The sequence below is a fragment of the Pagrus pagrus genome (assembly GCF_965226575.1).
Source record: "Pagrus pagrus genome assembly, chromosome: 23".
NCBI lineage: Eukaryota > Metazoa > Chordata > Actinopteri > Spariformes > Sparidae > Pagrus > Pagrus pagrus.
The window spans coordinates 6,336,667-6,479,870 of NC_140205.1; the positions used below are offsets into that span (position 1 = coordinate 6,336,667).

Sequence of the window (143,204 nt, forward strand, 5' to 3'; positions counted from 1 at the left end):
CTTATGATGTATGACTTTTAGGTTGGGTTGAACAATTTCTCAGGTAGAAATGGTTTTGTTGCAGATTTTATCAACACAAAAAAAAAACAGGAAATAAATGCCATCATTCAACTTGACACGGTTTACCACTGGTATTTACATTTAACCCTGTTTGAGGGCAGTGTCCTCTGAATATTGTAAAAAAAAATGTTAATCTTTACATGTTAATGAGGAGCACCTGAATGCATCATTAGTTCTCTGGTTAATTCTCTGTGAGGCTTGACCATCTGGCTCGAGTCCTTCAGTCTGGCTTTTAGACCCTTTGAAGGACCGCCATCAGAAGTGATGCACACCTCAAATCCCCGACAGGTAAACTTGAGCCACAAGTACTTTTAATGAGCACATGCAACCGACAACCTTTCCAAAATCCCATGCAAACCCCTCCCTACCACCTTCCCCTCCACCCGCCTCTCAACACATGCTAATGAAAAGAAGTTTGTGGTATTTCCGTGCGCATCCAGATCAACATGGCATTTTGTCCCACTGAGACGGCAAAACTTGAAACACCGGGACAGTTCCTGTCTCAGAGCACCGTTGTCGAGATCCTGTCTCATACCCGCCGCGTTCCCTCCACTCAAGCCCTCGCTGTCAGCAGTCGCCGGCTATTAATTGCACAGGGCCTCGGCTTTGGTAATTATGTTGTCAAGCGCATAAGAGTAGCAAGTGCGAATAATGTGAATAGTAAGGCGGCTGGTCTCCCTCTGCAAGGCTGATTCATCGTGATCTCGGGGAGAAAAAAAAAACCCCAGAAAGCAATTGAGCATGCAAAGAACATTGTCACCTCATTTGCAATCAGGAAACAGCGGAAAATAAAGAAACTATATTTTTCTCCTCGCCAGAAATAGAGCCACACAAAGAGGACGTGTCTCCTGTATTGTTTTGTTTTATACAATAAAAGGTTTTGCATCATGTTGACAAGGAAAACTGATAGTAAGGGTGTTAATTACGGTGTAGCTACTTGGTTTAATTATACAGAGTTGTGTTTATCTGCACTTCTTCTCCAATCTCTGGGAAAAGTTTCACAGAACTTTAATGCTAATTTGTTCTCACGGGGAAGAAGTGTTCTGAACACGGAGCCGTGTTGGAGTTTCTGCCCTTGTGCTCAACACAATTAAATATTTATGTCCTGGACAAAGTGTGGTGTCTTCGGGGAGGAGTCTGCCTACCTTGTAGGTGGGAGGCTCGAATCAATGGCTGACGGTTTTCTTGAACAACGGGAGTCGCCGCAGGAGAAGCTGCCGAGGTCAGACACGCAGCACCGCAACACTGGGAGAAGTCTTGTGATGTCATCAGGAGCTCTCGCCACAGGCGTTCCCATCTTAAAATTCAAGGGTTTTTTCAGCACGCCTGCTGCAGGTTCACTGGATAAGAACCGCTCAGCCATGTTGAGATAGTGGATTGAACAGACGAGTGAGTTGAAAAGCATGAAATCTAAACCTTTAACCGTCTGTGGCGCAATTCTCTGAAGCTTGTGGAAGGTAAACAGACGTCCACCTAATACTATCATGGACCAGAAGAAGTTTTTAAAAACATATAAATAAATAAACTTCTCTACTTCCAAGCTAATATCTTTTCCCATCTACTCCAAACTCTATTGGGATTCTGAGGCCGTGTGCGCTCTACTCAGTGCTGATAACACCCTCGGATTTAATAAATATTCCTCGTGTGATTTATTTCGCAGTAAAGTTTTATCTGCACAAAGCAAAAAACCTCAGCCGGGTAATGCAGGATTAAGGGCCCAGCGTTGCCCGTTTGTGCTCTGGAGCCTGTCGCCGGTTCAGAGACGCTGCGAGGGGGATGATGGGAAGGGAGGCAGCACGGAGGTTGGCTCGCCGCGTGAGAAGTGATCAATGGGGGCTCGGGCTTGCCAGCAAACTGCCAGGGTCAGTGTTCCCCTGAGCACTGAGAGGCATCAGCAGAGAGAGACAGAGAGAAAAAATCCATACAACCCCACTGGTGGCCTCATTTTCTCTATTCACAAACATACACGCCCGTGTGAATTCATAGAAAATTCTATGCAAGGTCGCAAATCCCTCCTCGCCTGTGGCCCTGGTCAACACATGTAGATGAGGAGTGAGTGTGCGCAGCTGTGGTGGGCTGTCGGGGTCAGAACAGTCACCGCCAGAGGGGCCCAGAACCTCGGGGGTGGACCTGGAGGCGTGACAGTAGAGGACAAACGATGATAAACAAACAAACAAACAAACGGATGCACTCGGTGCCAAAACAACACCGCGACCCCGCGATCCTGACCGGCACGGTATTTCCTGACTGTAACCCCGGCGCTCTGCTCAAGGCTGGGTCACTGCCAGAGTTGTTTAATCTGCGAGGCGTTGTCGGCGCCCGTAACGGAAAAACTGACCTTGACGCTGCTGAGTGAGAAACATCCCAACACCAAGAGGGAAGGATTAAAGGGAGGGAAATTGACAGAAAATGAGAGGAAGACAAAGAAAGCGAAAAAGGGGATGGGAGGGGCTCGGGGAGTTCGAGCGAGGAGGAAACGGAGAGACATAATGGAATAAGTTATGAGTAGGCAAGATGGACAGATAGAGAGCAGGGGGAGATAAATAACAGAAATGACTGCTGGGGTGGAGAGACACATCTAGGGCAGTGCTTTCTCACAGACGCAAAGTTGGGGCACAGAAAGATTAAAACGAATCTGAAAGATTATCCTATAATAAAAAGAAAAAACAGTTTGCGAGTTTGATTGAATAAATTCCAAATGTTTCTGCTAAGTCCCTTCTGTTATTGTGTCGCCATTTCCTCCCCGAGCACCCCTCGAATTGTAAAGGGAGGGCTAAATGAAACGCCGAAGGCGAAAGTCAGAAGGGAGCTTATGCTTCACAATTCTCCTTAAAATCAATTTGGATCATCAGAAAACTCTCGCAGGCTGCGTTTTCAAGAGATAGGAAGGGGAGATGTAGAGGCAGCACGGTCTCAGGCGGGTATTTAAGAGGCAGAGGGTGCACACGAGGACGCCCCTGATCTCCAGCGCTTTATCCTTCCTTCCTATCACTTTGCTGATCAGGCAGAGATGCTCTGAAAAAAGGCCAAAAAAATATTAACTTGGAAATGTTGTAGCCTCTGTAATTATACCCAGAGTACAAGAGTGGTGGAGACACAGCACCACGTCTGTTGGACTCGCTGCAGCTTTTGTGTTGTGTGTTTACATCCTGTGCCAGTGGGGACGCATCCAGAACAAAGAATCAGCTCGATGTTTTGGTTTTTTTTTGGAGTGGGCTTTTTCTCTCATGCTGAGAGTTAGATGAGAAGATTAATAACAGGATCGTATCTGTATGTTAAAAATGACGCTACAGCCAGGAGAGCAGCCGAGGCCCGTACGTCCAAGGTCCACATTTTTACCAAACATAGGATATGACGCTCACTTTCTAGGCTTATTAGCCAAACTGCTGACCGCAGCTCAAGTCACACCACTGGACGCAGGAAGTCAGACCATCTCCGTCCGTGGTCTTGGCGACAAAAATAGGTATTTTAAGACAAACATGATCTTTTCCTAACCCTAACCGAGTGTTTTTTGTGCCTCAACCTAACCAGAACATGAACACAACGTTGTGACGAGAGAAACAGAAGATTCAACCTAAACAAACGTAAAGTTGCAACATAAACAGTTTTAACTTGTTTGTGATTTTGCAGAAACATTCTTAGCTAATATAGTGAATATTATTCTGGCATTTGGGTTGAGGAGAAACTTAGCTTAGCATAGTGGAGGGCCTGCACGTCCAGTCACGCCCAGCCTCGCCTGTTGGCCTTTAAAGGTCCAACATTCAACAACATCTAGCGGTTCTAACATTTGCAAAAACAAATTTATGAAGTCCTTAACAGCTGATTAGCTATCATGCCTGCTTGAGCCTGTAAAGTTATGTACCCATCAGGTTACTCGGGAAAAAAACCCAGCTCTGAGTCAAGTTAAAGGCCCTTTAGTCGCTTGTATCACGTAACTCACAGCCACTAAAATGTTGGTGCGTCCAGCCCAGACCACAACACACATGTAGGAGGTGAGACTTTATACTCTGGTCAGGGTGCCATTATCTTTATATAACAAATAGCTGTTTGCTGCTACATTAATGTTCAAAATCAAATATATGGAACCTTTAAATCTTACACATGGGCCTGGAAAGTGGTTGGAAAGTAAGGATACCATCTGTTTTGTGTCTAAATGTGACATTAGACGCGAGGTGAACGCCAATTTGCCTCCGATTTGGCCGCTTTTGTCGGTGATCTCCAAAAATAGTCAGTGAGTGGGAAAATCAGGGCTACAGTCCAGAAGCACAAACTTCATTGACATAAAAAAGATGTAACTGTAAGTTTGTGTCATGTGGGCTTGATTCTGCTCCACGGGGGGTCCCTTAACAAGCCGGCCACAGAGAGAGGAAAACATTCACTGCGTAGGGAATCAAGACTTAACTTTTGGACATAACAACTGAGCTGTTGCTTTTTTTTTGCTTTTTTTTTTTAAAGGCAGAGCTGTAGCCGCGTAGCGAGGCATACACCGGGCTATTTGCTGTCACTGACTGGTCCTGAGGATGTGAGGGAACAAGCAAAGCAACCAGAGCGAGTCTGCTCCGGAGGAAAAGCCTTGATGGAGGCAGCTCCGGGAGCCGACTTTACAGCGGTACGGCTAATGAGACGGGTGAATGAGACGGCGGAGGGCAGGAAAGGATCACATTCACAGTAAATAACCTGAAATGAGAAAACAGAGAGAAGAAAGGAATAAGTTACTGACGCACAAACTATGACAAACTAATTAGCAGCTGTTTACGTCTCTGTTTAGGATATGTGCTCCTCCATATATGCATATGTCTCGAGTAGGCGCCCCTTTATGTTCCTTTGCTCATTCTTAAAAAGTGCCTATGTTGTATGTTGTTTGTCCTTTGATGAGGGGGCTTCAGCTTTGAAATGCAAAAATGTAGATTTTAATTGTATAATCCAGACTTTGTGAGCTGGGGATATTGCAGGAGCACCGGCGACAGATCTGATCTAACAAGGCACTTTGCTCCGCGGTAGACAGCTTTGAGAGGATTGGGAGGAGAGAAGAAGTGTGAGATTTTAACAAGGGAGAGATTTGGATTCGGTTTGGCTTTGTGGCTGCTTGACAGTCACAAAGACGCGCGCACAATGAAGAGAGAAAGGCAGGTTCAAGCTGAGCTCTCTTCCTCCCCTCCCTCCAGATGTTGTTTTTGAAATCGCGGCACACAAAGTCGAGGCTTGAACATTGTCAGGGGCTGAAAAGACGGAGCCCAAATCCGGTCACAAGCTGGGAGATGAAATGTGTTTGAAAGACGGGTTTTTCTCCTCCGCAGCTGTTCACTGTAGCGTGCATACGTATATCCCTCGTGTTGTTTATGTTGTCTGACGGAGATAACATTAATACGTTGTCGCAAATCCAGCTCGTTTCAGATGTTTTTAATGAATAACCTCTGACAGCAAATCTCAGATGTATGTCTGTACACATCACATATCACATGCACCTGTTTCTGACCGCGTGTTAATAAAGTTTCATTCAAATAAAAGGATTATCATGAGTATTACCACTCAATCGAAGCCAAAGGTTTGAAACAACGCACCTAAACTGTTGCTAACAGCTAAGCTAACATACTGGTTAAGAGGAGCTAAGGATGCACACATTCCAAATGGGCTAATGCTAGGCTAGTCACGAACCTCTCATTAGATAAATGGAAATTGATTAACTGTGTCTTCACAGTAAAAGCCCCCGGTTATTGAGTCATTTTAAAAGCTTTTATTGTGAAGCAGCGTTACAGGAAACGTCGCGTTTTCACCAGCAGTAACTAAACCAGACTCCCGAAACAGCTGGAAGCGACACAGTAAAACACAGCAGATGTGGGGGCGAAAGATACTGAAGTGACACTAAGCGGTCTATAAGAGATGCAAACTATTTTATTCACTCATTCAAAACAACTCAGATTCATTTCTGTGTACTTTCCTCCTCCTCTCCTCACTCATGCCTCTTCAGTGTCCTCCAGGTACTCTGCTGGCTGAAGCCACTCCTCTACCTGTTTGTACTGCCTGATCAGCAGACGGCTGCAGTCTGATCCTGCTATTAGCCATCTGGGGTCCGGGCTGCACAAGCTTTGATGTTTTTCGCACAGCTCTCCATTTCAGGGCCAACAGCAAACACTTCAGCCCACCTCCCCAAACTCACCTCCCACCTCACACACAAACGGTACCACGCACACACAAGCCTCGCAGACCCGAGCTGACCTCATTTGCCGGGTTCAGCCCGAGTCCTCCGCTGTCCATCTTTCATTCATCCGCATGACGTCTCTCAGAGGGCAGCAGCTTTGTTCTGCGGACCAGGTGCGGGGAGGTTTCTGTCCACTTGAGGTCGAGGAAGCCGCCGCGAGAGGCACAGGTGTCGCAGAGCGGAGAGCCCCGAGTCATGCGCTTTAAAGTCGACTGAAATAAATGCAGGGTTTATGTTTCATGTTCTTCCTGCAGGGCGATGGAGCCCTGGGAGGAAAACATTTGTCTACTTTTCATGGAGTTTGCCATAATCCCAAGAAACTCATTGTGTTTACTGAGAAATATTTTGTTTGTGTTCCACCAGCAGCCAATGTTTTTGGGGATGTAGCCAACGGATATCCAAGCCAAGAATTACAGTTCGATTAGCAACTGAAACACGAGAACGGAGTTGGGAGACGACTCTTAAAAGGTGTAACTTGCAGAATATGGCCAGGATTACACCGGAGTAACCGACAACTGCTGCTCTTAGCTAGCTGTAGGTAGCTACCGTTAGCTAATTAGCTCATGGCACAGATAACCATGGAGCCAGTGGCCCCAGAGTTGTCCCGGACCAGGACTTCGGATCACAGGGGGAGTCACCACGGGTGTCAGCGACATTAATCGAGCGCTTTCCAAAGTGACATTATGGGACAGGACGTCTCTGAAACACAAAAGGCCCACATGGACATCTTTAACATAACGTCAACACTGCTGTTTCTTCACACTCTGTTGATGTGGTTCATGTTTTGAGTGCTTTCTGCCTCTTTTGCTCTCCATATGTGCTGTTTACCTGCATGCAACCAAAGCCCACTTGAACATGATTGATCAATTTCTGGACTACAAAGTTAAAACAGAACACTTGCGATACTAAACTCTTGTCTCTGGCCTACGGATTCTGCATTCATACGCAGGAATGAGGTGATTATTGACCTATAATACTGTATATTCTTGTTTCTTTGGAGATATGAAGGAGAAGTCTGAATAAAGCTTCACAACTGAGCCAAGGCATTTTCAATCAAAACTTTCAAACTCTCTGACCGACCGGATATCAAGTTCTTGTCAGTCTGAAGTCATGAAACTGAGTGAGGATGAAGGGAACATTGGTCTTGAATGAATGCCTTCTACACTGTGGGTCCAAATGTAATTCTGAGTGTTATATAACTGAGTGAGAATGTACAGCTACTTCTAAAGAAACCACACCAGTGTTATATGTGTCGATGTCGACATCATCTTTTCATGCAGCTATCAAACAAATCTTCTTTCTCTTTGACAAACTTTCTACAACTTCCTTCATTACACTGACACAAACAATACATGCTTCATTGTCTTCATAAGCACCAAAGCTTTTTCATTACTTGGTCCGTTCGCAACTCCCAGCCCGTTTCGTGTCAGCGCCTCTGGCTCGCGTCGTGACAACTCCCTCCCTGTGGTGTGTTAATACGGAGGCGTTGATGATCGAACCCGGCGAACACATCCTCATTACTCATGACCAGCTGATGATTGTAACTGGAAAATCGTGAGTCCAATTCGTGCATCGGTCATGATCACAGTGACAGATGTTATCGCTCTGGCCGCGCGCTCGCCTCTCACCACGGCTCCATAAGCACCTTTCATTAACATGCAGAGGGCGGCCGACGCACACTCAAGCATGAGCGGCGCCCGTGATTACACAGGAAATGAAGTTTACGTGTCCATCATTATTCTTGTTATTAGGCAGCACTTACTGGCAGCTGGGTGACACGGAGGAGAACGGTCTCCCTTCACATTCAGACCAACAAGTCTGTAGGGTTAAAGCCTGCTGAAGTACCCCTGAGCAAGACCTAAAATCCACACCTTGTTTCATTTTCACTGAAGTCGCTGTTTTAGCTCCACCAGAATCCCCTAAAAAAAACCTGTAAGCTTTATATATTGACATCCGTTTGGCATTTAATAAAAGTCAAGCAATTAGTGCTCTTATCTTACATTTAGACACATATCTGTCCCTGAAGGTTGCAAAATGAGAGAAATTTGAGACATTACATCGAGAGATAAGTCATGAGGTTATATTTAGAGGTCTTCACACTGATAATGGTGAGACTGAGACATCTCAAGGTGAGGATGAACAATGTTTATCGTCTTGTGGTTAAAACTTTTGACACTTTTGTGTTTTAAAGGCTTTCATCACTGTTTTCGACATTTTTTGCCAAAGAACATTTTAATATAACGCTGCACTTTTGGTATTTCTTTTCTAGTTTGTGTCCTTGTTCCACAGTATTCATTTTTTTCAAGGTGTAACAACATTTTATCGACGAAAGTTAAAGCAACGTGATGTCGAAATTGGCATTTTGCACCACTGTGATAAATACAGATCCCAGGTCTGTAACAGTTTGTCAGACGTAATGAAGGTGTAAAATTCATTACATCACAGCAATGTCGTGTGTTGAAAACTTGAAGCTGAACCTGAAGCTGTTATTTTAAGGTAAAAACAAGTTGCATAATGTTGATTTAAGTTTAAGATGATCAGTGTTTCTCTACTTGAGTTTTGAAAGGTTTAAAAAGTTTATTTCATCACTGTTTCGACATTTTCTTTTCCATTTGTTCCCGCGTTACACAACAATAATTTGTTTTCGACGTGTAACAACATTTTACAAACGTAGGCAAAAGAAAAGGTCAACACAGCAGACAACAACAATCATGCACAAACCCATTTGAGTTATGAGAAAACTAATAAAACAAACTTTTCAGTAAAAAAATAGAGATTAAATGTGCAGAAAACTTTAGTGGCAGTGTCCCGGGGGTCGCTGCTGGACCAGTCGGTTTTGGGTTTGAGGCGCTGGAGGGTGGAGAAGCTTCCCAGACGTCTCATTACAAGTGATATAAAGTCTCTCTAGTCCATTTTTCCAATTAGTTAGTGTGTTTCTTATGATTTTGTTGGGTTTGGCATCTTTAGATTGAGACAGCAGACACATCTGGGCGCACCCGTGGCTACACAGCTGGTTTGTGAGAACATGCTTGAAATAAGAAGATCCCACACCTGCTTTTGAGTTCGTTGGATGTGCAAGTATCTTTGATTAAATAAAGAATATGCACCATGTAAATACACCGTCAACTGAAATATGAAAGGCAGAGGGCCTCAGTTTGAGCTAAAATGTGCCACCTTTGCAGTTTTATTGTGTTTTAGTGGTTCACATTTCCCCCCAAAAAACTGCAATTAATCAAATTTCAACAAAGTCATTGCTGCCTTCAGGGCCAAAGAGGGTGTGAGGGCCCAGAGCAACTGCCGGCTTTGAATATTGTTTTGTCAACATCTGCTCACAAGGTCAAACATGAACAGTCGAGCTCAACAGTGCAGGGGGATGAGCAAGAAGTGTGAAAAGAGCTGAAGTGCAAGTCTTACCTGTAGTATTTTATCCCCTCATCTTGCTTCCCTTCTCTTTGTCTTGGACTGCGACCATACTTCTACGCTGTTATTTATTTTTCGCTCTGCAGTGCACACTTACACGTCGTATCGTTGGCTGCCATCTGGACCGTGAATCAGGTCATTATAAATTAACTGGTCAAAAAGTACAAGCAGGAGAACAAAGGAGGAAATTAGCGACGTGAACTTCGCCGAGACATTCTGTTAATTTCACAAACAGCTCCGAAGCCTTTATTTACTCTGATGACTAATTACGATATTGTTTGGTAATAAATAGTGGATGCCGCAGTAATGAGACAGGTGGTGTTCGGCGTTTAGACCAGAATGCTGTAGAGCTGTCTCCTCGGCGGTGTGCACTGTATATCAGGCAGACAAGGAGCTACTTTTTTTTTTTGGGTTTGGAGGCACCCACCGGGGCCAAGACATGCCAACTCCATTTAAAGACTCGACGCTGAGCGGCGACGGCGCTTCTATTCAGATGGGCCCTGATGAAATTGTTTGCAGAGGTGTGATGGACAGTCGAGGTAATTATTCTGCTCGAGGTATGATGATTAGGCATTGTGGTTGAACACTCAGACGCTCAGTATTTCGTTGAGTTGTTTTGATGCGCGATGCTCCTCCTGCCAGCGAGGTAGAGACGTGCCAGACAGCCTATTCTCGCACCGACCTTACTTGTTGTGACGGCTGCCATTAGCTATGGTCAATCAATAGATCTCGGTTTTAAACTTTTAGAGAGTTCCTTTTCCAACTAATCTCGAACTTCTTATCAGTTTCAATCTGAGTCTGGCTTTGTGAGAAACAGAGAAGAACTTTCTCCTGCCCTCCGTCCCTGCTTTTACTCAAATATTCTGCTCTCACACATTGATTTAAAGGAGATCTATTACGCTTTTTCTTTTTTCCTTTTCTGAAGTTTAATGTAGGCTCTTGTGCATGTAAAAGTCAGAGTGCGCACCGACAGAAGCTCCTCTCTCCCACAGAAAACAGTGCTCCTGAAACGCCTCGTCAGGAGTCTCACCATTGAAGATGCAAGATGTAGTGAATAATAAAAACTCAGATATTTCTTTTTTTCATGAGTGAAAATAAGGTTCCCAGAACACTGTTTGAAGCAAGAAAGGTGGCAGGGTCCGCCACACATTAAAACAGTATGAAACTGTGTTGTACTTTTAAGGTCAGTTTGTTTATTCAGTCATGAAAACAAAGATAGTTTGTTTATTTAGTTTGTTTAGGCATAAACAAAACAGTCAATGAAGATCTTTCTCCTCTGATTAAAATTTATTCCCCAAAACTACACAGTGCACCTTTAATTTCGTGACTTTGTGACGTCACACGACGTCATCATGTCACACATTTGCAAAATGTATGCCTTGCGGCATTAGCCAGCAATGTTAGCTGACTCGAGGCTGGAAGCTCGGAGCACCGTGAGGAGCTTTGGACGAGTTGGAGGTTTTCAGGCTGTGAGCTGGTTAGCATCCCAACTTCACAGATTTCTTGGACATAACATCAAACTTCACACTCCGTTGATAATTTTACTTAATTTTTAAATGTTTTGAACTAAGTGGTGAATATAATCCTCCCAAAAAATCACATTCTTTGTGTTTTTGTTCTACTTTCACCCCTTTTCAACCTTCACGATCAGGCAAGAACAAAGTCTCATTTACAGTGAAGGCAAGAAGCTTTTCAGCAGAGCTTTGGTCGGGGATTAAAACTAATTAAAATTTCTAACTCCTAACCTTTTAACGGCTTTGGCTTGGTTTTACACAGACTGTGAACACAGCACAAGTGAGCTGCAGTAACAGTAACAACATATAACCGACTCGCTTCTTAGCTGGAGGCTCTCCTCCAGGAAGCTGGTGCGTTTTACATCCAGTACATGCAGTCTCCTGCTGTGGCCTGCAGGCTCGGGCTGCTGCAGTCTGTCAGAGGCAATATTCGGTATATTATAACATGACTTTAACTTTGAGCACTCGCATCAAAATGTATTTGCTAGCATCAAAAACGCTCCCCGTGAGTCACAGTCCCACAGCAGGAAGGAAAAGCATCTCAGCGTTTTCTGTATTTGCACAATCAGGTCAGGTGTTTACCTATTATCCCGACTCACAGTTCTTGCAAAAGTGCAGCTGCAGACTTTTTTGTGTGACGGCAGTTTTGCACTATTAAGCGAGGCTCGTGCACGTTCAGATGTACAGTGGCCTCGTGGCAATTTGCATATTTGAGGCATTCCAGTGATTTACAGCACAGAAGCAATTAAACTAAAGGATGTCTCGAGGGTTCCCACCTGGTCTGAACCCAAACAACCCTTTGATCTCTGGTAAGTGGCTGCATTCATATTGTCAGACCTTATCTGAATAGATTTCAATTATTTCTGAATTCATGCAGCATCACCAAAAGAGTTTCGGAGCAGAGGCAATCACTGCAGGATCTTGGGTACAGTTGGGGGGAGCCGTGGCTCTCTCAGGATGTCGTAACACTGCCCCCTCATGGTCACAAGCGGAAAAAGCAACCGCAGCGCGCCTCTGTGTTTATAACCCCGCACATTCAGGGGTCAGCACCGTTTTTCTTGTCTTGCAGCTGTTGCACCTGCAGGCGAACGCAGAAGACGTGAGCTGCAGGAGAGAGACTTTTTTTTCTGTGCCTCCATCTGCCTTCCCCTCATGTGTGAGTCATGTGAAGCACATGCGAAACAGGAGCTCCAGCTTGTCCACCGAGGCGTTCTTCCAGCTTCCTCATCCATGGAAATGCATTGTATGTAAGAGCTGTATCGTACCTGCGTTGCCCATCTGCTGCAAGCAAATATTAAATCAAACATATGGCTTCCAGCGCCGTGTAGATTAATCAGATCTTTGAATGCCACAAGATTCCAACTAATCAAGCAGGCAGAGTTGTTTCTTGAAAGCTGAAATTCCTCCTCAGCATCATATTTTTTTTTGGAGCATTAAAAAGGAGCTTAATGACAACTTTTCTCCACAAAGCTTTAAAAGTATCCGGATAAACGTTGGGAGTTACGGCTCCCGCGTGTCCACTCAGTGTTTTTTTTATCGCCGCTGAAATGAAATAGGAGCACCGTCCTTGTCTCGTGCTGCCATTTATGATTGCATTTTGTCGCTTCAAATGCCGGTTGGGGTGACAACAGGGGAATATTTACCTGAAAAAATAAAGGCACAGATACCAGACTTCATTGTTTATTCCACCAGCACAGCCTCGATAAGGAATAGTGGGCGCTTATCAGCGTTACATTGTTGGAATAAACATTTAAGTTTGATATCTTGAGCCTCTATTTGAATAATTAATTATTGCACTCTAATCTACTGATTGAATATAAGTGCCCCCTCCTTTTTTTTTTCACTCCTCGTACACATTATTTTATTTGAACAGATGCAGCATCGGAAGCGGAGCCAAGAAAGCAAACCATCTGAAACCCAGAGCACCTACACAGTCTATTATGTGCCTTGGCAGTGGAACAGGGAGCTGTGTGTTTATTGCACATATTCTGTGACAACAAAGAGCACAAGAGAGCTGTGGAGGAGCGAGCATAAAGACGTGGAGGGTGTCTTTACAGCCTTGAATCAAGATGCTCTGAGTGGTCCCCGCGTCATCGTCGGTGTCGACTGTCGACACGTAGCGGGTTGTCTCCAGTCTGGCTGTTTCATCGTCTACCTGCAATCAAACGGGCCTTTTAAGACGGGACTTTGTTCTCGTGCGGCGCCGGATTTCAGTTAATTAAAGTAGAATTTAAACACATGAAAAGGAAAAGGTGTGTGTAGGAGGGAGAAACAGAATACATTAAAAGGGAAGGAAATACTAGGACATGAATCCGGTTGTAATAAATCATTTTATCTGGATTGTATTATGATAATATTGTACTCATCAAAATGGAAGTGATGGGTCAGGTTTTTGATGTGGGGGGTGTATGAGGTACTTGGTGTGTTATCTGCAGGAGATGACCGTCAGCTCTCCCCCCGTGTGGAGACGCAGCACCGACAGGGAGGCAGAGCATTGTACTGCTAAACGGCCCCGACAGCAATACGTATTTTTGAAGGCATGCCTAAAAATATATATTTGTTTAAGTGGAGGCTATATTTTGAACCGACCCAAACTTAAGCACCATACTTACCTGGTTGTTGTGCTCACGGCTGTGAGACATTTTGGATGCAATCACGTTGTTTTGCCTTCTTAGAAAAAGCTGAATAATGCTATCTGTCAAATGTGACTGCTCGTTTCTTGAACCTAGATCTTAGCAGATAAATTGCTGTGTTTTTGCCATTATTGCTGAAAGAAAACAAACAAGAAAACAATAAAAGTGAGAGCCAAGACTCAGTAAATGTTGTATTATCCTTTAAGCTGATAAGGATGCTTGATCAAGCTAGAGCACTTCTTCTGAGGAGACCATCCGTCTTTTGTGCTATCACCGCTGTTGTCCTGGCCGATGGGATGCCATTAGGCTCAGTTAATCAATCGGCAAGTGGGTCAGCCACTCATCCAGTTAGTCAGTCACAGTTATCCAGTCAGTTGGAGAGTCGCTCAGTAACTGAACCAGTCGGCCAGTAAAGTTGTCAGCCAGTAGCTGAGACAAAAGTCCAGCCAAGAGGGCAGGCGCTACCCAAAATCCTGATGATTTCCAGATGAGAGCCCAGACAGCCAGGCCTGAGCGGAGAACACACACACACAGAAAAAAATAGAAAAGGAGAGAGAGGGTGGATGTCGGGAGGGAGGAGAGGACAGAAAAATGAAAACAGTGAATGAAAGCAGTGCATGTGAGATGCCAAAACACAACAGTCAGAGCACTTTCACCCACCGTTGTGATGTTCATTTGTGTGAGTAGATCTGGAAACCAACATGACGCAGCTGTGGGCTCCATTCATCGTCGTCTACCTGACCATCCACCTGGCAGCCGCTCAGCATCACAGAAAAGGTAGGTGGACGTGCAGACTCACCTGCTCCATGCCAGCATTATATCTGTATTTTAAAGAAACAAGCCTGTTGGAAAATAAAAATAAACAGTCATGATCTTTTAATCTTGGTTTACCTCTGTATGTGTGTGTGGGGGGGGAGGGGGGTTCTTGTCTTTCTGTATTTGTGGGGTCCCATGACGCCCACTCACGATGTGGGGTCCAACAGCTTTGTGGGGACCAAAATGTTTTGGAGTGAAAAGTTAGCATTGGGCCCAGGAAATTAATCTAAGTCTACGTAATGTTCCTAATAGTGATGAAAATGTGCCCGTGTGTAAAATAATTTGTTTATCTTCAGGAGCTATTGGGATCATTGCGACATGCAAAACATCACCATATCATTTTCCAATGAAAAGTGACTGGCCTGTTGTTACTGGATCTACTCACAGAGGAAATTCCTTTCTCAGGACTCACATAACTTTGAATTTCTTTGAAAGTCACATGAAGCTTAAACTGGCTACAGGAGGGAAGAAATGATGTGGCTGATAGCAGCTCTACTCTTCTGTTTTGTAAAATATATTCAAACATATGTCCCATAATTGTACACAAACCTGTTTTCTAAGTGCTTTCCCCGCCTTTGCCAGGAACCAAATCCTGGAAAGTTGTTGAATTGTTGGATTTGTTCAGCTATTCGTCTGTTTTAACAGCCTAGTCTTCATTGATCTGATACAGATAACACAACTTTAGACTTCAAGTTATGTTAAGTCCAGATTTGAGCGCAGGTGAGGCAGTTCACGTCGGTTGTGGTTTATGAACGGGTAAAACAAACAGGACAGGTGTCTGTGTCCTGTGTTGAACCAGAAGTCTACATTGTCTAGTTTAAACCAACATCAGTAAGTTAACAGATGTATTTAACTTGGGTCACAAATGTATAGTGATCCTTTCCTAGAGCTAAACAAGGAGTTGTGTTGCCTACAACTAACAAAACCACAGTAGTTACATATTTATTTTTGTTAGTCACCTAAGACAAAGGTCACCTGCAATTTCTCACTTTAGAGAACATGGTGGGGGAAAAATCTAACTATGTCACCATTCTCCAGTATCCCCAGTCATCACCAGTGTCCCCAGTATTGATATATCCACAGTTTAAATTCCTCTCGTCTTCCCTGGCAAAACAAAGTGACTTTATTGCATCTTAGCTTCTCAAACGTTTGTCTCACTGTGGGAGTATTGATGGGGAAGTCTGTGTTTACGAAGTAAATGGTGTATTTTACATCTTTGTTTGGATTTTAACATCATTTCGAGGTGCTAAGCAGACAACAGGCCATTGCGGCAAAGATCTTATTCTCTCCCGTGTCCTTTTCACCCTCTTTTAGCATAAGCCAGAGGCATCCACACGTCCATTTTATTTATATTTTTGTTTGTTTTTCCCCCCCCCTCTCTCTCTCTCTCTTTCTCTCTCTCTCTCTCATCAAGACATCCCTCCAGCCAGGAATACCATTTAGCCCTGCTAATTAATGGATCTTTGTTGTTCCCTCATCTCCTTGCAAGCAGTTAGCAGGAGATTACAAGTTCCCTGCCTGTGCATAATGGCATTGGGGGAAGCCTGCCCGTCCAAACACTGATTGTTTGGAGCGCTGGGGCAGGCATGAGGGATGAGCAGGCTTAGAATGAGCAGCAGGAAAAAGCTAAGATGTTGTGTAAGAGAGAAAAGGACAAATTAGAAAAATATATTAATCACCTAGTCGTTTGTTTGTTCCCCTGCATGTACATGTTAAAACTTTAGTTAAAGCTAACAAATATATATTTACTCTACATTTGGGAAAAAGTGCTGGAATGTTTTATTTAGATTTAAGTTCACATGATGACATCTTAAAGGATAAGTTCATGAAATGTGTTGTGGACTATGAAACTTCACCCAACGTCTTCAGCCTTCCCTGTCTGCTGCTGCCTCTCTTGGTCCTCTGGAGTCACTCTTCGCTGCCAGGGTGTCGCTGAGCAAGGCAGAGCAGATAGCCCTGGTATCCACAGGGTGGGCTGCCACTGGGCTGCCCTGTCTCTGATTCCCCTTGCGAACACGTGGCCCGTCCACTCTGTCTAACGAGCCCAGAGACACTGCAGTTGCAACAGCTGAAGAGGTCAGTTTGTTTACCGGGGAAACTACAGCTCGAAATCATCATGGCCCACTGGCCTCCTTCCCTCCTTCTAGTTGTCTATTGGACTACCAGGGCATCCAGGGGTGTCTGGGCAGTTTTTGTCATACTCAACTGATAGACGCAAGCCAGAGTCAGAATAGGGCAGGACTGCAAGAAAAGCAGTGTGATCCATGCTTTCCTCACAAGACTGTAAGACGGCGCAAAGTCCTTTGTCACATTGGCGTATGCATCCAATTACAGCAGCAGTTATTTCTGATTCTGCTCTCGTTCCAGACCCTTATATTCCCCCCCTGCCTCGGCCCCCAACTCTTTGTCATCACCTGAGCTCCACACTCAGCTGCGTACCTGTTCTCCATCCCCTCTTTAGCTTCTCAGTATACAGTATATCCGTAAGAATTTCCCTCAGTTTCCTGCCAGATTGTCTGTTGTTTTTCAGCCCTCTTCTGTCTGGCCGCCGGTCTGTCTGCCTTTCTTATTAGTATGCTTTTGTCTCTGTTTCTCAACAGTCTGTTGCTGCACCATGTTTTCGACCTTCTGCACTGTAAACTTTGCTTTTAGCTCACCTGAGTCATGTTTCTGAATCCTCTACTTGTTTAACTTAGCTGTTATAAATGTGCAGCCTTAACTTGATCGATGCAGGGATTTTTTTTGTTTGCAGCTTTATAAGTGTTATAAGACACGTGGCCTGTTCCTGTGGTGCTCCAACTATGTGAGCACTAAGCAGCAATAACATTTTTATTCCAAACTGCTGTTTCTGCTGCTCGAACATAAAACACACACTTTCTTGCCTGCCAAAGGAGTATTGCGTTACAGCAAAACAATAGCAGAGAGTAGTCGAAAACAACTTTTATGTAAATCACAGGTTATTAATTTTAAATGCAAATCAGCGTTGGGTTCGACCTCCGAGCTGTCATTCCCCAGCAGCTCCTCCATCCTTTAGTAACATAACCCTTGTTCTAATGAGCACACTTTCCCCTGGGTGTAGTTTTGTTTACATTGACAGCGAAGTGTCTCTCCAGGATCTAATATGACTGCACAGTCATTCCTCCTCCGCCGTTGATCGTGCATTCGGGAGTCCCTCGCTCAATGAAGAGTATAAATCTTCTCCTACAAGTTGGGATGCATTCATAGCTGCAAGTCAGTGTTGGATCTAAGGAAAATAAATACAATGACACTTTTACACACTTTTCAAGGCTGATTCTGATGGGTGGGGGAGCGTTGGAGGACTCTGGCTACGGCCGTGGTGGTTGGGGTGATTCGAGAGGTGAAAGGTTTGAGATAATATTGATTGTACCACATTTGTAGGTTTATTATTCCCACACTGCAACATTAAGCTGCAGATTTTCTTTACATTCTGAATGGTGTCCAGATTATAAAAACAAAGCTGGAGCTGCGACTGGCGGTCACACAGGCCTGAAGCAGGTACATGAGGAGATCAGCCGGTGCATGTGGTTTTGGCTGGTCTAATAAATGCTATAAAACTAAATGTATCTGGCTGCTGAGGCAGCAGGGCTGGTCATTACTGCAGAATTGGCGCGGCAGCGCACCGTAGATGCCGCTGTCGGGTAGAGGGACGTTTGGATCCGAATTCAGATGCAACCCATTGTTTTTACTGTACAGCTCATTAAGATCTATGTGTGTGAGCTGTGCGTCGGCTTTCGTGCTAAAACAAGCACTGGATGGCAACAGCATGTGAAACAGTGGAAAAACAGATGTCTGGAGACGCTCAAAGGAAGGTTTAACTTACACTATTATGCTGTGAATCCCTTTTCAGCTCTAATCAACTTTACTTTTCATCATCAGATCAGTCTACGAGTCTCACACAGTTGAGGGTCTTGTAATAGGAAATCTTGAAGAGTGTGGGCAGCAATGTAGTCGTAATATAATTGGTGTCGAAGGGGGAAAATGAAGATGGGGTTACTCCGCTTCCTTGTTATACCTCTTCATTTTCCTTTTTATTCCGTCCTTTGCTTAGACTTGACCTTCCGAAGACCTTCTATAACCAGTGGGAATATCTGCTCTCTATATCGCACAGCGCTGTTATGCAAAAATGATAATGTAGATCACCAGAACGTGGGACCATAGTTCATAAATCATTCCTTGGACACAGATATGTCCTTCTGGTTTCATTAAGAATTTAGAGAATCAAGCTTACTCTTGCATTTTAAGCCAGTGAACCAAAAGATGGCTGGAAATGTCATTCAAATCAGAGACAAATTAAAAGCCAACTAGTCAAAGTTTTTCTCTTCTGACAAAGGTTCAAATGCTCACTTGTAGTGACAAACCCAAAGGAAATGATGTGAGGGGTTTCATTCAGCCCTATCTGTACACCTCAGGGGCCCACGGTCTGCTACTTTTATACGGACCACCGCTTTGAAATCTGACCAAATGAGGTCAACAACACCTGCCCCTCTGCCACTTCCACTTGTAGATGAAAGACCATCTGCCGTTCAGGTCAGAGACCAGTTACCCTCTGCACAGCTGGAGCCAGACTCGGTCACACCTGCATAATATTTGAGCAGTAATGTATCTGTGTTGACTCAACCTCTGGCCCACCCACATGCATGCCAGGATGGATAATGCGGTGCCTAATTTCTTGAGTACGAGGGCGATCCTCTAATCTAATTTCCTGTTCTCGTGTGCTCTAGCTCTGTATCCGTCTGCATATAGGATAAAGCGTGGGACATACTCGCTGATCAACCCCACGTTCCAGCGTTCGGTGGAGGACGTCAACCTGCTTTTCGAGGTCAGTTTTTAAGAAGTACTGGAATAGTTCGTTGCTCGGCGGTTCATTACTGGAAACCAATTTAAATGTGTTGAGAATGTGCAAAGGATCTGTCCAAGCCACACGTTGTGGTCTGATTTCCAATGCTGAAATCTGCTGATTAAAAAAAATGAAGACACTGCTGCTGCTGTTCATCAGCAGAATTGTGAAGTATGTGTTTTCCCAAAGTTTTCTGGCCATCGATGAAAGAAACGATCACTGTACTAGGTGTTTTTCTGGTAAGTTTTTTGCAAGTTCCTGAGTATTTTTCTTGATGTTCCTAGATCCTGCTGGCTGGAATGCAGATAGAAGGCGCGACGCACTCCATGCTGATCCCAGACGAGGAGCTGGCCTCCATGAGGAACGTGGAGAAGCTGGAGGTCATCTGTGACGACATCCTGCCCAAGAGGCTCTCCGACATTCGCCGTCTGATGGCAGAGCTCGCCCAGCGCCGGCAGCCTCTGAGCGGGCAGGACTTTGAGAGGATGGTGCTGACGCTGGTGTACACGACCCAGACGCTGGCTCGACTCAGCAGCCAGCAGCAGAGAGAGGCGTGGACGGACGTTGTGATACAGCTGTTCAGAGCCGTTCAGAAAGACCTCAAACTCGCATGAGCTGCGGTGTTTGGCAGGAAATCCTTTCAATAAATTAGGAAGTTGAAGAATGCCATGCTGGATTAAAAAACATGTTTTACTTGAGGACAGAATACCCTATTTTCGTGTAACAAATGTGTAAACATTGTGAAAAATAAAAGATGAAGCATCATATCCTCTTGTCAGTGATAAGTTCCTTATCTAAAGAGAAAAAAATATTATCACAGTATGTCTCAAGTACATCCACTTTCTTTATGGGGGGGCGTCGTGGCAGATTTGCATAAAACCCGAACCCAATCGCCAGAATGGATGTTACAACGTATTTTATAGGAAACTCTCTCGTGTACGTTTGACACTTACAAATATTGAAACCCAGTCTCAATCTGCGATCACCAGCTCCCCCTCTTCCTCCTGATATGAAAGTCAGGTCACAAACATGTTTTGTGATATTTGTACATAGACGGCAACACCAAAACGCATCAGTGGTTTTGCAGAATCATTAACTAACATTTTATCCTGGCGACTGGGCCCAGATCGAATATGACGTTGTGTCTTAGACCACTGGAACACACTGATTTGATCGCTTTATTAACTGCATTACTCCTCTCGGCTCATAAATATGCAGCCCTTTCACACCCTCTCCCTGACTGTAACTGTAATACATTATCCTACTTATTTTTAATTATATGAAAATTAAATAAAACCCAGCAAAGCGTCTGTTCTCCGTGTATTTGCATGAGCTGCAGCACAGCTTCATTAATCAAGTGTGTCCCAGTGAGCTCTAATACACTTCCACACGAACTTGAAATACATCATGGGAGTAAGCACTGCTTGCAAAAATTGTGGGTTTAGTAATAGACCCGTGGTTTGCATACTGACTTTAAAGGATAAGTTCACCCAAAAGTGAAAAGTCCATATGCTGATGGACGGTCAGCGACATGAGGGTGAGTAGATAATGACCGAATTTACATTTCTTTTCAAACTCGTCCTTTAAAATCGACCTGTGCATTTAGTTTGACAACTCCTTTCAGAGTCACCTCCGCTGCTCGGCGCTGACTGTGTTTGATGTCATCAGATTACTTCAGGCGGCGTTCGAAAAGATTGCTCAGCTCGTTTGATTTGTCGGTAAAAGCCCTTTTGAGCGAAAGCCACAGATTTGTATTTAAGAGTGTGTGTACATCAATACCCCTGATTGCTCATTTGAGAAAACTGTAAGATGTATGATAGATGTTTGCTTCAAACTACACATTTCCCCCCACTCATTATGGAAAATAGGTACTTGCCGTAATAGGCTTTCCGCGCAGTTCACTCATCTTGGAGTGGATAGAAAAGTATATATCTGGTTTGTGCTGTTTTCCCTCCTCGACTCAATTGGTTTTACATTTGCTTACATCTCGCGTAAATGGCGGCTTTTATCCCAGCCTTGGAAAAAACGTCGCTCGCACCGATGTTTGTCACTTCCTGCCACCAGAGCTGCGTTTTAATTTCTAAAAATGTATATGATGATGATGACAGGATTTTTTTTCAGTCTCTTTCTCAGCATTCATCCGATGGCCCACGTGACTGGCGCTGACTCGGGAGGCCTGATTGATGAGGAGGTGAAGACTGTAGTGATGGAATTTCCTTTCCAAGACAGAGGATCAGCCTCCGCTCCCTGCGCCGCTCTAACGATGATGATGATGAGTTTTGGGATGTTTCTGGCCTCTACTTGACAGAGCGTAAAGAAGCCGGGGTATTGAAGAGAACAGCACAGCTCGAGCCTGACAGCAGAGTTTCATTAAGACTTCTGTGTTCAGTGCATTATATGACTTCTCCCAGATTGTAGCGCCTTTTAGTTTGGGGTCGAGTAACGCTTCATATTGAGCTCCTTGTGGTAAGCGTCAGGCCCTTTTAAGCCCTTGTAAGATGCCTATCACGTGTGAATAATAGTATAATGCACAAGCTTATTGTGAGATTATGTATAAGCACTCACCGATGCTTAATAATGTTAATTAAAGCCTATAAGTTTCATGTAATTAGCAACAAATGAGTAGCATTTCAAATTTACTAAGCTTTGTTGTTGCTTTATTAAGATTACACATACATACATACTTTATTATGCATTTATTAGCAGTTAACTAACATCAGTTAAGTTTTTAAGTGGGGGTGCCCAGGTAGCTGACCTGGTAGAGAATCTGAATCCTTACTGGTAGCAGCAAAAAGCATATTTAACTATCGCTAAGTGCATAGTTAATGGCTAATAAATGCATAATAAAGTATTTATCAATCTTAATAAAGCTACACAAAAACTTAACAATGACACAAAAGGTACGTTAGTTGATAAATGCGTTTGTAATACCATTACAAGCAATTATATGGAGCTCATAAGGTTATTATTAACGTTCTTAAGCAGTCTATAATCTGTTTGTCTTATAGGCTAACAATACATTTGTTTATGATGCTGTTATTGAGGCTTGTATTGTCTGATGAATGTTAATCAGCATCTGACAATGACTTACAAAGGCTGTAGTACCTTTATAATGCTTATTAGAAGGACCTTTACATAAAGCGTCACCATGTCCTCAAGCAAAATGTGTATAAAAGCTCAATGCAGCTGTTTACAGGCTTAAAGCAGATGTTGCTTGGCTGAGTTGTACTTTGTAAACATACGCAGGAATGTCAAAGATTCGATAATTAAGGAGGACGTGCCGTGTTGTGCAACATCTGCAGAGCCAGTGGTTTGATTTTTGCTCTGTAACTTCGCTGAATATAGAAAATATTGGAGGCAGTTACCTGATTTTGAATCACACAGTCCTCGCCCTTAATTGCCTCAAAGTTTTAAAATGACTAACTCCTCTGCTGCTGCTCTTTATCTCCATCTCCTCCTCCGTGATTGTAGAATAGATTTAATAAGAAAAATGAGGCTTTTACCTGCTTTATTGACTTATCAGTACACCTCGTGAAAAATGAGCCTGTAATATTTCATCCATTTACTGTATTAGCCCCTTAATGTCATGTGTCAGCCGCAGCAGCACGATGCATGTTGAGAGAGCAGCACCAAGTGGCTGCAGGCGGAACTGCAGCCGTGGACTTCATCTTAGACGTCATGTTTTTTAAAGCTTGTTGTCACATTTATCATAGGATGTTAGTTTTTATGATGATTTGTGATATGATGGGACAAAATAAAAATATTATTGAGTCATTGCCACATTTATACGGTTAATCATAACTAAAGTACCTCCATATTAGGGCTTAATATCAGGCCGTATAATATAACTGGCCCTGACCCCAAAGATAAAGAGATCTAATTACCTTATTAAATAATGACTCTCCTTGAAGCCAATCAGAGGCGTGCTGCAGCCTGTACAATGCAACGTGATCATGAATGATTATGTGCATTAAAGGGGCGCTACGTAGTTTTGAAGAAGAAATTCAAACTCTGAATTTTATTATTTTAAATATTAATGAGGTAATAATTAAAACTCAGAAATATTGTGAATGAACAAGTTGTTCTCAGAGGAAAATGAGGTCCCCAGAACACTGTTTGAAGCTAGAAAGGTGGCAGGGTCCGCCACATATAAACAAAGTAAAACAGTATGAAACTGTGTTGTACTTAAAGGTCAGTTTATTCAGTCAAGAAAACAAACAGAGTGTTTATTTAGTTTGTTTTGGCTTAAAAAAAAAATCAGTCAGTGAAGATATTCCCCAAATCTACACAGTGCACCTTTAAATGTCATTTAATGGTTCTGACTTTATTATTGAATACTAACTGCTTTTCCTGATTGATAATCGACGGTCAAAGTAGATTATTACATCTGCTAAAATTTCCGTAATCAAGGACTTTTATGAGTATTTATTTCTAGTCTGTAATTTTACTTATACAGTACTTAAGTGTGCATTACACCAGGTAAGATCATAGTTGCGTAACTGAGCACAATTTGAATTCATATCTAAACCTTTCATCTGCATTTATGTGGTCAATAAGGCACTCTGATCACAAACGGGCCAATAAAACCCTGACATACGGCCAGAAACACAAAACTCTGCAGCAGGAGAGTAGAGTTTGAGAGGAATACTTTGCACTTTTACTAAAGTATTATTGTAATACCAGTAGTTCTACTTGCATTTGAGTAAAATGTCAGTACATACAGTCTTCGCAAACTCCCCATTTACTTATCTTCTCATTTAAACCTGAAATGTGGAAATCACGGTATATCACAACATCCCTTTGTCTCCTCTCCTGAGCTCTTCAAATAAGATCCGTCACAAAATGGGTTTTTAATTCTAATCATCCAATTAGCAGAAACCATAAAAGCTGGAAGACATTTTACAGAAAGATACAACCCTTAAATTATTATATCATGAGCTATAAAACATAAAAGCCCTATAACTGCCGACTACTATAACTAATAAGTGCCTGAACATGCACACAGCTGGTTAATTGTTGTTCACATATTATTATCGGATTCTTTATGAATCAATATATTTGCAACTGTATTTATATCTCTGTCTGATCAGCTGAACTTTGTTCACTAGGTGGCAGCATTTCCAAATTTGACTCCCTGCTGGATCCTCACTCATGTTATCAGTCATGATTCTGCCATTTGTTATTGATTTGTGCAGATTATGTGTCCACACTGAACTTGAAGTAACAGAACAACATGTTATAGCAGTAATGATGTTCTCTCGGTCTCCTTCTCGTGCACTCTTGAACCCATTACAATATATTTTTCAAGATGTAAGCTGCTGACTTAAAAACAACAACGTGGCATCTCTAATTTCTCTGTTTTCGTCTCTCTGTGTGTTTGCTTTCTGTGGTGGCTTAATTAGAGCTGAGGCTTGTCAGAACTGGAATGTGTCTTTCCTGGTAGAAATACTTGGTGATCACCTCCAGCTGAACACCCAGTTGTTTTAACTCAAGCTTATCAGCTGCATATGTTTTCCCAACAGCTGTCAGGCATCTTTTCATGCTTCAAGTCCCTCTGCTGGCAGACAGGGACCGATGAGATATCACAATGTGTCCGCTCTGCACCAAATGAAACAACTCAATACCTTTTTCTTCCATGTGGTTTATAGAACGAGCGCATCAACCTGCCACAATAAAACCTGCGAGAGATTCGATTCTTTCCCCCGTCTGCCAGTCAGATGTCTTGCGGTAGAACTTGGCCTCGTCTCTCCGCATATTTTTGAGAAAATGATTCAGAATCTCGATCTCAGGCATCAAACGCCATTGAAACATTCCTCTGGCAAAAATCACAGCATGTTCTTTTTTCTTTGAAGGGTCTTTGATACAACATGCAAACATCTTTTAAAATTTGGTAGATCCAAGAAGGAATGAAACACAGAGCTGTCCACTCGTGATCGGATCACTCAGAGCAGATGTTGATGCCAAATGTGAACCAGCTCATTGAGTCAGAGCTTTCACTCTGAGTACAGATGACACCCCCAATGACGCATGAGTTGTGGTTACATGTTTGGGCTCTCTTAGTCCTGCCAATGTTAGCAGCAGACACTTGTGAACTCTGTTTCAACTAACCATTGAACTCATAGCCAGAATATCACCAGACTCCCTTTACAAATCGGGTGATTTTAAGAGTTGTTGCATGAGGAATGACTTAGCAAACTTTGTAAAACGGCTACAGTAATTTTCTGAATTATTGGTGCCTCCTTGTAAATTCGGCATTAAATACAAAACATTTTTTCCTTTAAAAAGTGTCTGTTGTGGAATCGCTGCTTCTGCAACTAAAGTGCCTCTTACCTCCTCCCAGCAGCTGTTTGAACACACCATGTCAACTGATTTCACCATTTATAACAAATGTATTAAAAAATGTGACATATTGACAGTAAACAAATCAAATTTTACAAATACCCAGTAATAATATATTTACTGTCTGTGGAAAGAGTCACCAGACTCCCTTAAAAAACGCTACATTTTGAGACTTGTTGAGCTTGGAGAAATTATATAAACTTTGTGAAACTGTCTAAAAACACATTCTTAAATATTTGGGCCTACTTGTTAATTCGGCAAACGTTATACATGAAGATATTTCTTTCTTTGTGTATCCATTTGTCACCAGCATGTGCCTGTCAGCTAGAGTCATGCCAGTGTCTTGAGTGGGCGATTTAGCATTTTTCTTGCATTGCTAATACCAGTTTAACTGGCACCACCCTGCATGGTCTGGAAACTAAGAGGCTCTATACGCAACATCACTGGAACAAACAGATACGTATTTTACAAACAGAGAAATAACTTGATGTATAATGTTTGCCGAATTAACAGGTAAGCCCAAATAGGGTTAGTTAGTTTCTCCTAACTCTACAAGTTGCAAAATTGAGCGTTTTTCAAAGGGAGTCTGGGGGACTTTCTCCACAGAGGACAAGGTAGTATAATTTGTTGGTAAAGGTTTGCTGTATTTGTAAATTTAGCATCAATTGCTATAGACTGGACACACTTTAGACATTAAAACAAACAGGCTTTTACAGCGATGCCGTGACAAACTGACCCTTTTTTTTACAAGGAAAGAAACATCTTAATGTTTTGTATTCAATTCAGAAAGCACCAATGGTTTGGTATTTGCCATAGCTGCTTTCACTAAGTTTCTCCTCACGCAACAACTCTTAAAATCATGCGATTTGTGAAGGGAGTCTGGTGGTATTAATATTAGGTTACTTGAAACAGACATTGGAGGTTTCTAAGTACAGCTGTACATTCACTCAGGACGCATGTTGATACCAAATCAACATGAAAGTCTGAAAAACGACTATCGTGACTATCTTAAGGTTTTGACTGTACAACATGTGAGGATTTAGCATTATAGCAGCTCATCACTGAAACCACAACTCTGGAAACAGGTCAGGGTCGTTTCTGCAGCACTGTTATTCTAATGCGGCTAATGCGGTGTGTATAATAGTAGCTGAGTCTGGGAGAGAGACGGTGCCAGCGGGGGGAGACTGCAGAGAGCTTGGATGGATGGATGGATGGATGGATGGGCAGAGGTGAGATGCATCAGTCAGGTAGTGGGATACCTCACTGTGTCGGAGAGACAATTACACAGCGTGAGCGAGCCTGCTGCTCAAAACAGCCTCCCGCTCTCTCTGGCTTCCAGGAATCGGCGCCAGTATTTCACAACAACATCACAACAGCTGGGACACTGTCAGGAGAAAAACAGTGTGCTGTGAGTTGTCCTGATACATTTGGAGTCTGGATTCAGATAATTAAAGCGTTTGTCATTGTACATTGTTCAGATCATACAAGTGAAGCCAACACAGCTGGGATAACTTCAGCTTTCCCACCGAGTTTGGCATAACAAAGTTTTCGATAAGGTGATGGGAGAAAGTTGGCAGGCCGCAGGATATAGGATAGAGGATAATGTTCCCAAAGTCTTATCGCACATTGTTATGAAGAGGAGCGGGACTCACATGGGAGTCGTGGTATGCTGTTTTTCATCACACTCCAGGTCTGTAATTTGATTTGGCGTGGTGCAGTCCCGCCACAGGTGGAGAGGTCTCGCAGGGAAACCTCGACAGGGCCCATGAAAGTCTGAGTGATTGATAACGCTGCTGCGTGTGTGGACCAGGTTCCTGGTGATATTCGGTCTGCTGGTGTTTTATCTCACAGACTCGCCTTAAGATCTTTTTTTCATTTGTAGGATGGAGCTTCATCATCCAGTCAGACTCGAAAAGGGCCCGTGGACGAGATAGAGGGAGTTGGTTTTGAACTACAATGCAGTCGCACAATTTTGCTGACAGCCTAACGTAGGTGTTTTACATCTGTTGATTGCATTCACGACTCAAATATCACGAGGTGGTGTTCATCTGTGAAGATCATCTTGCTGAATAAAATGTGTACGCATCAGAAACTAGATCGCAGCACCAATGTGGAAGAGCCCCCTGTCCCTTCTTTCAGTAAACAGCATTGTACTCGCCTGGCAGAGGGCCAGGACGGCAGTAAATTCACGTCGCTGGAGATGCTGGCCGTGACAAATGGCATATTCCATCTCGTGTTCTCCCCACACAGCTCTTTGCCCTGTCATTTATTGAAGACGTACAGGATTAACAGAGGCAATTTGAACAGAAAAAAACTACAGAGGATCTTTATTGGATTTTAATGTACCTCAGATGTCTCACAACCGAACGTTGTCGTGAGCCGACCTTATAATGAGGGTCTGCAACTTTAGTCAAATCCACGGCTTACTGATAAAATGTTATGGCAGAGGAGGGAGACCGCAAATAACTGCGGTTCAAAGCGTTTTCTGACCCCAACCACCCTGTAATTGAATGTCTGAATATCCTCGACACTGCATCGCATAACCATTGAGCCACTTCTGTCCTCGTGTAATGAATCCTTGCATGTTGGCTCTGTGTGGCCGCATTAGCAGAGATTCTTTTGATATAAACTCTCATATAAAGTTTCATAGCGCTCTCATATGCAGGATTGAAGGGGCCACAGCCAGAATTCCTCCTTATATAGCGCCGCAAATTTGCTAACTTATCCTGGTGGAGATTTCTGATCTAACTGTGGGCCAAAGATAGACCCTGGCGGGACTCCGTGGAACCAGATCCTGCTTGTATGGGTGATGAGTAAACAGCCGAGGCGGGAGAAGTGCCCCCGCGAGTAGTTATTCATTGTCTTAACCAGGGATGCCTAAACGTTCTTCCTGAAACATAACAGTACAATCCAGACCAAAAGCAATTACCTATTGTGTAGCATTTTTACGATGCAAAATGGTTCTAGGATCCCAACTTATTTTAAAGTGTCCAAGCCCTCCGTTTCGGATAGTGAAAATGAAAACTTAATTAGGGATCCTACATGTTTAAAGAGCGTGTTTCCTGCAAAAATAAAATGGTATAAACAGATAATTAGATCTTAAATATGTAAAAGGTGCTTACAGTAACATGCTGCTAACAGTGGCTACTGTTAGCTAGTTAGACGAGGTAGCAATGGAGCTAGCGGTCCTGACTGTGAGCTCAGACCACCAGGGAAGTGTCGGTGCTTACACCGCAAGCATGGGAGCTGTAGATCAGGATATGCCAGGGCTAGCTGGTTAGCTAATAACTTCAGTGGATATCTCTTCAACATGATCACATGCTGTTGATAAATTTAGTTGATTTTTGGATTTTTCTACCTTTAAAATATGTATTTTCTTTCTCTAGAAACATCTGGTGTGCTAATTTGAATCTGATGGTGGGCCGACTTTGGCCCATGGGTCCCACTTTGGGCAGCCCTGGTCTAAACACAGTGAAACATTCGATTTCCTCTTTAGAAAATCAATGTTTGTTGATTCTCAGCCTCGCTTCCGTTGAACTCTGATCAATGGTAAGCGATATAGCAACAGCAGGTGGCTGAGATTCAAACACTTGCAACTGTAAATGAGTTCAACCCGATGCAGCTCGGCTCTCCTGGTGCTTTTCTTTGTTTAGAGAACAATTAATCATTAAGTGACTGAGGCGCAGGCCTCTGCAGGCTTTGTTGTAACTGTAGCCATCTCAGTTTGGTTTGTGTGGATGTTGTGCATTTTGTAAACACACTCGGGAAACTAACTTTCAGAACGGGGAATAGGAGTGTTTGTTTCTCAGAGAGCAAACCGTGAATTGCAGCTTGCTGCTGCTGCCCTGGGCAAATCACCAGAGACTGCCTGCCCGCCCCATTATGTGTTTGGTGTCAAACTGGCTGTGAAGAAGTGCACAGGGCCCCTGGGAGTCGTATACCAACCGTTAACTCACACTTTGCTTACGCTTTCATTTCTCCGTCTGATTTGTATATCATCTGTTGGCAGGCGCCCTCGTCCTGACCTCTCAGTCTTCAGATATGTCATTGCTTCCAGCGCTCAGAAAATACTTTTTCATCCACACAAAGGAAACATGTTTATGAGAAACAAATGATCGAAAACAAAGACAACAAAGATTCATTGGCCCCCGGTTGCATTTTTACAGCAGCCCAATTCACTGTAAAGAAACAGATGTTCGGTCACAAAGTGGCTGCGCAGATGCTTCTACTTGGGGAGCAGACAGACACTCGCTGCGACATGTGGGACCGAATGTTCATTTTTCTGGAATGCCGACTCATTTAACCACTTTTCCAAACTCAAGATCCACTGAACTTTTCACTCCGGTGTCGCAGGTGGGATCTTTTCATCCAGAAGAATCCATAATTGATGTGTAATGAGCAGAAATATGCACAGCCTGTGGGCATTCCTTTCAAAATACCAGCGTATATGTGACCGCATTCCTCCCCGTGTTTGTCGTCTGCCTTCCCGGACATATCCAGCCAATCTTTACCCAGGAAATCCTTGTCTGGCTGCGGTGCCAAGGCTTCTCAAAGTCACAGAGCAGGTTTTAAAACATTTCTGCTGAGTCCAGAACACGTGAAGTACAGTACATGCTTCTCCTTCTGTGCTTGAGATACTTTGCATATAATCAAAGAAAAAAAAAAAAAAAAACCAACAAAACCAGAGCTGCTTATGTTAGCATAAATTTGATGGCTTGTTTTCAGCACTGACCTCATAAAAGAATGAAATTAATTTACATTCCTTTTAAATGAGGTCTAATACTTTGCTCTTGGCATGCAATGTCGTGCGTAAGCAAAATATGCAATGAATCAACAGTGATCTGTCAATCAAGCTGTAAGTCAATAGTATAAGTAGTACAGTATGCGCCCAACATACCGGCTGTATGTTAATTTGTAGAGCCCAAAAACAGTAGCTTATGTTGCATTTCATCAACCTCACCTGTGATCAATGCAGAAATGTTTCTCCAAGTCAGCTTTGTAGAAAAGATAATCATCTCTGCTCTGCTCTCCCTACGACTACTGTTACTGTTGGCCTCAAACACGCCCTCGAGGTGAGCCACAGTTTCCCGTCCTGCTGCCACTAATACGCATATCGTGAGTCTATATTGGCTCCGTTAGCATTTGGCAAATGTCAGTGAGCTGTGAGGCCGCTGTCCATTTTATAGCTCTGCCACAAAAATGCTCGTGAGCCATTACATAAGAGTAACTATTAGTGAAAATATGAGTAAAAAAAGGCTGGTTGTTGAATAGAAGATCTGTATTAGTCTGAGAAACATCGTTTTAGGTCTGATCCTGAATATGGTGCCACAACAAAGTGGTCGCTTTCCTGCAGAACTGACGGTCCCGCTTGTGGCAGATGCACGTCCAACCCAATCTGCCGTTGAGACGAAGATGTCCGCCCCACAGTCCCCCGAGAGAATGAGTCCACAGGTTAATTCTGACCTAATCAATGAGAGCCGTGCACAGAATTACCTGCGAGTATTCCTCATCTCCCACTCAGCTAATTAGCACTATTCATCTACTCGGTGGGTGGAGACGGTCCCATGGCACTCACAGGGTCAAACTAATTAAACATTTTGGCTCTTTATGGCCTCTCGCTGCTCTCCTCCTCCTCCTCCTCATTTACTCACAGCTCTGTGGGGGTTGGGCGCGGCATTTTCTTTTTGGTCTGGGTTTGATTATTGATCCGGACCTGAAGTCTGTTGCGGGTCACCCTGCAGAAGTAATCAGGAAAATGGGGAGTGGCAGGTCGCAGGGACCTCGTTGTAATTGAATTGTTGTGTGGCGGACAAAACCACAAACAACTCAAAGTGATATAGAGACAGGGGAGGGGCAGGTTGAAATGAGGAGTCATGAGTGATTTCCATACTTGAATGATTTGTCTTCGATCGCTGCTGGAATCAAAAAGCCTGACTGGTGATAAACGACGAGGCCTACGGGTGTTTTGTTCCAGATTTCTGAATATCGTCCAAGCCCCAAACACCTAACTCGTGCCTCTTGTTCACATGTGTTTACAATCCCCGTGATCGTTTGTCATAATGAGCCTCTTCCTCATGACGAAGCACGGCTAACCTTGAATGCAGCAGCAGAATGAAGTCATCGCTGTATCCTCCTTCTATAATATAATCTTCTCTCCATGCAATTACACTTTCAAGATGGTATTACCCTGAGCACCGTGAGTGAGTCAAACCAGAACTGATAAGAAAAGTGGAAAATTTGATTTCCAACAGTACACTCAGCCTCTAAAAAATGCTGCGCTACCCTCACCGTGCAGTAAAAGTCAAAAATGATATCGCAGATCTTATTGCTGGATCTATAATTATCATGAAAGATTGTAGTGACTTTTTTAAAGCACCGGAAAAATACCTTTAGGAAGACGGTGATTAACTTTTATCTGAACTGATAGAGAGAAAACAGACTTGGCAGCGTTTCAGCTATACGCTGAGGATGGTTATTTAAAAGCACTGCCCGACTCCAGCAAGCGAAGCGGTAACATAATTAAAAGCAGCGCAGTTATTCAGACAACAGAGTCTTACTTCTAATCCTGGGCATATTGATTCAACTGTCTGAGGCTGAATCAGTGTGTCACTCAGGGTTTGATTGGTTCGGTCTTTAGGGTCCCGCAGATTGAAAATGTAAGCACAAAATAAATAACGAGTACTGAAGCTAAAAGACATTTTAATAAAAGGTTGTCAGCCACCTGCACGACTTATTTCGGCGCATGAGACACATCTTCGAGTTAAAGTACAAAGAGGAAATGCAGAGAAAATGATGTTAGCCAACCCAGAAACAGCTATCTACAAAAAATAGTCTACCACAGCCTTGCATCTTTATGAAGTATGACATCCAACCGAAGAACCTCCATAAACAGAAAACTTACAGCTCAAAGTACATCCTATTCTTAAGTAATTTGTAAAGTAACTCAAGTGTTATGTTTTTAGCACTTCCAGCTAATGCAGTGTCTGCACAGTGTATATGTAAGCTCACTGTTAAAAAAAACGTCATCCATCACGGTGAGTAACAACACGAGCCAATCGAGGCTCTTCACGATGTATTAAAGCTCATCGAATTCTAGTACGCCGATGACAAAATGCTTTCAGACGTTGATTTATCTTGTGATTTGTCATGCTCGTCAGCCGACCCCTGACCTGCGGAAGCATATAAAAACAGCAGGAAGTTTACACAAGCCCCCAGTTTCTAAGTGATGGGTGACACAGGGCCAATACACCATCGGCGCTGCTGCACATACAGGCACTCTAATCTGATAAATGGGCCTTTGTTTCGCAGGAATTTATGCATTATGGGGTTGTGCGACATGCATGCTGAGTCTATACGTTTGTTGAGAGAACAGCCGTGGAGGTCGTGAGATTCAGTCATGAGAAAAACTATACGGACAGACTGGAAACACACAAATTAAGCTGTTGGAAGCGTTTTCAAGGTTTTTTATTCTTTGGTTTTTCGAACAGAGTTTGGTGGCGTACAGTAGAAGTGGAAAAAACAAGCCACATGTTTTGGAAAGACAGTGTGTTTGGAGTGGAACCTCTTTCCAGCGTAAAAAACAGCTGCATGAAATCAGCTTTTATCCAGTGATGACACAGATAACACGTTCAATTCAACATCTGCTGAATAAAAACACATTGAGCTTGAAGCTGTAGTCAACATATCAGTAGTTGCTGGATCAGTTCTTCCATTTTTCTGTTAAAAGAGGGCAAATGTTGAGATTTCCACTTCAAGAAAGGAAGGACAAAAGTGCAGCAGTGCCTTTTCTTTCTTTTTTTTTTTTTTGGAGTGAATTCACAAAGTGGTGGGTCTGTGTAGTGTTCAATAAATAATGAAAAGAAGCCGCTGTGCACCAGGAGTTACAAGGCCGGGCCGTGGTGAAACCGTGACCCTACAAGATGACACATAATTTGAACCTCTTCTCGAACATGGCACTTCCTTCCACAGGTGAGTGGCTTTTGTTGGGTGTCTGGGGGCTGTGAATGGCGGGTGAAGGTGAATGGAAGAAAGAGCGCGGGCTCCTCCGGGACCAAATAATTTGAGGTGGGTTCTCTGGGAACTGAAGGTTCACGGTTCATGGTTGCCGGGATTGCAGCTCCGTGGAGAAAAAAGTCAGAGGCGTGTCAAAGGGGTTCCCAGTCGCCCTCCACATGGTAACTGACATCATGCGTCTGTGTCTAATGCCAGGGTCGGGTAAGGGATACGACTTGACCCCTGGCCTTTGGTGAAATTCAGCCATTCGTCATGCGTCGCTGGATCAGGGGCTGCAGCTCCCGGCACATCTGTTCATGATGCAGGTAGCGTGTGGGGGCTGCGGCTTCCGTGAATCCGAACAATCTGCTGATGTCTATAAATTGATGGCAGTTGAGCCATGTGCTTCCAGAGAGACCGAGGCTCTCAGCTTAATGAGGTCGTATATCCTTTGAGATTTAGCTGCTCTGAAGGCAGACGGACACTGAAAGATCCAGAAGAATCTTATTGAGATGCCTTGAGAGATATCTCAAGATGCCAATACATCAAGTGGTTTATTTTTGCCCGTTGAGGTTTAAAGTATCCATCCGTCTTCACACTTCAAACAATGCCACGACTGTTGCAAAGTGTCCCATTTAGCTGTCCGCGGGTGTTTGAAATGATTGTGGAAAGGAGCCTTCAGGGAACTTCAGGTGTTTACATTGGCTAAGACGGATGACGCTAGTTCCCTTTAGCTTAAAACAACTCTGTGTACACTGTGGTACTTTTTGTTTGGCTAACTGTAATACCAGACTTCCAGATACTCTCATAGTGCGGGACACAAAAGCGTTCCTCGGGCTCTTTTAAGCAGAACAAGGAGAGGAAGTTATGTGAAAAACCTTTATTTAGTCGGGCATTTTGGGAAAACAATGACTGGTTGTGACCTCACAGCTTTCCGCAGTGATGAAGACCAATATAACTAAAAACAAAGTTTCTATTTTAATGGTCGGGGTAACATGTAAACACGTAAACATATAAAATACTGTTTGAGGTCACGTCGAGTTTTAGGTGATTTGTCGTTTTTCCTTTTACTCTTCGTTTCCACACATGCAACTGTGAGTCATTCCTGTGGTAACTTCTGATCTCCAATGTGTTTGCAACACATCTCCCTTTTTATAGCGCGGAATATGTTTCCAGTACGTTGAAAAAATCCACTGTGCCACAGGAAGTTAGCATCAACTAATAAGCGAACTGATTGATAAAAGCTATACAGCTCGATTTAAACATGTTTTCTAAGTGAAAAGTTCAATGGCACATTTATCTAGCCAACATATGTAGCAAGCCAGCGGTGTAACATATAGAGCGCATGCATTACGTCAGTGTTTCACACGTCGTTCAACAGAATATTTTGCGAAACTGGCTCAACGTCTGGCAGGCTTACTTATTTGGTTGCCATGCATTATTTGTCTAGATAATGCTTGCTGCAAAGGTAGCAACAGAAAATGAGCTTCTCCTTTTATACATGGGTAAAGAAATGCATGTCCTTGCATTAAACATTAGGGGTGTACATCTGTAATTATGGACACGAAACAAAACTGTGTGAAAACAAGTGAAAAGACAATGAAAAGACGTATGATATTGCTGGTTCTGCTGTGTCAATCGTCCATCGTGAGTCCGACAGTGTTACAGAACTGCTAAATCAGTGGTTCCACTTTTCCAGACACTTGGCCTCCTCTTTCCTCAAACTCTCAGGGACCTTTTGATCAAAACCATCCACATCATTAGCGGTCGCTGTGTTTTGACTGGCGGAGGGAGTTGCAGGCGACAGCAGAAAATCTGCATCTTCTCCTCTTCCCCAACCCGGTCAGAGAGGTCAACCTGTGATTGACACGAGGACGGTGACAGACAGGTGACCCCTGACCTTAAACGAAGGCTCAATCGGACAATCATGACTGCTCAGAACTGACACCGACATGATCTCCTTAAAGCCAGGAACGCCTCCGGAATAAATTTAGCCATAAACCGCATTGAACAATGGCAGCTATTGAGTGACCTTGTTGCTTTGAGGGGATTGAGAGAAAAATCCCTGTGGAGACCCCCCACCCCTCTCTCCACCTGATTGAAATTCCTGTGGAGGGGCTCCATGAAGATCACAGTGACAGTGAAATTACAGGAATTCAGATGAAGAAGATAAATATGAGTCCAGCCCAGAGCGGACTTTTATCTCCGTCTCCATCCTAAACTATTCGCTGAAGTCATGTAAATTATGATAAATGGCGCTCTGCTGGAATGTGCTTGTTGCAACATGCTTTTTTTTCCTTATCCTGTGGTGGTTTGTCTGAGATATCATATGTAGTATCTCATCAGCATCAATCACTGAGGGTGTTTACTGTCAATGTAATCACTGTAGATCTTATCAGTGTTTGTATTCACCGGCCAAATCAGCCACATGCCTGATCTGAGAGTCTAACCCGAGGTTAAACAAACACACGAGAAAGGAAATCGACTGAGAAGAAAAACAACTTTCCCCATCAGCTGATCAAAGCCATTTTTGGGAGGTTCGGTTTATGTTAGTTTACGATAGGATTTACAACATTATCGAGTTTCATGCTCACATGTTTATTGAATAGACATTTTGGCTTGTCAGAGCAGGTAAAGCACAGGTGCGACCACCTACATTAACGATGATTTATTCATTCTGGGAAAGATTACAACTTACCTGTCCGATAGGGATGTGTCCTTACATGCCGCAAGCATTTAATCAGAATATAACTTTCTTGACATGCGTTAAGTGGTTCTGCCTGCTGTGAGGTATCTAATCTGCTGGAGATACAACAGTAGAAGGTTTTTTTTTCCAGCTGTGTTGTGAATATACATCGCTAATCGTCCAGATCATCCAGAAGTCTGTCTTGGGTCAAATCCACCTTTGCTGTTTTTACTTTTAGTCTTGTAACTTTAGTTGGCTGCCATCAAACTTCTCCAGAGGTTCTTGATTTGGTCCATGGTTCGGTTGATGCAACGAGCCTTTCAACAATAGAGGCATTCAACAATCTTTAACTCCTTAAAAACCTCCAAAAGATAAGTTGTATCGGCCACAGAACAGTTTTTATTTTGCTACCGTGGTAAAGATTTACACCATCCATCTCGATCTGATTGAAAATGCATTCAGATCAGGTCGGATCAGATCAGTCTCTTCCAATTGAGGTGTTTACGAGAGGGATTTTTATTCTGATTGGGCGTTTATTCTGGTTATCAGTGGAAAATTTGGATTATTAGATAAATAATGCACAATGCACCAAAGTCCTGGAAACAGCTTACTAAACTAGAATGAAGCCATCATTAATCCCACATGTGCTTTTCCTGCTTTGACAAGTCAAAATGTCTGCCGTGAAAAGGGTTTATTGTGCTTGTTATGAGGCGTCACAAACAATCTGCAGTTGTAGGATGCACATCTGAGTGTATTTTCTATTGTAAAAACAAACACAAAAAAAACATGGACACGGTGACAATTCAGTGAAATGAGGGATGAAATTCAATAAAATGCAGCAGAAGGCACAGTAATGAGATGGGAACTGGCATGGCAAGTCAATGAGCTGTAGCTGACAGGCCAAAATGGATTTCCCTCCCATGATGATGATGTTGAATGAGAATGTAGCCGAGTGGGTGTAACATAATGTACCTTCTCTCACTGCTCCATCTTCAAGTGTTTCTTTGTCTCTCCGGCATGCTCGTCATTAAAATAACTTATTTAGCTGATAGCATCTGCTGAGTGGATATCTGTTGGTGCTGTGAATAGCAGTCTTTCACCGTCAGATACAGAGAATTAAATGAGTTCATAGATTTTGGAGATAACCCCACCCCGCACTTATACACATGCAAAAGAGATTTCCACCAGAAACACATGTATAATCAATCTTTTGTTATGGGCCTTGGTCACAAACACGAACGCACCCTGCCTCTTAAATACCTGAATCATTCTGTAGTCGGTTGAGAGGCTTTTAAGAGATGTTATGTTAGGAGTAAACAGAAGAATGAGCTTACTTACAAAGCTTACGTCTTTGGTGAAAGACCGCAGGGAGTCTCTATAATGACACCAAAAAGAGGGGCACCTTTATCTTTCATTACAACGCCGACCAGCTCACCTGCGTTCGATTTTGAGTGCAGACATCATTCATAGAAGTCCTAGTAAAAGTCTGCCCATTGTTTTTTACACGGCCAACTTCAACGAAAAACGTTGCCAGATCTGAATCCCAAAGCTTTTCGCTGATTTCAACTCATCAGCTCAGCTCAGGAAGTCCTGAAAGGCCTCACAATCCAGCACCACAACGCGGAGACAAATCGGTCGCTGCTGTCTTCTCCAATATCAAGGAGATCATCCCTTTGGTCTTGATTCGACTCGACAACCCAGATGAACACATCAACGTCGTCTTTGTGGATGGACCAGGTGTTCTGAATTGGGGTGAGTGACCCTTAAGGCCAAAATTATACCTGCCCGTTTCCTGCACGGACGGTTCAAGACTTCACTTTCGTCACTTGAGCTTCTTGTTTTCTATTTTTTGGTGTGGTAACTTCTCGAATGCTACTGGAGCCTGCGTCATGTCTTCTCTCATTAGGAAAGCAGAAGGTTAAGCCACACTGCAGCCCAATCGCCAGATTTAAATGCTGGCATGGTGTGTTTCTGCAAACCACAGATGTTTTAAGCGTTACATTTTTAGATGCATCGACGCTGCCCAGTCAAAACCACTTATCTCTAAGAAAAACAGTCGTGTTTTCAGCTTTGTGGCGGTGCAGTTTACAGATGATTCAATGACTTTGGAAAAGGTTATTTTAGCTTAAGAAATGAGGGAATAAATTTGGCGATTCGTGGTTTTGACTGGACAGCGATGATATGTATCCTATCAACATTTCTAAAATACTTGTCATGTCACGTTCAGACTTCATGGGCTGACTTTCACGTCGGAAGGAGCAGGAGGGCGAGTCGGCTGCCATGCAAGAGTCCACTTTCTGGAGGTGGCGCCTCAACGTTTGTCAGCCTGAAACCACTGGATGTTTTTCATGAGATGTCAGGACAGTCTCCGGCCGTGTTTGTGGCAACAAAAGCGGATCTTTGATTCGACGTCAGGACAATTTGCAGTAAAAACAAAATGAGAATTATTAACAAAATCCAGTAAAAATCCAATAAAATGAAATGGGAAGAAACTGAAGGTGAATAGAGGGGCTTAGTAGCTAGATCTATCTAACTAGATCAATCCCAGTATCCTTTATCATCACTCAGTCCACACTCTCCTCTTATCAGACTGCCTTTTAATGCTTTTAAGGACTTAAATTCTGAAACACTGACACGTCATCCCCCTCTTAAGACTTGCTGCTTCTTGCCTCCTCCAGAACATATGCCTGCCAAATGATCTCCAAGGGTCCGTCTGTCTTCCAAGACTACCTGGCAGGAACAAGCGACTTCATCAAGTGACAATCTGTACAACACTGTCATCATCTCAGCTCGCCTACGTGCCCTGTCTTTTACACTCCCTGGCCCAAATTCCCAATCCACTTTGCAGACTAATTTCTTCGAGCGCTCACTGAGGCGACATCATTGCCTTCTCTTTACTCAGCCCCTTCCAAGCTCTTGTCTCGGCCCTCATCTTCAGACCCACGCTCTCAGCAGCTCATCAGATACTCAACCACCTGATTGCTATCCAGCGTTATCACCCAATTTCTCTGGCCACCACTGCCTTTTCAGCATGGCACAGTCCAGCTCAGTGGCCAACAGCTCTCTCCCACAGCTATCATCCTAACAGCCTTCCCACCCTCCAGCGAGTCCATTACTCCAGGATCTGCTTCCAGGACTCTCCTCCCAGCAGCTGTCACTCCCATGCATCCAAAAACTCGATCCAAACTCAGAGTCTCCGGGGCCAGTTGTCTCATCGTGTCTAATCCCAGAGTGATCAGCCTCATCACAACTAAGAGCCAAATATCTACATACACAGCATTAGTGTTAGTCACTACACTGTTTCTATAAATCGCTGCCATCCAGGCCTGTTATTGTGTTACTGTGTGTTTGAATGTTGTCCAGCCTTTTGAAAAAACATTTGGACAAAGAAATCTCTTATGTTTCATGTTTTAATTCACATCGTCCCATGAAACCAAGGGTTCACTGAGCACTAATACAATAATAATACTCTACAGTATCTCAAGATGTCCAGACATAACTCATATTAATTTGTTTGTTATATTACAATTTATCTAACAAAGTGCAGGAAATACAGGATAATTTCACGCCAGTCCAACATGGAGAGAATCCACACCCTTCGGTGGATTGTTCGTTTATTACATTTTAAGCTGCAACCGTTTAAAAGAAACCCACCAGCGGGTCTATCATTTAAACCCAAAGAATTTAATTTTCAACTCCAGACAAGGTCACAAATATTACAGAAAATACCAAATATGTCACACTTAACTGCAGTGAAATTAGTGTAAAATTATCAAAACCGACATTTTAATATTTGGGCTTCTTAATGTTACCACTGCTGGAGTACAGGCTTGGTTCTGGGCTCTTTTCAAAGGTTATGAGCTGATGTTTTTTCCCCAAGCTGTCACAAGCCCGGTCAGTGCTTGAACATAGTTTGAACATACTGAATTATTTATTTCTTTTTCTCGCCTACATTTTTTTATGCAAAAATAAGCCTGCAGATGAGCTGTAACTTCCCCTATTAGCTGCAAAACACACAATGGGTCCACATCATATAGTCTTACATGGTCCAAGTTTAAATTGAATAATAATATCTTGTTTTTCTAAGGAAATATTCAGCTGTCTGGCAAAAAAAATGCCATTTTGTATCCCTGCTTGAGAGTAACAGGAGCATTAAACTCATTATAGTGCTTTATTTCCTTATTCGCATTAACTTAATGCATATAGCGAGTCAAAAACAAATGCTTAGGTGGAAAAACAGCCTATACACAGAGCAGAGTGCATAAAACTACACAGACTTGCATAATTTCCAAGTTTAGGGCTTTAAAAATGAATATAAACTATATATTGCGGGATTTGAAATCTCATTGGCTACATGATGCATCAATAACCTAGAAGCTGTTGTGTAAGTGGTTCAGGAGAGAGGAGAAAGAAGAGTGAGTGGGTCACTTGTCGACACTATCACTCATTAGCGGTTTCAGGCTCTAGGATGGGCATAGAAGCTCCTTGCTCAGGATCTAGCTGGTGTTTTACCCTTTTTACAGATAGACGCATGAAAAATCATCTGTGATTGATTCTTTTTTTGCCATTTTGTCACTATTTAATCCTGAAATACTGTGTTTTGGGCTAAATATGTTACTTGAATGGATCTACTGGTCATTTCGTGATAAGAGACGACAGCTTTTGTTGGAGTTTGATGCGCTACTGGAGCTCATTTTACTTCATACATGCTAGTTTGTTAGCCTGTTTGTTCGTTGGTTTGTGGATTGTACCTTGCTGACTTTATCTGTAAATGGTTTGCATGAATTGAATCTGAGGCATTAGCCTATTTGCTTAGCTGTGTTTGTATTGTTCAATGCAGCTTAACAGGTTAAAAGTATCAAATGGCTCAAATCAAGCGTGAGAACAAACATATGTGGAAGACATATCTGTCCTTATAACACACCGTGAAGAAAATATGCCTTTCTAACTTGGAAGCTTCTGAAGGGGGAAACCTAAATCTAAATTCAAGAGGTTGGGTGTAATGTTTTGGAAGTAATCTGGCCGATCCCTTAAGACAGATCAGTATGACATAAAGCCTAACAATGTCCGTATCAGGGAATCAGACGCATGAATCAAATAATGATCATCACAGAACACGGCTCTGCCCCGAAACAGAGCTTTTAATATCTGGAGACGAGCCTAGAAGCCAGTAAACAACATATAAATCCAGCACGAGGCTTGTAAAGGCGGCTCTGAAAAACCACAGCTACTGCAACAGTGGTCGTTTTTAAACGTAGGTTCATTAAGTTTATTAGACAGACTAATAAACTTTGTGGACGTTGGAAAGGAGCTCTCTATCAAGAGCTCGGTGTTGAACTCCAATCCTAATGTGGAGCGGTTACAGCAGCTACACAAGAAGCAGGAAGTGGGAGAAAACATAACCAGACTCCATTAGTTCCCCTGTGGAAGTTAATGCTTCGAGTGAAGAACTTATAATTTGATTTATTATGTCCCCCACCCACTGAGATGAGAGTGCGGAGGACAGGAAATGATGTGCAGTGACGGCAGAGGAGACACACATGAGGATACACCGGTATAATGTGTCAGGTAAAACAGGGACAGATGGGCTCCACACCGGCCATTAGGGTCAAAAATAGCAACAATAAAGCAGAAATGTGCTCTACTTTTCCTCTAAACGCGGTGGCATCGTGATCTGTTTTTAATATAATGGATTACAGTCAAATTAAATCAAGAGCCCATTACCTCTCCCAGTCTATAAAAAAACACAAATGCCCCTTTTAGAGACGGAGGTATGAGAAGAAGCTGTTTTTTCCTAATGTTGAGGACGTGTTGGGACAGCTGCTGCGGACGTTGTCATGTTGGCACGGTGCGTGGTGGTGATCAAGGTGAGGCCACAAGCCACAGCGCAGGAAAACTGTAAAAAAGATTAAATGACGACACGGCTAAGCTGATTTTCCTACATTCGACTCATCGTTTCTGTCGTCCTCTTACAATACCTACCTGGTCTGAGATCGCCCCCCCACCACTCATACATTATATTTCCTGTGCACCAATGCATTGTGTCGTGTAAATGGAAAAACCTATAAAAGGCACTAAATCTATCAGTGATGATGCAAAACAGTGACGACTAAAATCTCAGTTCACTGCCTGTAAATTCAACTAAATGTCTCTTATATAGGGGAAATAGTTTTGAGTGCCGGGTCTATATATTTGTCTGTCCGTGGACTAATTTTGTCAATGTGATCGAAGTGAAGGCAGAGTTTGAAGGCGGGTGCGGTCCAAGCAAAGGGGACAGAAGTAAGGGGGGGTAGGATGCTGCATTCCAGACAACTCGGGACTTTTCCAACTAGAAAAAGCCCGTCAATTCAAAACTCCTGCTTGTAAACTCAAGGTTAAATCTATCAACCCCGACTTCACGAGGGAGTAGATGTCACACAACAATGGCAGCACCCATGGGGACGGGGCTATAATGTATTTGTAGATTAGTGATGGATATTTAGAAACGTTTCCAAATAGAAAAGTCTCGTAAAATAATGGTACCTCATGTGTTTCCTCCTCTGTTTCATTTATACATGCGAGGAGGCTGCACTGCTGAGGGTTAAACTGTCCGTACGTTTGCCAAAGAGACGTAATTTCATTACGGTCACACAAGTTTTTTGTTCATTTTTAGCGTGCCGCATCTGGAAACCTTGGAGATGAGAAGCTGGAAATTTCAGCTAAGAAACTGCTGCCACCCGGTGAGGCTGGAGGCCATCTTGCTATGGCATCACACCAGCTGCAATGCCAACTTGGTGTGTTTGGTTGAAACCAGGTGCTGGTAGTGATTCCAGATCGATCAGGTAATGAAGGAGAAAGATGTTGATCTCTTCTTTGTTGTTTGGTTTTCCTCACACCTAGTTTAGGTTGCAGCTTTAATTGATGTCCGTCCCACCTTTGCTCACTGTAGGTGGTTTCGACCGTCGGGTATTTAAAGCTGCTGGGATTTCAGTGTGGGGAGTTTTTTCTTTTGTTTACTGGAAAATGTTAAAAACCAGAGAACCCGAGCTCTGAACCACTGTTGTTGTTGTTGATGCTCCAAGCCACTCAGAGACGCCCGCTTACATCCTCGTGTACCAGGGTTGTAGATCCACAACAGAGCTGCAAACATGTGGGTCTGGTTGTGTTTCAGATTCGAAAAATACGAGTTAGTCAGTGGACAAATGAATCACTGTGGCGAGCTCACCGTCTTGTCTTTCCACCTTTTCCTTTTTCCCTCCTCGCTGTCTGTGCCGAGACCGTGCACTGCCAAAGGCCTCTTCTTATGGAAATGAAGCTTTCACAGCTCACAGCTCACTTTCCAGCCACCAGTCACTCCACATTACGGAGCAGAAAGGGCCTCAGCGGTGCCGACTCCATCAGCACGCAGCACTGTACTCGTACAGTAATATATGGATTCCAGCTGATCACTTCAGACACTGAGAAAGAGGTGCAGGGAGATTTCCCCTGAGCTGTTCTGACACGGAGCGTGACTCCGGCAAAATTCCTCACCTCGTTTTTTTGCAGGGGTGGCCAAAACCTCTTGATTAATCTCTAAAGTGAAGGACGCCGCCTCTTTCTGTTTAGCATCTATCAGATCTGCCCTTTCGGTGGCGAGCAGCTAATTAACGATTGCATTTTTCACGTCTGCCTTTTTTTTTTTTTTTTTTGTTTCTCCTCGCTCCAACAGAAGTGTCGGACGCAACGGCTGCACAGATGGAACGAACATATGCAAAGTCAGATCAGCCGCCCTGATAGGGAGAGGAAAAAATCTGTTTTTTTTTTATTCCTGGAGAAAAATATGTGCAGAATCAGTTCAGGTTCAATCAGGCGTCAAGCTGGAAGATCACACGCTGATATTTCAATAATCATTATCAAGCAATCAACAAAGCTAATTGAGATGTCGTGCTGTATTTAACTGACTGGAATGTGTGTGACTGATCACTTTGCGAGTTTACTTGGTCATGGATTAAATAGAAAATGTAATTAGTGTAGAAGATAACCTCTCTGACAGATTTTAGAGGGAGCATTAATCTCTGAGGACGGACTTTTGTCTGATAAGATGTTGATGTGCATAGTGACCGTTTTCTTGTGGACACTAATTATTATTTTTATCATTAAGTATTAAGTGTTTTGACGTCGTATAAAATCAGAAAACAAACCAGAATGCCACTCAGTCGAGGACAAACCTCCCCCGAGGCCCAACGGTCCCACTTTAATCCAATCAAGCCTGATCCAAAATCAAATAAAACATTTAAATCTGCTCGAGACGCATTCTTATTAAGATCTGCAAGACATTTTTCTGACTCGTGGCTAAATATGCCAGATTTTTTCATCAAGATCCACTCACTGCTCTCTGAGAAACTGATAAAAATGTCGAAAAACTAATCAAAGCGATGTCACAAGATAAAAAACAAAACTGACCCTGAAGAAAAGGGCTATAAGGGAAAAACTGCAACATTCACTGGTTGATGGCCATAAGTTTAGTAAGTTCAGTATTTGCTGCTATACCAAAGCTTCAAATGTCTCATAAGTTTTTTGCAAACCACGTTACAACTTTCTTTACATTTTTTGTGAAGTCATGACAACGCTGTGCTTAACTTCTGGTTAGGTTTAGGCACAAAACCACTTGATTACAGTTAAGAAGTGTATGTTTTCCCTTAAAATACCTGGTTTAGTTGCCTTAAAATGTCCAGACGGTCGCTAAAATTACCCTGTCTTGTGGCTTGAAAGGGGGATTTCACAAGGTTTCTCACTTGGCAACCATTTCTCCGAGGTATAACACTCCCACAATCCGCTCCTTATGAAAAAGTCAGCTAATAAACATGTAATTTGAGCGCAACATGATACGAAATGTTGGTTTAATATGTATGAAATCCAAACCACAGAGGAATACTCTGGTCAGAGTTGAGCTTTCCTGGTTGTTCGGCTTTATAGAAAAATAATCGGGCTTCTTGTGTAAAGTCAATCACGTTTCACAGTCTGCACAGGAAAGAGCAAAAAAAAAGTGAGCAGTGACCCAAAATCAGACTTTACAACAGCGGTGACAGTATATTGATGTGCCTCAGCTGAGCCTGTGACTAGACAATATCTTACCGACTGCATCCATGTGCTTGTGATGCGGCGAGCTCGGCGGGAGGCCCTCCCCCGACCTTGGCCGGCGCATTTAACGTCAGTGTGACAAATGAAGAACATCTGCAGCGCTAACAAGGGACAGGATGTTCAAAGATGTGTGCACGGAGGACAGATCAAGCGCCCGACGACGCAACGTCACCTGCAGATCGGATGTTTGCGTGACCGCCCCTGTATTTCTGACCTGAAGTGGAGGATTTATGATCACTCGCTGTAATCGCCTCTCCCGTCAGACGTGACACCTGTGTGGCGTTTGTCGACCGGTTACACTCTCTTTGGCTCTTCGCGCTCATTAAGTTAATTTACTGCAGGAGCTCCGTCGTGGGGCTCGTGAAGGATACGCCTCATCTCTTATTTTGCTCTCACCCACCTCTTTCCATTCTTCTCCTTCTCCACCAATGATTAGCGTGCAGCCGGGCCCAATGAAAGACCTGCATCGCTCTAGAGGGCCATCCTGACACTTTAATTGGAGAGGCGTAAATCAGCCTCCATTGTCAGGGAGAAGGGTAATTATTTCCTCCCGTCTCAGCCACCGGCCATCACCGGCTTTCCTCCCCCCCCATTTCACTTTCTGTCTGTCTGTCTCGGCTCACACACTCTCCCTGTTTCCTTTCTCTTTTTTTAGCATTAAGCTCTAATTTCACCTCAAAGCCAAAGTGCTAAAGTGTAAAATCCTTTCACATCCTGGCCGATACCTGCAGCGAGCTAACACAAGTGCATCCATTCATGAAAATGCAAACGTAGCGTGATATTCCCCCTCTCTGGAGCTCGTTGTGGAAATGATTAAATCAAATGCATGTTGCTGGTGGCGAACGCATGGCAGTGTAGCGTTCATTCATCCAGCCAAGTCTTTCTTAGACTCCTGACTCCTCTGGTTTGTGTCGAAGCTACAAATATGTACTGGAATAAGCATTTGTGTTTGTGCAGGTTTGGCACGCTGCAGACTCGCTGCATAGCGTTTTGGCTCCCCATGCTGAGCAAGCGTTCTCCAATAAGCCAGTTTAAAGGGATCGTGTGTTAAATGTTGCTGAACATCTTTCTTTTATGAGTCCGGTTTGCGAGGTCTTGGTGTGACTGCCTCACCAAAAGCATTTCCTCGTTTTTTGTTTTTTTTTAATGGCTGACCACATCGGATGAAGAATGTCCCATGTTATTACTCTGCTTCACGGTCACTTCTGCAAGCGAGATCACTCAAAGGAGGGGAATTTGAATTTATTAAATGATGCGGACAGTTCGAGAAAGAATGCAAAATAAAAAGGATAACTCAGCTGGATTTAGCCGCTAGCTTTAGGGATGTTCTGTTAACTGTTCAAGACTGAAATATCCGAAAAAACTACTGGCCGGATTGCCATGAAAACTCATTTTATTGTTTTTAGAGAAACGTGTTGGCATTTTAATGACATTTTGTCCAACATTTGTGTGTCACATCCCCCTCAGGGTGATTTTAATAACTTTTTAATACAGCAGCTTTGGTTTATGACCAAATACCTGAGCTTGTACTTGTATATATATTACCTTCATAAGCAACTATTAGCAGGAAGAGTGGCCGTTTCTGTAGAAGTAAAATGGTTATTCTCGGTTCCAGTCACAGGGTCTGAGTCAGACTTACTCATGTTGTATAAGTCATTAAATTAAAACTACGTTTTATGGGTGAGTATTGAACAAAACAAAGTACTTTTTACTGCCGTCATCTTTGGTCCAATAAATAAAAGTTTTTGGTCCAATGTTCATCACGTGACATTGTAATTACAATGTCTGACCACAGTGAAAGTCAGGCACCAAAGAGCGCCGCTCAGCCTTGCTTCACATCAGTCCCGGTGGCAACTTGCTGTATTGCAGCAAAAAAATCCTTGTAAAACTGTTGACAGGACACCAAGAACTGAAAACAAGGTTGATTATGACTCTTTCTACTATTCATTTTTGATCCATGGAGGTTTTATATTTGTAAAAACTTCACAGAGTGCAGCTTTTGCACACCTTCAGGTCGACAGGTGCGTGGGAGAAGAGCGAAGGCCGTCAAAATCAGGAAAAAGACTCCCGCACACCGTCCACTTCACTTGCGTAACATTAAGGTTACCGACAGCGTTTCGGTACTTAGACCTTTATCAGGTTATCTTGGGTATGTAAAGTTGGGTGCTAGCCTGCTAGGCGAGCAGTTCTCATTGGTTTGAACGGGCGCCATCTTTGCTCTTGGTATCTAGTTACTGTATTATACAAACCTATAGCAGCTGTTCCTGTGGGCTCGGTTGATCTAGTAGCAGCTAATGTAGCCGCTAGCCTCAAGCAGAGACGAGGGGCTGGCTACGGCTGTCTGGTTAGCTCACTTCTTCCTACCTCCAACAGATTTTTACGCTTTCAGCCCTCACCAACGCTGCCTCGTGTGACATCACGCACAGCCTCACAGCTGCTCGCATGTCTGTGTTTAGTCTCTATCATCGGTTTCAGTATGAAACTCGATATCTGAGTCATAATTTCTTCACATACTTTGAAGTTAAAGTGGTTCCAGCACATACTTACAAGCTGATTCATTATTGTGGAAAAGCTGATGGTACTTTAATATGACGGATCGAGTAGAAAATGAATGGAAAATGTCTGTTTTCGTTCATATCGCGGAGGGAACGTCTGGTTATTTTTTGATCGTCCGCAGATTCAAAAGTCCTGAAGGTGTCCTGACCTCCCGTCCTCCACCTCGCTGATGTGTTGAGCTGCATATGTTAAAGTTTGCTGTCTAGTTAACAGAGGGAGGGAGATCATGTAGGGGAGGAGTGGGGAGGAAGAGGAGGAGGAGGAGGGAGACTTCAGTGGAGAGTGTGTAATAGGACACCAGCCCTCTCTGTCTTTTCGCTCTCCTCCCTCTCTCCCTCCTCTCCTCTCCTCTCCTCTCCTCTCTCCGGTGCTCTCTCAGTCAAGCCTGCTGCTCTGTGAGCACTTTAGATGGAATAGCAGCATTTTTCTTCTCTGCTGTCACTGGAGGAAACTGGAAACAAGGTGTCTTTTTTTTTTTTTTTTCCTAAAGGAGGATAAATATAAGATCCACATCTGCTGCTTTGGTTGTTCTACCTGGCTTTGTTCAGCAACCGGAGGAAGCTCTCACTGAGAGGTGAGTTCCTGGACCACGGGTCTGATCTGGAGGGGTCTACCTGCTGTACTGCACCCGGCTGTAGTGGAGGCAGAGAGGGAGGTGGTGAGGCAGGAAGGAGGCTAACAGGTGCAGCGAGAATCTGGAAGTAAACTCAGTGCGACTGCTGTAGAGATTTATTACATTTCACTTTCTGCTTTTTCTAAATCTTGTGTTATATTACATCAGACTGCTGCGCACTTTATTCCCCCTTCATCTGCATCTATTTTAAATACAGTCTTAATTTCCATTTGAGTCACGACTTTGTTGGAGTTTCTAAAAACAGAAGATTTTCTGTGACTTTAATGCACCAGAGCAGCTTCCTGCTCTGTTTTAAGCTTTAAAAAGCACTTGTGAGGAGGTTTTTCCCTCAATGCTGCCATCGCAAGATTCTCATGTTATTAAATAAGCGGATCTTAAACTTTAAAACACTTGAAATAAACACATTTTGCTGCTCTTGGCTGCGCCTGCGAGACATGTGTGAGGGAATGTGTGGTTGTAACAGAGCTGTTGACAGGGTGTGGTATGAACACACACTGTCCTGTTAGAGCCGGGACACGGTAGCAACTTGCAAGTTGTTTACCATGTCATGATTAATTCTTGAAAACTAAGACCCAAATAATAAATAATTGTATCTAAGACACATAAATCCAAATGGGAGGACTTTGTGCCTGAATGTCTTCTAAGTTAAATTATGTTCATGTGTTTAAAGTATTAAATGGGAGCCAGACAATTACAGAAAAGCAGTTTTCTTTCCTTCCTTTCATAAATATTAGTTTTTTGAGTCGTACCTCTGAAATACCGAGATGGAAAATTCATTAGGCTGTCAGCCAAGGAATGCACAATAAACACAATTATCATTACACCCCACTGGAAATATAACTCTCCGCTCGCTCACTCGGGCTGACCTCCTTTTGTGAAGACATTTAATTGCCGTCGCACAGATTCCTGGCAGCCTCATCGCTGGAATTTCTGGACTCCCGAAGAGCTCAACAAAATTAATTGAAGTATTTATTATTTTTGTGCATGGCAACAAATACTGATGGAGACCCATTAATCCAGGCGAGTGAGCCGCGCCGGTCCACAAGTGTGAGGGAGGCCGGTGGCGACCTCATCATCGCAGAGGCGGCGGCGTTTGTTGAGGAAAGGAAGTGTCTCGACCTGACGGGACGCTCAGCGGGAGACCAACTCCCTGGACGATGAGTTTAGCAGCTGTGAGAGTTTCCAGAGAGCATCTCCCTGGGAGACCCAATGATAGGAAGGTGTGAACATTAAAGGGTGGATCCACTCAAAATCACACAAAAAATGTGTATTCTCACTTAGTGGTAATTCAGTCCTGACGCCAGACAAGAATGTCAATAATTAAAGATTCAGCAAACCCCAGATTACATTCAATAATGACATGTTTTAAAAATTCTCGCTTTCTCCAATTTCTGCATGGTTTTCGGTTGAGGAAAGATTGAGGTTTTGGCAGTAAACACTGGGTGTAAAGTTAAGTTTAGACAACACAAACGGTGGGTTAAAGTGAGGGAAACAATGTGGTTAAGGGCTAGTAAAAATGCTAATTGGTCTATGATGGGGTGCAAACTCAAGTCTCCTGCATGAGTCAGGCGTGCTGTAAACCATTACTTTCTGGGCTCGCGACACAAAAGCGCACTACTTAACACATTGGCAGTGAGCGATGGCATTGGGTGTAAATTATGAGGAAAGATTTTCGAGAATGCTGCTTGTGTTTGTGTGTTTTGAGGTTTGTTTGTGCTTCTCACAGCATCTGAACTAGAAAGGCGCTCAGTAGAGCACACATAGTTGTCTGTATGAAATTGTGCTTGCAAAAACGGTGTTTCTCAATCTTGCAATGTCAAAGAATGTGAGAAAAAAACTCCTGGATCCGTCCCTTCATCCGGATCTGCACCAAAGATTTATGGGGTCTATTCTGGACTGAGACCCATTCTCCATTCAAGTTTCGTGGAAATCAGTTCAGTAGTTTCCGTATTATCCTGGTCACAAACCAACAAATAGACACAGGTGAAAACATAAAAAGTTTTCTTCACATTTGCCGTCTTCCTTCCTCGCTCATGTAACATCAGATACGTTCACAGCCGAAGAAAATATACATCAAATCAGCGTTTCTAGAAATTTGAATGCATAATTGTCACATTTTGTATCTTTAAATCACCAAAAAAGGAGGAATCACGACTTGGTTTGGACCTGGTTAAGTCACAAAACATTAAATAAATCAATAACACAGTGAAATGAGGGTCTTGCGTGGCCACATACCAAGCTTAACTATGCATCTGAGTAAGCTTCCCTCAGCTATTAACACAGCTTTGAACTGAAAATGTCATTTTCACGGTCAACATTCAGACACTTGAGACTCAGACGCAGAAATCTCCGAAACGAAGCACATGAAACCAAAACTAACAAAGATTTGCATGCATATCATTATAGGTAAGAGAGAGAATGTGTATTTTGGGGGGATTTGGGTGGCTCAACCCTTTAAAAGGACAGAGCAGAACAAGAGCAGAGCCTTAGCACAAGGTCAGAGTCGTACACCTGGAGGCTAAAGTTGCGGGAGACGCCCGAGCCGAATCGCCTCTGGGGAAGGGTGTGTGTGTGTGTGTGTGTGTGTGGACGATGCAGCAGGAGAGAGGCGAGGGGCTGCAGCACAGCGGCGCTGGGCCGTCTGTACGAGCCCTCATGATGTTTTATTCCTCTCAAGTGCAGCCAAAGAGATCTCATTCCTCCGCAGCTCTCCATCTGTTATCCTGATGCACCTGAGCTGTACAATTCCATACATCAGTCACGCCTCACTCCACCACGCACACCAGTATCTGCAACCTATTTGTACATTTGTGCAGCCCAACCTGAAATTTTCATAGCAATCACGCAGCTTTCCTATCTCTCGGCCATCAATTTTTCATCGCACATCTATAAGCCATGAGAGCGGAGCGTCACTCCCCCGTCGCAAACGACATTATCATCTTTTCCCAGGTAGAAGGGACTTGTCTTTTCATGCAGTGCAATGTGTTTTGTTGCACACAGGTAGTGTAACAGCTAGTTTTGCGTGTGTGCGTAAAACAGCCTTTCCTTTTTTTCCAGCAGAGGAGTTTTTGCATCGCAGGAGTTATAGTCCCGCAGGCAGTACAGTACCTGCCACTATCAATAATTGAGCTGCTCTTGTCCTGTTATGGAAACGGTACCAGAGGAGGCTGAAGGGAGAGCGTTTCTCCGGCAGCTCTTTTGTGCAGATTTAACTCATCCATATTTAAGAGAGGTGCATCGCAAAGGATATAGGATTCAACTGACATGTTGTGCTCTGATCTGTCTTCGTTCAGTGTAGTTAGTGCTCTGCTTTAATTACCTGAACTGACAGACTTCTGATTTAACTGTATGTATTATTTCTGTCCTGCTTCAGAATTAATTATCCTCATGGAAATTAATGTTTAGGCATTGGTTTGATCATTTGCTGAACAAAAGACGCTGCGTTGAAAGACAATATATGAAAGATTATAGAACGTTTCAACCCAATCGGCAGAACAAATGGTGGCAATGTTCAAGGATATGTTGAAACTTTACCTTTTAAGTTCGTGTTGTGCTCTGCTTAAGCTCTGGTTCGGTTAAGGCACGAAAACAACTTGTTTAGGGTCATGAAAAGATCATGTTTTCGCTTCGAATTCCCTTTGCGGCCGCCACAAACATGTCTAGAGATGTCCCGACATCCAGTCGAAAATATCCATTTTTTGGCGCCACAAACATGGCTGGAATTTGTCCCGCGGTTTCCTTAAAAATACCCAGCGGCTTCACACGTACAAATGTTGAAACTGGGTTGGCAGTCTTCTGGCTGAACTCCATCACCATCCCTTCCACTTCCTGACATGAAAGCCAGGTCGTAAACATGTAACGTGAGCACGATATGACATATGTTTGGTTGAAATGTCAATATGGTGCCGAATCATGTCCGAATGTGAAGGTATCAGTGGCCTTGCAGAAACATTAACAGCCAACATTTTTTCTGGCAACTGGGCTGAAGTTATTGGTGGAAAATTAGTCCAATCTCAGTCAATTTTGTGTCTATTTTCACTTTGTCACAGGATGCATTGCGTTTTTGGTCGTTGCCAACACAAGGTGGCAGCAATCTGAAATCCTACACATATAACTGGGCTACAATTGACTGAAAAGTGAAAGTTTTGATATTATGATCATCTCCTAAACTGCACGTATTGCTTGTTAGGACGAACCCACAGAAAACTATCACCCGTTTCTTAGCTCTAACAAGCTTTTTAGCGTCTTTCAGCTCATTGTTTTAGTTGTTGTTTGTTTGTTGCTAATTCATCATTTTGTCAACCTCGTTTCCAGATACAGCAGATAGCGTTTTTTAGCAAAAAGAGCTCTGATAATCCAACTGAACGCTATACTGACCCAGCCACTAATAGCAGACAGTGTTAGCATCTAGCTGTTGAGCATAGTGGGGAATATAGCTGCTACAGAGCCAGATATAGACTAAGTACTGGACTTGACTCCAAATTAATGCTAATGTTGCTATCTGTGTCCGCCAAATGTGTAAATAAGTACCTGAATGTTTGCTAACACATTAGCCATAAAGTCAACTGGACTTGACTTTTAAATGAATGCTAATGTGCCTCTGTGTCAGTCAGATGTGTAAATAGGCAACTGTTTGCTAACACATTAGCCATATCAACTTAGGTGTTAATAGTTAATTCATGTGTTTACATTGTGTTTCAGTTCATACAGCTTTAAATGCTAATCAAACAACATTAAGTTTGTTTGCTAGCTTAAAAACTACCTAGCAAATATAACATTTTGATGTTTAATGCATGTAAATATCAGCAATTTGTTACATAGAGCCCCTTTAAACTTCTTGATAAACTTGGAAATCTTTCTCTCTTTCCAACAGGCAGCGTTGACTGGTGGTGGTTCCTGAGCAGTCCAGTCATGGGCAGGCCGGAGGGGTTGGCCAGGCCACCTCTGGTGTCAGCTATGGCGCTCTCCCTCCTGGCTCTCTCTCTCCTCTCCACCGGGGTCTCCAGCCTCCCACAGCCCATGCCAAGAGTCTTCCTCCCCTTTGAGGGTAAGAAGAAATAACAAGCATGCACCCCCTGAAGTGAATGTAAACCATCAACTTGGCCTGCATCCACTTGAAGATGTAATGAGGCTGCAGCGGTGCCATGTGTTCGGTCCGTTAATGCTGAACAAATGCTTGATAATCGAAGCATACCTAGGGGCGACATTGTTACGGAGTTGTTTACAGCTTACAAACTCGGCTGTTTGTTTTAATCAGATTTCGTCTGTGATAGTTTGTGTCGATAACGGGAAAAGGTTTCAATTACGCGCACTAATCCTGGTGCATCCATCGTCCTGCTGTGTGTCAGCAAAAAGTCAAACCTCTGCAGGAGGTGCCACTACTCGTCAGAACTACCCTGAATCTGTTCCTAGTTAAACTTTAATCACACCCCTCCATGCTGCAGGCCGGTGGGCATTGTTGCTGCCTCTGGTTTTGATTCTCCTGTTTTATTTAATTTGTTGGACACAGATTATTTCATGAAGTTTTTCGACGCTCCCTTGAAAATGAGAGGTGCGGTATGGGGGATCGGGGGGGTCGAGCTCGTGTTGCGTGAGTCGGTGTAGACGAGCTTGGCCGATCCCTGAGCTATGAGTGGTGCAGTAACCTTTTCGCAGTGGCTGGATAGTGTGCAGGGGCTGAAGGAGACGTTTGATCACCTTTCACTACCTCTCGCTGTGCAATAGGCAGCGCAGAGCAGCTGAGGCTGTCCGTCAGCAAGGTTTCTCCGCTCAGTTAATAAAGCCTCGGCTGGAGCAGGTGTAGTTTTCCTTCCCCTCTCTCTTCTCCCCAATTTGGTCTCATTCTTTCCTTGTCTGTCTGTTTTTCCCTCTCATGCATTCAGGTTTCCTTGAGTTGTTTCATTCCAAATGTCTGAACCAGTCTGCAGTCTGCTTCTGCTCTGCATACAGACTGAGTTGTGAAATATGACAGCTTGATAAAAAGCCAAACCGTACATCATCACTCCTTTATCTTTGGTTTTGACTCACTCGTCGCTCCTCACAGCGCTTTCGAAGAGCCAGCTTATAAAGGTCAGAGGTGGACAAGCTGAAAAAGAGCCGATCCCTGTAATCCTGGAACGCTCGATTCTCTTTCAGAGTGCGGATTAGATTCGATCTGTGTTTGGTCACTGTAGGTGGGTATCGCTGCAGGGAGGACCATAAAAGGAGAGTTTGACTTCTGCAGCGCACTTATTCCTTAACAGGCTCTGGACTTTATTCTTAATGAGTGTTCATCTGTTTGATGGGGTTGTAAGATTGCATTTAGGTAAAAGTTATGAGGAAAGGGCAGCAGGAAGCAGGAGGATGTTTGCTCAAAGCTAAAAAGCCAACTTCAGGTGTGAATTTACATTCAAGCTTTGATTCACCGCCTGAGCTTAAAGGTGCAATATGTAAGATTTGAAGAGTTGAACGCATTACAGGTGAAATATGTTAAATTTGGCCACATGTCAAACCTATATTTAAAAGAAATGGGGGGCAGCAAGTCACCAGAGTAAGTGCTACTAACTGTAGCTGATTGGTTGTTAGCTCAGTTAGCCGTGCAGCTAGTGGTATTGACTGGCAGCCTGGGGACCAGGGTGTTTTACAACGCTAGCACAGGAGCTTTTGATCATGCGAGGGCTAGCTGGTTAGCAGGCTAACTTTTGTAGACAGCTCTGTAATACAAGACAAGTATTGCACCTTTTTAAAATAACAAATTATCAACTGAATGTGAAGAAATAACTGTTTTAATGTCATGATGTCTGTGTATTTTATTACAGAGGTATCTACTTAACTTAGCATGCTAACCAGGCCAAATATTTTTAAGGAGACCACATGACAGTTTCCAGCCTGTTTTGTTGGCAACAAAACGAGGTATCTTTGACCAAGAAGTCGCAGCATCTCCAGCGTGTCTTGTTTCGACAAAACCATTAAAGAGCTCTGAGTGGACCTTTTTGTTTTTGAGTTAGAATTGATTCTCAGCTGAGGAGGATGAAGGGGACGACTCCCTCTTGGCTGCAGGAGCGAGTTCGGCATGGGTGAGCAACAGATGTACAAAGACTTTCTGGGCCCAAGGGTGGAGGTTCATTTCTCCCTATAAAACACTGGAAGTCCTCACCAAGGGAAGAATTCAGGGAGTTTGGGCTCCGTCCAGATCAGCCAGAAAGATGAATGAAGAGTCACAGAAGAAGACTGGAAGAAGAGAATAAGGCGCAGGTGGTTTGGCACCTGCTGGGTGGCCAAAAGGTCAGTGCTGTAGTCTGGCTTCTTTTGACTCCCTGGTTGATTAACACAAGCTGGAGAAAACTAAATCAAGAAAATAAACCAGTGAGCGAGACGTTTGGGTTGTTCATAGATCTGGACGCTGGATCACCTCCCCCCCTTTTTTCCTCCTCGTGTCCAACTGAAATCCAATCCAGGGGTAAGGCAGGTTCACGGGACTCCCGGCGAAGCCTCACATCCTGCAGAGAAGTTGCTGTCTCTGACATTCCTCGCTCCCTCGCTCTGCTTACTCTTGTGTTCCTCAGGCGAACACAGCCAGACCACAATTAAAACCGCATAATAAACAGTGAAAAATGCAGCTAACCCAAATAATAAACTCTCGAGCGGTGCCTTTCTCTTCCGTGCCTCGGATAATAAACACAGCCGCCCCCCCTTCTTCCATACAGCAAAGCTATTTAGGGAGACCCAGTGTGATAAAAGATAATTACTCCTGAATATTTTGCTCTAAATATGTCTTGTGCTCTCAACATTTATTTTGGCCGTTTCATGGTCGGTTTGAGAAATCTGCTGTCAGATTGAAATGCTGCGGTATCCTGATTTGGAGGAGACAGTTTGATTGAAGCTGTGCATTGAAAGATAATCACTTCCCGATCAATCTCTGCTGTAAACATTGTAGTGGAAACTTTAGAAATATTTTACCATCAACACCTCGGCAAAACAATCTTAATAATGCAGACTGATATCCTTGATGAAATAGATACAGTCTTATTATAAAATGAGATTTCAGCACTTCCACGAATGCCTGTCCTTCAACCTTCTTCCTAAAGTCCTCATTAGAGCTGTCAGTCTCTCAAAAAGTTTGAATCAATTAAATGAACAGTAATCATATCACTTAAATTGGGTTCGCTCAAATGCAATGCACGTACTGATGTCTGCTCTGCTAAGTAACAAGCTAACGTTACCGTATGGCAGGTTTTTTCGATGAACAAAGTCAGCCAGCAGTATTAAGTTTATCAAAGAGTTTTCCGTTGATGGTATCAAACCCAAAACGCTTCCACACATTACTTCTCAGATTGTCACGATTATCTGTTCAGCTAGTTTTCTCCAATTTGTGGTTATCAAGAAGAACATCGTCGGCATAAATGTAAACGGTACGTTCTGTTTCCATGAACTTTGAATTCAAACAGTTCATTACAGACTCGATATTAATCTTTTCTGACATTCAAGACTTCAACATTTTATAACAATTGGCAGTCCTAGTCAAACTCTATTATTACAACTTTGTCATATGTAAAGTATCTCACAGCTTTTTTTTTGTCTGGCGATGAAATAAACGAACATTTCAAAACTGAAGTTTGACAAAAAAATGGCAAGTTCTGAACATGTTTCCTGCACATTATTGAGCAAATCTCTTGCAAGCATTAACATAAAGTGACACACATTGCTTTCAAATGCTGTAAACTGGGAGAAGAGTAATACTGAGAGACACAGTTAGTTTATTATGCTGCTGATTAGTTCTGCTACTGTATCAGAGGTCGGCCCTGCTGTTGCCAAAAATGCCATTCCAGAAGTATTTGGATCCAAACTTCAGCTTCATTTATCCCTTCAGTTGGCAGTTGGGGCAGTGGTCATCTGTGTTTATGATCAGGATCATTTAACCTCATCAGCGCTCTCACCCTGTTCTGGCAAAGCTCCAGTATTCAATATACTGTATTAACTCAGAAATATACACAGTATGTACGTCAACCGTGGAAGATGTTTATTTGAAAGTCAGAAGCCTTTCGCGTGCTTTCGTGTGGATAATGTATAATTTGCACACGTGTGTTTGGCTGCGAGCCCGGCTGAGACATAGCAGAGATTGATTAAGATGATGTGTGTGGTTTAATGAGCGCTCCCTCACGCTGGTATGAACCATATGGACTTCGTACACGGCCTGAACAGAACCAGGCGTGGAGACCAGGAACCAGGCATCGGAGGGCGGATACACCGGATCCCTCCCCGCTTCTATCATGCCTCATTACTAGCTCCACTCGCCCCCCATTATTCATACAGCATCGATACTGTTCATACACAGTCGGTGGAGGTCAGTCTGTTAAGGATGTTTACTTGGAAAATGAAGGTTTGCAGGAGTGCCTGTCGGAGAAAGTGCCTGGATGTGAATTCCTGAGACTTGATTGCATTTCATTTAATACCAGATACTGTGTCAAAAGTGTCAAAAGTAGAAGTAAAAGTACATTTCATATATATGTACATGTACGTATACTGTATACTATCAGTCAACTGATTTATCAGATATCTGATCAGATAAATGGATTTTAAAAATCTGTTACTTTTGCTCCGATGCAGCAATCAGCAATGTAACCAGCAAAAATACAATGTTTGCTTCCAAAATAAAGTGTAGCGGAAGAATAAAGTACCAGTAAATGTTACTTTTGGCACCAGCGTTAGCAACATGGCTATTGCTAATGGCCTGGCTACCATCAAAAGCAAAAAACACCAAAAAGCACTCTACATTTATGTCACTTTGCAATTGGTAGTTAAAGCAAAAAAGTTACAATAGACTATGTAAAACATGGACGTAGTCTGTGACGTTACCCATAGGTTTCTGGGAGCCATTTTGTACCTCGTTGTGGTGGCTGCTAGGAGGAGCGTGGTGGAGCTGAGGCCTGGTTGCTGACAGCTAGCATGACAGCTAGCAGCTAGCTGTCAATGAGAGTGTCCACACCCTTAATTGTGCATAACTTGAAGCCTTAAAGACCAAAGCCCTTCTTTGAACTAGGCTGTAAAGTCGGGCATTTTAATATGGCGTTTTACGAGGATTGGTTCGCTTTTGGTGCCAACATCAAGTGGCCATTTGAAGGAACTGCAGTTTTTGGCACTTCAACACTGGGTTGATTCTTCAGGTCTGAAGTTTTCCAGTGAGGTAATGTCTCAGATTTGAATCCAAAATGACTGCGAGGAAGAATAATATGATGCACATGGTCTTCTTTTGTCTGAGTGTAACCACTCATAATAAATGATCGGCCCTTTTAAGGATTTTATAGCCAGACACCAGACTCGGTTGGATAACGGCATGTGGAGGTTTTTGGGGTCAACAAAAGGTCAAGAAGTCAAAGATCAGCGCTGACAAGTAGCCAGAAGCAGGCCGGGATGTCTTTGTCTGTGCCTCAAGGTTAGTTCTTCTCTTTTCAGAACGGCTTCCTGTCTCAGTTTTACATTTAGCCTGCATCTTCGCGTCTCAACTTTGCTGTGGTGAAGTAAAATCAGTGATGCTCTGTAGTTATGGGGAATTCGTGGCAGGACAAAGTCTCAGCCTGTCAAAGCTGTCAGCAGCGGCATGGAGAGACATGCTACAAATAGCTATAGGTTATCAGTGCATGTGTGTGTGTCTACTGACCCTGAATGCTGGTATACATGGCATGAACAGACTCATCTCTTTATGTGTGTGCCTGCATTCCCCCGGACTCGTGTCCTAAGATGTCCATCTAATTGCCTGAGTTGCAGCATGGACACTTTCTGCGAGCGCTGTGAGCTCCAGCTTGCACCGCCTCGGGGCTGACAGAGTGTGAGATGTTTGACAGCTCCTCCTTTAGCCAGTCCAGCGTCTGACCTCGCTAGCCCTGTTGAATGTTTTATTATTCCTCCTCCGCAACATGTTGAAAGGTAATCAATGTCCATCAGTATGGACAAAGACAGTGTCTCTTCAAGGATAGCCAAGGTCAACTGGAAAAATACTCTGAATTATCATAAATCAGTGGCGGATTTTTATGAAACTATTCATGCAAGTTTGTTTGGATTCCTTCCTTTGGTGTGTGATACATTTTTTACGCTCTAGTTACTGAATTGTTCAATAACTACTTTTATATTAGAGCTTTTCCATCTGATACGCAGTGATTAACACTGCAGGGGCATAAAAAAAACATTTAATATCTCAGGATTAAGGCTCAAGACTGATTCTTTTGCCATTATTGGAGATGTTTAATGACTTCTGTCATGCCGGGATGATAGAAAAATGTGTTTGGGCCAAACAGAGACCTTCCCCGTGATGGGTTAGGGTTAGGATCACGTTTACATCGAAGTACTTCAGCTGAGAACTGTTTGGAGATGAAAGCAGCAACGTAATGGTTGTAAAAACGAAACTGAGTTTAACAGAAAAAAGGGAAAAGAAAACAAAAAAACCTTTTCCTGCAGTCACACAGCCAAACAGCAAAGGTTTCAACAGGTGCATTTGTCCCTGTTGCCCTCACAGCAGATCTTTACCTTCACTCAACACCACAGAAACAACCACTCAACCTCGGCGACATCATGTCACCGAGGACGTGTATCTTTGTCAACCTGACACAGTTTCAGCCTTGAAGATGGCAAAGAGGACTCCCACCTGGTAGAGCGTTTCCTTTCCTTCCTTTGGCCGTCCTCCATGACTAGTAAACACGTCAACTCTGAGAATCATCTGACCCATATCTCCTGCGAGCCCCCCCCGTCGCTCTGAGAAAGCCTCCCTGACAGTAAAATCACAGAGATTTACAGTCTGCTGGAGGTGAGATGTAACTAGAGGCTCCTGGTGTGGGCAGGTGAGAGGTCACGGCTAAGAGGCCGGTTGGTTTCTGTGCAAAAGAGCCGGTGACATGTGAAGGGGAGGCCAGGTGCTAATTGGAGCATTGGGAAGGCAAACCATTGCTGCGTGATGGACAGGTTGTCATCTCCAGTTACAGCCCCTACAGGGAATATTAGCCAACGCCTTAGCAGGTCAGGCGTGCAGTGAAACCGGCAGTTGACATTGGTGCTGGATAACATCACTCAAACACACACACACATGCAGTCAAGGGAGAAAATACACTCCTGGCTCACATGTCATATTTAGATGCGGCGTCTGCTTTGGAAAGCTAATGTGAGAAAAGAGACACACACACGAGAGCTGAGGCATTCTGTCCAGCCATATGATTCCCATTACGAATGTCTGGATGTAGACAATCGCCGACAGACAACAATCAGAAAATGAATGAGTTGTAGTATAACATCCTCCTTCTCCGAGCCAACGCTGGCTTCCGTCCACGACAAGTAGTTGCAGTACAGTAAATCTGCGAATGCTGTTTTGAGTGCCGAGCAAAGGCTGCCTGGGAATGTGGAGCACGTCTGTCGGGCAGACAATCGGACGACTCTGTCTGCCGCCGCAAACTCCTCCTGGGTGGTCTCTCCGTGCGCCGGGACGACACCTTAATACCCCCTCTGACATATGTATAAGCCACCAGTCAGTACTGTATACCATCAGGCTCGTCCCCGAGGAGAGTGGTCGGACATCTAGTTCGGGGCAACTGCCATTTTTTATCTCTAGAGGGGCCCGTCAGTTGCCAGGATAAAGTCTTTTACCGGCGCAGTATGCGTGAGTGCGCCAGCACTGCGTTAGGTAAGTGCAGCCATCCAGAACTGAACCCAGAAGAGCTCAGCATCGTGCGGACAAAGAGCAATGGTATTTGGCACCAGGTTTGAAGTCAGGCCTCCTTGATGAAACCCACTCCATCTTCTGAGAGGAGATGAATTGCGAGGGGGCGGTATAAGCCCCTGCTTCAATATTTATCATGACGGGTGATTGGGGTCCTCCCACCGGCTGCCCCTGACAACCACAGAACAGGTCCTCCTCAAACTGAATGGAGAGCGAGCCCCATTAGCATGGAGTTAATTTATTCATGCTGGCCTTTGGGACACAAAGCCAATTGATGAGGGCCGATTTGCATGGGAGACACCGAGGTTGGTTTGTAATTGGCCCACTGTCCCACCCTGAAGTGTTAATTAGGTGCAGGGACCTTTTGGCTTGTGTTCAGACACTGGCGTTAATCAAAAAACCCAACACTCCAGACACCCAGTCAATGTGGTCAGAGCTGTTCATCCCCGCTCCAAAAGGGCTAAGCTAATGTTCTGACAAAATAATCCCATATTGTCGCCCCACGCTGATTTTCATCACCTTTTTCATGTGGGCCGAAAAGTCTCCGCAGATGGATTTTAATGAGGTGACTCCCTCATTTTGCAAACAGCAGGAAGCTCTTATGAACTACAGCTGTGTTTTTCAATCTTAACCACACAATCCCTTCGCAATAAACCATGATGCCACACTTTGTTTCCGCTCATGTTCTCTCATCTCTTCCTTTAAAACTGGAATGAAACCCCACAGCATTGTTTATACGAGCGCATGACAACCAGGCGCGAGCATCCGCAGATGGCGCACGAGCTGCGAGCGTGCACCGCTGCGTTTACACTCAACATGTTGTTGGATGCAGTAATTGTCTGCAACGCTGGGGGGCGAACAAGGAAAACCCTCAGAGAGGAGGCCAAAGGTCAATTTTCAAGTTAGTCAGAAGCTAAACCGGAAGTTAGCCGGATCAGGAGGCAGAAGTCAGCGTGGTACCTGGGAAGTCGAGCTTTCATAGGAGGCCCAGGGTTCGAATCCGACCTGTTGCTGCATGTCATCCTCTCGCTCTGACCCGGTTTCCTGTCACTCTTCACCTGCACTATTGAATAAAGCCATGAGAAGGCCCCAAAAATTGTATAATAACAGTGCAGAGGTGCAAGACCAATGACTTGCAGAGCCTTTGTGCCAAATGTCAGAGGCGTGATGATGACATTTTTGCCATACTCACCCTCACGCCATGGACACTGCCTCAAGCATGAACCCAGATAAGGCTGCTGCAGTGACACCAGCTCAGTCAGTTGGCACCGGCTCCTCAAACCTCAGATGCGTGCCGTCCAAATATACAGTTGCCTCTCTCATGAAGATCCCACATACTTTCCAGCCACTGTGAATCTCAGATTTTTAAGGATGCTGCATGACAACAAACCGCTCCTTGTCTGAACATCCCAAACCAGAACCATGGAAGTATTGTTTACTGCTGGAGGCACTGCTGTAAAACTCCGTTATTTGATCAGGAAAACAATTTTGGAGGCCAACTCTCTCTGAAAAACCTGAGTGACGCTTCCTTGTGGTTGTTGCTTTTCCTCTTCTGGCTGTATAATCAAGGCAGAAAAAAGCAGTTTAACGAGCACTGCAATCTCCTCTACGACTTTAATTGCTGGCACAAAAACAAGGGGCACTGACGGGTCCCTTCCGGTTGCCCACATTTCTGCTTGGCTTTTCACCGCAATCACATAAAAGAGGATGTCCTTTTTTTTAAGTCTGTGAAACTCGGTGGCTTGTTTTCTGGAGCCTGAGGCCATGAACAATCGATTCTCTTACGGTTTACAGAGGGCTGAATTACCCGCCACAGTGATCACAGCTTGTAGTTTCTTCAGATTTCTTTTCTTCAGAGCTTCAAAGAACAAAAAGTCTTCTGTCGAGAGCCAAAGGGCTGTTTTTAATCCAATTCCCGGCAATGGATGTCAGTCAGGGGCATCAGTCGACATGACATATAAGATGAATGTCACAACACCAGACCGCTGACCACTGATTGTTTTAACTAATTCTGAGGCTTTTCTGGAAGTAGTTTTCTAAATATAGCGACTTCGGTTCAACCCGTATCCATTTCAGGCGTAAGTCAGCTACTTCCACTTAAACCCCGCCCATGAAAGTACAGATATAGATACAGATGATGGTGTACGTGCTTAAAACTAATATAAAATAAAGAAAAGGAGCTGAAGTTTTCACATTTGAGAAGCTGAAAAAAACACAAAAAGGTCAGTTAAGTCTAAAACATGTGTATAATGTCTTCTCTATCCTGGTGGAGCTCTTTAAAGTCAGAGTCAATAATCCTTTGTCATGTCACTTGAGGCAGGAAGTGGCCCAAGATTCCATCACGTTGCATTGTGGGAACTGTAGGATCCAGAATTCTTGGAGCATGACCCATGCACGACCTAAAAATCAGGATCACGGCCTTTGGTGCTTTTGTTTTGACCCTCCTGTCTTTCACAAGTCCTCAAACTTTAAATTGCAGGAGTGCCCCTGTAAATAATTCATCAATTATTCAAAAATTCTTCAGAAACTTTTATCTCCTCGCTCTCTTTTATTCACTTCGCATCACATCACCCATCCTCCAACTTGTGGGGAATGTTTTCAGCTAATACGATCTCTTCTGCAGCAAAGAGAGCAACCTGCTGTTTAATATTGAATGACCGCTCGCTCAACAAAAGGCTTTTGTGCTGCTTCCGCTTGACCACTTCAGACACACAAAAAAACACATCAAAAGAAGAGAAAGAGGAAGTCTCGGCTCTCCAGTCGCCACCTTGCCCTTTTCTGCTAACCCCCGCTGTCCTGCGCACGGATCAGGGTGGATTGTATCGCCGCTTGTCTGCCGTTGCACCGATGGGGCACCATGGGTCAAAGCCCAAAGTCAAAGGCAGGACACTGGGGACCTGCTGCGAGGTCCGCAGGGAGGTGTCAGGCCCACCTGCCCACATCCATAATAGAAAACCCACCAACTGTCACTGCGCAAACCCTGCTTCCTCTTTCTCGTTTTTTCAGTTTCTTTCTGTCCCAGCAGCAGCAAGAATGACAAAACAGAACAGAATAAGACATGTCGTCACTCGCTTTTCTTAATCTTACTACACCTCCTTTCTTTTCGCGAAGCACGAGAGGTTCACACTTCTGTTACCTTTTTGTTCTATCCTCCGGCGTCCACAAAAAAGCTCAAATCTTCATCGCAAACAGCACGACACAATGCCAGAATAATGATGTCCACAAACACTTCTGGCACGCTTTTCTCCCTGGGGAAGTTGTGTGATCTCAACAACGAGGAATGCTTATAAACTACACGACTAACGAACCACATGTGGTCCGGAGCATTTCTTTCATCACAAACAAAAAGAGTAAATGAAAAACAGTTGCGCTCGAGCTTTTGTTTTTCTGTTTTCATAAAGTGTCGCTCTGCGCATTTGATTTTGACATTGTTGTGTAAACTGTGAGGTTGGGGCTGAGGGAACGAGTTTGGACTCGACAACAGTATCTGTCTAAAAAAGAAGACCTCATACGAAGGATACAGGCTGGCTTTGATTCTGTAAACACTCGGTCCCGCTGCATACACCGGATGACTCTGAAAACCTTGACGATTGTTCAGAGCGGAGCAGGTGCACCATCTGGCATTATGAACTCTTCACGTTGCTCCACTACGCTGCAGCAGTGCAGGCATGACTCATGTGTTTGTGTGAGATTGAAAGCAGAGCACTCAGAAGATACTGGATCCGATGGTATGTGGGCTCCAGAGGGTTTCGGTTTGACTGTAGCTGGATCCATATGACACGCCCTCGACGCATCCCATCACAGCACCGGGGCTTAACCGGCCTTCCACCCTCACGCAGGAAAATGAAAGTCTCCTGTTTCCCCCCACTGAGAAAACAATACAAAGTTCACCATAATATTAAACAGTTATTTCACCCAGCACCACACCCCTCCGAACAATCTGTTCCCCATGTGGAATGTTCTGGAGGGATGCTGTCAGACGAGAGCTGAAAACACAGGGGTGTACCATCATTTCTTAGTCAAATGACAGAGGGGGATGAACCGCAGTTTTTTCAGAGCATAAATTAAGCTAACTTGGATGGCAAAAAAAAACTTTTGTCCATTGAAAATAGAGCAAGCTTCATTCCTTTTCATCACTCTGTCACTTAAGAATGAGAATATTTAAAGCACCATGGCAGCATTGACTTGAGCGAGTGAAGAATGGACAAGAAGAAGGGTAATCTGTAACATTTAAAGATATAATATGTGACATTTGTGCATTAAAATGTCTGAAAATGACGACACCATCGCTGCATTTTTTGTTGAGTTGTGTACTTATAACGAGGTAGGGGTGCGCTTCATTTAGTCGCCTGTTGCTGTCAGAGTGAGGAAGGAAGTTGGACTTTAATAAATGAACTCATATTTGAGCATTTCTTCCCCAGTCATGTAGGAAGACAACAACTCCCATGTTCTCATGCTTCTTATGTCATTTGCTGTGATTGAGAGACACCGAGCAACCACAGTTACATGTGGTGCATTTAAAGCATTGATTTGATTATTTTTACAGTAATATTTTCATATTTAAAGGTAATATGTAAGAATTGGCCACCTGTCGAATTCACAGTCAGTAACTGCTTACTGCTGCTTGTTGTAGCTGCTGTTAGCTAGTTAGCTGTGAAGCCAGCAGTCTGGACTAAGTTAGCTGCTTAGCGTGCTAACTTCAGAACATATCTCAATGCCTTTATCAAAACATCCCTTAGCCCTTTTTCAGAAGATAGCTTTTGTGCCCAAAGCTAAGCTAACTATAGCCAAAAATGGAGCTAACTGTTTCACAACCTCTTCTTCCACCTCTTGCCCTTTTCACACCCCCAACTTTATATAACTTAAAAAGCTGTGGTCCTTTGGTTTCTACCCACTCAGCCACTGAGATTATTTCTGCCTGTAATGTACGACTGTAAAACTAAAACTCCTGCCCAGACTGTCCTTTGTCAGCAGCTGTATTTTTTAATGGCAGCTGCCACGTTTGAGCCCCAGAAGCTTAAATTAAGATTCACCTCCCTGTGAAACAGTGAGGTACAGTAGTGCGGTCTCAAAGCTTTTTCCTGAATCACCTCCAAGAATTTATTTTAGGAAGATATATATAATTGATTTTTCTGGGCAGAATTTTGAGCCCTGCGTGTTTTTAATTAGCTGTTAGCGAGTCTTTCACCCTCGGTGGCTCACACCATGCATGTTACATCCTGAGCCTTTACGGCGGTACGAAAACATTGGCTCTGTGATGCTTTCTGCGATTGCTATCTCCTCGAGCTTTGAAGCAGGAGGCTGATGCGATCGCTCTTCTATAACGTTTGCCTTATTAAATACACACACTGCTTGACAGGATGTGTTTCGTTTCTGGGAAGTCAGGTGAAAACAGAGACGTCGCTGCGTGCGTGTTCTTCATTAGCAGCCAGATGATATGTTCAAAAATACCCGGCTCTCACTTCAAGACGTTAAGTTATTTACCTAAACACTGTGGATGTTCAGAGTGAAGAGTCGTGGGAAACTCCCCTGTGCCTGAAGTGGTTAACTCGCCTTTATTTAAAGTTAAACACTCCAGCCTTTACGTGCCGAACGTGCCAAACAACGGCCTGTGATCAGAGTGAGTGGTGCCATAGAAAAGCTTTCCCTCAAGATGAAAGGGACCCAGCCTCAAAAAAGCGTATGTCACACAATAATGAAAATGTGACTTTAGCCCTGGGCTTGGGGCGAAGCACCGGCAACCTGTTTGTTGATTAGAGGAGGGAATACAAAACGAGCTCGGAGAGGGTCAGCGGAGGGGTGTAGATCTACATTGGCCCCTGCTCTCAGCGCAGATTGAAAAAGTGATAAATATGCATGAGTTTGGCTTCGACAGCGGAGGCCTTTGATGGTATGGTTGAGGGTTTTCTCTCTATCTCTGGAGCAAAATAGGCTGAAAATAACTGTCTGCGAATGTTTACTGCGTGTGCGTGAATACAATGCGCGCTTTTAATGAGCAGAAGAGGAAGAGGGAGCGTGCAACTGTATCACTCCTGAACATCCGCAGCAGCAGTCGCAGCCTCTTGATGAAATGTGAAGTGTCTTTAGCAGCAAATCATCGAGATCAATTTCACAGGCGATTTGTTCTGTGTTCATTAAGTGTCAGACAATAATTGAAGGAGCACGCTGTAGTTATGGGGAAGACATTTTAATGAGAAAGAGAAAGATCGGAGTTGTGGCGGAGTTTAAATTTCTTCTCCAAAACTACATACTGCCCCTTTAAAGACCTGACCAGGGATTCAATGCAAAACTTCAGTCGTTACCAAAAAAGTTAAGGTTTGACTCTCTACTGTCGCACTAACTCAGCGCTGCCTCACATCTGAAGTTACCCTCAATGTGGAACCGCTATTACGTAAGAAAACGTGTTTGAAGAGCAGCATCCTAAAAAGTCTTGTTGCGTTGTCTTTTGAGATTTCTCTTTAAAACTCGTGGGCTCATGCAGAGACCTAATTTGGAAATCTCTTGTTTTGATCGGAGAGCGATTAATATGTAGCTGTCTCTCTTGAGTTTAATTTAGTAGAAGTAGGAGAAAACTGCTCTCGTCTCAGTGTGGAAACAAGCTTATTTGGATGCTTTCCTAAGACTATTTTTTTTTCTCCGTATGTCTCTCAGACCTGCAGGCCTCCCAGTCCTTTGAACACTACAGCATATCAGACAAGGCCATGGACTACAGGATCCTGCAGATGGACGAGGACCAGGACAGGATGTATGTGGGCTGCAAGGACCACGTCCTCTCCATGGACATCAACAACATCACCCATGGCACGCTTAAGGTCAGCAGATGCTTATTATTCCTGCCTTTGATTAACGTTGTGTTCTCAGGCGACGCCGGCATCTGTTTTCTCTCGCTACTGCAAAAGAGAAAATAAAATATTGAATTTAACGGTGTGTGAAGCGCATCACGAAAACTGCTGCAGTGGTATTATTCTAATGCGTGCAATGATATGCAAATTACCATACATTTGCCATGATCAGGTTGGTTTTAGGGTTATTCAAAAGAGGCATAAAAATGCGGGAGCTCTCTGATAACTGATCTGGCATGCAGTGAAGGAGTTATCTTCAGTGTAATTGACAGGCATGAAGTGCATAAACAGATGGGAAAGCATTTAGGTTCCCCCAGGGAGCGCCGCACCGCAGCCATTTTTTCAGAGTAAATTGCTTGATGTATTCATCGAGCTAGACCTTTTAAGCACCTCTCCCGGGTTTGAAAACACACACATTTTCCACAGACGGTAGTTTGCTGTAATCACTGACACTTCTGTCCAAACTTTTACATTTGTTTTGTTTATTTTCCGCTAATTTTCCCTGTGATTTCTCTCCATGTAAACAGGCTACAATCAAACTTAAACATGGACATATGCATCCTCTGTTTCTCTCAATCTGTTACTGGCTTCCTCAGCTCCCCACCCGTCACTTCATTAAAAGCTGTGCTGTTTTTTTCCCACCAGGTGTTTTGGCCTGCGTCTACGAGCAAGATAGAGGAATGCCAAATGGCGGGAAAGGACCCCACGGTGAGAACCCTCATCTTTTTACAGTTCAACCAATAGATAGTATCAAATACTCGGATGAGTAAGGTTGGGTGCCGTTCACACTTGAACCAGTATTGGTATCAGTACCTGGAATTCATAGCATGCAAGACACTGCTTTAGCGTACTAAAGAGCATGTTGGTAAGACATTTCAGATGTCACCAGTGGCTGACTTTTGGTTAGCGCTAGTAAAATGCCAAGATAACGTCGACCAAAACAAGGAAAAAAGTTATCTCCAACAACAACTTCTCTGACCAGCTAATGAATTACATAAAGATGGACGGACAACCTGGCTGATAGTAGCTGACCTATTTAATTACATTAAAAAATGGTATATCCGTCAAGCCCTCATGCTTTTTTTTGCCATGATGGTCGAGATCTAGACCAAAGGTTTTATCAGCTGTTCCCAGATCCGTTCCTCCAAGTGGGTCTCCAGCGGAACTGAGCGTGCCGCCTCCTGGGATTTCCCTCTCCCATCTGTGAGCTTGTGTCAGGTCCAACCACATGTGGTAGCAGGCAGCAGATGTCTCCAGGGTCACCGGCTTGCCTGGAGTCCTCCTGGCATCGGGACGAGAGCGAGGCGTGGGAGGAATCGGGAGGTCACGGAGCGCTTCAGAAAAACAAACCAGAATCAAAGCTTGCAAATGGGCCACAGCTCGTTGACGCAGAGATTTCACAACCCCGGCCTGATTCTGAGCAGCACTTGTTAGCTGCGACAGGATTTAATGAAGACACACAGTAGGAGTCAGAAGACCGATCGCTCCTCCGCCTCTGTTTCCCCTCTAATTGGGTTGTTCTGGAATAATGCACAGTCGCCTATAGACGCCGCAGTGCAGAGTGCAGGGGAATCGATGGAGAAGTTTTTTTAAAGAAGAAAACTCCCTCGCAACTTTTTTTTTACATGGATTGAAACTTTATTTTTTTAAAGTACAGTACAAGTTACCATAAAAAGCATCACACGGAGACCAGCGATGCCTGTTGTGTCCTACATTCTCCACCATCTCTACGTCCCCTGACAGCAGCTGGGCTGATATAGAGAGAGGGCTTTGTACAACACGCTGTTGCAGGATTAAAGACGAAGCTGTTTCCAGTCACTGAGTGATTTGTGCTGCTCTGAGTCACCGACACGCTCCCACAAATATTTGGGCGAGCCATCTCTGTGTGGAGCCACTTCTTCCTCCTGTCATCCCTTCTTAACCCTCGGCTCTGCCAGTTTCTCTTCCACAAATTTCAGTTGCTTTCTTACTATTTTTTCCACTTCTCTTGGTCACTTTTTCCAACTCTCGGTTTCTGTTTCACCGCAGTATGTTTCATTTTCTCTCTACCATAATGCCGCTCTCCTTTCTCATGGGTTTCTCCGTATGAATCAGGGCCCCCATCCCCTGTGTTATGGTGACCCTCCCCATCTGTATATATTAAGTTCCCCTTCACCGATAGTATCTGTGGTGAAGCGCGTCTCCAAGAGAGCGACCGCACATTACTTGTGGTGGAGGGTGGCATCGAAGGAGAAATATGGACCAACCAGGCTGATTAGCTCAAAAGCCCCCACTTCAAACTCAATGTGATCACGACTTGAGGCCATGTGGCTGGATGCTGTCTCTGTGTGTGTGTGTGTGGGGATCGAAAAATTCATAATTACACTATCTCAGATATGACATGAAATGGGCTTTTCCCTCTCTATGACTTGAGGCCTTACTACGGTACATTAGTCACTCCCTGTGTTACTCTGTACGTTTGTCACTCTGTATGTAAGTCACTCCCTACTTACATCGCTCCCTACATGACTACTTGTCCCGTACATGACTCCCTATATTTGCTGCTATGTATTTTTGTCACTCCCTACATTTTCCCCCCTCTGAGTTACTCCATTATGTTTCCTTACTTTTGTCACCCCCTCCTATATTTACTCCTCATGTTTGTCAGTCCCTACTTACGTCCCTCCCTACATCACTCCATACGTATGTGACTCCGTAAGTTTGTCACTACTTATTTTCATGACTCCTACATTATTTCATGTCGATGACTCACTATGTTACTCAGTATGTTTGTCACTCAGTTTGTTTGTCACTTTGCATGTTTTTCACTCCCTACATTTGTCTACCCATTTGTAAGTTTGTCAGTCCCTACTTGCATCATCACATAGGAAGCTGACATCAGATATGGGTCCAGGCTTCAGACCCGGTGGGTGTGTGAGAGTTGGAGGGTCACATGAGTTGAATGTGGGATAAGATGGAGGTAAAAACAAGAGAGACAGAGGGAGATAAAGGAGGTGAAAATGAATAACAGCGTTGGGTGTGTGACTGTTGTTTTTCGTCAAAAGCTCTCAGTGGAGCTGTGCACCGACCGTGAGTTGCAGCAGCTGCCATTCCTTCAGCCACGGCCAAGTTCCTGACGGCTCCCTGGATACGTCTTCCTCTCCTCCCCACTTCTTTCCTCTCCGTCTTCCCCTCGCCACTCGTTTTCTGCAAGCTCAGGCTTGATTAGCCGCAAAGTCCAGCACTCCTGCTGCTGCCGTTCGGGTTTGGGAAGTGAAAGCAGAGGTGGAGGGAGATCAGTAATCTTGCCTTACCTAGACATATCACATATACCACTGACGCTCTTTTTCCACCGGCCTTAATACCACACGAGTGAGCACGGGGATTGTTTTATCATGCAGCATGTGATTGTATAACCGTCATAGCAAGTGAGATAAGTTTGAATTACTCCCTCATATGGAATAGGATACTTCAGGAGAGATAAACAAGTTCTGTTCACTTGGCCGTACACCAGGAAATAGACCTTATCCTCTGTTATGTCTTTTTAGTGCATTGTGTCATAGCTGAGTTTTAAGAAAATATGAAACAGTTATTATTTTTACAGATCTGTAATGGATAGGATGAGTGTTGCCAACTGCTATTCATATTGTTATTTTATATTTTTCTAAAAGGTTAAAGGACATTAAAGGTACAATATGAAATAATTTTGGTTTAAAACATTCAAAAGTGAATTAAAACTAATCATTATGTCAAAGACGTCTTTGTATTGTATTACAGCGATATCCATTGAAGTTAGCATGCTAACCAGCTAGCCCTTAGCCAATTTGTTCCTCAAGAGGTGATAGTCCGATAGTAAACAACACTCCCCTGATACTTTGAGCTTCTAGTGCCGGCAGAGTCGGCTAATGTGATCGCTACCTGCACGGTTAGCTTGAGCTTGCTAGATAACAGCAGCTACAATTAGCAGCAGTTAGCGGTTATGGTGGTGATTTGCTGCCTGCTTTGAATTCGACAGGTGTCCGATTCTTACATGTTGCGACTTTAAAGTGACAGTATTTAAATTTTGTGAAAATGATGCGATAATGCTGAATGATTCACTGCTATTTAGCATTTAGCTACAATGCTAAGCTATGTTGACTGTACCAAATAGGAAGAAGAGTAATAGCTTTAGCAGACTGACTCACTAATACCTATTTTACAACAATATTTATCTAAAGTTGGCCAACAATAACCGTCATAAGCTACTGGTCATACCAGACCAAGTAAGGCTGTAGCTGCAGAACTCCTGGATGTATTAAGTTGATCAGTGGTGCATTTCATTGCCTATGAATACCATTCCTTATCTCTTGTAACAACAATGTGTTTTTACTTCTTTCATAAGTTACTTAGTGTTGCTTTAAAACCATGTGCAAGAGCAATCATCTCGTAAAAGCTTCACTTTTATTGGAATGAATCAGAGTGTTGATTTTTATTGTCGCTTCTCACCTACTGAACTTTTCACGTGTCTCTCTTTGTTCATCTGTATTTTGCAGCACGGCTGTGGGAACTTCATCCGGGTGGTGCAGCCGTATAACAGAACTCATCTGTTCATGTGTGGCAGCGGAGCATACAGTCCCGTCTGCGTGTACGTCAACAGGGGCCGCAGACCAGAGGTGGGAACACGATGACAGATTCAATCCGCTAAATATACAAACTCGTGATGATATAAACCATATTTTGGGGACATCGGCGTGGTCACAGCCATTACTGTAGCTGCAGTGTGTTAAGTAGATTATTCACTCTGTTCACTCTTGAGAATAAACTGCAGGCTGCTGAATTTTCCCCCACAGCTGATCAACATGATCTCAAGAGTGAAAAAATACAACATCTATCACCTCTAATCCTAAATTGTACTTAAAATGAATGGGGTTTGGCGATGAAGCTAAACATAATGCAGTGGCTCCCTTGTGGTTAATTCAAAAGTAAAGCTAATTACATAATTGACTTAATTGAGTTAATGTGATTAATGTTCTCATTGCTCACTTGGGACAGGGGCTCTCTTCCTCTAAAACACCCTTAATGTTCACTGTTAATGTCACCCCTGAGTGCAGCAGAATCAAAGTAGTGGGAATACTGCCACCCAGAGCAAGTAAACAAACATCTCTTTTTATGAAAGAGAGATGAAGTGATAATAAAATCGCCCCAAGGGATGTGAATGAGAATGTGTTTGGTTCGGTAAATAAGATTTTATCGAGTTATATAGAGATTCAAAACTGAATATAACATGTTTTTGATGGATAGTTGCAATAATATAGGATATAATTTCTCTTCACCACTCTCTAATGGAAGGAGAACGACATTACTGTAATTCAGAGTCATCAAGTACTGGAAAGGTATGAAGTGATGCCAACCAGCCCACCTGAAAATGCCATAATCTCTTACTGAAATTATATTTATTTGCAGACTCCTCATGACTATGTACAGGCAAAGTTTTTATACCCGTGAGAGGAGAGGCTGAGGACAAGAGGGGGGGAAATGGAGCTCTAGTGTCAGGGATGGAAGGCTGTTTTCTGGGCTCTCATGTCCGGCCGCACAGCTCTGTGAGTGAGCGCAGGGAAGCCCTCCAGGAGAAAAGTGCTCACTGAGTGAACAACATTCAGCCACAGACGGCCGACCGCTGCCAAACGTTAATAAGCACGGCGAGAGATCTCCTAACCAGACGCTTTCCGCACTGCGGTGCCTTTTGTCATTTGGGGGGTATTTGTTTGAAAGGCAGACTGCTCTGTTTGCAACTTCTGAGCTCAAACATGTCAGCGTCTCAAGGAAAGGGATCTGTTAAGTATAACAAGCTGCTGGGGTGGGAAGTTGACGTCGAGCTGCAATGTGGACCTTTGCCCTCAGAACGTGCCCCGGACTATTATGTTGTTTTGAAACAGGATAGGACGGCTGCAACAGAGAGGCTATTTGCATGTGTCTTATTTGTGCTTCTCTGATGCACGTCAATAAAAGTCCCTCAAACTGAGTTAATTAGTCTTTTATATAGTCTTTTTATATTTATAGGGTCCAGTAACTCATTTCCCCCGAAACTTTTATCAGTTGGAACATATGTTGCTTGTTGAAAGAATAAAATGTTATTCAGAAAACCCCACCAGACATGGTTTAAGATGATAAAAATGCTCTGATTTGAATAATACGCAAATATGTTTTGTTGCCAAAGTTTTAACTGCCTGATGCGAGACATCCCCTACTTCACTGCAATTTTATGTGAGTGTGTATGTGTTTCAACTTTCCACATCACACTTGCATAAGTTGCATACATCAACTGCCATTGGTTTCCAAACGAGGTGTGATGTCATGGCGTACACATCGTTAACTTTAAGTTTAAGGTGAGCACAGACAACCATTCCTCCTTTAGCAGATGTATGTGAAAACAGCCTGTCTGCACTTCAATGTTTATTAAAGTTGGTGGTCAAACATCTAAATGAGCTAAGAATAAACAAAACACATTTAATGATCCATTGCAAAATCAAATCTCTTGTTAAAATAGACACTTTTCGCAGTGTTGACGTAAGTGATAGAAGCTACCAGATGGATCCAGTCCACCTCAGGAACCTCTTGGCAAACAGACGCATTTTCCTGGAAAAATACTCCTCGGCTGACATCACTCTCATCCCGTTCGAGGAAGCTGCATCGCCACCACGGGTCAGATCTAAATAGGCTTGGACAGGAATCTCTATCATCTACCCAGGTTGCTGTAAACGGCGCTTGGACTGTCCAGACCGCCACCAGGAGGGGGGTTGAAACTTGGCAGTCTCTCCACCTGAGATGGAGAGATGGCTATCCAGCACATTAGCAGGGAAATTCCTCTTTTCCTCCCAAATGGAATGTTCATTTTATTGCTCTGCAAGGGCCAGTTAAGGTGGACCTGGCCAGACCCGTTTCTGTGCCTCCTTAAAACCACAAAAGAGGGGAAACGTGAGCCGGGCTACCTTTTGGGACATTCGTTACGCTCATACGTGCAGTTTTATTGTGTTTGAGGCCACTCGATGGAATAACCTATCGTATAAACCTGTCTCCAAATCCCCTGACTTCCTCTTTTCTTTGTGACAGGAACAAGTTTTTCACATTGACTCGAGGACCGAATCTGGAAAAGGGAGGTGCTCCTTCAACCCACAAGTGAATACAGTCTCCGTCATGCTCAGTAGGTGCCTCTGAAGTCTACCTCCATGATTTATGCCTCTTCAACACTCCTCAGTTTAGCTTTGTCCAGTCTGCGACTTGAGCATTTACTACATTATTCTGTATGTTTGTCACTCCCTACATTACACCGAAGGCACCTGACTTCCTTTGTCATAACTTCCTACATCACTCCATACTTTGGTTACTCTGTACATTCGTGACTCCCTTTGTTTGTTACTTCCTACATTACTCCATACTTTGGTCACTCCCTATGTTACTCTGCACATTTCTCAGTCCTTACATTCATCAGTCCCTGTATCACTCTGTATATTGGTCACTACATACTTCACTCCCTATGTTGCTCCGTACATTCATCACTCCCTATATTACGCTGTATGTTCGCCAGTCCCCATGTAAATCACTCCCTACTTTCTTCCCTCTCTTCATTACTCTGTACGTTCATGACTCTCTTTGTTTGTCACTTCCTACATCATTTTGTATGTTGGTCACTCCCTACATTCCTCAATCCACGTGTTACTCTGTAAGTTCGTCACTCTGTATGTTTGTCTCTGTACATTCGTCACCCCCTGAGTTACTCCACACATTTGTGACTCCTCTTCACTCCGTACAATCTCACTCCCCTCGTTACTCCATATGTTTCTGACACCCTACGATAATCCGCACGGTCGTATTTCTCTTCGTCCGTCACTCCCTATGTTTATCCCTCCATTCATGACTCAACCACATCACACCACAACTGTACCCATGAAAGAGATACAGCAAATGCCAACCACACCCCTTAGATATAGCTCATCTGACATATTAAATTGCTAACATTCAAAACCAACCAAGCATGTCATTCAATGATATCACATGTCCCAGTCAGTAGTGTACCACAGAACTTGACAGTGCATATCCCAGCAATGCCATCCTTCAAATGTCAGTCAGCCCCTGCCATGAGAAACACCAACGTAGAGGCTTAGACGCTGATTCCATTGATATGAAATATAAGAACGGTCATATGCTAACGTGATACTCGTACTGCAGTAAACACCGTTTACTTGCACTAAAAGAGAGTTCAATTCGAGACTAATGCAGTATCTCATTCAACTCAGGCCGCACCCTCTCCCCAGCTCTCTCCTTTGATCTCTCATTGGCCGGGGGGTGTAGGATTGCTGTTGACACGACTAAAGGCGGCGCATTGCACCCCCAGCGCTGCGTTCTGACACCTGAGCATGGCCATGTCAGCAGCAGCTTTGCCAGCTAGTGAGCGCCTTCAGAGATGCCAAGGAGGGAGCCAGAAAGGGGGAGGGTGGAATAACCCTTTAAAGGGGGGAAGGAAGGAAGGTGCTCTGCCAAATAGAGTCGAGGTCACAAAGCTGTGGCAACAGCGAGCGAGCTTTAGAGGACAATCGGAGGCAGTGTCTGGGCTTGATACATATCTGCGCTTCATATTCCCCGTCCTCATGTTCTGGACTCTTTGTGGTTGTCTGAATGCTGTCGTCACTCTCTCCTTAGCAAGCCAGCTTGGATGCGAGCCACGTTCCCCTAATCCTCCCTTAACTTGCCCCCCATCCTCCAAAACAGATGGTCTGGAACTGATGGAGGATGAAGTGAGAGTAAAGGAATGATAAAAAGCCATGGAGAGCATACTTTCTCTATTAGCAGCAGGACACACACAGACTGCACAGCCACTTATAAAGCAATCTCAACTTTATGGATAATAAAATAAAAAATGTTGGTGTATTGTTGTCTGTTTTCATTTTCTGTAACATATGTGAGCATGTTGTTGATTTGTTGTATGTGTGTGTGTGTGTGTGTGTGGATTCCTCTAGACCAGGAGCTGTTCTCTGGCATGTACATTGACTTCATGGGGACAGATGCTGCCATCTTCAGGAGCCTGACCAAGAGAAATGCAGTGCGGACAGACCAGCACAACTCTAAGTGGCTGAGTGGTGAGAGCACAAATATAATACATATATATAAAAAGAATAAGACAATTATTTATTGCTGTGAATTGTTAAAGTTTCCATGTATTCCTTTCTGTCATTTAGAGCCAATCTTCGTTGACGCCCATCTGATACCAGACGGGACAGACCCTAACGATGCCAAATTGTATTTTTTCTTCCGCGAGAGGCTGACGGATAACAGTGGAAACACTAAAAATATCCACACCATGGTGGCCAGAGTGTGTCCGGTGAGTGCCTTAGTCTGTGCCTAAATAGATTAGCAGCATATTGTCACAGTTCAAAATAGGACCCAAATGCAGACACACAGAAGCAGCTAGGTTGGAAAAAAGCTTTAATGAGCTGATGTGAAAACCACAATCCAAAAAGCTAGTAACAAAAGACAGGCAAAGGAAAAAACTAAAGAGAAAATACAAAACAGGCACAGGAGCACAGGATACACGTGGATGGAGGCAGACAAAGCATCAAAGAATGAGGGAACAACACAAACTTAAGTACAAACTAAACTAACCACGGGATGAGGTGCAGGTTGAGAGACACTGGAAACAGGGCAGGTTAGCAGGAAGTTGAAAGTGACAGCAACAGGAAACAAACAGGAAATAACTAACCAAACCCCCAAACCATGAAACATATGTTTTGTAGTTTTGAGTTGCCATGTGCTGCTTCTGTCTGCAGAGTGACATCGGAGGACAGCGAAGTCTGGTGAACAAATGGACCACCTTCCTCAAGGCCAGGATGGTGTGTTCAGTTCTGGAGGAAGATGGTACCGAAACGCACTTTGACGAACTGGGTAAGTAAAGTGAAGGATAAATAGTTATTCCGTACATTGGTCACTCTCCTTGTTACTCCATACATTTGTGACTTCCTACATGCGACTCCCTACATTCAGCCGTCTGGTTAAGTAAAATGATTCATTTTATTTTCACGGTCCATGAAAGAAGTTTAAAACAAACTTTGTATTTAAAAAATATAATGGCAGAGACCACCCTTATTCCCGAACGCTCGCTATTTTTGTTTCAAGATTTTCCGCCGATTGCTTTCTCCACAAACAGTCCACATGGAACCTCCTTTATTTGGTCTGGATTAAGGCTGTAGTCTTTTATCAATTTTCATAACAATTGTTCTGTTGTTTTTGGTTATCCTGTATTCATTTATCAGCATATTATTCCAGTCCTTTATCAGCCTCAGCTTCACAAAACTACAAACATCAGCTTGCGGTATTTTAGACCTGCTATTCCATTTAGTTCATCAGTCCAGTCCATCTATCAACATGTGCAGTTATTAATTTATCCCTTCTTGGCAATCTCACCTGCAGGAGGAGGTGTTATGGGATATAGGGAATTTGTTGAAGGTATTACACATGTGCGTTTGACTACGTGTGCACATATGTGTTTTCCCTTTCAGAAAGTATGTTTTTGCTGGAAACCGATCAGCCCAAGGGCCTGTTGGTGTTTGGAGTCTTCACATCCACAAGGTAAGGCCGCCGGCGATGAAGCCAACTGTAACATTCCTGCAGGCCTCAGTGGTTATGTTAATCACAGACTGGGTATCAGCAGGAGGGGATGTGCTTGTCAAAGGGCGTCTGACATAGAGACGTCGTGTGTCATGCAGCAGATCAGCTTAGTCAGAGGATGAACTATCAATTACAGTCCTGGTGGCTTCACCATACGGCCGTCATTTTGATGTTCATTTCCTATGATGGCAGGCGACAGTACATTATTTATTAGATTATGTCTTACATGATATGAAGTGTTGGATGCATTACACAGCAGTATTTGTGAGTGCAGAGAGGATTTTATTATTGTATTTTTCAGATTGGTGAAAATTGAGCCTTGTTCATCAGGTTTCTGAGGAAAAAGGAAGGAATATAGTCGCCTTTTCACTTTCTATTGTATCGCAGAACTTGAATGCTGAATAGTTCAAGATTTGGCAATTTTTGCCTTTATTTCATAGTATGACAGTCCGACCACCTGGTGCCACTTTTGTGGATTTTTGTCCTTTTTGTTTATTTTCTTTTAACCGTGTTTTCTCCTTATTGTAGTTAGTAATTTCCCACATACATCACAGTTCTCATCCCTCCTAACTCTTGTTACAGTATAATGCTAAAACCGTGTATCTCTAAATATGTTTTAGGTACAGAAAATTCACTACAAGTATACTTTTACTTTTTGTGCTTAATTTAAAGTATATTTAAATTATACTTTTAAAAAGTGTACCTCAAAATAGATAAGACAAATTTGTTTCACTTTAGCACATAGAAGTACCCTAAATACACTTTAAATTGTGCTTTTCTACAATTTAATAAAACTAAAATATGCTTAATACAACATACTTGAAGTGTACTGATGATTAGTCCGGCTACAAGTATACTCAAGTTTAATAAGATTTAATATGCTTGGTATATTTTTCCCACAAGGGGAAAAAGAAACAATAAAGGAGAAACTCGCATATTAAAATATAAAAGTAAGTATAAGGCTGTGGTAGCGCCATTTCAGTGAATCCCAGAAATAAATTTGATCACATCCTTATTATAATTAAAATAATGAAGAACATCATTTCAACAATCCTAATCTTTGATAAAAGAAATCAAGAGGATAAAAGTTTACCACATCCCGTCTGAATCTCTGCATAGAACTTATTACACTCTCATTAAAGGTCACAGTCAGCATCACATGGCAGCTTTGGTCACTTGATCTACATGTTCTCATCTCAAATTGAGTTCATCTGGTTAACCCAGGGCGACACCACCACAGGCCCTCCGTCCACATGTTACCTCAGGATCATATAAGGGTTCAGCCGATGTATCCTGAGTCAAAGAACACATCCAAACCAAACAGTGAGGTCCTTGAGGTCTCTTAACTCTGTGTTATTACTTCTTCACACTGCGTTACGGCTCCACTTCACACAATATGCTTCTGTTGCCCGTATTCAACAAGGCCTCTTTTATGTGCTAAGCAGTGTGGTTTAAAAATTACTGAGCCAAACCACATCAGATCACTGAGGGGGAAACTGTCCTCGCTGGAGAGTGACTTGCACATCCACAGAAACAGAGACCTTAATAAACAACTGCAGAATATTTCAGCGGGGTGGGTCTCGAGGCGTAGCAGGTTCCCACCGTTGTCTCATTAAAGTATTCATCTGGTTTCCTCAGCTCCGTGTTCAAAGGCTCAGCCGTGTGTGTGTACAACATGGCCGACATCCTCACCGTCTTCAACGGGCCTTTCGCTCACAGAGATGGGCCCAACTTCCAGTGGGTGGCTTTCCAAGGACGCATCCCGTATCCAAGGCCCGGCACTGTGAGTTCATTTCAAGGCTATCCACTCATTCATGCATTCATCGGTTATTTTAGTGCATGATTCAAAAACAAAATTTCATATAAAATATTCATGTTAACCCTACCTACTTACACATCTCAGGCCGGAAAAGCAGTAAGGAGGGGAACATGCTTGTTTAACCAGCCTCCGTCTTAAAAAATGGATAAATAACATCAATGATTAAACAACCTCTTTTATATATTTATATAAATAGAGGGAAAGACAACGTAGCTAAAGAACAGTCACACACAATCAGCAGCTGAACATGAATATTGTACTTTTTCTTTATACATTTTTTATTACCTGAAAATGTTTATCAGGTCCAAAATGATGTTTTATGAATTCAAGACTTGTCAGCCAATAGTATAACACTGTTGGTGCTGTATCACGTGGTGTCTGTGTTTCGTCAGCGATCAACAGTTTTGGTCCTGTAGTTGCCAGTTTGTGGGAAAAACACAAAAATGGCTGAGTTCTACTGCCCGCACGTTACCTAGCTAGCATTAGCAACGTTAACGTGTGTTAGCTTGCATTAAAAACGCTAGCTTGTGCACAAACTGGCAACCACTTGAGGAGGCAGATGATGCAAACATTGGTGTTGTAACATGAATGTATGAAACAAATAAATGCAAAAAACATAAACAAAGGCCCCAGTATGGACCCTTGAGGAACACCATATTTAACCTCCATGCATTCAGATCACTTATTAGCAAACTGTCCATATTGTTGACTTATAACTACCATTTCATTGTTGAATTATACTGTTTAACATTCGTCTGAAGCATTAAACCTGTGGTTTCCCTTTCTTTTGCTTCTCCAGTGTCCCGGTGGAGCCTTCACGCCCGACATCCAGACAACAAAGGAGTTCCCAGACGACGTGGTGACCTTCGTACGGAACCATCCGGTCATGTTCAACCCCATCTACCCAGTGGGGAGGAGACCTCTGGTGGTCCGGACCAACGCTGACTACAAATACACGTCGGTGGCCGTGGACCAGGTCATGGCTGCCGACGGGAACTACCAAGTGCTCTTCCTGGGCACAGGTATGAATGTAGACAGGTGTTGCAAATACCTTTTTTTGTGCTGCATGTTAAGGCCATACTTTAAAGCTTTGACAGGACATTTTTTAATTCAAATTCATGTATATCCAGAACTGCAGTGGCTCAGTCAGTAGAGACTTGGCTTGGGGACCGGAGGGTGGCCGGTTCAAGTCCAGCTACAGACCACAATATGGAAGTGGACTGGTAGCTGAAGAGGTGCCAGTTCACTTCCTGGGTTACTGCCGAGGTGCCCTTGAGCAAGGCACCGAAACCCCATGTGCTCCCCGGGCGCCTGACACGGCAGCCCACTGCTCCTAGTCTGCAGTATGTGCACTTACCATGTGTGTAGCTAGTGATGGGTTAAATGCAGAGGACTAATTTCAGGTGTGTTTGCATGTTCCATGTAAAAGATAACTGACAATAAAGATTCTTCTTCTTCCCATTTTCCTGGGGGACTCCAGTTTTTCATCACCCCCCTTCAGTTACCTCCCAGGCTCAAAATCCTCCTGTGTTTTCTCCTGAATGTAAAATCTGTTTCTGGGTCTGTACAGTGTGCAGTCTGCTTTTTGTTGCGCCTCGTCCTCCTCAGTGAGTGAAGGACGGACAAAGAAACGGGGAGGAGAAAGAATATTTAGACACGTTGCAGACGCTCTGGAGAGAAGAATTGCTTTTGTAATTTGTTTTGTGAAGTTTGAAAGGACGGGGCTGTTAAATCTGCCACGTCCAATTTTCTTTCAGTCACGAGGGAGAGTGTTTTCTGAGAATGAAAAGCAAAATTTGAGTCATTTGACATACTTTGTTTAAATGTTACCACAATGTAGGAGACACAGTCCAAACCTTGAATCTCAATGTTTTCAGTGATCTGTCTTATTTGATCTGTGCAAAAACAGGTGAGACTGCATTGAATTTGCAATTATTTTACTGAACTGGTGGGTTTTATTGGCTTTCTCTCTCTATGAATGACCAGAAAACTCATATTCACAGATAAGGAAATGTATGTTCATATGAATGGGTTTACAAGATATGCAGAAAAGCTGTCAAATTTGTCTTTCAGATGTAAAATTTGAGTTTTTCTTTAAAAAAATACTGATGATCTAATTGCATAAAGGCAGATCACTACCTTAGTATCCAGATCAATTAACTTTGTTTATTACTTAAAGATGGTATATGTAAGAATTAGTCACCTTGAATTCATACTCCCTACAAATAGGGGGCAGCATTTCACCAGAGTAACTGCTAACTGCTGCTAACTGTATATTTTCTTACACATCCGTGACTCTAGCTACTGTTAGCTTTTTAGCTCAGTTAGCCATGCAGCTAGCCAGACTACCAGGGGGAATGTTAGTGTTTACACCAGTAGCACAGGAGCTTTGGACCACAGGGAGAGAGAGAGGTGTTCAGGCCCGGGGGTTGCTGGTTAGCATGCTAACTTCAGTCGATATCTCCTCACAGGAATTGTGACCAAAATATGCACTAAGCTATACATTTTACAGTTTTATAGATGATATATATGCTTTTGTTAGAAGCTAATATTACTATTAATGAGAAACACTCACTGTGATTTCAATCCTGTGACCAGGCAGTTTCAGCTCGAAGCTATTTACATTGAAACGTCCGAAAATAACACTCTGTCATATAAGTAAATGATTGTTCTGTGGAGTCCCGTTGGCACAGCTGGTTATCAGAGACACAGATAACAGAGTGGATGGTACAGTGTGGGTGTGGTGGCCAATACGAAAACACAGACGGCGTTACACAACATGTAGCTCGTTATCATCGTCATTATGCCACAAATAGATCATAGACGGGGTGACAAGGCGATGTCTTTTAGGAGAGGACTTTGCCCTTTTATGGTTTAATTTGATTGGATCAGCTGAAAGAACACGAGCGCCTGGTCCCAATCGAATAAAAATCCTAATTTCATCACAGTTTTTTTTAGGAAACTATCTTAAGGGCTCCCTGTGCGAATAACACGGTGGCACAACAGAATAATAAGTGTGTGGGCGCACGTAATTATGCAGCATTCTCGTCCACCTGTGCTCATGTTAGCGTTCAGTCAACGGCGCCCTGGGACTCCCTCCCTCACAGCTGCTTGTGTTTATCAGGCAGCCTCTCCTGCCCTGCTTTCTTGAAGGAAAGCCATGTGCTGTCTTAACCACATCTGAGCCCAGAAAAAGGGCCGCTTTGTCTGAAGGATGAGGGCGACGCTCTTATCAGGCACTTGCAGGAGCCTTTTACCGTGACTCCCTTTCTCACCGCTCCGCCGCTCAAACTCCCAGGACAGAACAGCCGCGTCGACGGTGATAGTGTTGCTTCTCGGCCCTCCTCGTGGCCCTCGAGAGCTTTTCATCCCCGCCGCTGCCACAGTCGATTTTGCTATGGAAACATGGCTATCGTGGCTAATTCAAAAGCAAACAGGGGCAAAGGAAAAACAGACTCGGGAGTTTGTGTTTTCTCCCCGAGCGTTTCTATTCCAGTTTTCACACACGTCTGGGCATAGTCGTATCTGTTTCACACGGTTGTTAAGAGAATGTGTGTTGACATGTGTGCTTTTCTGCCCCTCCACCCAGACAAAGGTACAGTACAGAAGGTGATTGTGCTGCCAAGCAATCAATCCCTGCATGAAGATCTGATCCTGGAGGAGCTGGAAGTGTTTAAGGTCAGCTGCCTGCTTTTTTTTCTTTTTATTCCACTCTTACTTTCATCATCGCAAAATCAAAGGCGAAGAGGAGGAGGAGGGGGAGGAGGAGGGCGAGCTTGGCCACACCACAAAGGCCAGGGTGGGACAGACAATAGCAGGGTGGCATTCAGGAGATGGATGCTCTGCAGCGTAGTGCAGCGTGGAGTGATGGGGAACATGCTTTACAGCCGGCACCGAGGGAAACCTTTTTTGCACATGATGATTTATCTTTTAGCTCACATCGCTAAACTGTGTGATCAACCTGTGATCAGACTTAAAGGCTGCGGCTGCTTTAAACTTCAGCTTCAATGAAGAGACGTGTTTCTCAAAAGACAGAAAATATTTAGACTAGAAAGCTGAGAAGGAAAGACATCTGGTGAGTAGCTGAGATGGAAACTACCTTCTTTGCTTTGAATAGTTTTTGTTTGTTTTTTTTATTAAATGTGGCGCAAGGAAGATTTTCCAATTTCCAGCCGGGCCATGTCATTTGTAAAAGCAGGGGTGCTCGTACCGCTTTTGTCCACAGGGGGCAGGAGAATCAACAACATCAAATATTCTTGTAGCAGCTTTAAAGAAAATTCAACTTAACCTGTTTTCTTCAACAGAAACGTGTTTTTTAATCTAAAATTTTGGGGAAATATGATCTTTCTGAGTGTTGGAAGATGAAGTCGATACCAGTCTCCTTCCTGTACTGTAAATATGAAGCTACCACAAGCAGCCTAGCTTACATTGCCCCCCACAAAATCAAAAAATGTGTCGTTTGCACTTCTATTTTTGCTAGGAATATACAAGTAAGAAATAACACGTCGATTAGTGGGTTTAGAAATGCTGGACGGTGGATTTTTGTTACCTTTGGACACAGACAGGCTCGCTGTGTCCCTGTCTTTCCAATCTTCATGCCAAGCTAAGCTAACTGGTTGCTGGCAGTAGCTTTAATATTTACTTTACGGACACAAGAGTGGTACTGGTCTGATCATCAAAGTCTCAAATAGGTTGTTTTATTCCTTTAAAATTCTGATTAAAAATAGTCTACAGTGGCTAAAAGCTGATTCTTGTATGTGCTTTTTTTTTCAGAATCAAGCTCCTGTTACAAACTTGAGAATATCCTCCAAAAAAGTAAGTGTCCCTCCACCTTTTGCTTCCCTCACACATTAACTGCAGTTTTATTGTTTTAATATGTTTTTCATTGTCTGTGGCTACTATGTAATGCCCGACACAGAAATCTCTTGAGCGTAATAAAACCTCCCAAAGGCGAGGAAATAATAAGCCGTAATGGTTTTCGGCGCTCTGCCTCATTTTCCTGTCAGCCGGCCCACTTATTAAGACAAACAGGGCGGACTGACATTTGAACTGTTTACTTTGCAGCAACAGCTGTACGTCAGCTCCGAGTTCGGGGTCTCGCAGGTCTCGCTGCACCGTTGTCACGCTTACGGCTCGGCCTGCGCCGACTGCTGCCTCGCCAGGGACCCCTACTGCGCCTGGGACGGACTCAGCTGCTCACGCTTCTATCCCAGCGGCAAAAGGTACACAAAGGTTTACAGTTTTGTGGGAGTATTCGATATGTTTGAATTCCAGAGGAGGGAGTATTTAGTGTCCACCAAGGATTCTTCTGCTTGGCTGTGTAGAAAGACGTGCTTTTTTGTTATTAAAGTGGTGACAGGAGGCCGTTCACAGAGGCAGCTATTGAAAACTTTCACCAGTGTTATGATAAACTTCAGCACAGTGAAGTATACAGATTTTTGCACATTTTGGGGCCAAATAAGGTTTCAAATCAATCAAAGCACCACGCCCACGTTCAGCAAGACCAGAAAAGAGCTGCTCTCAACTTCTGAGGGCAGAAAGATCACAGGACTGGACTCCTTCAGCGCACACTTCAGTGTCGGCCCTGTCACAGATTCTGCTTTTGTTGTTTCCCCCTCCCTCCGTCTAGACATAACACAGACAAAGAGGTCCGAGCGACACCTCGCCTCTGAGCCGATACCTTCTCCAGGTCTCTTTGAGCGGCCAGCTGCCCGTCTCTTGACATTCCCAGTCAGTCGCAGGTCAAGTTTAGTTTGGTCAGGGAACAAAAGCGCGGCGGCGGAAAATGTGTCTGAAATGTGTCTGAGATGTGTCTGCTGTTTACGTGCTCTCTTTCCTCAAGCTGTTATATGAGTGTGCACCGCTGAGTGGAATAACAAGTCAGATTTTCCTCTTATTGTTTTGGCACCGGCTGCTTCTCGCCACGCTCTTAATATGAAATGAACATGTGAGGAGGAAGATTCTGTATTTAGCTTTTGTGTATTTATACTCATTGCTATTTTTGTCTTCTTTTTTTTTTAGGAGAAGCCGAAGGCAGGACATTATGCACGGAAATCCACTCACTCAATGCAGAGGGTTTAACCTTAAAGGTAATTAAAGCTGCACGTTATCGATATTTTTATAGTAACGAACAAGTAAACGTCTGTGTGAAGTGTGGAAGGTATGACTCCTCGGGACAAGAACACAGAGGTTTTCACCCAAATGTGCATTTTTCCCTTGTAGCTTAGCCCCTTTTAGCTAATTGTTTTGATTTTACAGCCCACAAATTACATTGTCATTAACCTCACGACAGCAGACAGATGTTTTTCAGCTAAAAAGAGCTCTGATTAAAAAAAAAACTCTATACCCCCCCTGCCCAGCACCAGAAAGCAGACTAAATTAGCTAATCGCTGAGCGAAAAGAAGCTAACGGCTATGAAGCATTCGTCAGATGGACAGAAAACGAAAGTAAATACACAATTTATATTTCTTCAGGTGGAAAGACATGCTAGCCCTAACAAATTTATAAGGTGTTAATACGTAAATTTTTGTGGAAAAAATTAGCATATAGCTGATGACGAAAAGCGGCTAATGGCTAATAAGGCCAAAAATCAAACCAGGCTAAAACTAAAGTAAATAGTTAATGTTAGGGTGACCAAGTTCTGTTTTCCCAACACATGTCCTGTTTTCACGTCCTGTCCTGGCCGTCCCGGGAGATTTTTATAAAATGGTGAAATGTCCTGTTTTTCATTGGGCCATTAAATTGACGCTCACAACGAGCGAGCAGACAGCCATAGCACTCCTGCCTGCATCATCATGCCGAAGCGTAAATGCACATTTAACGATGAGCTACAAAAGAAATTCCCCACTTACCGTCCCGGTCGGGGCAAGTGGGAGGCTTCGTGCACCGTGTGCAAACCCGGTACATATGTTTCGGTGTCCAATGGGGGTGCCAGGGACCTCAAAGCCCACATGGACACCGAAAAACATAAAAAAAAGTGTGCGAGGTGAGTGTAGTAGTTGGATTGATGCAGAGGTATTTTTCAGTTATTTATTATTATTTATTTTTCTAATACAGAAGAGACATTATTTCTATCATTATTTAATTTGTTGTTTTTGAAACAATAAATATAAATAATAAATAATATAATAAAACATGTTAAGTAACCTCTGAGAAGCATGTCTGAATGTGTGTCTTTGGTTATAGATAGTATTTTGTTTGTAATATATACATTTTCTATCCATACAGAGGAGGCATACTTTAAATGTACAGTATGTTCATTTTAAGGCATCTTTGAGTGAATTTTGAGTATTATATCTCGTTGCTGGGCCGAGTGTCCTGGTTTTTGGTAATCAAAATATGGTCACCCTAGTTAACGTATAATCTTCAGGTGGACAAAAAGCTTGAACGAATGCTAATTTTGCTGCGTTAGCAAGATTTGTAAATGAAAACACTAACCCTAACCCCCTAACCCCCTAACCCTAACCCGCTCAGGTAGTATCACCTTACTGGGCATTGTGACTCATAATATTATGGATATCTAAGAGTTATATCACTCTCATACTGCTAAAAGTTATACATAATGTGACAATTATATTATACAACAATTACAGATGTTTACACCAGAGCTGTAGCTGCAACTGCTGCCTGTCCAGGTGATGCACAACATCCTCCACCAAAAAATTCACCCAGTCGACTGGCAGGATGCAGTTTAATGAGGCCAGAGGATTTGCTCCCCGGAGAGTCCCCATTTCCATGAACAGTTTACGTCTCTAAATTAACTCGAGCTCGGGGAACTAAGCATCTGGCCATTACCACTAATTAGCGGGAGCTCTGTCATACATCCAGCCGAGTGATGAACCGTTTACCCGCGACAAAGACGACACGGTAGACGAGACGAGTCGGTCCTGCGCGTTGTGAGCTTGTTTTTGTTAGTCTGTAGAAAGTGAGAGAAATCTTGATGGAGTTTGGTTTTGGGGGCTGCAGGTGTCGGACTAATCTCTGTGTCAACATTTCAGTCTCACTGCTGGGACTCGAGACAGATTTGGGTCCATCTGTGGGGTTTGTGTCTGTCAGCGAGTGACGTCTGACGTGACTCCATTGACTTTGCGTGTGTGTGTGTGTGTGTGTGTGGCAGCTTACAGAAACGCAGTGGAGATGACGCAGTACGGCGTGAAAAACAACACCACCTTCCTGGAGTGTTTTCCCAAGTCACCCCAGGCCTCCATTCGCTGGCTCATTCAGAGGGACAACGACAGGCGGAAAGAGGTCAGTCTGACATTAAGAGGGGGTCAAAGGTCAACTTCACAGCCCGCCCTCGCTTGTACGTAACAAGGGGCCAAGGGCACAAGGACAATCCCTTAGAGATATGACGAATTAAATGTCCTTTTTCTCTGATTTATGGGGATCTGCTCTCGTGTTTCGGTCACGTCGTTAAATGTTACGTCCAACACTTAAACGTGTCACGCCATCGAATGAGCTCACAGGTGTGATAAGGACTTGTATCGCCTGAGGAGCGACACAGCGACACATTTATTGGCAGCGGAGCATCGTAACGAGCAGCGATACCGATCAAACATGATATAGATCTTTAACTAATGACTGGATTGTCAGCATGGAAACATTTTACAAATATTTGAAGGCTGTGAGAGATTAAATAAAAGCCGGGGCAAGAGAGAGAGAGTTTGATAAAGACACATCTTTTATGGATTTGGCTCCGGCCCCCTTTGGGGTAGGCTTCAGAGTAATGGCCGTTTTATTGCTTTTTCCTCGAGGGGATAGAAAATAAATCACTTTAGTTTTATGGTGTGTAATCACTGGAGTCTTTTCAAAGCTAAAGTCTGCCTGATTTTATAGTAGAAGAAGGAATAAACAGTCAGCATCAGTTTAGTCTCCGTCTGTACTGTATATTAACTGTTACTGTGCCGACCACAGGTGAAGCTGAGCGACCGCGTCCTCTCCACCGAGCACGGCCTCCTCATCCGCTCCGTCCAGCTGTCGGACCAGGGCCTCTACTACTGCCTGACCACCGAGAACGGCTTCAAGCGCACCGTCGCCAAGATCCGCCTGCGAGTGCTGAGCGAGGCCATGGTGAGCGTGCTGACGGACAAACAGCAGTCTCCGTGGGCGTGGGCCAGCTCACTGCACCCAAAGGTCCTGTTGGCGGCGTTCAGTCCGGCCGAGAGCCTGGCCGTGCAGCAGTACTGCAAAGAGAGGAAGGAGCTCCAGAACCTGCAGAAGAGGCAGCAGCAGCAGCCTCCGCCGCCCGGACCTCTCAGGGGGGACCTGGCCAAACTGAAACCCCTGCTGGACCGGAGGAAGAGCCGCAACCGCCGCAATCACATCCCAGAGGTGTGACGCAGAGACTGACGCCTTCCTCTTGTTTCTCATTTTCATCTCAAACTGCAGAGCGGACGCACAGTAAAAAAACGAGGAGGTGGGTTCGGGGAGTTCAGCGATATCTGTATTTTTCTTGCATGAGGCACCGCGACCAGATGGCTGTGACATACACTAACGCACACTCACAAGGCACCCACGAGCCGTTCATCACAAACTGAAGTGGCCCCCGCTACGCCACTAATAAACTGTGGTTCTCAAACACACCATGAGATGAGATGCAGCTCTGATGTAAGCATACTTTAAGGTGTCAGAGGGAGGGGGAAATGGACCGGCCGGGGGTAATTTTGAAATCATGAAGAGGAGATTGTAAAAAGGAACAAAAGGGAGACAGATGCATGTTTGACATTGAGCGCCCTCTGGAAGTATTATCCTCGCGGTTTATTAGATTCTTCTCACATTTCTGTACTTTCAAAACTAACAAAATCAGCAAAAGGACATCTTGGGTAACAAAAAGGTCAACGTATGTGAGAAAAGAAACCTTTTCTCCTACAAAAGCTCTTTTCATACAAAGCGCAGATGGCAATCGGCCCCCGTAAAAAGTGTTGTATTACAAAAGTTAAGCTGTATTACGTAGACTTTGTCCAAAACCTGATCTCTCCTGCTATATTTATTCTTATTACTCTGATTTTACATGTAAGAGAACGTGCCTCAGCTGCATATTGTATCATACCTTCTCTTGTTTCTAGCACAGAAGCATGTTTATAGAAATTTGTGAGTAACGTAGATCTTAATCCTTTGGCCTGGATTAGATGAAGGCAACCAAAACTAGCAGATACAGTCAGCACATTTTAGTTAGTGTGACGCAGACAGTCATAATTCAGTCATTATCAGCGAGATACACCATTTGTTACATGTGAATAGACTTTTTTTTCAGAAGCGTAGTTAATGTAGATAGTTTATTTGTTGCTTGTGTACAGAGTATTTTGTTTTTTCCTTGTTTCATTTCATCCCTTTAATTTAAAGTCGTGCCGATCTTTTGTGAAAATGTTGTTTTTCATCGTGTACATAATTTCATATCGTAACATATTTCACCAAGTATGACTGTATCTGCAAGTTGCAGAGACAAACAGTATTATTTTCATTTTGAGAAAAAGACTTTTCGAGCTGTACCTTCAGATCTCTGCTACACGTTTAATAAAAACTGTGTGACCAGCATCATGTCAAGCTTCAACTCGGTGTAATTTCAGTGTTATGAAAACGTGTATTTCTATTTATTAATGTCATGATAGCCTGAATAAATCTGTTCAGATGAATCCCAGTTTTACAGAAAGACCATGCATTTTGTTGTCAGACATTTTTATTAGTGTAATTTCTCAAAATGTGGACTTTCTCTTGCTTTTATTGATCAATACATCATCTCCATCTCTATTTCATAGATCCCATGGTGCTGTATGAAGGAGCAGTCACACTGTTGTCACAATGGGATTTTTGGAAAATAAGTTTATTTGCTGAGAGTTAAATGAGAAGATAAATATCACGATCACGTCTGTGGGGTAAATATGAAGCTGTAGCCGACAGCTGGTTAGCTTAGCTTAGTAAAAAGACTGGAGACAGCCACCCTGGCTCCGTCCAAAGCAACACATTTTGTGTAATTAACAGAAAATATTGCAACAAGTACAAAGCCTGATCTTTTCCTAAACTTAAGAAAGCTGTTTTATGAGCTGAACCTAAGGAAGTGGTTTTGTAAGCTAAAGCTTACTATGTAATTTTGTTCACTAAACCTAAGAAAGCAGGTTGTTAGCTAAACCGCTAAAAGTGGTTTTGTTGGTGGGGTAAATATGAAGCAGGAGCCAACAGCTGGTTAGCTTAGCTTTGTAAAAAAGACTGCAAATAGCCACCCTGGCTCTGCAAGTGGTTTTGTTAGCTAAAGCTAACCATGTAGCTAATTTTGTTAGCTAAACCAAAGAAAGCAGTTTGTTAGCTAAATCTAACCAAGTGGTATTGTTAGCTAAACCTAAGAAAGCAGTTTGTTAGCTAAATTTAACCAAGTGGTTTTGTTAGCTAAATTCAACCAAGTGGTTTTGTGGATTCAAGCTAATGGCTGTAGCTTCACTTTTACAGTACAGAGTAAGTATCTCAGCGTACAGTACCTGAGTTACCTCAAGGCCGTGAGGAAGAGGGTGTAAATCTTTGCCTGTTTTAATCCTAATGAAACACTCCCATATATGTGTGACATGTCAGACTCAGACCTGAACAGTAAAAATCAAACACACCCAGGAGGCTGCAGAGGGTCATTTAAAACCCATCAAAATCCAAAAGGGGCAGAAATACTGCTTTCTCACCAAACAAACCCAAGTGCCATTCATAACCACAGTATAACCATCCCCCGGTCCATTTTAAAAACTCCTTTTGATTTATGGGCCACTCAAGGTAAAGAGGAAACCAAATCAGTTTGTCTCGGCAGCAGGAAAGTCTCTGCCGTATCTGGATCGAGGTGGACGTAGACCAGTTTCGAACAACCAAATAGAAAGAAAGTAAATCCTTTTCAGCTTTTATTAATTTTGTTAGACACTACTTGAGCAACATTTTCATGAGATTAGATTCATGTACATTTTCATTTTTCGTAGGATATCAAGCAAACTCATGTCTCCTCTGTGTGGATCGATAACCTGACAGTGCAGAGGAGTCTCCATCTGCTCTCACGCTAGAAATCCCTGATTGAGTTTATTGTTACAGTGTTTGCAATCAAAAACAAATACTTGGCAAAGGAATTCAGCTCTTGAACTTTTCGCAAAAAATCACAGTATCCCCCCCTTTTTTTTTAATCAAAGGAGGTACGACATTATAAATAACACTGAAATTACAAAAAAGTGCAAGTCTATATCAAAAGGCTTGATGTCCTTTAGCAGCTTTAACACACTGTGATATGCCTCCCAACGACACACACCTCTGCTCGATTCATTCAGGCGATCTTGCCCGAGTTATGTCTGCTCCTCACCACACAGTACATGCTGAAACACAGGACGAACATAGACACACCTATGCCCAGCAGTGACAGCTGGACCATCTCCAACATGTCGACACGGGAGAAGAGCTCCTTCTTAAACATGTTGGCCGTTTCTTCATCCAACGCAGCCGTCTGGTTACAGATGGAGATGGAGAAAGAGTCGTTATTACGCAGACGATACACTACTCTACAACTACTAGGCAACATTGTTTTTTTTATCTTACCTCATTCAGCCAAACAATAGGGAATATGGTGTAATCCTTGACTTTCTTAAGCACCCTGCAGGAGAGAGGTTATTAATTAGTGTTCAATAATGCCAGTCGCAATAAAATGTGCAATATTATCTTGAATACATTTATTATTCGTACAATATTCGCTCGTAAGTTGAGAAGATTGAAAACACGTTCATGTTTTGTAGGATCGATATGAAGCGACAGCCAACAGGTGGTCTTTCTGCTTAGCTTAGCTTAGCTTAGCTTAGCACAAACACTGGGAACAGCTGCCCTGGCCCTATCCAAGTGGAACAAATTTGGCCTAGATAGTGAGTAATATCATAATAGTAGAAGAAGTATGAAGAAGAAGAAGACAAAGAAGAAGAAGAAGATGAAGATGAAGAAGACGAAGAAGACAAAAAGGAAGAAGAAGGAGAAGAAGACAATGAAGAAGAAAACGAAGAAGACAAGAAAGACAAAGAAGACAAAAAAGAAGACCAAGAAGAGGAAGAAGAAAAAAAAGACAAAGAGTGAGACAAAAGGAAAGAAGAAGAAGACAAAGAAGGCCAAGAAGAAGAAAAAGAAGAAGACGACAGAGAAGAAGAAGAAGAAGAAGAAGAAGAAGAAGAAGAAGGTGTGCATGAACTACAGGTAATAAACTTCTTTTAAAAGTACAAAGATGTATAATTTCCGATGTTCTTATTGTATCAGCCATGACATTTATCGGATAGCGATCAGCTGAAAAAATATTTGTATCATGCACACTTACAAATAATGCAAACTGGCACATTTACCTAAAACGTTCCCCTAAAAAAAGTGAAGCACAACTTACGTGATGACCTTCGATGGTCCGTACATCATATTCACTTGGATTCTCTTGGCGAACCTCAAAGTGAACCCAGTTATCTGGTGGGAAAACGCCACAAAAAATGAGCTTCAGAGTTTCCACCTCTAAAAGTCAAGAAGATACGTTTTGAGATGCACTTACAGGTTCCACATCCATGAAGGTGTCGTGGTGCTCTTCGCTGGGATTGAGGCCCAGCACGGACTCTCGCAGGGAAGGACTGCCGTAAAGGAAGTGAGGCAGGGAGATGTAGATCGGTTTATCTGTTCAGAAAGACAACACAACATCAGAGGACGGTCTTTAACTTCCTGTTTATTCTAGATAACAAATGAAAACTGACTTTCTTGACACGAGCTGATGTCCAGTACTCCGGCCATGGTGCAGTCCTTGGTGACCTTCGCATCTCTGCAGTAACATTGGTTGTCTGGGTTGACGTTAGGGGCGGCCAGGGTGTTCGGCTGCAGGGTGAAGCGGTACACCTCGATCCCTCTCAGATCCAGGCTCTCCTCATAACTGGCCGACACAGACCTGAAGGCAAAAAAGAGATTAGTTCAACTTCCCACCGTGTCCCCCAGTAATCTCTGGCTCTTTGGCACTGGAAAGCTCTGACCTCTGGTGGTTACTGAGAAGAAAGTCCATGGGTCAAGCTCTCAAATTAAGATGTTAATTGTTATCAAAGCACAGTCAAGACAAGATCAGATGAAACTGCTCCCACAAAAGTGACTCCTCATCACCTGCAGATGTCTGACGAGAAGAAATAGAGAGGCTTCTTCTTATCCACGAAGGGAGCGAACGAAGAAGCATCTGTCCCGTTGATCATGTTGCAGTACGGGTCGTCCCAGAAACTTAAATTCCTGTTGGACAAAATAAAATCAGACATCCAGGGAACCTAAAATATTACAGTTTCAATAAAATGTCACAATGAAAAACAAACACTCACTCTTTTCCGCGCCACTTTTGAATTTTTCCCACTTTAGAGATGTCGTCCTTCCCAGTGAAGACGGTGTAGGGGCCATCGTAGGTGCCGTTGTACTGGGGGGGAAATAGATTTAATTTAATACATTGATATATATTTCTGAGGTTGAGTGTTTTGTCATGGTAACTGCTTACTCACAGGTGAAAATAGGCCTGTGGTGCTGTTCAGCATGGGGTCGTGGTAACCCCACAGCAGCTCCTTGACTGAACGGCGTTGGAACAAAGAGGAGTTGCTGCTCTGTATCATTCTCTCCACCAAGCCGTGCAAAACGGGTGGAGCGAGTGAATAAGCTCCCTGAAAACAAAACAACATGAGACGAATTAAAATTAAAATGTCTTCATCAGTGATCGGTGAGGCAACAGACACTGGAACTGCTTACATTCATCTTTTAATCTTAATGGAATCGTAAGGGGAAGATAAATTGTCCCCATAAACAAAGATTACCATCATGAAATTATGACATCCAAGCTGTTAATAATTTCTATACTCCAACACAATCTTTACCTGGTTGTTCTACTCATAACGGCGACCGTTGTGACTATGAGTAGTTTGCAGTTGCAAAGAAAACAGAGACGCTGGCAAATCGATATCTACCGAGACAAGCAACATCAGCATCCAAAAGGTTTTTAATTAACTTCATTTTTTGTGTCCAAGCTTAGCCAAGTTAGCCAAAATTAGCCAGTTCCGTTAGCTATTCTAGCTAACTTCCATGGCATCTTGCCAGCTAAACACACAAGCTGCCCATTCATGCAAAATGTGCTAAGAGTTGTCAAAGTCAACATGGAAATTAGCATGCTGCATTAGCTATTATAGCTATCTTCCTGGGCAACTTGCCAGGGAAACATGCGAGCTGCCTCAGCTATTTATGAAAAATGTGCGAAGGTTCGTCAAAGTAAACACAAAAATTAGCCCAATGCGTTAGCTATTGTAGCAAATTTCTGGGGCAACTTCCCAGCTACAAAACACTTCCTGCCTATTCATCAAAACATGCAAGAGTCGTCACAGTAAACACAAAAATTTCGCTTGTGTAGCTAACTTCTGGGGCAACTCGCCGACTAAAGCTGCCTATTCATGAAAAACATGCTAAGAGTCATGAGGTAAAATGCAAAAATCAGCCCGCTGCATTAGCTATGCCAGCTAAACATGCTAGCTGCCCATTCATGAAAAATGTGCTAAGAGTTGCTAAGAGTTTTTACCGTTTTCTAATTCTTGGAAATTCAAATTCAAATCTTCATTTTTGGGAGGGTCCATGGGGTTACAAGATAAATCTCAGGAGCTGAAGATGATTAATCGACTATTTCTGCCAAACAAAGTGTCCAAAGAGACGACCTGGGAGGTGTAAATCACCCTGTGGTTACACTCAGCATGTTACCGAGGGTCATGAGCCAAAAAAAAGGTTGTGAACCACCAATAAAGTGAATGGTTGCACACCACAGGCCGGCACAGCTTGAACTGGCATTGCTTGCCTCGTCTGTGGCACAGAGGTGCAGTTAACTATTAACATGGAGTCAGGAATCACCGCACGGTGGGGTGACACTCACTTACAGCCACAACCAGGTTGAGGGCGGTGACTTTGTCCTCCTCTGGTCCCACTGACATGGAGGGCTCAAAGATGGCGCCGAGGGGCAGCAGGAAGGTGGCGGTGTAATTACTGAATGAGACGTTCTCCTTGGGGAGATATCTCGTCCTGAAGGTGGAGATGAGGATGACTTAGATTCTGAATCATCATCACAATGATAAATACAAAAAAAAAAAGAGGTGAACTAATCAAACTTACTTATATGTGTAAGGTCCTCTTTCCTTTACCACTGGAGTTGCACCGTTCTCCACAATCTCCACTGGGTTCTGCACGTCAAAGAACCAGAACTGCCTGTACACCGATGCCCCCGTGGACACCCAGTTGTCATAAGCTGTCGTTCCGTCCTCGATGACGGCTTCCTAAAAACCCCAAGCAGACACACAGACAAGTCTATTTTTAACATGCTTCAAGACTGCCAGCAGGCCACCTACCCCGCTGATACATGAAATGGATGCTCTGTGATGAGAAAAAAAAAGAAAAGGTCGCAACCATTAAAAAATCACAGCTGCTGATCCTGTCACAGATGAAAATGATAAGGCACACTTGGTTTGTCTGCACAGCTTCTTGTTTACCAGCTTTTTTTTTTAAAAAATGCATGCCTCTCATTTCTCCTGATTCACCTTGATCTCCCGCATTCACACCTCCAGTCACTCCCTGCGCTCCAAAAAAACAAAAAAACAAAGGTGAAACTGAGCACCAACGTACCTTGTGCACCGTCCCCCCAATGATGCTGTTCCCCACCGGGATGAGGACGCCTCCCAGAACGGCTAGCAGCGCCCCAAACACAGCTCCGGCTATCAGCCCGCACCCTCTGTTACAGCAGCCCATGGTGGTGTGCGTTCCCTCCGTCTGTCTGCCTGTCTCCCTGCCTGCCTGCCTGCCTGCCTGCCTGCCTTCCCTGGCAGCCTGTTCTCCTTCTGTCTCTGTGTTCTGGTGTGTGCTAGTATGTGCAGCTCATCTGTGTTTGTGTCCCGGCAGCAGCAGCAGCAGCAGCACAGGCGAGCTGTACCATGAGACGAAGCTGACAGAGCAGTTGAGGCCAGGTAAAAGGTACAGACACCTCTGGAAGGCGTCTAGGGACCTCCTATAAATAGAGTTATATAATGGCAAGATAGGTTAAAGTTCCCAGCTGAGAGACGTCTCCCACTGAAGTATCGGTAAACACTATCTGAGCAGGTGATAATGGGCTACAACAGGCTGAGGAGAAAGGTTGAAGGAGGAGTTGCATGAATTAAAAAGTTCAAGTCATGCCATCTTATCCAGCCCTTCATCTCTCGTATCCTCCCCAAAATCTGCTCATCCTAGCGACAAGAAAAGGATGAACGTATGAATTATTAACTACGTCCACATTGTGCAGAGACTGTTTGACTGTGTAATATCAAGGGGGGGGGGTGTTAAAAAATGAATTGCCCCTTATCTCTCTCTCCAAGATATTTCGCCCCGGCTTATCTTGATTCATGACTCTGATAGAAATGCTTTCCATGTCACAGGCATAATCAGCAACAGCGCAACATAAGTTATGCACATGTTGATTGTCAGCACGAAGCATTAGTGATTGTTTTTTAAGAGCGTTCTGCTGTCGGCTGTCCGTCAAGACAAAAGTAGACAAAAGTCACTTAAGGAGCAGTTCACCCCAAAATGAAAATTATTATTCTTATTATCTTCTCACCCCAATGTGGATGGAGAGTCAGGTGAAGTTTCATAGTTTGAAGCCCAAATTTGCACTTTAGCTGTTAATAAGCTAAAAGCGTTAGCATGCACCCCATCTGCAAATATTGTCTTTACATATCAATTTGGGATCTCCAGACACTTGGTTTATGCCGGATAAGCTTTAAGAAGCCATTTTATGTTTCTCTTTTGTCTCTTTTTTACGTTTTAAAACAAGTCCCCATCTACTTTAAGCTGTTGGTGCAACAATGTTTTGCTGTGAAGCTCCAGAAATGTTTCGTGGACTACGAAACTTCACCTGACTGTCCGATCGGCACGAGGGCGAGTAGAAAAAGACTGCGTTTTTATTTTTGGGTGAACTTTTCCTTTAAGCGACAGTCGTGCCAGGGTATGCAGCTTTTGTCTGGGGTACGCTCTAAACAGCAAACAGCGGTACGAGGAGGACAAGTAACTAAAAACCTTCTCGAAAAATTCCGTTTAACACGTGCACTGACAGATTTTATGAGGCTGGTTTGTGACTTTAAAATCTCAGCAAAGAGTCCAAAGGATTGAATCTGTCATCATCAGCATATATTTATTGTTGCTGATTAGGCTCTAAAGTCCCTCGTGACAAGGAAATCATATTTATCACAACAATCGATCAAGATAAGCACGGCGAGACGTCTTTACGAGAGATCATTTATATTCAGCTCCAAAACACTGGATCCTACACTTCCCAGAATGCAACAGAACACCTTTCCTGATATCCTCCCTCGCCTTTAAATGCGCGTATCCATCAAAATCAACACTTCCTGTTTCTAAGCTTCATCATAACCCTGATGACATCATGGTGACGTCATCAGGGGTCGTTTACTGCTTTACTTACTCATACTGTGTGAAATTGTGGACTGCCCCTTTAAAATGACAGCACACTAAGGCCTCACAGCGCTGTAGGACCGAGCGTAGAGTACTTCCCAGTCAATCTATACACTGTACTCCTCTACAGCTCTGTGAAGTTACACATTATCACCACAAGAGGGCGGCAGCATCATTTCCCTCACCGCTCAGTGCTGCCTGTGTGAGTCTCTCTCTACCAAAGACCTTATAACCAACCACACAATCTCACCTGTCTGACTTTATTCTTGACCTTGAAGGTAACGCTTGAACATCTGGATTGGAGTTCAGTTTTCACAGTGCAGGTGAAAAGTTTTATTTTTTCATTTAATTTGGGGTTTTTCAATGTTTTACAAAGGTAAACCCACAAAGGTGTGACCCACCTGCTTCCTCATGGTAACAATACAACACTGAGGATTGTTTTCAGAAGAGAAAGATCTTCACTGGCTGAATAAACAAACTGACCTTAAAGAACAACACAGTTTCACACTGTTTTACTTTGTTTACATGTGGCGGACCCTGCCACCTTTTCTAGCTTCAAACAGTGTTCAGGAACCTTATGTTCCTCTGAGAACAGCTTGTTTATTCAGTTATGGAAAAATAAATATTTCTGGGTTTCATTTTTATTGTAAATATTAAAAACCTTTAGAGGTATGTACCAGTATAACAAAATAAAAGCATGTGGTGGATTCTTGGTTTAAATGGGAGCTTTTCTGATTTCATGTTACCAAACTTTGGTCATTTCCTGTATTATGTATGAAAATTCTGGGTTTGAATTTCTTCTCCAAAAGGAGGAGTGCCCCTCAAACAATCTGTCTGAGTTTGTTCTTGTTAATTCAATTAACAGTGAAAAACAACAGGCAATGAAGCAGAAAGTCAAAATACTCTCCTGTAGGTCCTATCCTGTGTTTATTTGATTGTTTTCTCACTCTGATATCAAAGATCATGTCTTTAGTTTTGTTTAGCTGGAGAGAAACTTGCACGACACCAAGAACAAGCTCACCCACACACACACAATACTCTGGTTGATCGCTGTGTCATCATAAGCTTTGACAATGAAAACATCAGATGAGTTAATCCTACATTTATTTGTATAAAGAGTAAATAAAACTGGAGAAAGAGAAAGAGAATGTGTTTTTAACAAACCAGTTATTTCTTATTCATCCAGAACACCTACAGTGTACATACAAGACAGTAAGCCATCTTATTGTGGTGTGTTTATTTAAATGACTAAATAAATACATGAAACTGAACGCTGACTGTGCATCACATCTAGAAATTGAAGTTTCTTCTTGCATACACACAGCCTGACATAAAAATAAAAGGTACAGTGAAAACGTATTTTATATCGTTGTCCTTTTCCAAGAACCTGATTACACCTCTGTGGTATTTTCTCAGTTAGAGATAATGACATAACCTACTTTGCCTACAGGATACACCCTCTGCCTCTTGTTATCTCAAACCTGGAGAGGGGCCTGGATGACAGAGAGGGAAACCTCCAGCCAGCATAGGATTACAATGGAAAGGTCAGCACCACAAATTTGCATGTGCTCCCAAAAAGGCACATTTGAAATGAAAATTACATGGAAAGTCTGCGATGATTACGACATGGGGACTTGTGTGGGAGATCTTGAAGGGAACGCAGCCAGCCTTTATACTGACTGCTGACTCTGAGGACTCTGCACACTTGACTTTGTGCCTGAGGCTGAATTATTTAAACCACAAACAATGGTCATGTACAGTTAGTTTGAAGGGCGGACTGCCAGAGTTAGGGGTTTGGTTCCCATGGGAACAACTCCAAACTCTGGTTATTGACGCTTTATAATGTAAATAATTATTGTTTATTGTATATCAAAATAAAACTCACATGATAGAGCCTATAATGTTAAAATTACATGAGCTTTTATTTTGGTAAAGTTAAGGTTGTGCAGGTTTGAAATGCAGTCCACTGTAGAGGCGTTTCCGGTTTGGGCGTCCACCTTCAAAATAAAAGCGTCAGAATAATTGTCATTTTTGGTATTGTCATCACACAGAAAACACAAGGAAACAGATGTAAATAGACGAATATGTGACTTTTCTGCGAATAAGAACTGCACAAAACAGACTGAAGAGACTGCACATTTAAAGCACCGTTACAATATTATCGTTGATTAAAAATACATATGGCTTAAAATATGCATGCGTTATGTAATATACTCATGTAGGCCTTTGCTTCAGCAGCAGTCAAACGCTGACAGTGAAACCCGGGCTGCTGATAATGGACCGTAGAAAGAGGCAGGGAGACTGACATGCAGGGACATTGTGGTGATTGTATAGGACACCCGATTCTGAGTAACTTTGGCATTAAAATGTCACATTTATACCATCGAACTGCTGGGATTTTTTGTTTTCACTGGTCAAAATGTTAATGTGAGGTAAAACTACAGGTCTGCATGGATAGTTTGTATGTATTTTGTGCATTAATAAAGATTTGCCAATGTGGTGTACACTCAGCGATGCAATGTAAACTAGGTACATTCACTCAAGTACTGTACCTGAATAACATGTTTACTTACTTGTTCTTTCATTTTACTCACATCATTAATTCAATAATTTACTAGTTACTTTGCAGATTACATGTTGCATCGGACCAAATGAGTGTACGTGTGGTGTAGCCCTGATGTTCAGTGTATGAATGTGTGTGTGAACATGTTAAGTGTTGTAAAGAGCTTTGAAAGGACTGTAGACTGGAAAAGCGCTATAGAAATGCAAGTCCATTTCCTGTATTCAAGAAACTGAAACATGTCCAGTTGAATACGATACAGCACTTAGAATATTAATATAAAAACATAACATACATTTTAACACATCTTAAGTTTGATTCATGACTTCTGAGTACTTTTTTTTTTTTTTTACAACATTTTCTCTGTTTTAGAAAAAAGAAATAAGACTTTTGTGAACGTCAGTGTGAGACCTTTATTGTGAAGAGCCCGGAGCCCGGAGCGGAAGTGTGTCTGCTGTCGCTGGCGGACGGACACCGCTCGCCGCTCGCTCCCAGCCGCCGCTCTTCATACAGTACTGGCAGTCGCCGCCGCAACGAATGGAGGCGAACGGGTGGAGGAGACATCACCAAGGACTTGTTTCGCTATCAAAATAGCTTTCCATCGACCGAGAGGAGGATTTTACCCCGAAAACACCACAGCGGGCTGAAGACAAACCGCACTATTTTCTTTAAAAAGGTCGATTCGCTTCCCCCCTGTTTCCCCCCCTCTCTCTCCGAACAGATCGATCGCCTGTCATTTAAAAAAAAAAAGGGCGTGTGTGCGGGGTGAAGGCAGCGTTTAACCGTTTCATGTGAATGCTGTTGTAGGTATATATTTTTTGTTTTTGTTTTTTAAAAAAACACATCTTCGGGTGTTGAAGGGACTACAGTCGAGGATGGGGTGCACGCTGAGCACGGAGGACAAGGCGGCGGTGGAGCGCAGCAAGATGATCGACAGGAATCTGCGGGACGACGGGGAGAAGGCAGCCAGGGAGGTCAAGCTGCTGCTGCTCGGTAAGAGGAAGATGGGAGGCGGGGGAAAGAGAGGAGAGGAGGGTCGGTGTGGTGGACGAACTTCGCCTAAAACACCGGGCTGAATGTGAAGCCTCATACTAGTGTTGGTTATTTTATTTTAGTATTATTTTGTTGTCAGCTTTTAAGTGTTGGGGAGTTTCGATTCCGCATCGCTAGCATACTCCCCCTCCTTTGCTAGCTTAACTGACAAACTCTGGTCAGTAAACGCACCATAACGTTAGAAAATCCCCCCCAAAATAAATGTTTACCAGCCTGAATATCAAAAACAAAACGCCAATTTGTGTTTTAACTTGACATTCATTGCAATTTTGTTGTCAGAATTAAACACAAGTGGCAAATGGCAAGTTTCCCCCCCCTCCATTGTTGGCATTGGGTCCATTCAGTCGCCCCTCTGGGACCATTTGTATTGACTAAACCCTTTCAACAATGGCACATTTCCTCTTGTCTGGCCCAGTGAGTGACAAAAAAAGGCCCATGGCTCATTAGGGGGGCCCAGGCCTGACTCAATGTGGCTGAAAAGTTTGTTGAGTCCAGTCATTTTTGGGAGTTTAAAGGTGCAACCCCCCCCTTTTTTTTTTTTTAAGTCAAAGTTGAGCCTAAGGTGTGGCTGAATCGATCTGTCAATTGTCTTGTCCTCGTGTCAAGTTCAAGAATAAGACTAATCACAAAAAGATGCCTGAAAAGGTTAAGTATCTTGCGTAACGAGTACAGGAAATGACAGTAATGACAAAAGCAAAATTTTGGTGACATTAGATTAGAAAAAAGCTCCATCACAGGCTTTTATTTTGGTGAACTGACATATCACTTTAAAGGGGCACTGTGTAGTTTTTGAGATTAAATCCAAACTCATAAAAATAAAACTCAGAAATAGTTATTTTTTTCCATAACTGAATAAACAAGCTGTTCTCAGAGGAACATAAGGTTCCTGAACGCTGTTTGAACTTGTAAAGGTGGCAGGGTCCGCCAATATAAACAAAGTAAAACAGCGTGAAATTGTGTTGTTCTTTAAGCTCAGCTTGTTTACTCAGTTTATTCAGCCGTGAAAACAAAGAGAGTTTGTTTATTTAGTTGGTTACTTTCTCTTCTAATCAAAATGTCTTCCCGAAAACTACATATTGCGCCTTTAAAATCAGCTACGAGAATACATTATGAATGGTACAAGACGCCCACTTCCTTACGTTACATGCGTTTCTGCCGTGTAATTTCTCCTTCGATACGCTTTTACATTCAGAAGCCAGCCATGTGCAAATTAATGGCATTACTTACACAAGGGGAAACACTGTTATCCATGTAAACAGAGAGCGTAGGTGAAAAACTTTTCCATCAATGCCCTAGCTTTGGGAAATGTTGACATGCACACACACGGTATGTGGGTTACCAGGACGTGAGGCCTGAACCGAAGCCAATAACAATACGAGGCAAACACCTAACAGAAGGGAGCACAATGAGAGCTGTTAGCGAGCCGGAGAAAATAAACATTTCCTCATGTTCTTTGCATAATTTAGCAATACTTCTTCTTAACAGATTACGCATGAAAGTGACACATTTCTCCGGAGTTACAGAACATTTAGTGTCGTTTTCTCGCTAAAGGTAGGCCACATTCCTCAGGTGCTCGGGAGCCAGATGGGACTTGCTGATTGAAGGCGAGCAAGTTAGGTCAAGTTTCTGCTATGCGTCTCCAGGGTGGAATATGACTTTTTCATCAGCCGTTGCTCTTGACTCAAACCTTGTGACGTCAGTCGAAGCGTCCCTCCGTCTTTTCAGTGGGAATAGCCGCGTTTGTCTTGACAGTTGTGTGCCAGGTCGTGTGGCCCCCACGCGCTGCCGCTTTGGCACCGCTTCCTGCCATTCGTGTTTGATCCACTCGGCGTGATAGGCTCCTCAGGTTACTGCCTTGAAGTGACACACGGGAGAGCTGGAGAAAGGCTGTAAAATGAGAACGCCGCTAATGACTGAAGCATTAAAAATGAAAAAGGCGAGCAGCAGAGGAACAGAGGGCCTGAGTTAGGAGCCTGAGTTGTTTACCTTGCAGATAAACAGACAGTGAAAATATACTGTGTTGTCGCTGTCGATGCACAAGCAATTCTGGAGTATGCTTTTCTCTAAACACACCCTGTCAACAGAGGTAGTAAGTCAACAAACATGTGGCTTGGTAGTAAAAAGCTGGCGGAGGATTGTAGAGATGTGTTACATGGAGGTGACCCCTACCGGAGATATTTGTGTATCCAGCAGCGAACCTCTGGAGATGCTGGCGAGCAGCTTCATGTGGTGACCACCTGGCTCTCCAGCTCTGTCTTTAAATGTTAATCACAGGCTTATGCACGCTCTCCGTCACCGGCACGAAATCATCACGCTGACGTAGAAACCCGCAATTTGCATGAAAAATGATTGAATCTTTGTGAGCGTGCTGCTGGCAGGCTCAGGTGTCTCTTTTTTTCCTGCAGAGAGAGGGGGAATGTGAAAACTGAACATATTTTCTCATTTAGCTCTCGGTCTCGCTCTCGTTTTATTTCCATCATCTCCAGGACCCAATTATCCTACTATTCATATCTACATGCTAAAATAGATTACAATCTCCTCCGCCTAATTACTCCTTCTATAGCTGTCGTGCGACTGTGGGAAAATGTTATTAATAATCCTCAGCCTTTGTCTAACTTTTGTCATTGTTCTCTCTTGAATCTTGTCCATATTTCTTGCGTTATGTAACCAGAAATGTTGGCATGACAGTGACACTCATCTTAAACACTACAAACGTGGACAATCCAATCTAAGCAGTTGAACTGTTCACATTCCTTCATCGCTGCGAGCATAATTGGACATCTCCGTGAATAGTCCGGTCTGTGCCAGTGTGTGTGGGAAACAATCTTTTAGCTATCGATCTGCTTGTTGGCAGATCGATCCCCGTGGTCATTTCCCTCGGTGGGTAGCGCTGCTCGGAGGCTCCTGGAATCCTTCACGAGTGACTCATACCTAAATCTTCCCGGAGGGAGAGAAAAAAAAGAGTAACTGGATAGTGAGGGAACAATAAATCATATCGGGAGAACGACTGTAGGAGATGGAGGGAATGTAAAAGAGGAAGAAGGGTGTATACAGTGGAAAATAGAGAGAGAGAGAGAGAGAGAGGGGGATGGATGGACTCATGCTGCTAATGTGGCATCACTAATGTGGTTAGCACATTGTGCCAGGCTTCATAAGTCCTTGGACTTCTCACCTAAAAGTGGACGTGTTGGGTAGGCAGCCTGGCCCCTCACAAACCTCCTGAACCCACAGAAATGTATCTTCATGCAAGCAATTCGACCCAAAAGCCAGCGTAAACTGCAGCGAATGTGGAGCCCCCGGGTTTCGCACGCAAGCACACATTCTCCAAGAGAATTAGCTGCGACATATGGTTAATGTATAAATGAATAAGGCCCGGGCATGGGTAGCCATTTTAATCTCATTCGTCTCCATACTGCCATTGTTATAAAAAACATTCCTCGTCCCTGCTGCCTTCATACTTATAGGAGGAGGATCGACTCCAAGAGGAAAAGATGTGTTTGCGGTCGGTAGATAGAAGCTGCTCTGTTCTCTGTGGTCGAAGAAGAAGAAAAAAAAAATTCCTCCATTTTCCCTGGAAGGGTTAGCTTGGATTTTCCCAAAATAGTTTGAACCGCTAGAAACAGAAACCAGCTGCTCCAGTGGTTTTAGTCTGAAGCTGTTTTGGGGTGGGCGTATCAAAGCTGTGGGTGTGTAACATGACTCTGCATGAGGAGCGATAGGTCAGGCCTGTGATGCCATATAACCCTTAAAGCTCTGTGTGTTGGTGTGTGTTTGTGTGTGTGTGTGAGAGAGAGAGAGAGTCAAAATCAGGAAGCCTCTGTGTTTTGTATTCATCAGGCCTGGAGGCTTTGACAGGATCCACACCCTAATGATGTCACTGGTGTTGAGAGGCCAGAACCAAGTCAGTTACATAAACACGTAGCTCACGTCTCATTGATTATAATGGAGACTCAGAACTGAATTAAAGGTATTTGGTCCAAAGTTTAACCATTGGGACGCATTGGGAATAAGTAGGCAGTTAGTTGTGTTGCTGGTTTTATTCTCTGACGCTACTTTTTCACAGTTTCAGTAGATTCCCATAACGATTCATCAAACTTCACTGTTTATTATCACTTGGCTTTCAGCATATCAAAGTATTTCTCAACCAGCGCGGTGCACCTTAATGTCACTGTCACTCTCGGTTGTCCGTACAAGCCTGCGGACGATTTGTTTGTGTTTTTTGATGCTGCTGGAATGTGGATTTCTTAATTCAGATTTTCCCACGACTGTCTAAAAGTAAAAGTCACTCAATGCACACACTCATATACCCCTAACAAAGAGCAAGTAGTAGCTAACATTACAATATCACAATATTTTTACCAAACAGCTCAATACTGATGACTATACGTCTTTACTACACAACACACAATGAGATTTTTTGACAAATAATAATCAGTAATGTGGATATAATCACTTTACATTAATGCAGCCTTTAAAACCAGATAAAAACAACACTTATGCTAAAACACAAAAGACAAAATATAGTCTGATGTCAAAATAACAAAAAAATTGCTCATCACATTTTCCCAGGGTTCAAGGTGACGTCTTTAAAAGTCTTATTTGGTCGACTAAAAGTCAAAACCTTAAAAATGTTCAGTGGAAAATGATATAAGTATTTAAAAAGCAGCAAAGCATTACATTTGAGCAAATGTTTGGCATTGAAAAAGTTATTAAAACTTTAAAATAGTTGCCAGTAACTTGACTAATCATTGCAGCTCCAGACATCTGGTCTCTTAAATCTCTGCTGATAACACCCTGTCAGTAAAGTAAACTTTTTCTTAGCAACCAAAGCCATAAAAAAGCCATAACGACCACTAAAAAGTCACATTACTAGCCGTTAGCTCAACGTTTCCTATATAAGGAGGCTTCTTTGAACTTAAGTGTGAGCTCATAGCCCACCTCGAGTGGACTTTCACGCATCCCAAATCGAGCGGCGCTGGGCCGGTATGTGAAGTGTCTTTGGCACGGAGAAAATGGCTCTCGGGCAGGCCGACGGGTGCGACTGTGCCAGCTCACCGGCCCGCCCGTGCCCAGTCGAGCAGCGTATCTGCCGTCTGTGAGCCGCTCCCACAGGGATTCACACAGCAAGTGTTTGGCCTCAGAGCGCAGGGAGCTGCCACTGTATTGTCACCGGCCTCCAGGGTGCTCCAGCACCCGAGTGTTGACACGTAATTAAAATAATGTGTCCTCGGGTGAATATCGTTCAATGATACTGAAGGTGAAGTGCCAGGGTTGTACTATCAGCCTGCACTTCTTGCTGAGAGAAAGTTTGTAGGAATTCAGACAGAAATATGTGATCAATTTGAGTACAAATTCTTAGAAACGTTGCTGACGTTATGAATCAGGCTCTACTAAAAGTGGCGTGTGTCAAAAAATGTCCCAATTTAAGTTGTTTTTGCAACGTCGGATAAAGTGGAAGTAGATAGGCAAATGATTTATGATGAAAGAGTAAACCCTCTCGTCTCTGCTGACAGGATCACGAGGTCAGACATAATGGCAGAATTCATGGTATGGTTCCTCTTTTTCTGCTGTTTCTAGAGCTGAGAGAGAAGCGGGGGCTGTTTACTCTGGGAATAGACGCTCTCAAGTGGTTTGAAAAATCTTCCCTGCCGGCAGGGCAGCATTACGTCGGTGTCGACCGGCCTATTGCCTGGCTATGACCGAGTCCCTGCTGCTGTAACATGAGGAGGGCACATTAGTGGAGCTAGTGTAGTTTATGGTAATACCCATTAGAGGACAGGAGTCTAATCAATGGGGTTCATGATGACATCACAGATCTATGGAAGCACAGTTTCTGCCATGGTGAGTCATAATTAGATTATGAAGGGAAAAAATGTATTAATTACTTATGACTCTTTGACTTTTTGTAGAATAATTATGACTTTTATTTCATTATTTTGACTTTTTAACTCATACTTTTGTCTTTTTGCGTCAACATTTTGACTTTTTATTTCATAATTATGAGTTTTTATCCCAAAACTTGGGATTAAAAGTTTAGTTTTCATCTTATTTCTTTTTATTAACTGGCGGGAATGGGCATCCAAACAGATTGCTTTGATTTATAAGATAAAAAGTCGAAAATTAGATTTTAAAAAGTCAGAACTATGAGTTAAAAAGTAAGATCATTTAAAAAGTAGATTTTATGAAAAAGAAAATCACAACTATGAAGTAAAAATAGACTTTCTATCCCATAATAATGGCTCATCAAGCTTAGTTTACATCTAATTAATTTTTTTCTTTATCTGTCTTTGATTTGGTAAAAGAAAAAATAAATTAAAGGGCACTTCCAAGCGACTGGTTATGGTGAGAGCAGCGGATGCATAATACATAATAGTCACGGTGGAAGACAACATGTCACACACACGCTCACAACCACAAAGCCTACTCAGGTGACTGCGGCCTCACACTCGAGATGTCCTGGATATAACAAGAGCAGTTGCCATGGCACTGTGACGTTTGAGAGATCCGCAAAAAGCAGAAGCCGACAGTCTGACTGCCTTCATGCTCGCCCTATCTCTCCCTCCCACTCGGCGCTCTCCATCACAGCGTTGTCTCAACTGTGTCTCAACTACAACGCCGTCAATCCGATAAGTCGCCATCGCCGAGCGCCCGCCCATCCTGCCGTGACGGCGTCTTCTTCAGCACTGTCATTAAACAATCTGTTTTATCGACAGAGCCTTGATGACGTGAAGTCGCTGCTGTTAAACTTCCAAACACAGTTGGCTTACACAATGTCAGAATGAGTAACGTTGAACTAGAGCGAGCTTAGCAAGGAAACTAATCAGCGTATCAGGCTGGAGCTGCCTGGAGCAGCGGCCAGACCAGACTCCTTTTAAGTCACACACAAACCACAAGTTACACACACACACACTCTTTGTTTCTCAGTTCTCCTCAGGTTGACGTGGTTATGCGCCGGTTTCATAATCTTGGTTCCTCGTCATGCCATTCAGCCGCATTAGATCACTGTGTTTAAAAAAAACGAAGCGATTTAAAGAAAAAAAAAAATGCAGACGAAGGAAGTGAGCTGGTTGACGAAAGCATTAAAAATTGATTTTTAAAAATCATTTGGCTTGTTGCGTGCAACAATAACTTCTTGAAATATTTACACTCCCTAATAACCCTCCTTTTTTGTCTTGTCCAGGTGCTGGCGAATCAGGGAAAAGTACGATTGTCAAGCAGATGAAGTGAGTTTCTTCTTCTTCTTCTTCATCTTCACTCATCAGATATGCATAAATGGCACGGAGAGAGCACAACACAAACAGTGTCAAACACCAATCATGCCTTTGTAGCGTCTCTCTTGGTAATGTTACGCTCTGTGAACAGCGGTACAAACAGGTACCGTGCATAATGGATCGTGAAGACAACCCAGCAGAGCACATTAATATAGACTCTGCCTATACATCATCCACATGTTGTGTGTGTGTCCTGCATATGAATTGTATCTTACATAAACATCCTTGTAGATAACACTCATCAAACAGCAGACATGTCAGATGCTCGGCAGAAGCAGCTGTGATATTGCTTCTGATGTTGGTTCTCTACCTGTGCAGGATGTGCAGAGCGGTGAAACTGTTCCTGGAGAAATGTAATTTTACTCACGATGAACAGTTATAAATCTACTGGAATACAAGTGTGCTGAGAGATGTTGTGGTACAGCGCCTGTCTGATATAAGGAAATTATTAGCTTACTTATTGTAGCATAAGGAAGGCGACAGAATACATTTTCATGTTGTTAGCTGGTGAAAGTCGCTTTCGGGATAATCATGAATCAGAATAATCAGTGGCTTAGTAACTTGCACTCATATATTGATTCGCTGATTTAGTTTGAGTTGGATGTCTTACAAAACGTGAGATAAATTAATTCAAGTGTGTAGCTGGTAGCTGTTGGCAGCCTGTGGGCAGCAGAGTCGTGCTGTGCGTTTGGTTAAGGGAGCTAACAGCTATAGAGCTAATAGAGATAAACACACAGCAGCATTGAGAGTTTCTGTTCGGAGGAGCGTGAGCTGCAGTTTAATGTGACAACACAACGAGTTTACAGTAAATAAATGCACTGAAGTACCTCAGCTGAGTACAGTGTGGAGGAAAGAGTGCTTTGAATGCTTTAGTTGATAATTACAGTAAAGAAACAACACATGGAGATAGTTTTCAAATGTTGTGACGGTGGTGAAAAGAAGTCAGCCTGAAGCCTTGGTTGATTGATTAGGGATTAATCTGCTGCTAATCAATGAATTGTTGAAATAATTTTACTCACATACTCACTAGCACAGCAAATGCATAGCTGAAATTTAAACACAGTCCCTAATATGTACTATTTACTGTAAAAACTACAATATGACTACAGTTCCCAGCTGTTTTAGAAAATGTATTGCCCTTTTTTAAACATTTAACTCGATTTTCATTGGATTTTACAAAGACGAGAACCACAAAATGTTTTTAAAGACGACAAATTATAAATCAAGTCTCTGAATTCTTTAGGTAAGACACAAGATAATAATTTTACATTGCATGCATTCAGGTTTCATCCAGAGTAACTTGTATTCAAACTGTAGGAGCCGCCTCTATTCCCTGGACAACCATGATTTAAGCAGCAAACAATGAGGAGTGCAGAGATCAAGGCCGCTGAGCCTGGCAGCCTTTCTGAAGATGTTACAATGAGTGTGGAAGGTCGGAGTGTTACAGGAGATATTGAATAACAGCTGAGGTGGAAAATAAGTTCAATTCTTTCCATTGAAGTTCATCGAGTGGAGAGAATTGGTCATGACAAGATGACTTTTTTTTTTTGATGAGTGTAGCATTCGGAACAAATTGATTGCAGCTGTTTGTCACTGTATGAGGCGAGCTTTTGAAAAATGGCACTGACCATATTTAACCCCTCTTTGTCTGCAGGATCATCCACGAGGCGGGCTACTCAGAAGAGGAATGCAAGCAGTACAAGGCTGTGGTGTACAGCAACACCATCCAGTCCATCATCGCCATCATCAGAGCCATGGGGCGCCTCAAGATTGACTTCGGCGATGCCGCAAGAGCTGTGAGTGATTTAGAGCATTTACTTGTACACGTGCGTAGAAAAGAAATAAGAGAGCAGATTATTTGTGGTAATATGATCAGCAGCTGCCTCTAAAATATCTCAAATATATTGCGACTGTTTTTCCAGCGGGGTAGAAGAAAAATGTTAATAATAACGGTGGTGTTATGACTTTGACCGTCGATTTATGACATTGACATCTGCGCCACTCCCCTCTCAGGACGATGCACGGCAGCTGTTTGTGCTGGCGGGCTCGGCAGAGGAAGGCTTCATGACGGGAGAGCTGGCCGGTGTCATCAAGAGGCTGTGGAAGGACGGAGGTGTTCAAGCCTGCTTCAGCCGCTCCCGCGAATATCAGCTCAACGACTCGGCAGCATAGTGAGTCACAAACACACACACACACACACACACACACAAACAACCAAGGTAACAGTTGCAGCCAGAATTGTGAGTCACCAACAGAAAAGTCTCAATGGTCCCTACACATCAATTTATGACTTTAACGACAAAGTCTTCCACATCAGATGACCAGACGCACAATTTACTGCCATTCCACTGCAAACACCCAAAAAAGCTTCTGCCACAACTTAGCAAACACAAGTAGTTCGAGCCCTCAGAGAGCAGAAAGCAACAGTAGCATGCATCTGTCTGGACTTTTACACTGTCAATATTTGCCCTCCTCTGCCAAGCCTGAAGAGCAGTGGCTGGAAGGACCGTTTAATCTTTGACCTTACGCCCTCGGCACAGGAACATTCACCACAAGCTTAAAAACAAATGCCGAGAGAAGCTAAACTGCTCGATACTTTCACTCGACCAAATCTTTTATAGATTGTGCAAGAGTCTTTTGGCGTCGAGACAAATGATTTCATCACATGGCAGCTCTTGTGTTTTATCAGGAGAAAAGGGCATCTGCTTTGTTTTGCTGCTGCTGCTGCAGAAGAACGAAACATCGGTGGTTACGTCCCAGGCCGAGGGGGCTGCTGTTGTTGGCCATTTTCTAATTGGTTCCCTCTAATCCTGCTGTCCAGGGGCTTTTCATGAATAGGAAACACCATTACTAAACCCTGTGTGTTCTTTACTCCTTTTAATACCTTGGAAGACAAACAAAAGGCTTGTTTGCGTGAAGGGGAGATTACTTGTGTTTGTCTGCTGGCAGCTAGAGGTCACTAATCTCTCTCTCTCCCTTGTAATTTATCAGCAATAACCTTGAGGTGTTAGCTTGAGTTACAGTACGCCCAGAGTGTGTGAAAATTCAGGTTACAGTATGTGTGACATCCTGTACGAACGCAGCGTATAATGACACCTCAATTAAAGCTGCGAGCAGCAACACTCGGGCCGGGCCCTGGTGAAGCGAATGAGACAGGAAATGGAAAAAAAGGTGAAAGTTTGTTCTGTATTCTTCTGTTAGAGAGTTAAAGGTGAGACAGTTGAGACTCACATCATGGCTTCTTAGAACAATAAAGTAAGCAATAATGCAGAGCAGTGCTGCATGTTTTCATAAACGTATAGGTACCTGGCGCCAGTGTGTCGATAACGGTATCTAAAGGGGAAGTATCACCATATTCGGTTCAGCTCGAGTCGACCCATTTGAAGAGAATCTGAGAGAACTAATGCTGTAGATTGTACAAGGAAGCAACCCTCCAGCCTGGTGCATTATCAAGTATTAATGTTTACATGAAGAATTTAAATGGTTTCAGAAATTTGTGCTTAAAATCTGCCTGTGCAGAAATGAATGCGAGATTAATAGGATTTCGGGATCTTATTATTAAAAATGCTGTAGTCAAAGAACGAGAAAGTAATGATTGATGTATTTCAAAGTTTGTGAGGTGCACCTGAATGCATCGTGAAGTCTGAAGCCTCGTGCTGTTTGTGTGAAATTCCAGCACAGACAGAAAGCAGAGGACAGAAGCTGAATGTCCGTGTGGATACAAACATGTACTCATCAGTGTGGTTGAAAGCCTTTTAAAGATTTACTCACTAAACAGAACGTCTACCAGCATTTTCTGCTTGTCTGGTTTTAATTTCAGGCATCCACAAGACTTTTATTAAAATATTGATCTCAGTTCTGAGTTAAAAATCTTTTTTTTTAACCCAGCTCATTAAAAAATGATCCATTCTTTATACCTGTATGTTCCTATTCGCGACCACGAGAACACTAGAGCCCGGAGCAGGCGTTTGGATGTGGGACAGCACCCTAGACAGATGGCTGGTCCGTTACAGGACTAATGTAGACTGACATACACAGTCACACTTGCATGCAGGGAGTTTCCAATTTAGCAGCAAATCCTGAGACCCAGAGAGGAACCCAGAGGGAATCCACCAACACAGAGACAACAATGCACAATCACTGAAAATACCAGGGCTCAGGTTCAAACCGGGGACCTGGCCGCTGTGAGCACTAAGCCATCGTGTCTAAATTTACCACAGGCAAATTACTTTGTGACTTAACCGTGTGTTCACCTTTTTAACTTCACCTACGAAGTTCGACTCCTGACTTGTTTTCAGTCTGAAATATGTAATCTGGTCGATCCGTGAGAACGCACTGGGAGTTGTTTGTTCATCTGGCAGTTACACACTTGACCTTGATACTTCTGACACATTTTCTCCCACTTGTTTCTCCTCCTGCTCTCTTTTCTCACCACCCTTTTCTTCTTCTCTCCCCCCTCCTCCCCGCCTCCTTTTTCTTTGTGTCCCACCTCGCAGCTACCTGAACGACTTGGACAGGATATCCCAGGCCACCTACATCCCGACTCAGCAGGATGTCCTGAGGACCCGAGTCAAGACCACAGGCATTGTGGAGACGCACTTCACATTCAAGGACCTGCATTTCAAGTGAGAACTCTATCCCCGTCACATCTGGCATATATTCAAAGAGCTTTTGCGTGATGGCTTAATTAGCTCCCCTTCCTGTTACTACTGACTCATTCACTGCCATAGAAATTCCCTTTGAATATGCCCAGCTGTAAGTTGTGACACAGTCTGTGACGGTGCTGTACACATCAGTGATGACTCAGAAAGAGCCCAGAAACAGGAAGTGGGGGCAGCAGACCTGGTGATGTCACGATACCAAACGTTTGGCAGCTGATGCCAGTGTCATAGATGAGAAGAGAAAAGTTAACTTTAGTGTATTACTCGCATAGTAATGAGGATACACATGCATTAAACTGGCATTTGACAAGTTTTACTTCAACTTAATGTTAAGAAGTAAATGCCATTGCACAGCCTTGTTCATTATGTCTGCCACTGGGCAACAAATCTCCCTGAAAAGGAACGCTGACATTTCCATTATAGACTAAATAAATGATTAATGTCACGGTTTGTCCTGTTTTTTGGTAGTTGCTACCCTGAGGACAGCGGTGCCAACAATAGTACGAGTTGGAAACGCTACGGGCCGGACATGTTGTCCTTTTCCACTTAAATAGATGCTTATCCTCTCCTTATTTAAAGGTGCAATATGTAAGAATTGGCCATCTGTCGAATTCAAAGCTAGTTAGCTCAGTTAGCAGTGCGGCTAGCACAGGAGCTTTGGTTAGCATGCCAACATCAGTAGGTATCTCTTTTGTCCCCTAAAATTTGATGACAACTCGATGTCTGGATGTACGACAGTAAGATACATGGAGATCACTTTTCACCGAGCTATAACAGTAGGAAAAGTACTGAGATGTCCTGCTTTTGGAGGGGCAGGTATCATGTTACACGGCACATGAACACTCACTAACAACCGCACTAATGTTTCTGTCATGATGACACACCATTGTTGTCACTATTGTGTGTCACAACACCCGACAGTTCTTCTGTAAGATGGCCATCGCTCTGTGTAATGTAGGAATCACACAGCAGTGACTAACTCCCTCTAACTTTAACTCGGCTCCATCAAAATCAAAGCATTTCTTCATCTTTATGGTTCCAGCTGTTAAATGACTAACTGTATTGTAAACAGAATAAAAGGGGGACTTTCCTGCTGACCCAGGATGTCGGTCTGTGACATGTTTTGACAAGTTAACGAACTGCATTTGAGGACTAATCGTATATTAAGGGTTTTTTTTTTCTTTTGACGTCCCTCTCCAGCCTTTAAAACCATAGTATTCCCAATTGGAGCTGTTACAGCAGCTAAATAAGCCTCTTGCTGGTTCTGTGTGCATTTTTTCTTGCAATTCTCTGAATGTTAGCAATGTGCCGTGGTGTGCATTTAACCAGAATGGCCCTTAATTATGCACTTCTATATTTATACCTTCTGACTGAACAAATGGACGGCAAACACAGAGCAAAAGCTAAAAGTCTGTTTTCCCTCTGCTGTTATACAGTTATCGTGTGAACAGTTAAGTATAGACATTTGCTGAACACTTGAAAATTCTCTGCACAGCCTAGTAGAAAAACCACTTGGTTAGGGTTCAGAAAAGATAATGTTTTGCCTTAAAATACCTGTTTTGGATGCCAAGAACATGGCCAGAGACGTCTCAAGGTCTCGTAAAAATCAGCCTGTTTTTGTCCCCACAAACACAGCTGGAAGTTGTCCTGAGTTCGCCTTAAATATATCTAAAATATATCTTGAAACGCAGTCTTGAACTGCGGTCACTGGCTTGGCAGAACTGTTGCCTAATTCGCCACCATCCCCTCCACCTCCCGATGGTCGATGGTGATAGGATAGTCTACGTATGACGCACACAGACATGAACGAATCAGCGGTGGGTATAAATGTCTACAGCTGACATTATTTTGGCGACTGGGCGGCTCCGCAGTCTTTAAAGTTTATCGAAAACTAATTTCAAGAAACAATGGACTAACAGAATTTCTGTTTCCTTCCCCGTTTATCACTGTCGTCGATAAACCCGGCAGCGAGACCAGAGCAGCCACAGCGGCGCTTCTATTATTTTTGCTAACGGGCGTCCCAAACACTGCATGTATTGTGTGTGCAAGTTTGTGTGTCAACATGTTTACTTATTATTTCCTCCCTCCAGAATGTTTGATGTCGGCGGCCAGCGATCCGAGAGGAAGAAGTGGATCCATTGCTTCGAGGGCGTGACAGCCATCATCTTCTGCGTGGCCCTCAGCGACTACGACCTGGTGCTGGCTGAGGACGAGGAGATGGTGAGTTCCTTCAGCCAATGACACATTAGCAGGCGCTCTGGGTTAGCCCCGTCTCTGTTCGCTGGAATCGTGATGGGTCACAGAAGTAGAGATTAAAGGAGATGTTTCCCTTTTAAGATCTTTACATGTTTATGGATCATTGATCAGCATCGCCTCCATTTTTTCCCCCCTCAGAACCGAATGCACGAGAGCATGAAGCTGTTCGACAGCATCTGCAACAACAAGTGGTTCACAGACACCTCCATCATCCTCTTCCTCAACAAGAAGGATCTGTTTGAGGAGAAGATCAAGAAGAGTCCTCTCACCATCTGTTACCCAGAATACGCCGGTAAGACTTGCAGCATTTTTGGGAAATAGACTACTTTGCTTTACTGTTACCATTCTCATATCTGTCTGCCAGATATGAGGCTATAACCAGCTTCGAGTCCGGGTCTGTTCGTAGGTTTTCTCAGCACTGTTGCCAGGTGCTTGCTCATGAGCGAATGTTGGGTCTGTGTAAGCTAAAGAGTCTAGACCTGCTCAAATCGAAAAGTGTCATGAGATACCTTTCGTTATGAATCGGTGCTTTGTGAAAAATGTACTTTGCTTGACTTGATTTGACTTGACGTAGGTTGAATGCAGCTCGGTTCTTTTCATGATGTTGGCAAGCAGCCAACTTGACTTCTGGCGGGGGGAGTCCCGGGCCAAGAAATAGTTCAGCACATGATCCCCATAAAACACAACTTAACAGTTTTACAGTACACGGTTTATTTTATTTTATCTAATCGTTATTTAATGAGGCAATCTCATTGAGATTACACAACTGTGTAATATTAATTTGGGTTACGACTAGAATAGGTTTGAGTGCTTTAATGCTCAAAAAGCACATCAGTTGTCTCAAACTGTCCTGCAGCACTATGTCTGTTTTAGCTCCTTAGTCTTTAAGGCCCCCCACTCCTGAAAAGTCTGCTCTGATTGGTCAGCTCGCACACGCCTGAGCCAGCACCGCTTACAACAACAGAGCAGAGAGAACATTGTGTACTGTAGTTCGAAGATTCAGACGAGAGAAGAGATGTGACGTAGTTTTAGAAGCTTAAACTGTAGAGTTTTATAAATCATTATAAGTATAAAAGAGATGACTGTGTCGTCTTTACTCGGAGGCTGCCCATCCAAAGTGTGTCCTTGATCTGAAACCATACGATCACAAGAAAATCCTCCCACAGTTGTCAACTCCAGGATGAAGCCCAGCCATATCGCTCAGCCCTCAAACAATACAGATATGCTATTCTCCATTGCCTTCTCCTACATTACGACTTCCTGACTCTTTCTCACTTCCCGTCCGTTCCAGGCTCCAACACGTACGAGGAAGCAGCTGCCTACATTCAGTGTCAGTTCGAGGACCTGAACAAGAGGAAGGACACCAAGGAGATTTACACCCACTTCACCTGCGCCACGGACACCAAGAATGTGCAGTTTGTGTTCGACGCCGTCACCGACGTCATCATCAAGAACAACCTGAAAGACTGTGGTCTCTTCTGAGGAGCGATGACAAAGAAGAGGACAACCTTTTTTTCTTGGTAAGGAGCTCTTCATCCAGATCATCGTCCCTCCTCCTTACTCTTTCTAATAACCAGCGGCCCCTTTTCTCTATCGGATGTGTTTAACAAATTAGTTTCCCAGAATTATGAAGGAGCCAAAGCTGCTGACCACAAAGATGCAGCGCAATCCATCATGATTAAACGCGTAATTTAATCAGCGAATTGCTGAAATCTTTGCTTCCTTTTATCAAAGGCTTAAATACATTTTCTCATCCATTTAGATGTTTGTCGAGCTCTCCAAACCCTCTTGTAAAAACAGGCTCCCACCCATCCCTCATCCTTCCTCGTCCTTCCTCACTTCCCTCATGCTTCTTCCTCTCTCTCCTCTTTGTGTCCTCAGGCGGTGGAGCCAGTTTTATTGTGCATCTTTTGGTGGGGAAGATGAGAAGAGTCGGGGAGGACCAGTCATGGACCAGTGCTGTACTATATGCCACTTTTAACAGCTTTATTTATGTTTTTTGTCTTGGAACATTTTGAACTAGCGTTACCACATTTGTGTAGGATGTTTGTATCATTGTAAGAGCGTCACCGCAAAAAAAAAATTCTGCACATTTTTTTTATTTTCAAAAAAAAGAGAAAATTCCTTTTCTGCTTTTAATTTTTTTTTTTTTTTTTGGAGAAGATCACGTTTTTGCTGTTCCTTCTGCCGCTGTCTCTGGAAACGGAAAAAAACTTTCGCTGTCGGTGGAAAATGCTTCTTTTCTTCCTTCCCTACAACCAAAAGGGAAGAAAAGGGGTACAACTTTGAGTCCAGTTTGTTGGTACTTGTGCCTTCGCATGCCTTTTACTGCGGTCTTAGTCCAAATTGCTTGTTCTGTTGCCTGCTGAATTGTTCTAAACATAAAGAGGTAAACTGTTTTCATATGTTAGTGTCCCTGCTATCTTCTATGTGCACACCACTGAGCTATCAGGAGGAGGAGGAGGAGGATTTCCCTCTGGTTTAAAAGGCACATGGGTCTCCATGGTGACAAACATGTAGCCTCCACAGCCCCCCCCGCCACCCCCCTTCCCCTAACCGCCATGACAATGGACGGCCTACTGGCCAATCACACAGTACAATACTGAGATGTATATTGTTACATTCACCCCAAAGATCTGGGGTTCTGGTTTTTAAAACACTGTACAAAATATCCATTCATCCCAACCATTCAGAAAATGGTTAGTCGAGGCTTGAGCTCTATAATACGCTCAAATGTTTAAAGTACAAAGACCAGACTACCAGAGTAGGCACATTTTAATGTATATTTTAATGTATTTGGGGGTTAAGGAGAGAAAAACTGAACCACAGAAACGATGGTTGTAAAGGTTGAGGATGAGGTTCGGACGTCGTTCTCGGATCCCGTCGAGCGATGATTTAAAGAGTAGAGCGGCGCCGCTTGAGGATCCGTGAACCCTTTCATGGATGGATACTGAGATGGTCAAGGGAAAGCCTGGTCTGTGATGTTAGATCAGTACTACTTTGCCAAGAGGAGAATTATATTATACGGTCCTGGAATCTGTTCATGTAAAGAAACTGCCACAACTGTCAATGTATGTGTATGTTCTCCACGGATGGAGGATCTTTGTAGACTCATCTCCCTTATTTTGCTAATAAAAACCATTTACAAACCAAATGGAGCTGCTTGTTAATGATCTTAATTGGTTCCCTCCTTTTTAAAGATGCTCAAAGATGTGTTGTTTTCAAAAAAAAACAACCTCTTAATTAGAAGATGCAGATGAAGATGGGTAATGGGTCACGCTTTGATGCCTCTCTTCACATGGTCGTGCCACGTCTTCATGCGCAGGTACTGTTATGCAGCCCCGTATGCATTACTCATAAAGCCAGGTACCTTGTTATCTCCAAACAAGGAGTCCCGCAGAGGCAATTAGAGACAATGTTGTCAGTTCCACACACAACCTCCATCACATTTGTATTCCTCCGTGGCCTTTACGGCTGTCTCACCTGCAGAAGAACTCAATACAAAAAGGGTCGTCGGGATGAAAATTGATCGTTCCTCAACATTCAGCCACAGCGGAAAGGTTGACTTGCGTGACTTACTGATATAAAAACCACCTTCATCTTATGTTTCCTATTTGCTAAAGATTCTTATGTAAAGCATCGACATCCGTGATGTGTATCTGTGACGTGTGCACATTTACAATGCAAATCTTGTTAGGGTGACAGTGACAGACCTGTGAACAGCAACAGAGGCGCTTCCCTTTCTAACAATATCTTTTCAGAGGAGAAACTGCGAGGTGCGGCCTGTCGCCTTGTGTGTTAAAAGCAAAGCATATGACATGGCTGCCAGAGTCTCACCGCTCTCATCTGGGTTTGCTAGCAGGCTAAACCCCTGCCCAGCACCAAACAGCAGATAAAGTTAGCAACTAGCAGCTAATGAGGCTCCCTCACTCAACCAGACACCTTAAAAGCCAACACAAGTCCCATGCCCTAAATGAGCACCCGCGGTAGGGTTGCTAATTTTGCCTCAAATCTACCTGGCAGCAACCAAATGTTCAGCCTCAGTGACTATATTTCCCAAGATGCATTGTGCCCTACAGGCCCAGGTCACCCTACAACAAACTGGACAACAATATCACACCTCATCATCACAGGTGAGCTAACCTGTTCACCTCGGCATTGCCCATTTTGGTAACTGCTGTTTCTGTGGCATAGCAATATTTACCTACAGGTCGCTGACATTAGCCACCATACGCTACAGGTCACACCACAATGAGGCTGTTGTGGCTCATGAATTTAGCTTTAATCTGTAAGAGGAAGGACGTTGTGTCTTTTCTCAAAAGTTACACAGTCAAAGGCAGTTTCTGGTTTAATAAAAACAAAAGGAAACACAACTTCAGATCTTCTGTTGACATGAGGGATGCCCTTTCCAGTTGTGCGCTGTAAGCAAAGTACTTTGCATGTGTGGGTTTGCTTGCACACATGGCGAACGCTGCCGATTTGCATGTGTGCCAGCAGACTGCCCTGCGGGCGGGGCGGCGTTAACCCCCGGGCATCCCTGTGTTTGAGCTTCTGTTACAAGTTGACAGGAAGGTGGGACGAGTCTGAGAGAGATAAATGAGAGAGAAGAAGAAGTGTTAGGTTTGCGAGATGCTGCTGTGAAGCCGCGGGTTTGGCTCCCATGTGTGCTGCCAAATGGGGAGGAGTTGAAGTGCGTGCATGTGGGCGGAGGGTGCATATGTTGCATTTATAGCACCTTTAAAGATGAGAGAGAAGAAGGAGACAGGGTAAACAAGGGGGCGGCCATGATGTAACAGTGTAAAAAGCAACACGGGTGACGCTGCTGAGGTTTCTCTCTGCAGTAAACAGAGGGTGGGGAATGTTTGAAGTGTGTGTGTGTGTGTGTGTGTGTGTGTGTGTGTGTGTGTGTGTGTGTGTGAGGGAGAGAGGGAGGGTGTAAATAGATGGAACAATGGAGGCATTATTTCACCGTCGTTCCCAATGTTTACTGTCTGCTCTCCCCTCAGTCACTTTCTCTGGGGGCAGCAGTCGGAAACAGAGATAAGACGGGCTTATCAGCTCTGCAGCCGTGTCGGACAGGACGCATTGTGGCTCCCAAACTAGACGACACTTTGAGTCTGTGTTGCAACATTCTTCCACACACTGGATGTTTCACAGTGCAGAGTACAGAAGCCGTGTGTCTGCAGTCTGTCTCTGGGGCCGCGGGCATGCACGGAGGTAATTTACGGTCGAGTCTTTTATCGCGTAACTCCTCTATCTCCCGAGCAATTTCTATTTTCTGCTGCTTTGGCCACACGCTTTTTAAGTGGTCCTCTCACGCTGCTGGTGAGAAAGGCCTGTCTGGAGATATTTTAGGGCTCTGTGATATTATAGATTCATATTTCTCTGACTTCTATGGTTTTTAGAAATGAAGGAGACTGAAAACCAATATTTGCGACCGATATTCAATTGCAGAAAAGTGATAAAAAACACCCAGTGATAAAATAAAGTACCATTCATTCAAGTACTGCTCTGAAGTACCATTTTGAGGTGCTTTACTGGAGTATTTCCATTTTCTGCTACTTTATACTACATTTATTTGATAAATTTAGTTACTAGTTACTTTGCAGATTCAGATTACTCAGTGGTTATAGGCTGTTAACTGTGACGTGTTACCAATTAGATGTTGGTATAAGCGGGACATTGTGTGAGAGGATGTTGCATCAGAGCCAAAGTTTTTAAATTACTCAATTTTATCGACAATACGACAGAAAAATCACCGATAGCACACTGAAAAAAAGCTGAATATCGGCCTACCGCTAGTTTCTTTCTACTGTGCCTATTTCGTGTACAGTCCAGTTTTGCTAGCGTCTTTGAACAGCAACATCTCAGATTAACTCAGGTTGTTATTTTTTCCAGTCTGACCAGTTGAACAACGCATATGGCCGTTGGAGAGTACCAGCAACAGGCTTACCAAACCTTCATCGTAACGTTAATGTTAGAAAATGGCCGCACTTTTAGGCCTTGACACACTGGGGACTTGACTAATAAAACGTTAACAACAATGAAGCGTTAACTTCTAACAGTATATCCTGCCCACTGGGCTGCAGTAATAATACATTAAAACATCAAAGTTACACACAAAGTAACTGATCGAGGCTGCTGCAGATCAGCAGCTCCCATGGCCTGCGAGCTAAAATCTCTGTTTTTATCAAAGTAGTCTGGTGGATTTGAAGAAAGCACAGATGGATATAACAGCTTTCTAACTGTGCAGGGAGAAATTGATCCCAAATCAGCTTTGTCACGTTGTCATCTTTGCTCCGGTAAAAATCCGAATTGTTTTCGCTGCTTCATATTTGCTCTCTGACGTCCACACTTCTGTAATCACACTAAAAAACTTTCAGGCACCAAAACTTCATAGAAAGGTTGAGGTAACTAAACTTATTGGTTTGGGTTAAAATAAATGTGTCAGTCGAATAAAAGTCACGGAAGTTAAAATAGCTCATTGTTGATTTGACTTGAAAGTCCTGTTAGTTTGACGCATCCAACCACCTCAACCTCCTTTTACGAGCTTTGCCATTTTTATAATACATCACCTGACGTCCTCCTTTGCTTCCGTCATAATTACTTCGCCCACTAGAGGTCACCGTCGAGCAATAAACATAACTATGGGTCGTAATAACATGCTTGCACTGACAAACTTGACGGCCGTTTTCTGGTACGGACGGGCTGCGTGATTAACCTGAGAAGACGACATTGTTTGTAAGCTCCAGCTCAAGACATAACGAGGCAGCCATTTTGAAAGCGCAAGTTCACTCATCATCATCAACCCAATTAGCTGTTTTTTTGTCGGATGCATTCGTGTGTCTGTTTATGAATGTGTGTGACAGATGGGTTGTGTGTGGGTTGGCCGAGTGGGTGGGTGGAAGGATGTATGAGCTTGATGTGTTTACGCTTGCATTTGTGTGTGTGTTAGTGTGTGTGTTATGTGCAGGAAGCTGCGTGTGCGCGCTCCAGCTGGACGCCTGCTGTCTGTGCTTCTGCTCGTCACCTGATACTTGCCGGCCATGCTCGTTCAGTCTGCAGTCTCCAGGTTTTATCTCCACACACACACACACACACTCGCACACACACAGATGCTAGCATACACACTCTCTTTCCCCCTGTGATGTCATCGATTCGGAGCTCCATGGCAACAGTGAGCGAGGAAGCGAGAGAGGAGAGGGAAGGAAAGAGGACAGATATTATTTCATGGTGAGGGGATGAAGTTGTTATAAATAGCTCCTGATGTTTCTCCGCGTCCGACGACAGGGATGGGTGGGCGACCGATCCCCCCCCCTCCACGATTGGTCACCAGGGAACATTGTGTCTTTGTCAAGTGGCAATTTCAGACCACTCAGAGTGACGCCAGTCGTCCACGGCCTGTAGGAGAAACTTTTTTCTGTCAGAAATAGGCATGTGATTCGTCTTCTTTATCAACATGTTAGGTGGAGCAGAAAGCGCCGCGAGTTGAATGAGCTAAAAATGGCTCCCAGCTGGCTCCATTCATTTAATAACTTTCTTATCCTTGTCTGTTCTCGATCAGTCGTCTGTCTGCGTCCATGTGATTGGTTTTAATTCCCCCGCAGCTCTTTAATTTGCTCTGCCTCGTTCCCCTGGTTTTCTCTGACCCCCGCTACTTCCTGTGTTCAATTTGGCGTTCAGTCTTTCTGGGAGCGTTTTCTTCTTCCTGCGCTGTAGTCAGTTGATGTGTCGAATGTGTATTTTAGTGTCGGGCGGGGTTTTTCAGCCTGGAAGCCGATCCGAGGTGTCACAAGATGAATCAGAGGTGTCCTGAGATGATTAGGAAGACGGAAAAAGAGGAAAAACTGCACCAAACACATGGCAGCCATTTTCCTCAGGGTGGGAGACTCACGTCATACTTCAGTGATCCAGATTGCAAACATATAAACGTAGGGAATCTGAAAAATGATCACTTATTGACTAGCAACTGTAAAAACAATGGATAGTGAACATCTGGAGGGGCAACAGGCCATATTTCATAGTAAAACAACGTATTTGATGACCAGTTAGCTACCGTCAGGCAACAGCTTACGAAATATGGTCAGATAGGTCTCATTCCCATGGGGTCAACATACTGCCGTTTTGTCAGGTCTGTCTGCATCTCTAAGTTTTAAAAAAAAATGAAATAGTGCACGGTTGATAGTTGATTTCTCCAGCTCTGGTGTTGTACTCAATGACAGCTGTTTCTCCCAGTTGCAAAATCAACTGAGTTAATCAGAGCTGTGAAGGCAGTTTTATGAATGAGCCAGAAACTACAGAGAGGCGCCAGAAATGAGTCTCTTGATTCAGAGCGGAGATCTTTTACAGACAGTCCTTTGCTGCTTCCTTTCAGTATGTTTGAATGTAGTTTAGAGTTGTTTTGCAACGTTATCGGACCAAACAGCTGATTTTTCATGTACTATTGTGCAATTTGTTCCCCCTCATATGACTTAGTAGTTTGAGCAGCAGGTTCAAAGAAGGTTTAAAGCGAGGCCTGCATGGACATTTGTTTTTAAGGCGTCAACATCACTAGTGCTACAGAGGATGACTTGCATGTGAATATTAATATGCACATGTGAATATGTGCATAAAAACTAACTACTGATTAAGTAATTAGTAATTAATGAGTCTGCCTGGTAACTACTCAGTAATGTTTCACTTTACCTGACGGTGCCCAAAATAAGTAACTAATGATTAAGTAATTAGTAATTAATGAGTCTACTTAGTAACTACTTATTTTTATGTTTCATTTCACTTGAAATTCACAATAAGAGTAACTACTGATTAAGTAATTAGTAATTAATGAGTCTATAGAGTAACTACTTATTTTCATGTTTCACTTTACTTAAAAGTGCACAAAATAATTAACTAATGATTAAGTAATTAGTAATGAGTGCCTGGTAACTACTCAGTATTAGGTTTCACTTTACCTGACGGTGCACAAAAGGAGTAACTAATGATTAAGTAATTAGTAACTAATTGGTCATCACTAGTTTGAGCCACTCAGGAGCTGCTTAACAGTTAAGCCGGAACAAACTGTGAACAAAGAGGTCAGTGTGCCGATTTAGTTAGTTAGTTAGTATTTATAAACTAATAATTACCTACTGATTCATTATGGTAGTATCTCCCAGGCTGTTCTCTAGTAACTCTTTGCTATCAGCTACAGTGATACAAACCATTCACAGTCTGATAAGGACAAATCAAAATGTATTGACGTATACGACATGAGAGGAGGAGTCACAGATAGACATTGTTTTATATTCAGGGTTCATAAGTTGAAAAATGTTTGGGAACACTGCTCTTTGTGTCCGTGTTTATGAAATACTTTCCTTTTTTTAACGTGTATTTATTTGAAGTGTACCACGTCTACACAAAACCCCTCATTAATAACAAGTAAAGGGCACAGTGAGAGCGGAGCTGAGTTTCAAAGCAGGTCTGCCTCTGTCTCGCTCTCTCTCCACTCAGTCTGAACAATGGTCCAGTGAGAGCAGGCCTGCAGGCTTTGATGAGGATGTTTGGGATTAAACAGCGCTTTTCCACCCTCTTAACATTCCTGCGCGCCTACTACTGAGGAACAGTGCAGGTCCAGCGTCAGTCACATGAGCTTTTTTAACTCAAAGTGTGGACAACACTTGCCATCGTGTTACACCGGTGTTAATTTTCCCCACACAGATTCCAATATCGCATTACCAGTCCAGAAATAGTCGAGCTGTGATCTCTCTCTGATCAAAGACGACAAGAACACTGGATGGCAATCCTCTGGCTTTCTTGATTTATTAGAATAAAAGGACGTTTTTGCCAAATTTGGAAAAATCAGTGATATAAAGTTTAGATTATCTTTGTTGCTTGACTAAACGGTCTCTATTCATCATACATCATACTCTTTTATAACCAAATTTTAATTGCTGCTGGAATGTGTGGCAGCATTGAACCTTTTTTAAAAGGATTATGATGCAGCAAAAGATGCTTAGGGGTAAAATATAACTATCAATTCCCAGTGAAGTTTACTGTTTCAGTTTCCTGATGTCATTTTGGACAAGAAAAGTTCATTGTTAAACTGTAACATGCCCTGCCTCCGTTACAAATCTTTGTCACAAGTATTTAATAACTATATTTGAGGAATCATAACCAAAAATGTGTTGATATGGGAACTTGATATCAATACTCACATCGGCCCAAAGCTCATGTATTGGTTGGGTTCTGTTATGAACAGAAACGCAACAGTTAGTGTTGTTGTAGCGTTGTTAAGATTAGTAGATTTTAAAGCAACATACATGTACATTAATAAAATAGTTCACTTGTATTTCTGGTGCCGACCAAGCGTCAACCTCCAGGGCTGAAAAATGAAGCCAATGCGGAAGTACCTAAAAACTGCAGTTCCAGTAATGGCCACCTGAGGCAATCCCTATAAGAGATGTTAAAATGCCCAACTTTACAGCAGAAAGGTCTCAATATGGCAACTGTACGGCAGTGATCATTATATAACTCACTTAATTAAGGGCGTGGCTGCTGGGAGTGACGGGCTTCACCTCAGCTAATTTGGCCGTGTTTGTGATGTTGGTGACTTTTAATGCAGATGTCAGACTAAATAACGTGGCTTGCTGTGCGGAGCGACCCTGTTAGTGTTTAACCGTTAGACGGTTGAGCTGGTGAGCTCTGGAGTCGAGAAGGTCAACACTGTTGTTTCTCCTCACACTTCATCTTTTGAAAGATTTAAGCTAAAATCTGGCTGTATCTTATACATTTCTCATCTCAGTATTTTTTTTTTGTTACTTTAAGTTTTAATTCAATTAGTTTCTTTCTCCTCCTCTCGTCTACTTCAGTGTATTCAAGTAATTAATTGAGTTACTGAGCTACAAGGGAAGACTAGATTAGATTTCTATATTTCATCCACACGCGGAGTCAAGCGGCGACGTTCACGACCGCTTCAGATGCAGCTCCTGTCACATTCCTATGAGAGCCTTCTGTCTCGCTGAGCCGACCCTCCTCCCACCCTCCTCTATAACCCAGCCTGTCCGTGGGCAGCAGCTTTCTGCTGAATGAATCACTTCTTATTCATAAGATCACTGGCACCAAATTATTGTTTTGTTCCATTTGTTTCCCCCCCACCGATGAAGACAAACACACTTTCCAGTCAAATCCAGTGTGGGAGCGTCTTCTCTCGAAACATTACCTGACCTGACCGCCCGCACATTTCAGATTCATCCATTCAAATGCTCCTACAGTAGGTATAGTAAATATGCTAATGCATGCTTTCAGCTGCATGTATCTGAATTCATCAGCTGATGATGTGACTCATAAAGAGACATAGTTGTTAATGGAGCGGGGAGTGCGGGTTGGAGCAGCTTCTTGAGCAGCACTCATCTATATTTAATCCTGTAAATGGTCGTTTAGAGGCACTTCCGGTGGAATCCGATGCCTAATTACAAAGGGGGAAAAAAAAAAATCTCTCTGAGGCAAAGCACATAATCAATAGGAGCCGTAATTATCAGCCTCTCTCCGTCTGACTCTTTTGAAATCATTTCTGTTCCCACGTGTTTTATGCCAGAAAACTGGCTTTAATTATTTATCACTCTGTGATTGCTCACCACACACACACCCATCACCCCCCCCAAAACACACACACACACACACACACAAGTGCCCGCCTCATGTCTGTATCCGGAAATTGCTGTCAGGGTGGTTGAGCCGGAGCAGTCTGTGATCTAACTAGGCAGACAGAAAGGGAGGGAGGAGGAGCCGACTGTCAACGGTAAACAGTGTCAGAGTGGGTTCATCACGGCCGGCCCTCCACTTAATGGCTTTATGTGGTGTCACTGCACATTAGCAGGCTGCAACATTATCCAATTTAACTATCTGTTAAAATCGAATTGTTCTACCTTTTTTTTTTTTTTTTTTTTACAAGGGCAAACGTGTGCCGGCGTTGTGAGGTGATTCAGTATATTTCCACAGCAGATCACCTTGATTTTCAATCAGTAATTTCTATTTCAAAACAAGCCTGACTTGTTTTTAGTGACACTTTTTGAAATCTCTTCAAGAAGTGAGAGAAAAGTGGTGATTTTTTGTCTTACAGTGGACATTTTTGAAAGTTTATCACTGTTCTGGCCAAAATTACATGCTAAAATCCAGCTTGATATTTGACTTTCCTTCCTTCCCTCATGCAGCACCGTCAGCTTCCATTCTCATAGCTCCCTCTAGAGACATTTCTGCAGCACTGCACCTGAAAAGCATGAGCTCACACTGTGATTCCCCCAATTAGTGTGAATATCCTGAGCTGTAATATCATAACTGGGGCGACATAACACCCAAACGTTTAGATCCTAATGGATTAGACTCTTGTCACTTCCTACACTTTCCAGTTGCTGGAAGATGCAGCTGATGTCAAAACACCTTAATGTTGACACAGCCTCTGATTAATGTGCCACGCAAGAGTCAGCACCCGCCCAACACACACACACACACAACTCTCTGATAATCTCATCTGTGAGTAAGCACTGTGGAGGAGATGATGTGTGGCCACGGGGGGATATCTCTGTGTGTCTCTGTGTTTGTGCTGACTCTGTGAAAAGCAGCAAACATTGACATGCATTTGCAGGTTAGAGTGCTGGTGGAGAAAATCTTTTGAAATGTCTCCTGTATATATGCAGATATGCAGGTTGTTTGTCTTGTCTTGTGATAGTTAAGTACATTCAATATATATAAGAAGAAGAAGAATCTAGACAAAGCCACAAAATGACGTACACTAGTACCATTGAACTCGTGGCCACAATATCACCAGACTCCCTTAACAAATCGTGTGATTTTAAGAGTTGTTGCATGAGGAGAAACTTAACAAACGTTGCGAAACAGATTTGAAATCAATTTGAAATCATTCCAACCTTCTTGTAAATTCGGCATTGAATAAAATACATTAAGACGTGTCTTTCCTTGTGAAAAGTGTCAGTTTGTCGCAGTAGTGCTGTACAAGCCGGTCTGCATCGGTGTCCAAAGTGCGTCTAACCTCCTCATCATTTAGCAGTTTAGCTTTGTAAACTAAATTCATGAGAGGAGACGACATTTGATTGATAGTTAACATGTCACATTTTACAAATACAGTAAACATGAACCAATAGAGGCAACTGCTTTCACATCAGTGGAGAGAGTCACCAGACTCCTTTTAAAAATCTCTCAATTTTGAGATTGGCTGTGTTAGGAGACACTTTATAAACTCTGTGAAAAACTTTCTACAACAAAATCTTAACAGCTTGGGTCTTCTTTTAAATTCAGCACGTTATACATGAAGATGTGTCCGTCTCTATGTAAAATACATGAATATTTGCATGTAGAGCAGGGAAGTGAGAGCCGATCGACATGCATACTCCTGACTATTTGACTAGTTTAAGTTTAAACTATCATGTAAACATCAAACATCCCAATACTACAAATATATGAAGTATGTTTAAATAAATCTAATTGTGTGTTTTTGTTTGAGAGAGCTGTTTCTTGTCCATTTTGCATCAGCAATTCATTCTCCAAGAAAGTCTAACAACACCATGACACCTCTTTCCCTGACTGCATCACATTTTACCGCTTAGACTGTAAATTGTCTCCGAAACTGGGTCACCGTGGCCCCGCCGCTGCTCACTTCCACCTGTTTTGTATGCAGAAAAGCTTTGCAGATCAGATTTAAAATTCCACCGTACTCGCTGAGGAGATGCTCGGTAATCAAACACTAAGCAGGGTCGCCACACAAGAGAAAAACAAGCTAATGATAAACTTACCAATAAGAAGAAAAAAGTGTCAAGTGTGAACGCAGAGAAAAAGCCATCTGAAGACTGTAATGTAATCAAACTGCAAATGATGGCGGTATAAATAGTGTGAGTTGATGGTGTGTGTCCTGGTGTTCGCTGGAGCTGTAAAAACTCATTAAGCCTCCTTCACCTTGCCGCGGATAATTTCTTTTTTGTTGTTTTGTTGTTTTTGAAGAGGAACCAAGTTATTCATAGAACAATTCTTAGTTCCCCGAAATATACTTTGGCTGAGGTCTGCATGAGCACAAATTAACCCTCGAACAGCTGCCATGCAAGACATTTGAAAAAGGGGGGAAAGAAAGTGTGATGGCAGCTAAAAGCTCTCCCTGTGAGGCTCTGCAACCGCCAATTAACCTGTAGTGCTGCCGCTTCTCCGTGTTGTAGGAGGGAGACGACTCACATTAGGGAGGATGACTCAACGCGACGCCGCATGAAAATAAGGATTGGAAGTAAAACATGTTTTGGGAAAAAAAAAGGCTCCGCAGCTTTGCTTGTAAATCTGCGACGCTGGCTGCATCTGCCACTGGTGAATAAACAAAACAGCAGAATTACAGGCGATAATTCCTGATAAATACTGTCTGAAGAGAAGGGATTATCACCTTCTCTGTGATAATCAGGCCACTAAACTCCACTTCATCTTTGTTATTTTCACCGTGCTAACAACCAAATGAAGTTCAGCTGAAATGAGAATAAATTGTACGTTTATGTTGGTGAGTTTGGGCATTTTTTTGCCGGTACTGTGGCACAAATATCTCTGATATTTCGTGCAGACATTTATAGTCCACAGAGGATGAACCCTGATAACTTTGGGGATCATCCTCAGATTATCCAGTGAAATGTTTCCACTGATGGAATGTAACTGAGTACTTTTACTCAAGTACTGCACTTGGTGGTTTTACTCTCCATTTCCTTGTGCTTCATACTTCCACTCCACTACATTTTGAAAGCAAATATAGCACTTTTTTTACTCCACTTCATGTATTTGATTACTTTATAGTTAACTTTGCAGATTGCATGTGCATCAGAGCCAAATATGTGAATAATTTACTATGTTTTGATACTTAAGTACATTTAATATCAACTACTATTCGTATGGGTGCCTTTAACTTTCAGCAAAGTCATATAATAACACGATATCTTTATCGTAACACAATAACTTGTCCGTGATGGGTTTTTTGCGTGAGTCACCTCAGATAGCATGTTTATTAGCAATCCTGGTTGTTTATCGCCGTGTTCACCACCAGCGAAGCAGGTTTGATGCCGGTGTCATTTGAGTTTGATCAACGATAGCATCCACCTGCGCCGATCACTGCTGCAGTCAGGCTGATAAACAGGAGTGAAGAATTCCACTTCTCAATCCCGGATGTTAAAAAATAATCTCCGAGCTCTCCTCCCGTCGGTAAACGGCTCCGGATCAGAGCAGAATCGGATGTGACTCGTGATAATAATAATAATGATAGTGTAAAAGGATAACTAAACTAATGTACCACTTCCATTCACTGAACCTCCCCTAAAACTGTTTTAAGCCGCCCTGAACCACCACTGAAGACGAGTAAAGGTGTTATCTGTCATCACGTACAAACTCTTCCACAGCATCCCTCTTTATGTGTTTGCAGCCTGCATAATCTCATCTCAGCTCTTTTATTTTTGCACCTGTAACCACTTGCGTATTTCTCCATTTTCCAAACCGAGACATGAACTCTTATCGTCTCTTCTTCTGCCGTTCATTCAAGCTTTTCCTTTCTCCGGAACATGCAGCACCTTTGCGGCTTTGTTTTGAAAGCTGTTCTATAAATAAGGATTGTTATTACTGTTATTGTGATTATGGCGGGGACGACGCAGGCAGCCGGTAGAGGTTGTGCTGCTGTGAACTGCTGATGGCTATTTAAAGAACTCCTGCACCGGCGTAACCCAGCTCTCCGTGTGATGACGATGAAGCCCCCCTGTTGCTTTGGAAACAGCACATCAACCAAGGACACGCACGGTTGGCATCTATCAGACTGTGCGTCTCTGCGTGTCTGTGTTTGCTTGTGTGTGTGTGTGTTTTCTCTTCACCACACTATCATTTCATCACAGCAGAAAGAGAAAAAAAAGCCCAGTCCAATCATGTTTTTTGGAGGGAGGCAGAAAATGAACAGATGTCCCCTTGAAGTACAACATTGTTTTTGATGTTTTTGATGTTCCTGTTTGCCAGAGTCCCTTCAGTGAGTCCACGGCTTGGACAAAGTTAAGTGGAGGATTCCCTGCATCTAAAATAAGCAGCCAAGCAGTGGGATGCGATGAAAAGCAGCGTCAGGGCTGTCACAAGATCAGATTTTCACTACACATGGCCTTAATAATTGATGCTAATGATATAATCACATTATCTATGGCAAATTTGAGAAAAAATCCTCATGCTAACAGTTTTTTTGCAAATAACACTCAAAATAAGGGAGGTGTAGAGAGTCTGTAACTATTATAGTGATAGAAACGTACAAAAAGAAAAAAAAAACATTTTTTATAGCGCACGGCAACCAGTGTTAAAGGATAAGTTCACCCAAGAATGAAAATTCAGTCATTATGTACTCACCTCCATGCCGATGGAAAGTCAGGTGAAGATTTCGTAGTCCACAAAATATTTCTGGAGATTCACAACAAAACAGCGTTGCAGCGTTCTCCTTAACGACTGAAGTAGATGGGGACTTGTTTTAAAACGTAAAAGAAGAACAGTTAAATGGCTCCAAAATTCTTCACGATAGCTGCTAAGCTAAAAGCCCGTCTGAAGTGGCTGCATGAGCTCGACCACACGTTAAGGTGTAAATATTGTCATATCATTAAAATAGCTGCACACAGCTTTTTCTGCGTAATCCAATTCTCTGGAAGCCTCAAATTGATTTGAAAAGACGTTATTTACACGGTCGAACTCGTTGGTGCTAATGCTGTTAGCAGCTCCCGTGAAGATTTCAGCTTTTGTAAGGGTCTAAATGGCGTCTTTTCAACTTAATTTGGGATTTCAGAGCTTCTGGAGACTTGGATTACACCAGATGAGCTGTAAGAAGTAATTTTATGGGTTTTTTGGGGTGTTTTTAACATTTTTGAAACAAGTCCCCATCTACTTCAGCTGTTTAGGAGAATGCTGCAAAGCTGTTTTGCTGTGAAGCTCCAGAAATGTCTGAATTTTCATTTTTGGGTGAACTTATCCTTTAAGGTGCTTCACCGCAACCCTCTATGGGCGAAGCCAGAATGGAAAAAGATTATTTAAAAGGCATTATCGGCATATTGCAACACCCCTAATCCCGTGAAACTGTGTGTCTCACTCCTACAAGACGTAGTAGAAGTGACTTTGTGTGAAAGACAGTGAAGTGACCGACTGAACAAGCGTAAAAAACAGAGTTTGTCCCCTGACTTCCTCCCGTCCATCTCCCCGTCTGTGTGGATGACAGATAAGCTGCAGCACAAGCCATCGATTTATGCCGTGGGGTGTGTTTGTTTCACTCCGCCCCTCCCTCCCTGCTGATGCGATCGTGCCTCCGAACAACACCCCGTTGTTTGCCCACAGAAGGGCTCACGTCTGCCGTTGCATATCATTCCAAACTTGCTCCTCACTCTGAAACGATCGTCCTTCACTTTTTGTCAGACAGAGGAACTCATTGGGAGTCACGTCACGGGGCTGCCCACAGGCGACGGCTGGGGAGCGTCGGTGGAGGTGGCGTAAAGCCTTGTATTATTATTTTTCTCAGCATGCCGGGCACATCTGAGAAAATAGGAATCAAATTATGCTGCGTTCCATTTTTTCTGACACACTCCAGTAATTAGGAGGGCATAAGTGGATTAAGCCGTAGACAGCCCGGGCAGGGTTTTGATACGGCTATGAAATTTATCTTCAATCAGCTGGCTGATAGGTCGATCACTGCTGCGGCTGTGAGAGGACTGCAGAGATCAATAGGAGAAAACTAACTAAGGCATGAATCGCCAGCAGAGGTGAGGGAGAAGCCTCTGAATCAATATGACAGTCACTCAGCTGCAGCTTCAGACACATTCAGTGTGTGTGTGTGTGTGTCTGTGTGCTGTTACACTTTGTTGATACAGCAGAATGACATGAAACCATCGGGTTGTGCCGGAGCCCTTTTTTTTCCCCCCAGATTGAATGAGTTGACTTTACACCTGCAGCCCATCCTAACCTCAAGGCTGCAACCACATGAGTATGTGTTTGTGTGGCTCCTGTTTGTATTGCTTTTATCTCTATGTGTGTGTGTGTGTGTGTGTCTGTCCCACATCTGTGAGGAAAGGATTACAAAAGCATATCGAGTTTCTTTCTGACACCTAACTGGTCTTTTTTCCACCAGCAGATGGCAGCATGGCAGCTTCACTCCACTCGAGCTGCCACTGATGATTTTCTGCTGTTTCAGAGAACACACAACTGAGTCACCTTAGAGTTCCGCTCATTTGTCTTTAAAGCATTCGTTTTGAGGATTGTGTTAATGGTTTTGAGCTCTAATCTATCTTTCTATCTTGATATATTCAGGTGGAACATCTTTATATATGCTGTTCTGTCTGTCAGAGCCAAACACCATTCGAAACATGCTGTTCGGCACAGATTAACTGGGAATTTGAGGGGTTTACAGATCCTGTCTTAAGCCTCCTGAACTGCTCACCGATCATATTAAACATGTTTGATATTTAAAATCTGGATAATTGCATTAGTACTTTCCAAGCCGGACCACAGCAAACAATGAGAGAGGCTAATCCCAGATTAGCTGACGGTGCTCCCAAAGCAACAGTAAACACTCTAGCCGTTAGCTAAAGTTAGCTGGCATACCACTGTTGACAAAAATCTCTTCTTCTGTTCTCGCTAAAGAATAGAAAGCCTGTGCTGACTCATTTAACCTTCTGCTTTTTATTATTTCTCGCTGCAACACGTTACTCCATTTTTATCTCCATTTTGTTTATGTCTGCTTACCCATGAGACCCCTTGAGAGGGTTCACTGTTTGTTAGAAATGTGTGGGTCTAAATTGCACCACATGGGACACTGCATGTCCTTGGTACCTCAGCAACAAACCTGGTGAGTGGGAAGTAGATCGGATGATATGTGAATATCAGACAGACAGACAGACAGACAGACAGAGATTGCTTGCTTTACAGTTAGATTCTGATTGATCAATCAAAAGAGAATTAATTGCCATCAATTTTTATAATCCATCAATCATTTGGCTCACTTTTCAAGCAAAAACAAAGCAAACATTTGCTGATTAAAGGTGCAACATGTAAGAAACACCTGTCCAACTCATACTCCAAACAAAAAGGGGGCAGCATATCACCAAAATAACTGCTAACTTCTGCTAAGCGTAGCTTACTGCCTGGACTGGAAGCTCGGAGCACGAGGGGAGTGTTGGTGTTGTTTTCTATCAGCCTACAAAGTGGCTAGTGGCTAGCTGGTTAGCATGCTAACTTCAATGGATACCTCTTTAAGACAACACATAGATTTCTTTTACACAATTTCAAAGCTGTTATTTAATTTTTGCCACATTCTGTTGATTTTATGTGTTTTAAACAAAAGAAACACATATTGCATCTTTAAATGAAATGATTTGCTGCTTTTCTTTGTTATTCATGACAGTAAATGAGAAGTCTTTGGCTTTTGATACCCAGAATTTAATCATTGATTTCCACTTGCTGAGCTCTCTCCAGTCCTCCGAGGTCACATCTTAGAGAAGAGGAGGTTAAAATCTTTATCTGACCAACAGTGTGTTGATTTGGCTGCCAGCCTGCTTGTCGGCGGCATTCATCACGCTTCAGCGGAGCGTGAGAACAACACGCATTCTCCTCATCGGAAGAGCTCGCTCACAAGCCCGCCGTCTATCGAAGTCACTGCAGTGTCAAAACCCACATAGCTGCACAGCGGGACCAGTTTGTTGCTCCTTGCAGTCGACACACACTTTGTAGTTTGGGTCTGTGCTTCATTTTATAATCCGCCTCAGGGTGTAATGACTTCACGATAAGCAGGAGGAAGTTGTGTAAACAATATGGATCGCCCTGTGGAAGCAATTTAGACACTGCAGCACATCTCTACCCCATCTACCCTCAGAACTAATGTGGCGGTTTGAATCCCGAGACTGAATGATTACGACAGAATAATCATCCTCTCCAATAGGTGGAGATTTGTAACCTCTAAACTGCTCCACAGGGCTCACTGAATGATGTTGAGCCGAGGCAAAGATAGTGCTTGAAGTGAAAGAAGATCGCTCCGTGCTGATCAACAGGAAGTTAATGGTGTATTCTGGTACATCGTGCCGATTGTGCCTGCTCGTCGACAAGGTCGGCAGGTAGCAGCAGCAGCAGCATTGGTGACAATTTGCCAAGATGTAAACAAAATAAAATCTTGAAGAAGGGGTGCAAGTTGTACCAAACTTCAACCCAACAGCCTTGAGTTTGGCATTACGACCATAATTGGACAAGAGGGTAGAGCTGGGGAAGATATCCTGATTGGGTCTGAGGACACGCTGTTGGAGTGATACCCTGCTTTATCATCTATTTAACTTTAAATGGGACATTGATTTACAAACTGAGCATCATGCTTGACTAAAGAAGACTTAAAACTAGCGATTGAGATGATAAAGTCATTAGAAAAGTCTTTCCTGAGGTAATAAATCAAGTGTGAAGTTGGGTCATTTTCTCATAAGCTCACATACAATTGGACTTCTTCTTGCAACCAGTAGAGTCGCCCCCTGCTGGTCACTTTTCAGACCTGAAAGCTCCATCCACCATTTATACAATCAATGGTTGTAGCCAGTGATAGAATGTAACTAAGTACATTTACTCAAATACAGTACTTAAGTACAATTTTGTGGTACTTTTACTAGTTTCCGCTACTTTATACTTCCACTCCACTACATTTTGGAGGCAAATATTGTACATTTTAGTTCACTACATTTATTAGATAGCTTAACAACTTTTAAATTAATTTATACTATCATCAATTCTAAACCCCACTCGTTATTATGATAAAAAAAAAATGCTGAATGTCAGATCCTATAACAGTATATACATGTACTGTATTTATATACTGTTCTCGGATTTGCATGTACATGTAAATGTATGTTTAATTTACTTTTACTAACTACTACTATACTTTAAGACTGTTACTCAAGAACTATTAAGCAGTATGTAAGTGATTAAAGTCATATTTTAACACGATATCTTTACTTTTACTCCTGAGTGTGACTTTTGGGTACTTCGTAGTCCACAGCTAGCTAACTGACAACATTGCAACTTCCTGTTTACATCCCCCAGCACGGGATGAAGAGCTCCGAAATGTGAATGAACACAAATATATCAAGACTTATGAACCTACGAAACCTTCCAGTGTCAGTAAAATATTCCTCTGCTACAACCTGATGCCGCTCTCCTCACCTCCTGCTCCCTGCTCTGAAAGGAAAAGTCTCCTGTAATCTTCCAGTGCAAGAATGAGCTCAGTGTGAGCTGCAGCTACCAGCAGCGAGACTGACGGCTGATCACAAGAAAGATCAGTAATGGGTTTCGCAACAGGGATAAAGAGTTTTCAAAAGTAGAAGGTGAACAGGTTGGAAGATTGAAGGAAATTAATATATTCGCGTCACTGTGTCAACTCTCACCTCTGATTCATCCATCCCTATTGGCTCACACTGCTCGGAAGTCAGTTTCGAGTCGTGGCTGATACAGTTTCCTCATATGACTCCCAGTAATCTCTAGATTATAGCATCATGACTCACTGAGAGGAGCTGTCATCTTCTGCTGGAGAGGGAAGTGAAGGGGCACAGACTATTAGTTTGTTACACACTTAGACACATATTTGATTGCCATATGAACCTGTTGCATTTTTTCTCGTCATGTTGTAATTTCCTTCACACCTGCTCTGCATGATCATTACAATAGTTAACTGACTACACTTTTTAAATATATTTTTGGTAGATTTAAAGCTGCATTCATTGATTTGCAGCCATTTGGGGGCAGCAGAACAAGCTGTCAACACAGCGCTGACATGTAAGCACCTTAAAAAGCAGCCCAGCCGACAGGATAAAATATTAGCAGTTAACGTTTCTGCAAACCACTGATATGTTCACGTTTGTACCTGTCGTACAATTCATGTTGACATTGCGTCATATGAGGTTAACATTACATGTTTATGACCTGATTTTCATGACTGAAGGTTGGAGGCGATGGTGGTGGAGTTAAGGGCGAGAAGGCGATTGACACAGCACTTCAAAATGTATAAGCGTGAAACCGCTGGATATTTTTAAGGAGACCTCATGAGAATTTGTCAGCCGTGTTTTATATGATATTATTGACAAGAATTCGTGACATCTCCAGCCCTGTTTATGGTAACCAAAACAGGTATCTGTAAGATCTTTTCCAACCCTTACCAACTGTTTTTTTTGTGCCTCAACCTAACTAGTGCATAAGCACAGCGTTATTATATTCACTCTTGTTGTTCCCATCAACTTCAGTGCAGCTATTCTACAAGAGCTGCTAAATTTGTATTACATTTGTTACTGCAACAAATGTAATGGTGTACAGAGACAAAATTGATCGATGCGTGCCAGAAAACCAAAACAACAGCTAAAAGATGCCAAAATGCTGCTTAGAGCTGAGAAAAACTGCAGTTGGATGATCATTTTCTGTTGATTTGTCACAATTTAACTCACTTTTCACATCCATTGTTATTATGAAGATATCGATAAGTGCAGCTTTAAAACTAAAATTTGTAAAATTTGTCACTTTACTGCAAACAAAAAGAATATACTCTCTATATATACTATAGATACTATATACTTTAAAAGAACAAGTAACCATTTAATACTCATCATTCATTCCAACCCCGTCTCCTTGATGTTACATAGCAAACAAACGTTGAAGGAAACATAATGGACCTTTGATTGCATTATTTTTATCAACATACTGGCTGAATGTTTAATTTGTGTTGTATTTAGTCTTAGTTCTATACACACACGTAAAACATTGCCTCTGAATATAATCCAGCATTTAAGTTTCCCCAACACAATGTAATAGAGAAAACAAATTAGCAGTATATAAACATCACTTCTTGGAGAAGGAGTCTTTGTGACACATCGTATTGTTTGTTGTTGCTTTGAATCGTGGGGTGTGATTTCCCACTTTTATCTGAAACATCACAGGGACATTTGAGAAACAAGTGTCAGCATTTTGATCGAGGTATAATGAGAAAAATGACACCATTGAAAAAACAAAACATGACACATGACGTTCGAGCAACATCTGCAATACAAACACGGTGTTTCAGTTCACCTGCAGCTTCTCTGAACGAGAAAAACAAGACTTTCGTGATCGTACAAAGTCGACCACCATGTTGCGCCCTGAATCTGGAGGGTAACCCAGATAATCGCACACTGACAGATGACTTCTGCTCGCTGATACTGACCCATTTGGCTGCCAACTGGCTTGTCGTTTTTTTGCCAAATGTCTTGGTTAAATTACTGTCAAACATGATCTCCCTTTTCAAAGACAAGTCACGCTTTTATCAACCCCCCTCTTCTATCTGATAAATACAAGACCAGTCTAAAAAAAACAGACTAAAATACCCCTGACATGACATATTATCCATTTGCATTGATTGCACTGTCAGGGATATTTATTTAGGTTGATGAAAGAAGGAGAAAATTCAGCTTGGATATCTGATTGCATGAGTAAACGGAGTCATGTCGTCTGCATGAGCAAAACGATGCAGATTCAACAAAGAGATGAGCAATGTGATGGGAAGGCGTGGGGGGGGGGGCGACATCAAACAGCGTCACAACACTTTGAAAAACAAGATTGGCCCAGAGCAATAATTCTGTCTTAACAGCCAGTTATGACAAACTGGATGATGATGAGAAAACATTTAATTTGAAGTGATCTTGGAGGAGGTCTGTCCTTCAGCTGAAAGTGTGAAACTTGAAAAGTGACTTCAGCAGGTAGAGACAATAATCCACTTTTCCACTTGAGAACCACTTCAAACATCAAAACATTGTTATCCTTCAGAGATTTAAAGGTCATCCAGGCTTTTATCTCTTCTTTAAGCTGCTCTGACTCTCGCAGCTTTTCTAAGATGTGTCCGGTTCATAAGTAACCCAATGGTCAGAAGAAATGGTCAAAAGACATGGTGACAATGGACGTTTCTGCAAACCACAGATGTGTTGCAACTTTAGGTTTCTGTGTTCAGTTTTCTATTCTATGCTGTGACAATGCTGTGCTTAAGGTCTGTTAAGGTCTACGCACAAAAAACGTGGTTAGGGTTAGGAAAAGGTTTTGTTTTGGCTTTCTTAATTCTACACAAACAGGGCAGGTAACTGTCCTGACAGTTTTCGACTGCAAATTGTCCCGGTGTGTCGTCAGAAACATTCAGTTTTGTTGCCAGTAACACGGCTGGAAAATGTCTTGGTGTCTCGTTAAACAGAGCTAGTGGTTTCACACTTACAAATGTTGATACCCCAACTGTAGCATCATTAAAAATATCTAGTAGTTTCATGCTTACAAATGTTGTAACACCATCTTTAACACTGGCCTTGCAAATATTGAAACACCATCTCCAACAGCTGTCTCGTCAACGCCATCCTTCCTCCCCCTGACATGAAAGTCAGCTCATATGGTGGTTTGCAAAAAAACGTACAATGCCAACATTTCATTCTGGCGTCGGTGCTGAGCTGTGGGTTTTAAGTGGTGCCATATATCACAATTTTACTATCTCTTAGAGTTCTGGCTTCACAGATCATATTCAGGGCGGAGGTAGTGTAGTTTCACATGAGCAGGAGTCTTATGTAGGGCGTTTGTGACTATTTTAACATCAGAGCTTTTGGACTATAACTCAGAGATACAAAGTTTGTTTTTCTCAAGATTAAGACTTTATTTCCTCTACTTCCTCTACTGTTGCCTGTTGCAAACACCATCCTGCCGAGACTGTGAAGATGGAATAGATTAAGCATATCAGCACATTTTCCCCTGAAACTGAACCCGTTGGTACGGAAGTTGAAATGTAATGGAGCGGCCCACAGAGGCTGCCGGTCCTCTCCGTAATGGTCTGGTTTTGTCACATTAATTATAATGTAGAAGCCGAAGAGCTGCGGAGATGGAAACTCTCTCGTAGGCACCAGACACTGCCAGGGAACTTCTTTTTTTTTGACAATCACAAATTTGTTTCAAACTCTCATATGAGCTTTTAGCTTTGATCTTTGTATTCAAGACCATTAGTGTCTTAGATTCAAAAGGCTTTGATATTCAGTTTGCTTTATTTGTCTTAATTGCAGCTTTTCCTTGTGATGGTATGCTGTGATTGCGAGAAATCTCTGAACATTTAGTCTTGACACAGCCGACTTTGTTCACAGCAGACACTTGTCATAGCACAGGTGTAATTAATGATAATAGCGATGGCTCAGAGCATTCAAAGTCCCAGTAAACGATACCAATTAGCCAACATACGCAATACAAAGGTGATGGAACTCGTAAACTTGTCTAGTAGAGTGTGTTGGTGGAAAACAGCTGGGAAAGGAATGATAAGGACAATGTGAGTGAACCATTTGGGCCCTAAAACCAAAACAATGAGCTGAAAGATGCTGCGACACATACGCTGGCCCCACAGTCGAGGATAATTCAACCCGGGATCAAACCAAACCATGCAATAGATGTCACTGTTCGGCCTGACATATCTGTCAAAACAACACACTCTCTTACGTGGTCACATTGCTAATTAAAAACATGCTACGTACTAAACGAAACTACTTGGTTGGGTTTAGGAAAAGATCATGGTTTCACCCTTCAAAACAGTCAATGCTGGCTAGTCGTCTGGGTGAGATTCCTAAACCATCGCTGACCTCATCCTGATGCAGACTTTCTCGCTCTTTGGATTGAGTTTGTCCGTTGTTTCCATCATTATCGACCCCTGCTGGCACTGCACCTTCATACACAAGCAGGACCTTTCATTCCTACGTGAGCCAAATGTCAACCTCACACTCCGACCTCTAGTGGGATCGGATCAGGTCTGTTACACGCTTTGATGTGAGACTTGGCTGGATAATTTGGCTGGTTTTTGGATCTGATTGTTCCTCCTGACAATTGCAGGGGTGTTCCTGACTTGAAGTTTGACTAAACAGAGTCTTTGCCAAAAAGATCCAGACGATAAAAGCATGAAAAAGCATCCGCAAATTGAGTTTTTCTGCCATTTTGTCACCATTTAAGCATTCAGTACTGTGTTTTGGACTAAATGTTTTACTGAAATTGATCTAGTGGACATTTGGGAACAAGAGAAGACAGTTTTTGTTGGAGTTTGATGCACTACAGACACTTTCTTCACTTTCACTTTCTGAAAAAGATAGTTATTAGTTGAGTCTCAACACCTAGGCTGGT

The 143,204-nt window shown here is 43.1% G+C and overlaps 4 protein-coding genes across 5 annotated transcripts; 3 read left to right on the plus strand and 1 right to left on the minus strand.

Moving 5' to 3' along the window:
- The first annotated feature begins 4,522 nt into the window (after positions 1–4,522).
- Positions 4,523–20,193, plus strand: fam180a (family with sequence similarity 180 member A). 2 transcript variants are annotated; one of them, XM_084345598.1, is made up of 4 exons: positions 4,523–4,728; positions 14,514–14,603; positions 19,385–19,482; positions 19,785–20,193. In XM_084345598.1, the coding sequence occupies exons 1-4, from the start codon at positions 4,692–4,694 to the stop codon at positions 20,112–20,114; spliced, it is 555 nt and encodes a 184-aa protein (XP_084201724.1). In that variant the 5' UTR covers positions 4,523–4,691; the 3' UTR covers positions 20,115–20,193. The 2 variants fall into 2 exon arrangements, with proteins under 2 accessions (XP_084201724.1, XP_084201723.1); XM_084345597.1 differs by lacking the exon at positions 4,523–4,728 and adding an exon at positions 10,076–10,218.
- A 28,313-nt stretch (positions 20,194–48,506) lies between these two features.
- Positions 48,507–91,410, plus strand: sema3c (sema domain, immunoglobulin domain (Ig), short basic domain, secreted, (semaphorin) 3C). The gene is made up of 18 exons (XM_084346393.1): positions 48,507–48,746; positions 53,680–53,853; positions 68,137–68,297; positions 68,973–69,035; positions 72,839–72,958; positions 75,396–75,486; positions 77,300–77,419; positions 77,519–77,661; positions 78,107–78,221; positions 78,836–78,905; positions 80,583–80,727; positions 81,563–81,785; positions 84,353–84,441; positions 85,537–85,578; positions 85,828–85,985; positions 86,785–86,852; positions 88,880–89,010; positions 89,677–91,410. Exons 2-18 carry the CDS (start codon positions 53,718–53,720, stop codon positions 90,097–90,099), a joined length of 2,298 nt encoding a protein of 765 aa, XP_084202519.1. The 5' UTR covers positions 48,507–48,746; positions 53,680–53,717; the 3' UTR covers positions 90,100–91,410.
- A 1,210-nt stretch (positions 91,411–92,620) lies between these two features.
- Positions 92,621–97,728, minus strand: cd36 (CD36 molecule (CD36 blood group)). The gene is made up of 11 exons (XM_084346394.1): positions 97,405–97,728; positions 96,898–97,058; positions 96,666–96,807; positions 95,259–95,414; positions 95,085–95,176; positions 94,879–94,998; positions 94,485–94,672; positions 94,289–94,407; positions 94,133–94,206; positions 93,313–93,367; positions 92,621–93,220 (listed from the first exon to the last, which is right to left on the minus strand). The coding sequence occupies exons 1-11, from the start codon at positions 97,525–97,527 to the stop codon at positions 93,044–93,046; spliced, it is 1,407 nt and encodes a 468-aa protein (XP_084202520.1). The 5' UTR covers positions 97,528–97,728; the 3' UTR covers positions 92,621–93,043.
- A 4,525-nt stretch (positions 97,729–102,253) lies between these two features.
- On the plus strand, positions 102,254–119,841 carry gnai1 (guanine nucleotide binding protein (G protein), alpha inhibiting activity polypeptide 1). Its single transcript, XM_084345868.1, has 10 exons — positions 102,254–102,458; positions 102,643–102,775; positions 110,016–110,058; positions 111,761–111,902; positions 112,120–112,277; positions 114,603–114,731; positions 116,858–116,987; positions 117,162–117,315; positions 118,315–118,543; positions 118,905–119,841. Exons 2-9 carry the CDS (start codon positions 102,658–102,660, stop codon positions 118,503–118,505), a joined length of 1,065 nt encoding a protein of 354 aa, XP_084201994.1. The 5' UTR covers positions 102,254–102,458; positions 102,643–102,657; the 3' UTR covers positions 118,506–118,543; positions 118,905–119,841.
- Positions 119,842–143,204: the final 23,363 nt, after the last annotated feature.

What these genes read in the sequence shown, in the direction of transcription:
- sema3c (XM_084346393.1), top strand. Translation starts at nt 53,718, where the DNA reads ATGGGCAGGCCGGAGGGGTTGGCCAGGCCACCTCTGGTGTCAGCTATG. An exon ending in AGTCTTCCTCCCCTTTGAGG is followed by an intron (nt 53,854 to 68,136) that starts GTAAGAAGAAAT and finishes TATGTCTCTCAG; the next exon opens with ACCTGCAGGCCTCCCAGTCC. An exon ending in TGGCGGGAAAGGACCCCACG is followed by an intron (nt 69,036 to 72,838) that starts GTGAGAACCCTC and finishes TGTATTTTGCAG; the next exon opens with CACGGCTGTGGGAACTTCAT.
- cd36 (XM_084346394.1), bottom strand. Translation starts at nt 97,527, where the DNA reads ATGGGCTGCTGTAACAGAGGGTGCGGGCTGATAGCCGGAGCTGTGTTT. An exon ending in TTGGGGGGACGGTGCACAAG is followed by an intron (nt 97,059 to 97,404) that starts GTACGTTGGTGC and finishes TGGGGTTTTTAG; the next exon opens with GAAGCCGTCATCGAGGACGG. An exon ending in CTATTGTTTGGCTGAATGAG is followed by an intron (nt 93,221 to 93,312) that starts GTAAGATAAAAA and finishes ATCTGTAACCAG; the next exon opens with ACGGCTGCGTTGGATGAAGA.
- fam180a (XM_084345597.1), top strand. Translation starts at nt 10,119, where the DNA reads ATGCCAACTCCATTTAAAGACTCGACGCTGAGCGGCGACGGCGCTTCT. An exon ending in CGCTCAGCATCACAGAAAAG is followed by an intron (nt 14,604 to 19,384) that starts GTAGGTGGACGT and finishes CGTGTGCTCTAG; the next exon opens with CTCTGTATCCGTCTGCATAT. An exon ending in ACGTCAACCTGCTTTTCGAG is followed by an intron (nt 19,483 to 19,784) that starts GTCAGTTTTTAA and finishes TGATGTTCCTAG; the next exon opens with ATCCTGCTGGCTGGAATGCA.
- gnai1 (XM_084345868.1), top strand. Translation starts at nt 102,658, where the DNA reads ATGGGGTGCACGCTGAGCACGGAGGACAAGGCGGCGGTGGAGCGCAGC. An exon ending in ACGATTGTCAAGCAGATGAA is followed by an intron (nt 110,059 to 111,760) that starts GTGAGTTTCTTC and finishes CTTTGTCTGCAG; the next exon opens with GATCATCCACGAGGCGGGCT. An exon ending in CTCAACGACTCGGCAGCATA is followed by an intron (nt 112,278 to 114,602) that starts GTGAGTCACAAA and finishes CCCACCTCGCAG; the next exon opens with CTACCTGAACGACTTGGACA.